The sequence below is a fragment of the Schistocerca piceifrons genome, chromosome 1 (genome assembly GCF_021461385.2).
Source record: "Schistocerca piceifrons isolate TAMUIC-IGC-003096 chromosome 1, iqSchPice1.1, whole genome shotgun sequence".
Taxonomy (NCBI): Eukaryota; Metazoa; Arthropoda; class Insecta; order Orthoptera; family Acrididae; genus Schistocerca; species Schistocerca piceifrons.
This window is the reverse complement of record NC_060138.1, coordinates 999,550,923-999,695,101: the sequence shown is the minus strand read 5'-3', so window position 1 is coordinate 999,695,101 and position 144,179 is coordinate 999,550,923. Positions and strand designations below refer to the sequence as shown.

At 41.9% G+C, this 144,179-nt stretch overlaps 1 protein-coding gene across 1 annotated transcript; it reads right to left on the bottom strand.

Moving 5' to 3' along the window:
* Positions 1-36,866: 36,866 nt before the first annotated feature.
* LOC124802076 (agrin-like) lies at positions 36,867-122,093 on the bottom strand. The gene is made up of 3 exons (XM_047263121.1): positions 121,922-122,093; positions 53,838-53,999; positions 36,867-37,045 (listed from the first exon to the last, which is right to left on the bottom strand). The coding sequence occupies exons 1-3, from the start codon at positions 121,971-121,973 to the stop codon at positions 37,014-37,016; spliced, it is 246 nt and encodes an 81-aa protein (XP_047119077.1). The 5' UTR covers positions 121,974-122,093; the 3' UTR covers positions 36,867-37,013.
* Positions 122,094-144,179: the final 22,086 nt, after the last annotated feature.

The window sequence follows — 144,179 nt, the reverse complement described above, 5'->3', positions numbered from 1 at the left end:
CAGTCCCTAGTCTTACACACTTCTTAAACTTACTTATGCTAAGCACAACACACACATCCATGCCCGAGGGAGGACTCGAACCTCCGGCCGGAGGGGCTGTGCAGTCCGTGATATGGCGCCTTGAACCGCGCGGCCACTCCGCGTGGCGTGAACACATGACTGGAATATATCAGTCCATCGTAAGTAGCGTGCTTTACGTCAAACTGACAAACGTCGCAGCTTGCGACCTTAGCAAACACGAAAGACGGCCTCAAATTCCCGCATTCAATCGGCCACATCTGCCCAGTAATTGTTGAATATGTTGGCCTGGGATTATGCGCGATCAGTATCTTCGAACTTCCGTTCGAAATGCCGGCAGAAGACACGATGGCGGCGTTGTGCCCTTACGGAACAGTACTCAGTCATGTAACAGAGAAGTGGGCACATTTCACTATATACACAGTTATGAACGGAGTGCGATAAGTCACCGTTAGCTAAAAATCATGTCCCGTATGTCTCGTCCTACCACTCCATTGACGGTTGCGGAGCGACAGCCATATACGATGGACAGCCAAAGACGTGTTCTGAACGTGGGAAAGAAGGACACGTGCGGAACGGATGCCCCCAACTCTGAATTACGCAGGTGCAGACCGACAACGCTTTCCCCCCTTCCGGCAATGAAATCCCTTCTACATACCTGAGTGGCGGCAGTGAGACCCGATGCTCTCCAGACACCTGGACGGTAATTCCACAAGATCTTTCATAGCCTGTAGCGACTGGACGAGAAGAGGCCGGCCATCTACAGCAGCGACCGGCCGCCCGCCTGGAGAACCCAGGACTGGATGAAATTGTTGACTGACGTGAAGGTGATATGCATCACGATACCGTGGTTGTGCCTACAGCCGCCTTGGTTCCTGAACTTCCCGACTCCATCCCTCAGTATGCTGCTCCGGCAGCGCGGAGAGGCCGCGAGGTTTGAGACGCCATGTCAGGGATTACGCGGCTCTCCCTCTGGCATGTGTGTGTGTGTGTGTGTGTGTGTGTGTGTGTGTGTGTGTTGTTCTTAGCATAACTTAGTTTAAATAGTGTGTAAGTGTAGGGACTGATGACCTCAGCAGTTTGATCCCTTAGGGGCCCACACACATTTGAACATATGCTACTCCATCCGGGCGAAACGTATTTTCCACCATCAAAGATGTTTGCGTTCACGTGGATAAAGGGTATGACCGTCCTTTTATCTTTTCAGAACCTGGCCCGAGAACATAATCGACTTTTTGATGTTTTTGCTAACTACTGCTAACTGCGTAGGGAGCATTTTTTCCAATCAACCTCGCTCTTGGAACCTACCCGTTGACCGGGGTTGACAGGAGCATCTCTATTCTCATGGCCGTCAAAGGCTTGGCGTTCGTTTTGCGTAGGCATGTCCCCAATCAGCGTCTGCAAAACGAGCGGATTTCCTATGTTAAATAAAGGAGGTTTTGTTATTCTTTGTGCACTGCATAACTGAAACAAAGGAAAAAGAAGACCAACAAAAATTGATTCCTTAGCTACCTGTACTCTGTAATTTCTAGTCAGTGGGTAAGAGTTAATTTTAGAGAAAGTGCTGCTTCATTTAAAAACTAGATTAAACAAAAAAACAAAAAACAGGCGGTTCGGTCCAGGGGACTGAAATGTTATTTCTATTTTTCTGTTCTATGTTTCAATGTATACGGGGGGGGGGGGGGGGGGTTCAGAAGTGATGGTCAATAATTCACACATGGAAAGTAAAGGCCAAAAGTAGCTTAAAGCTCCAATAAACATGGATTCGCAATTTAGCCGTTGTCGAGATATGGCAATAATTCGAGTTGGGAACCAACTGTAAACGCCCCTGGATACCGTGGTATTTACGTTGGAGTCTCAAGGTTTGGGATCAACTATCTGTTTAAGCATGCGCAACTGTTTCTCTTTCCTGCACCGTGCACTGCACCGTACGGGCTCACAATCAGGTATGAACGTGAAGGAACCCTGGACAGAGATTACGCCAATGAATAGTAGGCTGACATGCACTTAATGTATGGTAAAGCGATTTTTCCTCTCTGCAGGCAGCCCGAGAGGCGAACATTTAGCCGGTTACATCAGCGCCTTAGAGAAACCTGGGGTTCTACATATCATGTACGAAAAAGTCGACCCAGTTCCATACACCCGATGTTGAGGAAAGGTTGTTAGAGTTTGTACACGAACGTCCAAGTACTTCAACAAGGAGGATTGCTACCTAAGAGCGTGTCATGAGTCATAGGAGTGTGTGGCGGATTTTACATAGGCAAATACTCTATCCATATCATCTCCAGTGAGAGCAATCTCTCAACAATGCGGACTTCTCTCCAAGACAGAATTTCTGCCAATGCGTACAGGAACAGAGTGTCATGAATCTCCTGTTTGTAAGCAGTTTTCTTTTCACGAATGAGGCTAGATTTACCCATGACGGTATTTTTAACTACCATAACTGTCACATTGGGGCCGATGTCAATCCTACTGCAACAACGTATCATATCAGCAGCGTTATTCGTTGAACGTCTGGGCGGGACAGCTCTGAGATCGCATAATTGGACCACACTTCCTACCACAGAGACTAACCGGACTGTACATCCAGATGTACATAATTATGTACCACTAAACCATTGCCTAAACTTGTGGTTCATGAATGACCGTGCTCCAGCACATTTCCATTTACGAGTGCGCGGCTTCTAACTCGGACGTATGGTCAACATTGGACAGGTAGATGGGCATGTGCCGTAGGCCCCAAGGTCTCAGGATTCTGTGGGGTCATGTCAAAAGAATGATCTACGCTACCGAGCTCAACAGTCTTGAGGAATTACCCTTGCGGATTGAAGCAGCCATACAACATTTACAGAACTGCCCAGGACTGCCTGAGAGGATTCGCAACGCATTTCAGAGACGAGTTCAGTGTTGTATTCAGACGCATGGACAACATTTCGAACACCTACTTTAACGTTTAGAAATCTCACGTGTACCTAGACACTGATGAGCCGCAACAGAACATGCGTTGTATCTCGACAACGGTTGATTTGTGGACCCATGTTTATTGGAACTTTTTAGCTACTTTTGGCCTGTCTTTCCATGTCTGAATTATGGACCACACTTCTGAAACTTCCTGTATATAATAGTATACATTACTTCAACTATTTCCTTGTAAACTTGAAAAATGTTAAACTCTACCGTGGTTTGGAGTACACGTTAACTCGTTGGGAAAGTCAAAACGAAGATCGAGGAATGTAAGCGTGAATCACTTCCAATACGACGAACTTTCGGGTTGAGGTGAGCTTGAGCTTTACTTTCAAACTGTTTAATAGATGAATAATCATACTGAAATACAAGGAAATTAGTGTTGTTCGATTAGGGAATTTACATACAGTATGGAAAAAGCGCGGCGCGGAGTGGCCGCGCATTTAGTGGCGCCATGTCACGGATTGCGCGGCCTCTCCTGCCGGAGGTTCGAGTCCTCCCTCGGGCATGGGTGTGTATGTGTTGTTCTTACCATAAGTTAGTTTAAGTAGTGTGTAAGTCTAGGGACGGATGACCTCAGCAGTTTGGTCTCTTAGGAATTCACACAAATATGAACATTTGAAAAAAAGTTTGAAATTATATTTCGTTTGGGAGTACTTGAAGATAGCTCAGCATGTTAGAATGATGTGAGACATAGCGACAACTACTCAATAAAATGTTAGATGAAGGTTATCGAAACTCTATAATGTAATAATTAAGATGTCAGTCTCACTTTCGTTTGCTACTTAAACCTTATGAATTACGCGTCAGGACTCTGTTTAACCTAGCACCACAAGAAAAGAGAGGATAATTCAGTAACAAAAATGTGTTCTTGGTATAGGAAAGTGACTGAAAAAAAGAAAATAAAAAGAAAAAAATGCGGTTAAAGTGACATCTCGCGTAAAGCGGAATACCCAGATTCGAGTCCCGGTCCGGCAAAAATTTTCACTGTCGTCAGTACCTTATACAGATGATGTATTTCACGTCTGTTGATCCACCACGTGGATTCGGTCACCTTCCCGCCCCGCAAGCTAGTGCGCTACGCGTTAAGCTGTACGAACAGTTCTCGTGTGAACCCTCTATCTTGCATAAATGTGACGAGTTTCCTCACAGTCAGAGAGTAAGTACACTATATCACATGTATATTAATTACTTCCTGTCTTTCGGTGACAGTTGGACTTTTTAAGGCAACTGACTTCGACTTTTCCTTGTGGTTGCTTTAGTTTCGTTAAGTAGACATACACAGCCGTGAACTACTGTGGGCGTGTTCCGAGGGATTATTTAACTCACTTTTTTACTTGCTGTTTCGCAGTGTTACATTTATATGTTACACAGATTCTTACAAACCGTTTCTAACTTTTTGCCAGTCTCACTTTTAACGACAGGGGGAGAGAGAGAGAGAGATAAGGGTTCAGTTTTTTACGTTGCCGTCATATGTTTTCTTCTTCCTCTTTTAATGACAAATGAAACTGAAGTGTCAGCAGAGATATATTTAGCGAGCTCCTAGTCGGAAGCAAATTGCATCAAGAAGAAAAAATGTGTATTTCACTGTAAATCTCGAAACTAAACAGATCGTAGCAGATATCTAATTTAGTACTATTAATTTCTCGATTGCGAAAAGTTGTTTGCCTAGATAACTTCCTAATTTTCCCGTATTCGTCTTACTTCAACTAATCACTTGCAACTTGGCGTCGAATTATGAAGTCCAGTGGACACAGTCCCTGCGTTACTAGTACTATGTCAACGTGGTACCAAACTCCACAATTCTTGGGATGATACTACACTATCTGATCAAGAGTGCTCCTGTGCAATGCGGAATCGAACACTTATTGTTAAGACCGGCGGATCCGGTAGTATAAAAGGGATTGTGAGTATTGTGTTGTCAGTAGAGAAGCATTAACAGTAGAAACCGCCCATCAGGAAAACTCAGTGGCTTCGGACGTGTACCAATCATTAGCAGTCAACTGAGTAACAAGTCCACCAGAGAGATGTTAGCCTTTCTCAAGCTGACCAACTCGACGATTGGTGATGTGATTTTTAAGTAGAAACGCAATGGAACAGTCACAGTTAAGCCAACCCCAGCCAAACCTCATATACTGACGGAGAGGAATCATCGACCATTGTGGAAGGTAGTGTAAGAAAATTGCGTGATATCAGCAGAAGGAATCACTAGAGAGTTCCAAAGTGTGACCAGCGGTCCGGCTAGCACAATGTAAGTAGGGATTTAAAAAAGTAATGGGTACAGAGGTCTAGTAGCTCATCATAAGCCACTGACTTCTCTGGTCAGTGCTAAGCAACGCTTAAAGTGGTGTAAAGAGCGGAGCCACTGGTCAGTGGATGATTGGAAACTTTTGATTTGGAGAAATGACTCATGCTATATTCTGTCGCAGTCCGATAGAAGGATTTGACTTCGGCAAGTGCCTGAACACATTACCTGCCATTACGTATAGTGCAAACAGAACGTAATGTTACGGTTCGGGGGTGTCTCCCGTGTTTATGGTCTGGTCCTCTTACTGTGCTCACCAAAACGCTACATACAGAATGATGTGAACGCATTTTGCAACATTGTATACCCCGTACAGAAGAGAAACAGAACAACATTTGCGACGAAGTGGTCTGTGAAAAATAACATTCCTGAAATGGACTGGCCTGGTTAGAGTCCCAAAGTGAGCCCAATGTAACACTTTGAGATAAGTTAGAACGTTGTCTTCGCTCCAGACGCCATTGTCCAAATATCACTACTTCCTCCGGTTTAAATCTCTGTTGGTTCATTGTGAACACAAAATATTAATCAAGGATGACTGCCAAACAGCCGTATGTATTTGAGATGTTATTTTATTTTATTTTGACTACCGATTTCGACATTTCAGTGGGCCATCTTCATGCCCCATATGCAATTCATATGCAGGTATCGATATTGGCATATTGGAGCCATCAGTGTCTGGATATCGTGAATTCGTTATTAGCGTGCTCCCTTCCAAGATATGTTGTCAAGTATTCGAAGGAACCCTCGAATAACAAATTTACGGTATCCAGGCGCTGATGGCTCCAGTACGCCCATGTCGATACATCTCAGTACCTATATATGAAGTGCATATCCCTGAAGATGAAATACTGAAATGCCGAAACTGGCAGTACAAATAAAATAGCTTATCAAATACATACGGTTGTTTGGCGATCTATCTTGATAAATAAAAATTCCCTGGTTTCAGCTCCTCAGGAAGATTATGCTGCTATTCTTTCTACAAACATACATGCTGCCCCTAGAAAGCGTCCCCAAATGGTTCAAATGGCTCAGAGCACTATGGGATTTAACATCTGAGGTCATCAGTCCCCTAGACTTAGAACTACTTAAACCTAACTAACCTAAGGACATCACACATATCCATGCCAGAGGCAGGATTCGAACCTGCGACCGTAGCAGCAGCGTGGTTTCGGACTGAAGCGCCTAGAACCGCTCGGCAACAACGGCCAGCAAAACGTCCCCAACATAGTTGGAGCCGTCATAAAGGTGAAAGGTTGACACATTCCTTATTAATGTCCACTAATAAGTGTCCGGATATCTTTGATTGGATAGTGTACTTCTTTTGCAATATTATGACGGCCTAGGTAGGATTAACGAGATCAAACTTGTGAGGCTACACGCTCGAGTCGCGGCCCATTACTTAAACAAGCAAGACCTCAGAGACTGCTAATCAGGACGGGGGCTCCGTCTGCTTGGCGGTGTTCAGTTTCTGCGCAGCCGAGGGCGGGGCGTGAGTCACTGTGCGGGCGGCGGTGGGCGTGCTTTGTCAGACGCGATTCCTCGCGAGCAGGTCGGCGCGACGAGCGCGGCCCGCGTGCCGGCGGCGCTAATGGGAAATTCCAGAACGCCTGCTAATTACATACGCAGGCCATGCGTCGGCAGCTGCCGCCAACGGCGTCACCTCCAGCCAACGACTGCCAATTCTCCACCCACGCCGGCCCCATTTCATGCCCGAATGTGGATCCCGCATGCCAGGAACCACAAACTGCCCGACCTCTCCTAACAGCACTGTACCGTTCGCGATTAACATACACTACTGGCCATAAAAATTGCTACGCAACGAAGATGGCGTGTTACAGACGCGAAATTTAACCGACAGGAAGAAGATGCTGTGATATGCAAATGATTAGCTTTTCAGAGCATTCACACAAGGTTGCCGCCGGTGGCGACACCTACAACGTGCTGGCATGATGAAAGTTTCCAAAGTTTCCAACCGATTTCTCATACACAAACAGCAGTTGACCGGCGTTGCCTGGTGAAACGTTGTTGTGATGCCTCGTGTAAGCAGGAGAAATGCGTACCATCACGTTTCCAACATTGATAAAGGTCGGATTGTAGCCTATAGCGATTGCGGTTTATCGTATCGCGACATTGCCGCTCGCGTTGGTCGACATACAATGGCTGGTAGCACAATATGGAATCGGTGTGTTCAGGAGGGTAATGCGGAACGCCGTGCTGGATCCCAACGGCCTCGTATCACTAGCAGTCGAGATGACAGGCATCTTATCCGCATGGCTGTAACGGATCGTGCAGCCACGTCTCGATCCCTGAGTCAACAGATGGGGACATTTGCAAGTAAACAACCATCTGCACGAACAGTTCGACGACGTTTGCAGCAGCATGGACTATCAGCACGGAGACCCTGGCTGCGGTTACCCTTGACGCTGCATCACGGACCGGAGCTCGTGGGATGGTGTACTCAACGACGACCCTGGGTGCACGAATGGCAAAACGTCATTTTTTCGGATGAATCCAGGTTCTGTTTAGAGCATCATGATGGTCGCATCCGTGTTTGGCGATATCTCGGTGAACGCACATTGGAAGCGCGTATTCGTCATCGCCATACTGGCGTATCACCCGGCGTGATGGTATGGGGTGCCATTGGTTACACGTCTCGGTCACCTCTTGTTCGCACTGACGGCACTTTGAACAGTGGACGTTACATTTCAGATGTGTTACGACTTGTGGCTCTACCCTCCATTCGATCCCTGAGAAACCCTACATTTCAGCAGGATAATGCACGACCGCGTGTTGCAGGTCTTGCACAGGCCTTTCTGGATAGAGAAAATGTTCGACTGCTGCCCTGGCCAGCACATTCTCCAGATCTCTCACCAATTGAAAACGTCTGGTCAATGGTGACCGAGCAACTGGCTAGTCACAATACGCCAGTCACTACTGTTGATGAACTGCGGTATCGTGTTGAAGCTCATGGGCAGCTGTAGCTGTACACGCCATCCAAGCTCTGTTTGACTCAATGCCCAGGCGCATCAAGGCCGTTATTACGGCCAGAGGTGGTTGTTCTGGGTACTGATTTCTCAGGATCTATGCACCCAAATTGCGTGAAAACGTAATCACATGTCAGTTCTAGTATAATATATTTGTCCAATGAAGACCCGTTTGTCATCTGCATTTCTTCTTGGTGTAGCAATTTTAAGGCCAGTAGTGTATTAGGTTGCTGCATAAGAACGAAGAGTTTTTTCCACAGGTTTAATGTACACAACTGATACACATATTACTCATCAATAATATTGTCTCCTTCACTATTTACAGATCTGCAAACGCTGCGTCACCTTACCCGGGACTGTAGTAATCAAGTGGTTTTGAGGCGAAGGCCTCGTCGAACCACGTTCGGAGCGCAATTCCATACCGAAAGGAAGTTGCTTAGAAGGTCGATACACAGCGGGAAAGGTGAAAATCTAGGGTGCAAGATCAGGTGAACAAGTGGGTGAGGTATGACTTCCCAATCCAACTCCTCTATAGTGTTTTCGTCAGTCTAACAGAATGCGGGCAGATATAATCCTGGAGTAGCATCACTTCAGACAGTCTTCTTGGTCGTCGTTCTTCGACTGAGTCTGCAAGACGTCTCAGTTGTTGACGATAAATGTCAGGAGTGATGGTTACACCTCGGAGAAGCAATTCGTACTGCACCACACTGTCTCTCTTCCAAAAGATGCACAACTTTATTTGCTGTGAATGTACGCAGGTCCTTATACGGAGAGTTACTGCTTTTTTGGAGTTAACCATTCCCTTCTTTTCTTTATGTTAGCATAAAGACACCGTTTCTCGTTATTAGTAACGATACAGGATAGGAATGGTCGGTGTTGATCACGAGACAATTGATGACGAGTAAGCACTGATGCACATATGGCCACCAGCTGATTTTTGTGAGTTACGGTTAGAACGTGAGGTACGCATACACTCGATTCTTGAACCTTCCCCACTGCATGCAAATGTAACACGATGATAGAATAAGCACAGTTCATCACAACTGCCAGTTCTCGAGTAGGCTGGTGTGGATCATTGAGGATTTGCGCTTTTAAACGCTCCCCTCCATACCCTGAAAGTCTTCCTGAACGTGGAGAGTCGCTAATGTCGAAACGATTTTCCTTAAAACGAGAAAACCTTTTTCTTGCCGTGTTCTGTCCAATGCCATTATCCCCATACACAGCACAAACGTTTCTGGTTGCCTCTGCTGGTCTCACCTATTTATTGAACTAAGAAGAATATTCCGATTTTTCCACTCCGCACACTTTCTACGGTCCACAGCTCCACTCGCTGTCTCCAAATGACAAGACAATACTTACACTCAAATAGCAACAGCGAACTGTAAATAAAACATGACTATCGATGAATAAGCGCATAGCAACCGCAATACCAACATGCAAAACAAAAACGCTACGAACTTATACAACAACCTAATATATCAGCGCAAAACGTATGTTGACAGGTCGCCGAAGGAAATAATGGAAATACGACGGAAATTTCAGTTACGACATTCGCGTTATAAATATCCAGAAACCTCCCGAAAACGGAGATTAGCACTATTTTAATTTACACTATACAATAAAAAAAGTTAAGTACACAGAAGACATGGTCGGATGTTATATAACTTCTGGCTATTACGCTCCATCGGCGGATATGTAAATGATTAGATTTGCAGTTGCTTGTGACAGGTAGAGCGCCCACCAGAGAGCATTTGTGTTGCTCGTACTTACTTGTGCAGCCTGTCCTTGTACGATATAGTGTATAAGGGGCGCGAACAGCGTTACATATTGAATGATCTTTGCTAACGATACGGAGATGTCGCGTAGCAGTACCTTATGGAGTTTGAAAGAGATTTCATTTTGAGTCTCCACTTGGTCGGCTGTTCGAATCGTGCAATATATAGACATTTGGGGCATTTAGAAGTGACAGTAGCCGCATGTTGGACTGCAGGGGAACGTGTAGACTAGTATATTCTGCCTCAGGGTTAGGTCGACCACATCTCACCACCACAAGTGAAGCTCACAGCATTGCGTATCAAGCACATCTTAACCCCTTGCGTGCGGTGAATGCAGAAATCTTAAATATGGCGACATCATTACCAAATGAGTACAAACAGGATAAACGTGCTGTTATTTTTTTCTTGAATGCCGAAGCAGAAACATCGGTAGACAGCCGTAAGAGAATGATGAAAGTCTATAGAGCAGCAAGTCTATCGAAAACCACATTTGTGCAATGGTGCGACAGGTTCCTGATAAGGAAAAGTCACCAACCGCAAATGTCGTAAAGTTGAAATTACGGCAAGTCAGATGGGAGACATTCGATTAGCCACCTTGCAGTCCTGATCACTACCTCTTCGATCCCTTAAAAAATGCTTTTTAGACAGCAAGAGACTCGACTACACATGACACGTGTCTCTTGGAATGCCTGCGTGGTATTGAGCTACTCTCATGGCCAGCAAGATCCTCAGATCTGTCCCCCATGGAACATGTGTGGGATCAGTTTAGTGCTGTAGTATTATCGCGTGACCAGATGTCTTTACCGTCTTTCCATTTTTCTCGTGTAATGTTTTCTAACTTACCGCAGACGTCTCTCTCTTCAGAGCGTCTTGTCTCTGATGACCTCGTCGACGATGGGACTTAAAATACCAATCTTTCTTCTTTTGCTTCAAAGTTTCCAGTTCTCCACAACGATCCACCTTCAAACATTCCACACCCACATTCCGATTTGCAAAACTTAGCCTACTGTGCTCTTCTGATAACCTCCTTTATTAATGATATGTTTACGTTTTCACATATTTCTATCGAAATGATGTGGAACATCCAATTTTACAGGCTTTGTGCATACGATTTGTTTGTTTGTGTGACTGTATAATGGGCGTTTTCAGATTACTAAACAGGACTGTCGCTTAGATTACAAATGAACGTATTAGTTATGTCACTAATCGTGATACAAGTCAAACACAAATTTAACAACAAAGCAAACATATTTATCTACTATACTACGAGGCCGTGCTGGAAAGTAATGACTCTGAATTTCTTATGTGAAAACTATTAAGCTTCCTAAATGAAACAAACTTTATTAATATTCTACACCTTTATTCTTCTTTTCAAAACGTTTATTTCTCAACATGGTCACGCTAGCAACGAACACATTTTTCCCAACGAGAGACCATTTTGTGGAAACCGTCACTGTAGAATGTTAGAGTTTGTTGACGGATCCATAACCGCTTCATCACCAAAGTTACCTACTCAAAGGTGTTCTTTAAGTTTTGGAAACAGATGAAAACCAGATCGTGCCACATCGGAACTGTATGGAGGGTAATCGACGAAAGTGAACCCAAGGCCTCGAATTGTTGCAAATATAGCAGCGTTCGTGTGTATTGTGGCTTTGTCATGGTGAACGAGAGGGTACACGATGTGTGGGCGGTTAGAAACTCCATTACAGCACTCTGTTTCTCATGCACCGACATAGTTATGTTACACACCACGATGTTACAGCCTACAATTTGCAGCCCTTTAGTGGCTGAAGGTTGCAACTTGCGTCAGTGAAGCGGGAAAGTCTGTAAATAGGCTGCTTAGGTTTTTATGTTAGGTCAGTATTACACTATCAAATTTCTTTGTCAAATATCTTTGTCCAAAATCTTTGTCAAAGATATTTGATGGTGTAATAGGAACTTTGTCAAATGTCGTCTAATATTTGATCAAATCTAGGGCCTCGCTGTAGATTTTATCAAAGAAATCGCTTGTCTTCTGTTCACTGCAATGTGACATGTTACCACATGGAGCGCTAGCATCGCTGCAGCGTTCTGTCGTCTGTAGTGTTTTTATAAACATTGGCGGTAAATACAATTGGTGTGTGCCGACAACTACAAAATTAATAGAGATGTATGAAACTGATGAGGCGCTTTACAAAGTGAGGCAGCCTGAATAAAAAATAGATTAAGAAGAATGGAGACGAGACCTGACCTAACCTAACCTAACCTAACCTAACATAACCCTCTCCTGCAGCAAAGCCGGCCGGAGTGGCGATTCTAGGCGCTACAGTCTAGAACCGCGCGATCGCTGCGGTCGCAGGTTCGAATCCTGCCTCGGGCGTGGATGTGTGTGATGTCCTTAGGTTAGTTACGTTTAAGTAGTTCTAAGTTCTAGGGGACTGATGACCTCAGAAGTTAAGTCCCATGGTGCTCAGAACCATTTGAACCTGCAGCAAGGAATCCGAGTGTTAACAGTGAGCCTGTCTTCTGAAGATGTAGCAGTTCTTAAGTGAAAATTGTGCTTTGTGATATGAGGATACACTTCACTGAGCACATACAGAAATGTATGCTCATCCATTCTTAAGTAATTGATGTACGACTTGACGTCTTGCACTGTAAGCTCACGTAACAAGTTTTGTTGAATGCTTTTATCGTGTCGTCGTAAAACCCACGGCTTCACCCAGATTAGATTAGTTTCGTTCCGTAGATCCGTGCTGAGGAGATCCTCGTGGATGTGGGACATGTCAATTTTTTTAAACTGATATAACAATACTAATAGTATGAATACAATACATCATTTGTTTCTATTAAAAATTTCGTCAATGGAGTAGAAGGAGTTAGCCACTAGTAAGTCTTTCAGGTCCCTTTTAAACTGATCTTTATTTGTAACTAAATTTTTTATGTTTGCTGGCAAATTATTGAAGATGAGTGTTCCTGAGTAGTGGACCCCTTTTTGAACTAAAGTAAGTGCGTTTAAGTCCTTGTGCAGATCAGTTTTGTTCCTGGTATTGTATGTATGAACTGAGTTGTTTGTTGGAAAAAGAGATGTATCATTTGCTTCAAATTTCATTAAGCCGTAAAAATACTGAGAGGCAGTAGTTAGTATACCCAGTTCTTTGAAGAGGTTTCAGCAGCACATCCGTGCATTTACTCCACAAATAATACGTATTACACGCTTTTGGACTCTAAAAACTTTTGTTTGACTTGAAGATTTACCCCAAAATATTATACCATACGACATTATGGAATGAAAGTATGCAAGCTTTTTCATTTTTATGTTACCTATGTCCGCTAACACTTGAATTGCAAATACAGATCTGTTACGGCGTTTCTGCAGTTCTGTGGTGCGTTCCTCCCAACTGAATTTATTATCAAGTTGTAATCCCAGGAATTTAACACTGTCAGCCTCGTATGTATGGTTCCATTTTTCCCCCCCCCCACTTCTTTTCTGCATTGCACACAATGCAATTGGGGTACGTGCAACTGCTGCGGTTAATAACAAGTTGTTGTCAGCCATCTTGAACTTTGACGAAAAATTTGATGACAGTGTAATACCCCTTCTAGCGCTACGTCAAAGATCTTTGTCAAATATATTTGACGGAATATTTGATCACATCTTTGATCCAATCTTTGACAAAGAAATTTGATAGTGTAATACCGGCCTTAGTAACGTCATATAGCGCTCTGTATGAAAATCACTGGCTGTGCTGTGTGCAGTCTGTGGCTGGTTGGCGTTGTTGGAATATTCGCCATTGTAGTGTTCGGCAGCTGGATGTGAAGAGCGCGTAGCGTTGCACAGTTGGATGTGAGCCGCCAGCAGTGGTGGATGTGGGGAGAGAGATGGCGGAGTTTTGAGAGCGGATGATCTGGACGTCTGTCCATCAGAAGCAGTAAATTTGTAAGACTGGATGTCATGAACTGATATATATATATATATATATATTGAACACTATTAAGTTAAATGCATTGTTTGTTCTCTATCAAAATCTTTCATTTACTAAGTATGCCTATCAGTAGTTAGTGCCTTCAGTAGTTTGAATCTTTTATTTAGCTGCCAGTATTGGCGCTCGCTGTATTGCGGTAGTTCGAGGAACGAAGACTTTTGTGAGGTAAGTGATTCATGAAAGGTATAGGTTATTGTTAGTCAGGGCCATTCTTTTGTAGAGATTATTGAAAGATTGCGTTGCGCTAAAAATATCGTGTGTCAGTTTAGTGTTGATCAGAATAAGTAAAGTGAGAAATGTCTGAGTACCTTAAGTTTTGGTCAGCTGTTTGAAAATCAAGTAACGTAAGGGGTTTACCAACACAGTAATTCATAAATTTTTCTAATGGGACGTTACAAGTTGACCGAGTAATATCTATGGCATGTAATGCCTCAACAGATATTGAAAACAGAATAACAAATTCGGAAGCATTACTTTTCAGCACGCAACTGTTCATGTATTAACAGCTTTTAATGAAATATTCTTGTATAGAACAGAAGGGTTGTCGGAACGAAATCTTTTCGGATTATAGTTAAAATGTGCTTTACTACCTGTCACACATTTCATGTTATTAAGGAAATAACCAAATATGTTTTTCACTGCTACTGACATCTTTATGGATGAGTGACGAAAAATATTTTTCTTCTGACTTTGTAATTGTGGTCATTATTACTCATTTCAAATTCCTATGGACTTTTTTTTCTAGCGGACGTAACGTAATAAGCGCAAGTATATACTTTAAAGGTGGATTAGCGACCACAAGGCAGTTGCCACTAGGCTGAATATGGTAACACCCTCAACCATCGAAAGGAAACGCAAAGTACATCTATTTCAAAAAAGCTGATAAAAATTCTCTTAAGGCCTTTTTGAGAGACAGTCTCCACACCTTCCGTTCTGATCCTGTACGCGTAGAAAACATGTGGAATCATTTCAAAAAGATAGTATCAAAGGCAATTGAGAGATATATGCCACATAAATTAATAAGTGAAGCCACTGATCCCCCATGGTACACAAAACGGGTTAGATCGCTGTTGCAGAAGCAACGAAAAAAGCATGCCAAAATTAAAACAACACAAACTCCCTAAGATTGGCAAAATTTTGCAGAAGTTTGAAAGATAGAGCGTACTTCAATGCGAAATGCTTATAATAATTTCCACAAAGAAACTCTGTCTCGGAATTAGGCAGAAAACCCTAAGAGATTCTGGTCATACATAAAACACACCAGTGGCAAGACGCAATCTATACCTTCACTGCGCAATAAGAACGTTGAAGTCACTGATGACAGTGCCATTAAAGCAGAGTTATTAAACACGGTTTTCCGAAACTCCTTCATGAAGATGAAGTAAATATTTCTGAATTGTAATCAAGAACCACTGCCAAGATGAGAAACATAGAAGTAGATATCCTCGGTGTAGGCTCTGAGTACTATGGGCTCTAACTTCTGAGGTCATCAGTCCCCTAGCACTTAGAACTACTTATACCTAACTAACCTAAGGATACCACACACATCCATGCCCGAAGCAGGATTCGAACCTGCGACCGTAGCGGTCGCGCGGTTCCAGACTGTAGCGCCTACAACCGCTCGGCCACGCTGGCGGCTCCTCGGTGTGGCAAAGCAGCTTAAATCACTTAATAAAAGTAAGGCCTCCGGTCCAGATTGTGTACCAGACAGGTTCCTTTCAGAGAATGCTGATACAATAGCTCCATATTTGGCAATTATGTTCAACCACTCGCTCACAGAAAGATTTGCACCTAAAGATGGAAAATTGCTCAAGTCACACCTATACCCAAAAAGGAAAACAGGAGCAATCCGTTGACTTACAGGCCCATATCACTAACGTCGATTTGCAGTAGGGTTCTGGGACATATACTGCGTTCGAACATTATGAATTACCTCGAAGAAAAAGATTTATTTACACATAGTCAGTACGCATTCAGAACATGTCGTTCTTGTGAAACACAACTAGCTCTTTATGCTCATGAAGCAATGATTGCTATCGACAGGCGATGCCAAATTGATTACATATTTTTAGATTTCCAGAAGGCTTTCGACAGTGTTCCTCACAAGCATCTTCTGACCAAAGAGCGTTCCTATGGAGTATCGCCTCAGTTGTGCGACTGGATTCGTGATTTCCCGTCAAAAAGGTCACAGTTCGTAGTAATAGACGGAAAGTCATCGAGTAAAACCGGAGTAATATCCGGTGTACTCGAAGGAAGTATTATAGACCCTCTATTCTTCCTCATCTATATTAACGACATGGGAGACAATCTGAGTAGCCTTCTTAGATTGTTTGCGGATGATGCTGTCATTCATTTATCGTCTTGTAAAGTCATCAGTTGAGCAAAGCAAATTGCAAAATGATTTAGATAAGATATCTGTGTGGTGCGAAAGGCAGCAATTGACCCTGAATAAAGAAAAGTGTGAAGTTATTCACAAGACTACTAAAAGAAATCCGCTAAATTTCGATTACGCTGTAAGTCACACAAACTTGAAGGCTGTAAATTAAACTAAATAGTTGGAGATTAAAATTACAAATAACCTAAATTGGAACGATCACATAGATAGTGTTGCGTTTAGAACAAACCAAAGGCTGAATCATTGGCACAACACTTAAAAGGTGCATCAAGTCTACTAAAGAGAGTGCTTACAACACGCTTGTCCGCCCTATTCTGGAGTATTGCTCTGTGGTGTGGGATCCGCATCAGGTGGGACTGATGGATGTCATCGAAACAGTTGAAAGAAGGGCAGCTCGTTTTGTAATATCGCGAAGTAGGGGAGATAGTGCCACAGACATGGTCCGTGAATTGGTGTGGCAATCATTAAAACAAAGGCGGTTTTCGTTGCGACGGGATATTCTCGTAAAATTTCAGTCACCAGTTTCCTCCTTCGATTGCGAAAACGTTCTGTTGGCACCTACCCACATAAGGAGAAATGATCATCTCGATAAAATAAGATAACTCAGGGCTCGCACAGAAAAAAATGAAGTGCTCGTTTTTCCATTGCGCCGTTCGAGAGTGGAATGGTAGAGAGACAGCTTGAAGGTGGTTCATTGAACCCTCTGCCAGGCACTTTATGTGAATAGCAGAGTAATCACGTAGGTGTACATTAGAAGCCTTGACTCATTAAAGAGCTGCCTATAAGATTACTAAGGGTATACAACAAATATTACTCTCATTGCTCGCTTTTGTGAAATTTATACACTCATCCTTATTGACGCGTTACTCCGAATATTATGCTGTAAGGTAGCACTAAATGGAAAAATGCAAAATATACTGAGATTGGGAATGGTTGATTATCCGAAAATTAACAATTATGTGAAGAGGAAAAGGTGCTGAAATCAATTAAGTAGCTCAGTAACGTTTCTTCCTGCCGTCCGAAGTAGCCGAACTGTTCTGGGCGCTTCAGTCTGGAACCGCGCGACCGCTACGGTCGCAGGTTCGAATCCTGCCTCGGGCATGGATGTGTGTGATGTCCTTAGGTTAGTTAGGTTTAAGTAGTTCTAAGTTCTTGGGGACTGATGACCTCAGCAGTTAAGTCCCATAGTGCTCAGAGCCAATGTTTCTTACTGTTCGCTTAGCCGCTCATACATATGTACATCAGTAGAACTGAAAGTGTTTCATTTCACTAGCTGTCATTGGTAGCACAGTAATACGAGTAAGTTTCAGTGATATTAAAGTAGATCATGTACGCTCCATGTTAACTGCAACTACGCCTACGTTTCACAGTACTGAAATAGTTCTTAGGGGAGATGCCCGTTCTGATGTTACAGGTAGTACTTATTTCAGATCTCGGTATCCGGTTTCCTGATCCTGCAGCGTTCGTTCGTTTTGCTTTCTTCATCTCACGTGACTATTTATATATTAAAAATAATTAGTGCTGTTTAATTCTCTGCTAATAAAAATGCAGCCTGAACAGTTAACATCATAGTACGCTAGGAAACCCTGGAAAAGGTTTTTGTCGTATTAAAGCATCCTTGGAATAAATCTTACAATTTATTTCGCTTTATGAAATTTATAATAGGCCATTTACAATTAAACTGCGCAATTTATATTTCAGTATCGTCCCGAATTCTGCTGCGTCTTCCGTATGAGATTCAAAATAGCGTTTGAAAGCTTATTTTACAACATCTTAATCAACATATCCTGCCTCGGATACAGAGAACTCCACAAAGTCTGCACCGACTATATTGTGACCTCCTCCTCGACATCGATCTCACACATAAGAATTATCTAAATATAATACAAAGTCTAAAATTCTAATGTGATTTTTTAGTGATCTCCTACAGCGTAAGAAGGGTGTACGAAAAAGATACTATAACGGATGTGCGGGCCTCAGATTGGTCATTTTTCAATAGGGAACCCATTTGAATACTGTGCAGCGTCGAAGCTTGAGAATGGTGAAGTCTGTGGGTCTTCGCGTTGCGTTTGGTAGCCTAAATGGTTATGCAACCTACTAGCCGTTAGTGCAATGTGGTTTCGCGGACTGCGCGTAACAACATCCCTGTGCATGCGATGCGTGTCCCAATAGTCATTTTTTTCTCGCCTTAATTAATTGTTTTCTGTACCAGTGCAGTAACACTGACGACAATATATGGCATGCACCAGCGCACAGGTAACGAATTGATCCTTGTATTGCTTGCATTCGGCAAAGGCAACTGAAGGATAGTCCGTATCATTCTACATTTCCAGCAACTGAGAGAAGACTACCTCTGACTGAACAGTTATAAGTGGACATTGTATTTTTCGTCTTTAATTTTTCGAAAATTGTAGCATTTGTACCCTCTAAAACATAAAAGAACTGACACACAACGAAAGAATTATACCAATAAGACGGACATCGGTAGAAGTAATGTATGAGACTAACAAATGATTAAAATTTCAGAAGAACTGGGTGATTTATTCGAGGAAAAAAGGTTCACAAACTGAGCAACTGAATAATGCGTTTGTTCACGTCTGGGCATTATGCAAGCAGTTATTCGGCTTGACAATTATTGATGGAGTTATTGGATGTCCTCCTGAGGGATATTGTGCCACATACTGTCCAACTTGCACGTTAGAGCATCAAATTCCCAAGACGGTTCGAGGGCCCTGCCCATAATGCTCCAAAAGTTCTTAGTTGGGGAGATCAGTCGACATCACTGGCAAAGACAGCATTAGGCAAGCACGCAGATAGGCAGTAGAAACTCTCGCCTTGTGCAGGCGAGCATTATCTTGCTGAAATATAAACCCAGTATGGCTTGCAGTGAATGGCCTCAAAATGGGGCGTAGAATGTCGTCGACGTAACACTGTGCTGTAAGGGTGTCGCAGATGACAACCAAAGGGGTCCTGCTATGAAATGAAATGCCACTTCAGACTATCATTGGTCACTGTCGATTCGTATGACGGGTAACAATCAGGTTGATATCCCTTCGCTTTCCATGGCCTCTCCAGACATGTCTTTGCCGGTCATTGAGGCCCAGTTCGAAGAGGAATCATCACTGAAGACAATTCTACTCCAGTCAATGATATTCCAGACGTCTCTGGAGACGCCCCGGACCGCGATGCGAAACCAGTCTGACTGTCGCCCGCCATATTGACCGTTAACCAGGAGTGATAGTCTGGGGTGCCATTTCTTTTAATATCAAGACTCCTTTGGTTGTCATTTGTGGCACACTTGCAGCACAATGGTAAGTCGACTATATCCTGTCCCGTTATGGTGCCCTTCATGGCAAGCCATTCTGAACTTAGACTTCAGCAAGATAATGCCCGCCTCAGGGGGCGAGAGTTACTACTCCTTTTCTTCCTGTGTTCCATACCTTACCTTGTCCAGAAAGATCGCCAGATCTCTTCCCAACTAAGAAATTTGGATCATTATTGGCAGGGGTTTTGACGATCTACTGCACCAATTGAATTGAATTGTGTTGAGTTAAAAAATTTACATTGTGTTGTGTAGGACTCAGGAACTTTATCAGATATTTCTTCATTTTTGACCAGAATTAGGTGTCTGCCACGTAGGCTTTATTTGAACAGCTGTCTCTGAAGAGGAAGCTTCCGTACATTTCTAAGAGGAAGAAGAAGTTTTCGAAAACTTAAAGAGGAAAAGTCCATCAGCACTTGTAACGGAACAGTATTACATTTGTCCCTTCTATAATGTGTTGTTGGCAGTAGCAAGTCAATATCCATTATGTAAATATAACAGTTCTTTGAAACCACTGACGTTAGTATTATATGTGTGGTATCTGTTCTTCCGGACATGTCCAGAAGGACGGACACCACACATTCATGACCACATGGCCCTTTATATACGCCAGTATCATTGTGATGGAAAATCTACCAGTTGTGTTTCTCAAGTAACGAATCTCAAATTTTTTGATATAAGTAATTGGTATTTATTTGCGTGCAGCTTCTTAGTCATTACCTGAAAATTGTGCATATTTTTGAGTCTTACCTGAATGCCACGAGGAAAGGAGTAAGAAAGGGTGAAGAGGAAGTGTGAGAGAATGAAAGACACAAATGAGGCGAATAACTGCTTTATTATACAATTTAAGGATACAAACCCCAGCAAAAATAATATTTTTAGTAAATATTCTTTCATCACTTGCTAAATAAAAAGAAAAATACATTTCATTTTTAATTGTTATTTATGTGGTCGTATATACTTAAACAGAGAATTCAAAAACGTTACTGTATAGTAATCATTAATTTCGTATTCTTTCTCACAAATTATTTTTTTTATAGCTGTGATAAATGTTTGCTTACCTGGTATAGCATTGAATATATCGTTATCTAGTATGACGCAGTTTTCATTTTTTGTGTTAGAATAACGGATATCTGAATTAAACTTTGATTGTGACAAAATGTTTTCTTCAATATTTCCATAAATATAATTAATGATATTAGTTTGATCACTGCCTGTGGTATTTCATTAATACTGACGCTGAACAGTGGAATGTTTCTTACTTGATTGTTACCAATTTGTTTCAAAAAAATCCACCAACTCTGCTTCATGTGGCAGTGCCCTCACATTTTTTGAGTTAAAGTAACAATATGAAATTTATGGAACTAAATTAATAAAATTATTAAGTATAGTTGCATGTGACCATGTGGAACAACTGGTAAAATTTGTCGAAAATCACTGCACAAAACAGCAGTCTTACCTCAAAAAGTTTTATGTTTATTACATTCATCTGTACACAGATCACTAAACAGTCTGTCTATAAGTTTCAGTATTTGTGGTGGACATATAGCAACTTCATCAGTAGAATCAATGAACATAAATTAATGTACTGTCCAAAACTGGAATCGACAATTTAACCATATTGTGCAACGTTCTATCTTCAATTAGATGTGTTGAATTTATGCCATTACAGGCTTTTGCAATGCAATGAAGAGTTAGTAAATTTAATTTGTGAGTAATCGCAGTTTTTGTAAATGTTTTAGCACAAACTTCATGAGCAGTTTAGCAAAACATTTCTGAGCCAGTGTCATGGCACTGAACTTCATGAATAACACAGTCAATAAGTACTCTGTTCAAAGTTAACTCTTTTGTAAAATTCATTAAACTGTAACTCTTCATGAAATAGATCTGAAACTTGTGCTTCATGAAATTTTGACATTAATGTTGGAACAGGTAATCCAAGTAATCGACGTGTCGGATTGCGACTATTCAAAATATCATCAATTTCTAATACTACTGTTGTAAGAAAATTCTTTACTGTATTCCATTAAGAAAAATTCGCAAAGAAGTGTTCTAAATTCAAGCCACAATGCTAAAGCATCTGCTGGTGCGTTCAATGCACAAATGATCCCAAATAAATGATGCATTTCCAATAGCGAATTTTAATAGTCAAGCCATCATTGTCATTTGAAGCATTAGTATGAGAGTGACATGATTCATTCCATTGTAAGTTCTAACATTTTCAAATGATTTAGTAAATATGGGATAATTGCAGAGTTAAATGAAAATCCATTTTTTTCAGTGTCTACCAGAACATAGTGCAAAGACACGTCAGTACAACAGTGAACATTTGCCGATGGATGAGTTTCACAGAATACAAAGAATTACAATAACTCTTTTCACATTTTCAACTACATCCCATTCTTGTCATACTCTGAATTAAACTTTTGGTCAATGTGGTAAATGAATATCAAGCGTAATGATAGCGCACAATTGAAAATAGATTGGAATTTCGCAAATACGCCATACCAGTTTAGTTGAGCCAAATAACGCCCATTCACAACATTTCTCATTACATCAATTTAAGCGTCTTCATTCCCATTTGTTATTTCATTGCCTCCTTCTATAGATGGAATGTCATATCCTTATGTATATTTAAAAATGTATTTAACACTTTTAATTGTAGTGCAAACTTCAGTATCCACGTGGCAATCAAAATCAGTAAGTTAATGTGGATTGTACAGTATAATGTAAAGATTGCCAAGTTACTGTCCTAAGGCATTAGTGCTAACACCATTTTCATGCCATCTGCACAATGGATATCCATTAACCGCCTGTCATGTGACTTCACAAAAATGTTTAGGAAATGTGTTTGTGCATTTTCCATCTCTCATACACTCAGAATTTTGATTGAGTGCACCACATGGTCGATGCATCGTATGTTTCGTAACATATTTTTATAGTTTATGGTATGTTCGAATATGTGCAATTTTTATGTAAATGATTTTATCAATATCACAAATGTCTACTATTTTATCGATTTCACGTAAAGTGATTAAAATATTGCCTTTGCCAATTATCTTTTTTGAAATCCTGTTGTGTAAACAATTACCTGAACTTTACCAAAAATACGTTTCAGTACTACTGCAATAGTTAGCTTTTTAAATTTAGTCTTGAATACTCACACAACAGTTTCTGGATGGAAATTAGCAGATTCATGTGGATAAATGTTGTTAATTATTTCTGGTCAATTAGGATTACAAGGCATTGTAACAAAAAGTGAAGTTTTCACAAAATGTTGAACAAAGAGCGTTTCATTCAAGTACTATTGGTACATATTTCTTGCCAATCGATTAAATGAAGAAGGCAAAGTATCATTTGGGTTTAGTTGTAATTAATCATGTAAGTTATCATAAATTTCTGACTTTACCTTATGAAATGGAGTCTTGCAGCTTCAATACATACGTACATATCAACAATCCATTGCAAAAATAATTTTTGTGGATTGGATAAAAGGCGAAATCATCTCCATTAGAAAAACCGATGGCGAGCATTTTCTAATGTAGTAACTATTTCTGTGCTTTCTTACAGTGGAAGGACTCGTATTTGATGTACTATGGAACAAATTAGCATGCCACCCAGTGTGTTCATTGGGAAATAATAATGGTTATGCTAATGGATCCAGTGAGGAATCTACACCCAACATGTTTTTGAATGTACTGGTGTTTTTAAAAAAACACACCATATTTTTTTTTTTTTCAAATGGTGGCTCACTATCAACTTTGGTACAAATAGCCACTTCAGTTTGAATTGCATTGCTGTAGCGCTGTAATAAGCATACAAATTTCTCTTTTTCATTTGTCACTCTTGTACCATAATCTTTCATCCCAATGAAAGAAAGCACAAAAGGACTACCGCATTCTAATTCAACAGCAACGACCTGCATTAGATTGTTATCAATATTGCATGAGTGATTTGATTATTCATTCAGTATACAGCAAACAGCAGTGTCGATATCATAATCATGCAACTGAGTATAACATTGTGAACAACCATACATAAACGTCATTGGACCTGACCTATGACAAAAAAGTCACGTATCTTTTAAAGCGATACTCTCCACGTAACACTGTGTCCGAAATTTTGGCCTCAGAACTGTTCATAGCAAATGCTGCATTGTAGCTACGAGAATTACTGAAATAATTCTTTGATTTCTGTTGAATTCTCGGATCATTTGAAGTGGATCTTTGATAAGATGCATTGAAAAATAAATTTTGTGTTAATGTTGGCAAATTAATTTTTACCTTGTAACAACTCAATGTAAATGCCGCTGTACAACGTTGAGTAACTTCTGATGCAAAACGTTTTGCATTACAAACTCTGGACTGTATATTCATCAAACCGCAACTATAACTGTCAAAATTATGTGGGATTACCGTCAGTAAACACTTAAATGTTTCGTTCAATAAAACAGTCGCATTATCATTATGAATGCCCACATTCCTATCACTTTCTCTGCGGAAAATGTGTCTCTCGAGCTCTGTGTCTTTCACTCAGACCAGTTATGGTCCTCTTTGTAGACATATTCTAAAACAAATATAGTTCCTCTACGATAAGGAAAGACAGGAGTCGTAATTATTGAAAATTAAGAAATTAAAAATTAGAAACTTACTTCAAATTTTCTGGTAACAGCGACAAATGGCCACAAAGTTACTCTTACAGAAAAGTAAGCGAAATAAGGCGCCAATACACAACGTTGTTTATAGACTTCGTTACTGCGATATTTTGATTTCCTCTACTAACAAAATCATCAACCTAGCAGTTGACACATTGTAGCTGCTTGGTATACGTATGTTACTGCGAATGAACCACGTAAACATGAAAGTCTCTAGAATGTAGTTTCAGAAAACGTTGCTAGTTTGGTGTGTCATTTCTACTATTGTAGTACTGCTATTGTAGTACTATTTTCATTACTACAAATTGTAAATGTGACTTCAGAGTTTGTCACAATGGCCAGCGTGAATATAACATTCTCGGTTTACAATACGCGTCACTTCGAATAAAACAGCCGGGCATTTCTACTATAGCCCCTACAGAGCAGAGGTTGGAGCCACTTCAGTTTTCTATATTCATGAATTGGAGATTTTAATGCGTTGTAGAGAAAGTATAATCGAGGTTATGAATATGAAGACATCTACTTCCTTTTACCACTCTTAACGGCTATGTACACACACGATTTTTCCTTTCTGCTCGTCTATGGCAAAAACCTTTCTAACTATATGTTTCATTGTATAATCAATATTACTACTTCCTTTTACCACTCTTAACGGCTATGTACACACACGATTTTTCCTTTCTGCTCGTCTATGGCAAAAACCTTTCTAACTATATGTTTCATTGTATAATCAATATTAAAAATCGGTACTCAAATTTTTGTGTTCACTTATTAATATTTTCGTGTTCACGTACTAATATTATGATGATGAAAGGGAAATAGCGACGCCAGCCGCATGAGGGAATTGAAATAATTCATTGGCCACAAGTGAAAATTTATGCTGAAAATTTATGCTGGACCGGAACTCAAACCCGGATTTCCCGCTTTTTGGGAGCGGTCGCTTCTTTGGCTGTTCGAATGTGCTTCCCGTCTGACACAAATTCCCAACTTGTCGCACGCAACTTCTGTAGCGCATCCCCCTGTCCACCATCCCTATTGCTAGTAGCATTTAGCATGATTCCCATTAGAGGTCGGATCTAGGATGCATGTACACTGGAGATATGAAATGTCGTCAAGGCGTAGGGGGGGGGGGGCGGGGGGGGGGGGGGGGTGCTATGGAAATAGTGTGTGACACGTTGGGAATTTTGGTCGGACGGGAAACTTGCTCAGAAAGCCGAAGTGACTAAGGCGTCCGCTCAAGCAAAGCAAGAAGTCCGTGTTCAAGTTCCAGTCCGGCACAAATTTTCATTTGTCGCCTTTTATTTCAATCCCTTATGCAGTTGACGTCGCTATTTCTCATTCATCACATTGACATTTAGCCACTGTACCGGAAATTTGTTCCTCACTGATTGTAGTACTATTTTCATTACTACAAATTGTAAATATGACTTCAGAGTTTGTCACAACGGCCAGCGTGAATATAACATTCTCGGTTTACAATACGCGTCACTTCGAATAAAACAGCCGAGCTTACGATGGCTGTCTCCACTATCGAAATCAGGTGTCCAAACAACTGATTTCCGGGGCTAGCACGATGTTCTGCTTATACAGATGCGACAGCAGCGTATGCAGCCTTCCAGAGTGGTCGGTAGTGACGCACACGTGTGAAGAGTAGTTGGGCAGCTCATAGCAGCTCCGGCCAATTGTGGGATCCAGAAACGTCAGGCAGCGCGAGGGTCCGGTGTCACGTTGCGCCTGTGGGCTATTATGATCAGTCCATCTAGCCCCTCCAAGTGTGCCTCATTTCGTTCCTCTCTGGAAGGCTCCAGATACTGCTATCGCACCTATACAGGGTGAAGATTATTTAAACCGACAAAATCTAGGATGTTTCATGGGACACCAGAACAAATGTTTTCCTCTAATGTCATATTTCTCAGTGAAGATGTTTTAAACCAGTGGAGGGAATTTTCTCTGGGTGAAAATTAATTAAACCAACAAACCCTTAGAAGTTGCATGGGACAGTGAAAACACATTTTCTATATTGTGTTTTCATGTGAGGAAAACAAGTAACACAAACAAGTTTTAATTCTTTCTTATTCAGAGATAACAGTAACACCATAAAATTACTCCAGTCATTGCAGTAGAGATTCAAAAATGCACTCCACCCACTGAATTGCAAACGGTGGTTACGCCGTTGGGTCTTGTTCTGGCTAATATGGTCTAAGACTGCAGGAGTGTCCTTAATTCCCATTGCTGCTGCTACTATCTGGGAAACCAGATCCTCTTCTGATTCAATAGGGGTTTTGTAAACATACCTCTTGTCACACGTAGAAGTCCAGATGGTTCAAAACAGGAAATCGAGTAGGCCATGATACAGGACCACCTCTGGCAGTCCACTTTTCTGGAAACAGTCGCTTCAAGAATCGACGCACAAGACGACTGAAACGTGCCGGCACTGCTGGAACAACATACGCTGCCTTGCAACTAGCAGCGCATTATCCAGCAACTCCGGTAATGCTCGCGCGAGGAAACTGTGATAATTCCTATAATTTTGTGGCCTAGGTAGGAGATATGGCCTAATTAAACAGTCATCAATCTACCCTCACATTCATGTAGAGGGTTCAAACGGCTCTGAGCACTACGGGACTCAACTGCTGTGGTCATAAGTCCCCTAGAACTTAGAACTACTTAAACCTAACTAACCTAAGGACATCACACACATCCATGCCCGAGGCAGGATTCGAACCTGCGACCGTAGCGGTCGTGCGGTTCCAGACTGTAGTGCCTTTAACTGCTCGGCCACTCCGGCCGGCTTCACATTCATGTAGAATCGCATTTGATGAGCTCAAGTAAATGTGGCATACTGGTTAACTTCATTCAAAACACGCGAACTATGGGTGTTGAAGACTCCATCACACTTCATCTGTACATAGCACAGAGGGTAGGATGCATTTGAAACTCTACCAGGTATCACTGCGAAAACCGTGCTCTGAGTGGGTAATCATCTGGTTCCAGGTTGCGCATACTCTTTAGGTGAACTGGATTGGCATTGAACCATGATCGACTTTTCTTAGATTCGTCTGATTCGTCCCCATATTATGAGAAATAGTACGAGAGCTAAGTGCGAGTCACCCTCCACCTGCAACCTCCCAGAGTTCGTCGTTTTAAATAATTTTCACTCTCTATAAGCAGAACACCGCGCCAATCGCAGCAGTCACTGGTTTTTATTCCTGATGACTTTGGCGGAGGTAGTGTTTTGTTCTAAGTACAGTGGATTAAACCGAGGATGTTTTATTCATACATGCCATCGCGATGGACTCCGAGGACACATTTACAGTTTGTAGTAACGAAAATAATACCATAATCTGTAAAGTACGAGTTACCCACATAGCAGCCTAACATCAATGGTTTCACAGCATTGGTGTATCCATATAATCGATATTGACTTGTTACTACCAACAACACATTATAGAATATGTAAATGTAATGCTGGTGAATAGTTGTCAAAGTCTGTTCTTTTCTTTTCACAGTAATGTCAGGAGTGTGGTCTTCAATCATAGACGCAAGGGAAGCACAATGTTTTGTTTTGCCTTTCCGCGCCTGGACGTATTTTCTCAAGGCGCTGTGTGCAGTGCGCAGATTGTTGTGACACAGTCTCTCCCAGGCAGTGTTCAAGTGCACGTTAGTCCGGTCTACGTATAGCTGATAACTGTGCGGAAATGTGGTGCAGTTTATGGAAGAATGCGCGGTTTAGCAAGTTTTACAGTAGTAAATCGTGTCATATAAATCGTAGTCCTGCATGCAAGGAATTTCCGGCAAAATTCTTTGTTGCAATAGGTGGCATCAGAGGTATATCATGCGTTGTGAAAGGTAGACAATATGGTGTGCTTTCTCTGTCTATCTAATGCGAGACATGAAGATATTATGAAAACTAATCTGCACAGTATTTACAACTACACTGCGACTGAAAACCAAAAAATTTCTCATCTCATTTTATATGCTGTTTCAAAGCACTGGTACATTGACGATGTCCCGAAGTTACATTATTTTTGATTCGATTTCTTATATTAAGATGAGAGGAAACTACCTACCAGGCTTTTCGTGTTTGATGCTTTTCGTATTATAACTTCTGTGTTATGAAAGTATGCGGTTTCAAAGCACCACTGCATTCAATATTTGTCGTTTTTGTTACGATCTGTCATCATTGAATGTCAGGTCATACCATATCTGCGGTCCAAGCCTTTAGGACATAATGTGTGTAATATATAAAAAAGCGGTCTGTGAAGTGAAAAGATTGTTTTATTCGCCGTCACGTTGTCCAAAAGAATGTGTGCTTTAATTTAATAGAAGCGTACTCTGGGGTATTCGATGTTATGTATATGCAAGGGGGGTCGTCGTTCATGAGTTAGTTAGTTTCATTTTGTGAATGTGCCAGGGAGTTTGGACGGTGAATAGCAAGATTCCTGTCGACGTCACTAGCTGATCCACCCGCAATTCAATACAGTGACAGAACAACACAGAAGTCATATGGACAATGGAGCACAGAGGCGTTTCAATAGGCGCAGTGAAAGACAGGCACTGGTTGTATATATTAAAAGTAACATATACGCTGTTCCTCAGCCAGCTGTTCTTTGTCTAATTAAATGACGTATCTAGAATCTTCTTTGTGATATATCTCACTCGTCTTCAACGATCGCTAGCAAAGCTAAGCAGCTATATCACGCGCCTCCACTTTTGTAACGTTATTTCCGTGCCAGTAACTGCCGCAAGAGAACATTGTGGCCGCAAATGACACTGTGGAGCATGTTCCGTTCAATCTTCTTTTTTATCGGAGCGTGCGCTAACCACAGTGGAAACAATATTTCGCGTGTTTCACGTTCAGAAGCACAACTCGTGTGACGACAGCATAGATGACATGCTTCTCATGCTAACGTGTGGTGAGTTGTCTGTGGCCGAGAGACACATCCATACTAGCCACAGAAACTCCAGGCAGTAGTTCGGTAGGACTACCCATCTTCTGTGCTATTGTATATACGGTAATATACAGGGTGATTCAAAAAGAATACCACAACTTTAAAAATGTGTATTTAATGAAAGAAACATAATATAACATTCTGTTATACATCTTTACAAAGAGTATTTAAAAAGGTTTTTTTTCACTCAAAAACAAGTTCAGAGATGTTCAAAATGGCCCCCTCAAGACACACGAGCAATATCAACCCGATACTCCAACTCGTTCCACACTCTCTGTAGCATATCAGGCGTAACAGTTTGGATAGCTGCTGTTACTTCTCGTTCCAAATCATCAATGGTGGCTGGAAGAGGTGGCCGAAACACCATATCCTTAACATACCCCCATAAGAAAAAATCGCATGGAAGATCAGGGCTTCTTGGAGGCCAGTGATGAAGTCCAGAACTTTTCCCTTTGCACAAACGCCCATTCTCTGTAAACTGTTTATACCAACGTTTAATACACCACTTATCAGGAGGTTTAACACCAAACTTCGTTCGAAATGCACGCTGAACAACTGTCGTTGATTCACTTCTGCCGTACTCAATAACACAAAAAGCTTTCTGTTGAGCGGTCGCCATCTTAGCATCAACTGACGCTGACGCCTAGTCAACAGCGCCTCAAGCGAACAAATGTACAACCAAATGAAACTTTATAGCTCCCTTAATTCGCCGACAGATAGTGCTTAGCTCTGCCTTTTGTCGTTGCAAGGTTTTAAATTCCTCAAGTTGTGGTATTCTTTTTGAATCACCCTGTATATTACCCACATAATCCCATACTCTGGCGCTATAAGTACATGTTCACTCGATACGGCATTCTAATCTTTGCAGCAATTATATTTGGGGAGACGAAAATCCACGTACGCAGCAGGTTACATAACTACTATCACAGGTTCAGAGTCAACGTAAGGACGAGCCCTCAACCTGTGCTGGGCAGTATGAGGATGCCACGTCCAACTTATCAATGTGTATTACACAAGAACTTTCCATATTGCGCACTTCTATTTCTTAGTAGCTTTCGTTCAGTTCATACTCAACGTTAGTAGTGAATTGTCATTCTTGCGAGCTGCTATTAATTTGATCTTGTAAGTAGACTAAATTGCTGTATGTATACGCGACCCTATCACACTGTTCACGTTACGAACTCAGTAATTTTATACTTCGCATTACTTACAGAAATGTCACTCAGCACTATTGTCACTCATTGGTTGCATGAGGTGGCTTATATCGAAGTCAATGATGACGAAACCGCCAACAAAAGTGATCCTGAACGCAATAGTGATAACGCTACCGAATCTGAACCGGACGTGTACCAGATAGTGATGAGTGTGAATGAGGTAGTGAAGGAACACTACGGAACTCTTTCAACGGGTGCAGCCGATGTAACTGTCTGCTTCGAGTGTGTAGTGAATGAAAATATGCTTAAATTTAGAGTTTGCAGATTTACCTACAATTGAAGCTTACCTGATTAATCTTTGCTTTGTTTTACTTTTAGAACACTTCTACACATAACTGCACTGCCTTTAATTATCAGAGTTATGATTTAAAGTATTTTTTCAGTAGTTAACAAATATATTGGAATTTGAAGCTAGTGCCATAACGAGATATTAATTTTTAAACAGGCCACTCTTTTCTGATTTTGTGAAGTTGTTCTAACGTCAATACATACTAAATAAAAGTGGGAACTGTCTGTATTCATTACTTCTTTATTTCATTTCATATGCCTGTCCAGAAAATGCAGTAAGAGTCTGCAGTATGTAAATACCCCACGACACAATTTACTTCATAAAACGTTCACGATACCAATCGACGGCTAGGATAACCTGTGATCAGACTACGGCCAACCATACTAATAGGTCCGATCGATATCAGTTTTGTCAGACATCATTTTCTTACATTATTGGACGAGGTGCCAATATGGGTTCATCAGATAACACGGCTGCACGATGACGAAGCTCCAGCTCCAATTGATGGTAAATATTTGGCACCTCCTGGACACTACATACCCTAACATTTGAACAGGAAAGTGGGACCTCATTTGCTACCACGGCCACCCTATACTACATATGGGGAATATTTTCTATGGGGTATTATGAAGACTGTGGTATGTGTTACTCCTGCTACATCAGAGTAGGATCTTGTACCAATCTACACTTCCATTGAAACTCTGAACGCAGATCTGTACTTATTTGCCTGTATACGTCAGTATCTACACCACGGCGTTCGCTCTACAATCTACACTTAATTGCAGAACGTGGTGCCACACAATGTGGCACTACACGAAACTGGCGCTAGTAGCATAGACACATAGAGAACACACACGACACAGATCTGTAAGTCCACGGTATTGGTGATAAGTTGAGAAAACCGTCCCGAAACACGTGTGTTACAAAACGCCACTGTTTCCTGCACATGTATCCCGACATCAATGTGGGATGTGATCACCATGCACACGTACACAGGCCGCACAACGCGTTGGCATACTCTGGATCAGGGGGTCGACAGGGGGTCGTGCAGCTGCTGAGGTATAGCCTTCCATTCTTGCACCCCTGCCTGTCGGAGCTCCTGAATTGTCGTTGGGGTTTGAAGACGTGCAGCGGTACATCGACCGAGAGCATCCCAGACGTGCTAGATGGGGTTTACGTCTGGAGAACAGGCAGGCCACTCCATTCGCCTGATATCTTCTGTTTCAAGGCACTCCTCCACGATGGCAGCTCAGTGGGGCAGTGCGTTATCATCCATCAGGAGAAAGGTGGGACCTACTGCACCCCTGAGAAGGCGGACATATTAGTGCAAAATGTCGTCCTGACACACCTGGCCTATTACAGTTCCCCTGTCAAAGACAAGGAGAGGTGTACGTGCATCAATCATAGTCCTACCCAACACCATCAAATGACGACCTCCATATAGGCCACTTTTAAGGTCATTAAGGGATTGGTATCTGGTTCCTGGTTCACGCCAAATGAAAACCCGGCGAGAATCACTGTTCAGACTATACCTGGACTCGTCCGTGAACATAACCTGGGACCACTGTTCCAATGACCACGTACTGTGTTCTTGACACCAGCCTTTCGGGCTCTCCTGTGACCAGGGGTCAGTGGAATGCACCATGCAGGTCTCCAGGCGAATAAATCATGTCTGTTCAGTCGTCTGTAGACAGTGTGTCTGGAGACAACCGTTCCAGTGGCTGCGGTAAGGTCCCGAGCAAGGCTACATGCAGTACTCCATGGCGGTCTGCGGGCACTGACGGTGAGATATCGGTCTTCTTGTGGTGTTGTACACTGTGGACGTCCCGTACTGTAGCGCCCAGACACGTTTCCTGCCTGCTGGAATCGTTGCCATGATCTTGAGATCACACTTTGTGGCACACGGAGGGCCCGTACTACGACCTGCTGTTCTTGACCAGCCTCCAGTCGTCCTAGTACTCTACCCCTCATAACGTCATCAATATGTGTTCTTCGAGCCATTTTCAACACACAGTCACCATTAGTACGTCTGAAAACGTCTGCACACTTCTTCGCTGCACCGTACTCTGACATAAACCAACACACCTCTGCGTATGTGGACTGCTGCCAGCGCCACCGTGCGACGATCGCACGTCAGATGCACCGCATGGTCATACCCCGAGGTGATTTTAACCCGCAAACCGCCCACCAGAATGTTGTTTCACCATGTATCAGCATTATCCTTAATTTATGAGCGTGATTGTAGTTGGGGGAGAGGGGGGAGCAAAATTTTGATTGCCTTTGGTAATTTAAAGCATGATGAGATTCTCTTGTTTGTTTCTTAACGAAATGTGAAACATTAACTCATCACGAACTATGACGTCCCTTGAGAACAGAGCGAACAAATCATGAATTTTCTGTTACGTGTTCCGTCTTGAAAAATGGTCACTTTGCTGCCTTGCTCCGCATACTAAGCTTTCCGCAAGTGCAGCCCTTATGCTTACTGTGCTTGTTAACGCCGGAAATGCATATCCTCCTATTTCCATTTATTGTACTATAAATTTTTTTCCTTGTTTTGTTACCTCAAGATATGACATTTCTATGTCTTTATATATTGTCATTGTTTTACTATTTGTATATATACATTTATGCATTTATGTCGATGTACAATTGGTTTGTTTTGTAAATATTATTTGTATTTTTACGCTGGGTCTGGCGTAGGGAAAACTATGCTATCGAACGACTTCATCGATAGGTCGTGTGGAGAACCAAAGTGTTTAGGATCTTTGGTAGTGTGAACTCGGCCGCGTGGAGCGCGGACAGAGAGAGTCTGGCTGGGGTAGAGCGGTGGAGCAGTTGTGTGACGCTCCCGCGAGTTGCCGCGCTTTCGGGGTTTGGCAACATGTAATTGCGCTCGACTTGCTATGATAGTATCTGACATGGTGTCGCGGACGGGAAGCGTTCGCTGGCGCACATCAAGAGCCCGTTTCGCCTGGTGACCGTGTCGAGAAGGAGGCGCGCCAACATCCAGCTTCTGCAACAGCGACGGCGGACAATGAGTGACTGTCGCCACCTCCTCGATCGACGGCTTCAAACCTTCAATCAACCAACAAGGAAGACTGGAAGCACGTAAAGTTTTAGAACTGTATGGCAGACCTCAGCTTTTAAAATTGTTGCATCACAAAATTACAGCAACTTAGCATGACCCTTTGTTGGCCATTGTCCCAATTGCATTACCAAGCAGGGTCCCTTCCTTTTCCGAAATGAACCAGAGTGTCGTTGAAATTCAGACGCCAGCATTAAAGTAATATCATTCCATTTCACTGCTTTAATTTCAAAGTTCAGTTAAGGTATTCATAGCTGGTTACAGTATTTAGATTACACAAGCACAAATTAAGAGTGTGAGTTTTGTTAGCATATTTTAGCTTACCCATGACTGCAGCTCAGCTTGGTACGTACTAAATGTTACTATTGTCAATTGTCCAGAATCATTTAATTCAAGTTCGAAGTTAAATCTCTCATTTCTAAATTGCGTAGATTCAAGTAGCTTTTGAAATGATTGTTGAGGTAGCCCAAGACTAACCTTATTTTACTGAATTTCGTAGTGCTTCAGAAACAAATCTCACTATTAATTTCAGTCACTAAATTAACTTTCAGTTTTCCGGTTTTATTAATTCTTTTGCTAAATTAAGTCAGAGTGTAGCGAAATTTATTACTTCTGACAAACTTTCAGTTTTCACACAACACTTGTCAACCTTCAGTTGCCACGCTTTTACTGCAATAACCTTTCTTTTTCAGTTATTATAGTAGTTGTCCATAGGACTGGCGACCGTAATTTTCCTCAAATCTCAAATATCTAATTAACGCCAATTAATTGTTAATGTGACGACCGCACATTTACTTTCTTTATTAATTTTACCCTTTTCTCAAAATTAATTTCCACCAATCTCATTTGAATTTTTCCTTTCATTTAGATGTAACCCTTTCCTCCATCTTTACCGACAGATTAACTTCGGTGACGATTGCTTTTCCCAAATTTCCATTAGGTACACGCGCTTTAATTTTTCACTGTCATTAAGGTCAATAAGTGAGGGGGAGGTTACACGCTCCGTTAGCTAGTAGGTACTAAACGCCGTTCGATGAAGTTTTGTCATCACCATTCTCAATCTTCGATATCATTCACCACCGAAACAATTCCTCGACAAGGGCTTCCTCTTGTAAAATGCCCAGTTTTCCCTGTCGGAGAACGAAGTAAGCGCAGTTGGTATTTTTCCGACATGTCTTGTGTTACGACAGACCATTACTGCTAAGGATTAAAGTCACTTTTTCTGAGGTCTCTGCTTCTTTTACTCAATTACTGCGAGAAATGGCACATTGGCTAAGACACTGGACTCGCATTTGAAAGGACAGCGGTTCAAATTTCTATCTGGACCGTCAGATATTTTTCCTTGGTTTCCTGAAATCAATTGATGCCGTGACGGTTCCTCTACCAAGCTGAGCTTGTATTTCGTCTCTAATGACCTAGTTATCGACTGGAGTTGAATCTTATCTTCCTCCTCTGCTTACACTCATTTATGAGGCACTTTTGATAGTTCTTGATGATAGTGTGTACCTGTGATTTCTATGATTTCGAAGATGAACTGCATAACTACTGACTGAATTTGAATTTGTTGCTGTTCTTCTTCCTTTGATAATAGCGTATTGTTTAAAATAATTTTTCTGGTTTTTCGAAGTATTCTATCAGTGCCTGTCGAAAAGTATTTAAGATCAATTGATGATATTCTTATATGAGAGTGAAAAGTGTCAGAGCTCCAAAAAAATCTTTGTAGTAGGAAATTTAGTGAGAAATTAGCAAATGCTTGGAAGAATTTGGCTCTCTTATATGATGAGTCCCATTCTCGTTATGATAGTTTTTCTTCCTGCGCACTGTAATTAACTGCAGCAACAGTTTTTTTCCCTATTTGATTTGAGCAGAGATACATTTCAACTTCTCCAAACAAAGTATTGAGGCAAGAAAACGTTAACTTGCTTGAGGTAAATGTTTTCAACTTTTGTGTCGTTGCTGTTGTTCGCCTTTGAATTGTGCTGTGGAAACTCAGTGCTGATTTACAGCACACTACGATGATTCTAAACAGATTTGCAGCACAGTTGCAAGTAGCTGTAGATTATACTATTGTCTGGATTCTCACTTTCATTCTCAGAAAGTGACAATGGAACAGAACTCAATTGTAAAACCTGAAGTAACGCAAAAGCCTTCTTACGAGAAGAAAATCAGATCATCAAAATGGATTGGGACAGCGGAACAGTTTAGCTCAAAAGCGATTAATACGATGTAGTGTAAGTGAAGTTTAGTATGTATAGCTGCATAAGATTAAATTTTGTAATTCTCTGATATTGTCAGAAGAAGAGTGATCTCTATATCAACGTAAAAGAAGCTTCCAAAATAGAAGTTTTATTGCCTAGAATTATAAATTCACGTATCCGATGACCTGAAGATGGCAGTGTAACTTTGCTGAAACTAGTAATCACGACATGTATCAACTGCGATCTGAGCTATAAAACTTCAATTTTGGAAGTTTTTTTACACATGTCAAATTTTTGTCTCTAGTACTCATTTTACCATCGTTTTAGTCGCCTGTCTTTCATATGAAGAGGAGAGAATGTCACAAATGTAAGCATCCGACCATACTAAATGCAGGAAGTATTACAGTATAGCAGACACTGTTAAGTATGTACGGAGCAGCTGGGACTTATTACACTACAGTATGTTTGACATCTGCGTTCATAAGAAAATCACAGTTTACTTTGATGTCATGTTATTATTTATATATACATTCTGTACATTATTTGTTCGTAAATTCAATGGGCAGTGTACTTGACCCAGTGATGAATATGTTAGTCATGTCGATTAGTTTGTACCAAGATATTTAGGTTGAAACACAGAAGGTACTTTTCGTATATAAACAAGCTATTTAGGTTGAAACACAAAAGGTACTTTTCGTATATAAATGCTAATAACAAACCGACAAGAAAGGGTGAATAATCCAGGAAAGTTAAAAAATACTTATTTATTAAATACAAATGTTAATAATAGAAAATATAATGATAGTATTTGCATGAAATATGGGATAAATATATCTTATTGTCATGCTGGCAATTAGCGTAATAAATAACGATGATGGTCCGTGTCTTCATCTGCGTCAGCATTCGCCGGGCTTCAGCATCACGAAGTCTGCAACAGAAGAACGAAAGTCCACTGAGTCTCGTGCAGTTGCATCTTCTAATCGTAAAAAAATGCTATCAGCTTTCGATGAGGTCCACTGGTTACGAGTGACGTAGGCCACGCCCGCGATAAGAGACCAACACTGACGCAAACAGGCTCTGTGCGCTAGCGTCAGAGCTGTCTTCACCGCTCCCCGGCACAAGTTCTTTTGTATCTTTCAACAGATGACTCTTCCGGGTCATCTGCGGATCCTATACAAGGTAGAAATTTGGCTTTTGATGTCGTAAAACTAAGTAACAAGAGAATAATTTAAGATTCTTTCTGCAATTGATCGTACAGTGTTGTAAGGTGTGCTTATTTATTACTTTAATAAATGTTTACTCGAACATTTTCTAACAATTTCATCATGTTGAAATTTCAGGTTATTTTCACTTGGTATATATGTGAAGTATCAGTTATTGCCTGTTAGGAAGAAAGGTTTCAAGGTTGTTTCGACGAAATATATACCGAGGATACTTGAAAGACAGGGGATCAAATTAACACACACTTATTTAATAAACATCTAGTCTATCTACTGAAGGCGTCGGCTAGATATTAATCTAGCAGTACCATTACATTTTTCATAACATGTATTACCAATTGGGGGATGGGGGTGGGAAGGGGGGGTACTTTATGCCCACCATCTTTAAAAAAGCAGAATTTGTTAATTGTTGTTAATCTGACAACATACGATTTCAAGAGCTGCTGATGTGTTAGTGTGGTCCAAAAAATATGTTTTAGCAACCTGCCAATAACGTGAACTATCAATAAAATTTTAAACATACAAACTTCGTTAATTATTGTTGATTTTTACTCATAACATACATTTTAAACAAATACTGATATGTAAGCAGGGTCATAAAAGTGAAAGTGTTCAATATGACATGTACGAAATGCATTGTGATAAGTCACATCTCCTACTAGGAATTAAATTTTTGGATTAGTTAACGAAAGCAAAACGTGGATAATGGAATGTAGTCGAATTAATGCTGAGGGAATTAGATTAGGAAATGAGCCGCTTAAAGTAGTAAATGAATTTTACTATTTGGGGAGCAAGATAACTGATGATGGTCGAAGTAGATGGATATAAAATGTAGACCGGCAACGGCAGGGAAAGCGTTTCTGAAGAAGAGAAATTTGTTATCATCGAGTACAGATTTAAGTGTCAGGAAGTCGTTTCTGAAAGTATTTGTATGGAGTGTAGCCATGTACGGAAGTGAAACGTGGACAATAAATGGTTTAGACAAGAGGAGAATAGAAACTTTTGAAATGTGGTGCTACAGAAGAATGCTGAAGATTAGATGGGTAGATCACATAACTAATGAGGAGGTACTGAATAGAATTGGGGAGAAGAGAAATTTGTGGCACAACTTGACTAGAAGGAGGGATCGCTTGGTAGTACATATTCTGAGGCATCAAGGGATGACCAATTTAGTATTGAAGGGCAGCATGGAGGGTAAAAATCGTAGAGGAAGACCAAGAGATGAATACATAAACAGATTCAGAAGGATGTAGGTTGTAGTAGGTACTTGGAGATGAAGAAGCTTGCACAGGATAGAGTAGCATGGAGAGTTGCATCAAACCTGTCTCTGGACTGAAGACCACAACAACAACAAACAACCGAAAAATTTAAAACATTTATGTAATCTGATAGATTGTTTTTCAGAACCTTGAAATATAAAATACCTGACTTGAGCACTATATTTTGGAAAGGTGGGCATAAAGTGCCACCTCGCCCTTGGTGTTGCGAGGGTTAACTTAACTGGCAAATCATATTCAAAGATTTAATTACATCAAAAGAGTTGTATGCCATTCTTCTGCATTTTCCGGATGGAAGAGCACCACCTCTTTAATTGTTACAGAATTTGCAACTAGCTAATCAACGTAGTAACAACGCTGCTTCCGTTCTAGTGGCACGGGAAGCGGACCATCCTTGGAGCGTGTTACAGCAAGTGTATCAAATGACATACGAATACTGTACGTTTAGTGTTAACCTTGGGCCTGGGAAGTGGAACCACATTAGTTGGTGGTGTTAAATGTAGCAGCTACAAATCTCGCAGCTGGTTATCATTTCCCTTTTGGCGAGCACAAGGAGGTATTGACATACATTGATTTACATATTTGTTTCTGTGACACGGAAAAAGTTCTTCTCAACACACAGACTTCTATTGTAGCAATGCTTTCTAAACGCCTTATAAATTTATAAGTAGAATTTGGACCTTGGATCGGAATGAGATTGATATCCAGTAATAAATACTGTTGCTTATCTCAATACTGAGGACAAACGTAGTGAATAAAAACTTTTATGAGTGCGAGATTTTATAATTGCGACGCCTCTTCCGAATTATTTTTTTATTGAAATTACAATCATCCACTACCCTCTTATAAAGATTCCGCAATGGTTTCTTGGAAAACCAGCCTCATTTTCCTTGGCTGTCCGTATCGAATAGAGTTTTCAAATATCCAACAGCTTTGAAACGTCATTTAACTTCGTAAGGATAATTTAGAAACACCTGCTATTTGTAAAAAAGAAACGTTAAAAATGGCTGCTGCTTAAATGATATGAACATATGGCGTTATTGGCCAGGAGGCCCCATTTAGGGTAGTTCGGCAGCCTAGTGCAACTCATCCTATTTGACGCCACATCGGCGACTGGCGCGTCGATAACAGTGATGAGAGGAAACTATGTGTGAACATACGTAACTGAGTAACAAGGCTAACTATGTGGGTTGTGTAGTCTGTTGATGAGAGATACTTTTAAACATAATAGATTTGACATATTCAGTTGCTACACCAATGCATGTTCTGGGCTTTCGCTCTTGAATTTATTTTTCAACCATGTAGTTATCCACGTTCCTCGGAACAGTCTTTTGCAATGTGTCCTTTATGATTGTTACCAGGTGAAATGGCGCAGTGTTTAATACGCTTGATTCTGATTTGGAGAGAGAGAATTGCAAATCCCATCCCACCGGTGGTTACCCTGCGACTGTTCAAAGCAGATGCCGAGATTAAAACGGGTATTTTTTGCTATGTACCTATATTTTCTGTCCTCTATTTCTTTTGTTTTAATGTAAATTATTTGTGTGCATTTGTTGACTTATTTATTTTCATGCTAGTATGAATTGTTTATGGCTGTATTTTCTAAAATGTAAAATTTGTACTACGTAAAAATTTATTATAAATTTATACATGTGCTGTGCCCGGTCAGGAATAATGCTATCTGAGATTCTAAGCGAGGGGGAGAAGGACGAAGACAGTTGAAAGTCGACAATGAGTAACGGAAGTACGCTAGTGTACGGACGGCCAATGTATTTCGTTAAAAAAAAAAATATTTCTGAGTAATGTTCGAACTGTGGCTGGAAGAGTTGAGTGCCAAAGGAAGTAGCTTAACTAGGACATAAAGCTAGTTAGTTTTAAATATTCATCGGTGTGGACACGAGAAATACTATGGACTATGTGGTAGCGTCGTGCTATAATAATACAGCTCGGTGAACTTTACGTAGACCCATCGCGTGTGTAAAACTGGAAAATGAAGCGAGGACAGAAGTATTTACTGGGTGAGGTTTTACGAGCGTGAAGAGTAAAGCTGAAGAAATTTTGGAAACATTAATGGCGAATAGCATCTGCATTAAGTTCGAGCAGTTTAATAGTTGATGAACACTACGGGTGGAAGGAGTACGAAGAAACGATTGCAGTTAACCATTAATAAACTTCCTAGAAAAAGGACTGACGTGTCAACAGACTGTGACTATTGAGCAAACTGTATGTAGTTGAATATAATATTACGTGAACTTTCGGACTGACAATTAGAACCATTGACAATAGTAAGGTCATAGCACGGACTTTGGGTGAAGTGAATTTCTAAGTAACTGTGCACAACTTCAAACAAACAAATCCAAGTTGGTTTGCACTCTTTGTTACGACAGTATTGAGGTTTTCGTGCAATATCTCATGAAATTCTACCGAGGGTTATCCCTTAGGTTAGTTAAAACTCTCGTTCAAATCTGATGACGTTCAGGAACAAGATTTTGGATGTAACAATTTTCAACGAAATTAGCGCAAAGAGCGGCATTTGTAGCAGATAACGACGATCGACAATGACAAGAGAGGAACATAGATCACGCGACATCCTGCAGCAACAGCTGGTGACGTCTTTTAGGTAGGTAGCATAAGCCACACATAACACAGACAGCGAATGACGTCATTTTACTGAAACCAACATCTAAGTCACGTGACTCGGGGCATGAAGCCGAGCATGTCAGTACGCATTTATTGTGCACAATTTACGAAATTTTTGTTACAGGCCAAATCCTGTGGTTTTTACTAGATGCAGAAGTGAAGACCTTCCCGTATGCACAGAAAGTTGTATTGTATCCTACAGATTGGGTAAAGTGACGAAAATCTCAGCTGTGTAAGTGAATTACTTTACCATACTTGCAGAGGTATTTCCATAATTTGAAAGTTATTATGGATGTTAGTCCTTGGGTGTAAAGCTTCTTGAACGAATAAGATTTTGAGACGACATATCGTTAATACCTAGCTCACTACCCCAGTATAATCAACGTTTTGTAATTCCATATTGATGTCATTTTGATATATGCAATGAATTAAGCAAACGACAGAAAACATACGTGCTTATTTTGTGTAAATACCTGACATTATGCACATAAACGGATTTCCTTTGTTACCAAAGCTTACTAAAGCATTTCACACATATTCTTGTGGAATCGTTAGAAAACTAACCACGTTCGAAATTGTTATTTTGTCTTCCACTTCTGTGGACGCGCCGAACTACAAGAATGCACAGTGCCAAAAAAAAATGGAATGTCTTCACTAAAGAACAGTCATTCTATCGCTCGTTAGAAGAACTGCCAATACGTTTCAACTTGACCACAGGTAAAAACGATAACCACTGCTTTATTATCAGGAATTCGAAGAATCTACTATATGTGTAAGAATAGTACTACAGTTTGTTGAATTGTCAAAATCAATACTTCATTTCAGCTATAAATGAGAGAAACTGTAACTGTCATCTCCACTTCATATAGCCCGTAATGAATGATAGAAACCCGAGTCACGTGACTTAGATGTTGAATTCAAGCGTTAACACGGCAGAGATAGGGACATGCGCGGTCTGTGTTATAGGTGGTCTATGGTAAGAAGTACCGAGAATCATATCGCTGGTCAAGAAAAGAGAAAACTATCGAATGCTGCAAACAGAGTACAAATTAGTTATTACAATTAGCGCTGTGTTTGAACACGACTCGAGCTATTCGAACAGTTTGCGTACAGTTCGGGAACACTCTGGTTCTGCTCGATCATTTGATCGGCCTGCGATCTAGTGACTTTTGTTGGTACTATCACAACATGTCACAGTGTTTTTAATGCACTATGGGTTTTAATTATAGAAACAACAAGGAAACACGAACTGAAAAATCCCCTAGGGAGCAGGTCGTATGTAACAATGGCATATAATAAATAAATAAAAGGTTGCAATTATGATCCTATACAATTCTCAAGCTTTTGCTCATCCCAGGATCTAGTGACGTCTACCGGTAATGTCTCCAAGACGGGTCCCGCTACTCTAATTTTTTCTCGTGCTAAATATTACAATATATTTTGTTTTCTTGGCATTTAATTTATATTACTTGTTTTGACTGTTTCAACTGAATGTTACCGTCGTGTTTTCAAACCGATTAAAATCTGGTAATGTTTCTATCTGTTATTCTGTGAACAGGGATTGAATTGCTCCTTTGCAACCTACTTGGTAAACCATTAGCGCCTCTCGTAAACTAATTAAATATTATACTGGGTTCACTCAAGTAGTAATTTTTGGGGACAACATATTCGCCTTTTGTCGGTTACCTTTACTTAAAAATCAGAATAAACGTTTATATACCCATACATAGGCCTACTGATACTGGATATGAACTATTGCGGTAAATTTCAAACACAATATGAGTTTAGTTAGTGGTATGATTTTACTAACGACATTTTCTCCATTGTTTTACGAAGCTGTCAAGTTTTAAGAAGAGAAATAGCTTATTATACGTTTCCTTTAATTTACGTCTATGGTCACAAACTTTTTGTTAACAGATTACCGGTTTCGGCCTATAATGACCATCATCATTTTTATAAAAACAAAGTCCTAATGTACTGCATCCATAGTGGCATCGTCAAATGTTACGTGCAAAATCAGCACCAGCATCGTCAAATATATACAAATAACATCATATGCACGAGTCATGTTATCAGTAGCACATGACTACGAGGAAGTAGTCTCTTTTTGTCTCCCGTTAAACTTACTTCCAATATTTACAAGATTCCCAATGAGTATGATGTGCATTAAACTTCTTACATAATTTCCAATGGTTGCGAAACTTTTTCTTTCCTGTAATTTCTGCGCGAAGCCACACAAATAGAAATGACTTTAAGTCATTATCAATTTGCAGTATTTTTAAAGTCTTTGCAACAGTCTCAGTCTTAATGGCTGACTTCTTTCTTCTTCTCTCATCGGTCAATGTGGTGGCCGTCATGCTCTGCGTCTTCTGGAAGATTTTTTCTCTAATGAGTAAAATTTAGATGAATTTTTTACATTAATGTATCTCTCCTTCGGTATCATCCTTTAGAAACATGTTAGGGCGATGGCGCCTTCCACTGCAGTTCCACCAGTAGTACGTCGCAGGTAGCGACAGACTGGATGGCGTATTCTACTTCTGGAACAGCCTGCTTAGCTATCCACTGCCTGACTGTGTCTTGGGGTCCGCAAAATTGTCAACACATTCCACCTTCGCACAATTGTACCTCGGCATAACTGTCATAAACTCATCTGATGTTAAAGTTAGATTGGCTAGATAATCTAGCCCTAGTGTTCAAACATTTATGGGGATGTTAAATGCGTGTCACTCATATAAAACGGATATGTTGCCCATGTTCTTAAGTAAGATAGAATATAGTAACTCTGAGCACAAATTATTACTTAGTTTGGTGACAGCTCGTGCGCTCAGCCTCCAAGCCCTCCCGGACCAGACACGTGGGTGAGGGGAACCCTAGCTTGGTTAGGCCGCCTCTCTGTCTACTCCTTCACACTGTTGGCACTACACACGTGCACGAAGACCAAGCTATCTTATGTGCATTAGTGAACTTTCCTGCTCCATTCCACAAGACATAAACCTACATGTTGGTCGGGTTACTCTATCACAGTGTTAGCAACTACGTACGTAATAAATCAGTTTCTCACATCATGCTAACAACGATTCATAGATTCTCCTATTCCACTGCAGAGTTGTCCCACAATACGTTTGACTTCGTAATTTCCGATCACTGGTTTCTTTATGTCAAATCAATAAAACTGTCCTTCTGCTTTACCCTGAAAATTTGTATCGTCATCACGAAAACATCCTGTGTGTCAGCACGATGACTCGTACTTTCCTTAGTGCGGCGCTTCAAATCAACGACTTGCTATCCAAGATTTAGATTTTTCATGGTTTCTCTAAACCGATCAAGATAAACGACGGGATCGTCCCTTTGAAACGGACGCGGTCGATCTTCTTCTACCCATTGCCAATTCAAGCCTATGCCGCGTTTATAATGACATCGTCGTTGGTGGGACATTAAACCCAAATCTTACTCGTATTAAATATTTTCGGCACGTATTGACTTAATGTTCTATAAAAATCCGAGCCTTCGACAATGTTCACCATCATCCTCGTAAAGAGAGCAACTGACAATAAAAGAAGTAATGGAATCACACAGACGTAAATGAAGCAGTAGCTAACAGTGCGACAACAGATAAATTGGGCCACCGACGACACGTCCTTCACAGTGATTTTCTTCTCATCTTATTGTGTAATATAGGATATACTTCTATGCAGTCTCTGGGTATCAAGTGCCCTCTTCCACGCATTACTGAAGTTCGTATCTCTATTAAAATCTGACACACACATTCCAGGTTCCACTGCGTCTCTGATGATTCAGCAGCCGGAAATTGAATTGTCGGCTAGAATCCGTGTCTCGTCAAGCAAAATCTTGTGCTTATTCGTAAGGCTTCGTTTGATAGCAGATCACTGTACAATACCGGCAATTGAAATTGCAACAGAACGGAGAATTACGTAACTTGCATATAGAGTATAATACGAAAAATACTTGATTAACTAGGTGATTTACTGTATATAGCTGCCACATGTGATCAACAATTGTTGTCACCTGGCTGCGTATGGAGTGGAAGTTAGTCTGGATGACAGAAAACGATATGTATTATGTTAACTGATGGTGGAATGGGGAGAAAGGAAAGGGAAGGGAAGGAAAGGGAAGGCGCTATTGATGTCAGCTGCATCGAGACTTGTGCGGAATCAGCGGCGACGAGTGAAAATGTATGCCGGACCGCAATCGGAAGCTGGTATCTACTGCTTACTAGACGGATCCGCCAACCCTTAACTGGTATCGTGGGTCTCTGAGTCGGCTGTAGAACTACCCCTCCTTTTCCGGAGTCGTTTCGCCTTTTCCCTCAGTGTACCTCTCTGTTGTAGTGCAGGCTTCTAGTTGTGAGGGTGAGATGCCGATCGCACTATTTGACCATCGGTAAATACACAGTCAAGTCTCCTTTACGTCTAGCAGATGTATGATATTAATTACGTTATTATCATTCGGCAAGCTTGTTTATAATCATTCCGTGTTTATTGCGATAACACTGGTATAATATAGAATGGTTATTACTGACAGTATCTCGTAATTAATTTGCAGAATATCGAACCTCTACCAGGAAGATCTCACCATTCAAAACTTTCTGAACGGAGTGGTCATTCTAAACCAGTTTTACGAGTAAATGAACTAAACTTCGAAAAGCATTCCGAAGAAATGATTAAGGAAGTTTTGGACGACAGAGACATTGATCCAGATTACGAGATACGAATTCAAAACAGGAAGTGGATGATGGTGGAACGGAGGACGTACAAACAGGTGAAGATGATCTGAGAAAAAAACAGCCATACCGCTGTGATTCATGCTTTTATGGTAGGGGAAACAGCGCTTCAGATGGAGAGAAACACAACCACCAACTAATGTCGTAACAACACAACGTAACATAGTGTAGCACGTTCCTGATCTGTGATTTAGGACTAATGCCTGCTGTCTTGTTCTTTGAACAAGTATTGGGTCTCCTTTTTACTCTTCACATTTTAGGTGAGATTCTACAGCGATAAAACAACAAAATTGATTAAGTAAAAGTAGTCTCAGAAGAACATATATTTTGTCCATGATACTGACGTTCTTGAATTGGAAGCTTTTATAGACTTGCTGGTATGCACAGGACCCTCCAAATCTGGGAGCGTATCTCAGTGGATGGAACTGGACGTATTATTTTTCATAGTTTTACAAAAAGAAGTTTTTGTTCTTCTACTTGAGAACCCGGGTAACAGCACAGCGAGAAGAAGAGTAAGTGCGACTGTCGCAGTATCAGACATTTTTAACAGATTTATTGCGAACATTCTGTAGTGTTATTCTTCAGACTGTACTATTTCTATTCATGAAACGCTTGTGCCTTTCTGCGATGTTGATTTCGGGCGAATCAGTTATATGAATGCATGGCATCTGTTATTTCGGACACTTACGAATAACAGACACCCCGAATTCATACAACAGAAGGATGGCGCGTCAGCCTTTTCACGACCCCTGATCAGATGATTTCAGTGGGTGAGAGATCTGGAGAACGTGCTAGCCCTAGTAACAGCACTCCTTGTCGATGTTTCTCAGTAGAGCAGAGCGGCCTGCTGTTTTTTGTTATCTTGTTAAAAACGCTACGGAGGCCTGACCCAAGCTGTCCAAATTACTGACTAAGTAAACGAGAGGTCTTCTTGTTGTGTAATGTCTTGCAACTTGTCGTAGAAATGTCCACGCACTGATAAGTATATACTGTAAACAGAACACTGACGATCAAAATTTCCACGGGTGTGCTGCCGGTCTATAGTGTCCAACGGGCACAATATTTCGGCGATCATACATGTCGCCATCATCAGGTGAACTGACGGACTGAGCTCCTATGAACGTGCCGGCACGGAGATCCGTACGCTATGGCTGCTCAGAGGGAACTGGGTTCGGTCGCGGCGGCGGCCGATTTAAATACCCTCCGCCCGCGGCGCGCTCCCTCCGCCGCCCGCGCCTCGGTCACGCGGTGGAACAGATTGCGACGGCGTCTGAGATGACGTCGGTGTGATGGCTCTGTCCGCCGTGGTCGTCACAACTATACGTTTGCTCGATTTACTTTTGATTAACGCAATCGCTGGTTCCCAAGCCTTGCTAAGATTATAGCCACAGTCACGGTTTATGAGGTCGTCATTGGTGCGAATTTCGATGGCCTCTCTAACAACGCTGTCCCAGTATCTCGACGTCTGTACCAGACTCCTCGTGCGGTCATACTCCATGGCGTGATTTTCCGACAAACAATGTTCAGCGACCGCCGACTTGCTCGGATACATCAGTCGAGTGTGCCTCTGGTGTTCACGGCATCGATCCTCAACGGTACGCATCGTCTGACCAATATACGACTTGCCACATTGACACGGAATCTGGTACACGCCGGCCTTCCTCAAACCGAGATCATCTTTGGCGGTCCCCACCAGTGCACGAGTTTTATTTGGAGGACAAAACACAGTTCCGACCCGGTGTTTCTTCAGAATGCGGGCGATTTTCCCCGAGAGTGCGCCTGTGTATGGAATAAATGCAGTGCCTACCTCCTCCCTCGTGACTTCATCCATCTCAACAGGTTGTGCTGCAGTTTCTTAAAGATGAGATATACCCAGAACATTATTCCATATAACATTATTGAATGAAAATATGCAAAATATGTCAGCTTACTGATGAGTCCCTCCCCCCCACCCCCACCCCCAAGATCTGCAATGTTTTTTACTGCAACTGTGGTTGAAATAAATTGTTTTAGGAGTTCCAAAATGCGATATTTCCAATTTAAATTCTCATCAATGTGGACGCCTAAGAATATTGAAGTTTCTATCGAATATACACTACTGACCATGAAAATTGCTACACCAAGAAGAAATGCAGATGATAAACGGGTATTCATTCGACAAATATATTATACTAGAACTGACATGTGATTGCATTTTCACGCAGTTTGGGTGCATAGATCCTGAGAAATCAATACACAGAACAACTACCTCTGGCCGTAATAACGGCCTTGATACGCCTGGGCATTGAGTCAAACAGAGCGTGGATGGCGTGAACATGTACAGCTGCCCATGCAGCTTCAACACGATACCACAGTTCATCAAGAGTAGTGACTGGCGTATTGTGGCGAGCCAGTGGCTCGGCCACCACTGACCAGACGTTTACAGTTGGTGAGAGATCTGGAGAATGTGCTGATCAGGGCAGCAGTCCAACATTTTCTGCATCCAGAAAGGCCCGTACAAGACCTGCAACATTCAGTCGTTCATTATCCTGCTGAAATGTAGGGTTTCGCAAGGATCGAATGAAGGGTAGAGCCACGGGTCGTAACAGATCTGAAATGTAACGTCCACTGTTCAAAGTGCCGTCAGTGCGAACAAGAGGTGACCGAGACGTATAACCAACGGCACCCCATACCATGACGCTGGGTGATACGCCAGTATGGTGATGACGAATACACGCTTCCAATGTGCGTTCACCGCGATGTCGCCAAACACGGATGCGACCATCATGATGCTGTAAACAGAACCTGGATCCCTCCGAAAAAATAAGGTTTTGCCATTCGTGCGCTCCTGTCTGAGATGCAGCGTCAAGGGTAACCGCAGCCATGGTCTTCGAGCTGATAGTCCATGCTGCTGCAAACGTCGTCGAACTGTTCGTGCAGATGGTTGTTGTCTTGCAAACGTCCCCATCTGTTGACTCAGGGATCGAGACGTGGCTGTACGATCCGTTACAGCCACGAGGATAAGATGCCTGTCATCTCGACTGCTAGTGATACGAGGCCGTTGGGATCCAGCACGGCGTTCCGTATTACCCTCCTGAACACACCGATTCAATATTCTGCTAACAGTCGTTGGATCTCGACCAACTCGAGTGGCAATGTCGCGATACGATAAACCGCAATCGCGATAGTCTACAATCTGACCTTTATCAAAGTCGAAAATGTGATGGTACGCATTTCTCCTCCTTACACGAGGCATCACAACAACGTTTCACCAGGCAACGCCCGCCTACTGCTGTTTGTGTATGAGAAACGGGTTGGAGGTGTCGCCACCGGCGCCAACCTTGTGTGAATGCTCTGAAAAGCCAATCACTTGCATATCACAGCATCTTCTTCCTGTCGGTTAAATTTCGTGTCTGTAGCACGTCATATTCGTGGTGTAGCAATTTTAATGGTCAGTAGTGTATTATTTACTCTCCATGTGTTACACTTATAATTGGTGTAAGACATGTAGATGTACAGAACGCATGGGTCTTTTTAAAATTGAGGGTGAGACCATTCGCAGAACAGCAGTCAATGATGCTTTTCAGAACTTTGTTACCATTTTTTCTGTTTCTGTACATTTGCTTCGATTGATTACAATAGTAGTATCATCTGCAAAAAAAACAAATTCTATTTGTTGTATATTAGATGGAAGATAATGGGACAAACATGTCGAAGGAGTGCATTGATCCGATTAAAAAAATTATAACTATTATTTTATTCGCTATATATGCTTGAACAACGTACTGTTGGAAAGAGCAAACTTTCGAGTTTTATATGGTTCCCGCTCGGTAGCAGCAGTTCTTGTAAAAATGGTGTCGGGAAGACAGAAAGCGTTTTGTGTTCTACGTTTTGCGCAGTGCGGGTGATAATAAATGTTCAGCGTGACTTTCGTACTAGGTATGGTGTGGATCCTACTACAGCACAGAACATTAGATGACGGCATTAACAGTTCCAAGAAACAGGCTATTTGTGTAAAGGCAAACCCCCAAGTGTCTGACACAGAGTCCGCAAAAATCGATTCGCCGTGCAGCTCGACAGCTCAACATGCCTCCGATGTCAGTCTGGCGTGTGTTGCGTAGGTAGACGTTTACACGTGAAACCATACAAAATTAAGCTACTGCAAGCTCTTCGTGAAGGTGACAAACAACAACGTGTGGAGTTCTGTAATTTCGTTCTTAGCAAGGTGGAAGATGGCAGTTTTCTTCCACGCTTCGTGTTTAGTGACGAGGCAACATTCCATTTAAATGGAAAGATGAGCCGTCATAATGTGAGAATATGGGGTACGAAAAACCACATGCAGTTGTACTACATGAGAGGGACTCTCCAAAGTTTAATGTGTTTTGGGCAGTTTCACGGGAAAAGGTGTATGGTCCATTTCCCTTTGCCGAGAACACTCTTACAGGAAGCACATATCTGGATATGCTTGAGAACTTTCTTTTCCTACAGTTGGATACTAATTCCAACGACTTCATTTATCAACAGAATGGGGCACCGCCACACTGGCATCTGGAAGTGAGGGAATTTTTAAATCAAAGGATTACGGAACGATGGATCGGTCGCACTGGACCAAATGATTCAGCTATACATTACAGACCTCCAGGGTCACCAGACCTCACTGTTTGTGCTTACTTCTTGTGGGGGCTTATAAAAGATTCTCTTTATGTGCCTCCGTTACCAACAACTATGAATGAACTGAGACATCGCATAACAGCAGCTGTGGAAGCTGTAACTCAAGGCATGCTCGCTGCAGTGTGGAGAAAATTTGAATACCACATTGACATAGGCCGTGCATCTCGAGGGGGCATATTGAACACATATGAAAAGGTATAAAAAAACTTTTTGAGTTTCCCGATCATTAAAATCAAAATTCAATGTATACGAGGGGCGTTGGAAAAGTCCGTGCAAAGTCCGAGAGATGGCACCACCGGTGTGGATCGCGGTCATATTTAGTTAGTAGCATCTTTGGAAAGAACGCACACCAAGTTTCAGCCATATTGGTCAATTCCTTTGTGTTTGGCATTCTTGTGAATCAAGGAAGTCGAATGACTGTCAAAAAAATGGACGAAAAATAATTTTGTGTGGTGATTTAACATTACTTTATGAAAGGCAGAACGCCTCAGGAGACTAAAGAGAAGCTTGATTTACATTACAGTGACTCTGCACCTTCGATTAGAAAAGTTTATAAGTGGTATAAAAATTTTCGGAGTGGCTATATGGGCACAAGTGATGCTGAACGTTCTGGACGCCCTGTGAAGGTTTCGGCTCCAGAAATCATTGATAAAATCCATGATATGGTGATCGATGACAGAAGAGTTAAGGGGCATGAGATTGTTAGTGCTGCATGCATCTCGAATGAACGGGTACATAATATTTTGCATAAACATTTGGACATGAGAAACCAATCCGCAAGATGGGTTCCGCGATTGCTGACGCTTGACCAAAAACGGAATCGTGTGAAGTGTTGCAAAGACGGTTTGCAGCTGTTCAGGAAGAATCCGCAGGACTTTAAGCATCGTTTCGTCACTGTAGATGAAACATGGATACATTACTATACTCCTGAGACCATACAACAGTCTAAACAATGGGTTACGAAGGGAGACTCAGCACCAAAAAACGCGAAGGTCATTCCTTTGGCCGGAAAGGTTATGGCGACTGTCTCTTTGGATTCGCAAGGGATATTCCTCATCGACTATCTGGAAAAAGGTAAAACTATTAGAGGTGCATATTAATCAAAGAGCATATTATTAAAAATCGAGCTGCAAGAAAAACGCTGGCGATTGGGCCGCAAAAAAGTCCTTTTCCATCACGACAGTGCACCAGCAGACAACTCAGCAGTTGTGGTCGCGAAATTAATGGAAATAGGATTCCAGCTCGTTTCACATCCCCCCTATCCCCCAGTCTTGGCTCCCTTGGACTACTATTTGTTCCCCAATTTGAAGAAATGTCTGGTGGGACAAAGATTTTATTCAAACGAGGAGGTGACTTCAGATACTAATAGCTATATTGCAGTCTCCAACAATTCCAGGTATTCGGAAGGGATCAACAAATTTGAACAGCGTTGGACGTAGTGTATGTGTTCGAACACCATGAATTACCTCAAAGAAAACGTTCTGTTGACATACAGTCAACATGGGTTCAGAAAACATCGTTCCTGTGAAACACAACTAGCTCTTTATTCACAAGAAGTGTTGAGTGCTATTGACAAGGGATTTCAGATCGATTCCGTATTTCTGGATTTTCGGAAGGCTTTTGACACTGTACCACACAAGCGGCTCGTAGTGAAACTGCGTGCTTATGGAATATCGTCTCAGTTATGTGACTGGATATGTGATTTCCTGTCAGAGAGGTCACAGTTCATGGTAACTGACGGCAAGTCATCGAGTAAAAGAGAAGAGATTCTGGCGTTCCCCAAGGCAGTGTTATAGGCCCTTTGCTGTTCCTTATCTATATTAACGATTTTGGTGACAATATGAGCAGCCGTCTTCGGTTGTTTGCAGATGACGCTGTCGTTTATCGACTAATAAAGTCATCAGAAGACCAAAACAAACTGCAAAACGATTTAGAAGGAATATCGGAATGGTGCGAAAAGTGGCAGCTGACCCTAAATAACGAAAAGTGTGAGATCATTCACATGAGTGCTAAAGGAACTCGTTGAACTTCGGTTACACGATAAATCAGTCTAATCTATAAGCTGTAAATTCAACTAAATACCTAGGTACTGCAATTAAGAACGACTTAAACTGGAAGGAACACACAGAAAATGTTGTGGGGAAGGCTAACCAAAGACTGCGTTTTATTGGCAGGACACTTAGAAAATGTAACAGACCTACTAAGGAGACTGCCTACACTATGCTTGTCCGTTCTCTTTTAGAATACTGCTGCGCCGTGTGGGATCCTTACCAGATAAGACTGACCGAGTACACCGAAAAAGTTCAAAGAAGGGCAGCACGTTTTGTATTGTCGCGAAATACGGGAGAGTGTGTCACAGAAATGATACAGGATTTGGGCTGGACATTATTAAAAGAAAGGCGTTTTTCGTTGCGACGAAATCTTCTCACGAAATTCCAATCACCAACTTTCTTCTCCGAATGCGAAAATATTTTGCTGGCACCGACCTACATAGGGAGGAACGATCACCAAGATAAAATAAGGGAAGTCAGAGCTCGTACGGAAAGACATAGGTTTTCATTCTTTCCGCGAGCTATACGAGTTTGGAATAATAGTGAATTGTGAAGGTGGTTCGATGAACCCTATGCGAGGCACTTAAATGTGATTTGCAGAGTATCCACGTAGATGTAGATGTAAAACGAGACTATGTAGAAAAATAAAAAAGGTTTACCCTAAACACGTAAGTAGTTTTTATTTTTGCACGGACTTTTCAAACGCCCGTCGTGTGTTTATTGGTTTCAGAAATATAGACATGCCAAATCGGATGATTCTGTTTGATACACGCTGTAGAGGGGTAGCGTTTGAGATTACCGTTAAAATGTAGCGAACTAGCAAGTACTGAGTGACTCAACAGGGGCGTGGAAGCTAGTGGCACAGTCGGCCGTGGTGGCCTAGCGGTTCTAGGCGCTACAGTCCGGAGCCGCGCGACCGCTACGGTCGCAGGTTCAAATCCTGCCTCGGGCATGGATGTGTGTGACGTCATTAGGTTAGTTAGGTTTAAGTAGTTCTAAGTTCTAGGGGACTGATGACCTCAGCAGTTAAATCCCATAGTGCTCAGAGCCATTTGAGCCATTTTTGAGCTAGTGGCACACTTCGATGCCGACCGGGGCGGTCGAGAGCTGCTGTGCGGAGGCGCGGGCTGCGAGTACTTACACTTTTTCTCGTGGCAGAGCGCGAGCTCCATGTGGCAGGCGGTCCGGAAGGTGCGCAGCTCGCCGGTGTCGTCGACGCCGCAGACGGGGGAGACGATAGGCGGGCAGCGTAGGCTCTCGCACAGCCAGCGCGGGTCCGGCCGCGGCGCGCTGCCGCCCTCACCTGCAACACGACAGTCAAATGATAACTGATCACCATCTCGAACGAAATTTGTGACTATTATGGATTTCCTAACTGACTATGGTTGAAACAGTTTGTGCTGTCGTCATAGTAATGTCACCAAAATTTCGGCAGAATTAAAAGAGTCTTGTGAGAAAAAAGAAGCAGCTCTATGAACATCAAGAACTCAAGTGGAAAACCAATTCCAAGCAAGGAAGGGAAAGGTGGAAGGAGTACATTCTGTACAAGTGAGGTTAACTTGAAGGGACGAGATACGATACCGCGAGAATAATTTCACAGAACACTGAAAGCTTTAAGTCGAAACAAGGCTCCGGGAGTAGATGAAATTCCGTTAGAACTACCGATAGCCTTGAAAGAGCCGGCCTGGGTGGCCGAGCGGTTCTAGGCGTTACAGTATGGAGCCGCGAGACCGCTACGGTCGCAGGTTCGAATCCTGCCTCGGGCATGGATGTTTCTGATGTCCTTAGGTTAGTTAGGTTTAAGTAGTTCTAAGTTCTAGGGGAATGATGACCTCACAAGTTAAGTCCCATAGTGCTCAGAGCCATTTGAACCATTTGAACCTTGAAAGAAACAGCCACGACAAAACTTTTTCATCCGATGTGAAAGATGTAGAAACAGGCGAAATACCCTCAGACTTCGACATAAATGTAATAATTCCAATTCCAAGGAAAAAGGTTGTCGACAGGTGTGAAATTTACAGAAATATCAATTTAGTAAGTCATCGTTGCAAAATATTAACACGAATTCTTTACAGGAGAATGGAAGAACTGCTAGAAGCCGTCCTTGGGGAAGATTAGTTTGGATTTCGAAGAAATGTAGGAACACGCGAGGCAATACTGACCCTTCGAAGTATCTTAGAAGATAGGTTATGGAAAGGAAAACCTACGTTTACAGCGTTTGTCGACTTATAGAAAGCTTTTGCTAATGTTGACTGGAGTACTCTCCTTGAAATTCTGAAGGTAGCAAGGATAAAATATAGGGACCGAAAGCCTATTTACAATTTGTCCAAAAACCAGAGGGCAGTTATAAGAATTGAAATGGAAGTAGTGTTTCAGAGGGAATGCGACAGGGTTGTAGCTTATCCCCGATGTTCTTCGGTCTGTGCGTTGAGCAAGCAGTTTACCGATGACGTAATTCTGTGAGAGACAGCGTAGGACTTGGAAGAGGACGTGAACGGAGAGAGATAAGACGAACAACAACGGAAGCATAACAAGGATAATAGAATGTAGTCGAATTTAAAAAGTTGATGCGAAAGTAATTATGGTAAGAAACGAGAAACTTAGAGTAGGAGATGAATTTTGATATTTAGGCAGAAAAATAATTGGTGATGGCCGAAGTAGAGACGATATAAAATGTACGCTGGCAATGTCAATGGCAACGGCAAGAGAAGCGTTTCTGAAGAAGAGAAACTTGTTAACATCGAATATAGATGGAAGTGTTAAGCGTTTTCTGAAGGTATATGCCAGGAGTGTAGCCATGTATGGAAGTGAAACAAACACGAGAAACTGTTTAGACAAGAAGAGAGTAGAAGCTTTTGAGATTATATAAGTAGATCACATAACTAATGAGGAGGTACTGAATAGAACTGGGGAGACAAGAAATTTGTGAGACAACCTGACTAAAAGAAGGTGTCGTTTGGTAGGGCACATTTTGAGCCATCGAAGGATTACCAGTTTAGTACTGGAGGGAATTTTGAGGGGGTACAAATCGTAGAGGGAGAAAAAGAGATGAATACAGCAAGCAGATTCAGAAGGATGTAGGTTGCAGCAGTTATTCGGAGATGATGAGACATGCACAGGATAGAATTGCGTGGAGAGCTGCTGCACATAACCAGTTCTCGGACTGAAAACGACGACAACATAGAAATAACTTACTGGAATGCAGCCAGGTAATGTTCTTATCTTAAGTTCGAGAGCATGGAATGTCAAGACGAATTTGTGAGTCGATTACGAATTTCTTGACTGCGTCCGGCTGAAGCACTTTCTGCTGCCATCACAGTAACCTCATCAGAGTTACAGCAAAACAACTTTTCCAATAGCCCACAAGTGGATGCAGTATTTTTTCTTTCATTAACAGCGCCCTTACCCAGGCTCACATTTCATTGTCCTTCTTATTCGAAGGAATTCATGCCAGTGTTTCTTAAACCGTCTTTTGTATTCTTGCATACCTCGTCCCGCCTTTTTCTTGTTCCTTCGAGTCCTTAGCAGCTGCAGCCCACAGCGCAATTTCCCCCTATCGCCATTTATTAGAGTTGGATTCCCTGATATTAGTTGTAATAGTTGTATAAGCATATTTCAGTGGTGTTGCTAATTTTATGTTTAATTAATTAGAATCCAGGATCACGTACAAGTAACACAGAAATAGCAGTGAATACTTGACTGTTAGAACGATCCAATCAGTATTATCTCATTATTCAAGAGAACCAGTCTACCGCCGCCCAGTGTGTGTCCCGCTTTAAAGACCTGTTGTTTGATTGCAGTCCTTGGGAACAGTCACAAACGTAAAATATATGGTACTATGCGACAGGAACTACTTAAAGTACACATTAATGTGACTAACGTCTCTGTACCACGTCAACGCGCAAGGAACGCGGAAAACCGTACACCCGTTGTCGTAATAAGGAAACGGAGCGATTTATCAAACGTCCATAAGGGCGAGATCTTGGCTTTCGGGCCAAGGGCGGAAACATTTGCGAAATAGCTAAGTTCGTAAACTGTCTGCATGTCGCCGCGGTGTAAACATAGTGTGCATGCCAAAATGGCAGTATCTACACTACTGGCCATTAAAATTGCTACACCACGAAGATGACGTGCTACAGACGCGAAATTTAACCCACAGCAAGAAGATGCTGTGATATGGAAATGATTAGCTTTTCAGAGGATTCACACAAGTTTGGCGCCGGTGGCGGCTCCTCCAACGTGCTGACATGAGGAAAGTTTCCAACCGATTTCTCATACACAAACAGCAGTTGACCGGCGTTGCCTGGTGAAACGTTGTTGTGATGCCTCGTGTAAGGAGGAGAAATGCGTACCATCACGTTTCCAACTTTGATAAAGGTCGGATTGTAGCCTATAGCGATTGCGGTTTATCGTATCGCGACATTGCCGCTCGCGTTGGTCGACATACAATGACTGGTAGCACAATATGGAATCGGTGTGTTCAGGAGGGTAATACGGAACGCCGTGCTGGATCCCAACGGCCTCGTATCACTAGCAGTCGAGATGACAGGCATCTTATCCGCATGGCTGTAACGGATCGTGCAGCCACGTCTCGATCCCTGAGTCAACACATGGGGACGTTTGCAAGACAACAACCATCTGCACGAACAGTTCGACGACGTTTGCAGCAGCATGGACTATCAGCTCGGAGACCCTGGCTGCGGTTACCCTTGACGCTGCATCACAGACAGGAGCGACTGCGATGGTGTACTCAACGACGAACCTGGGTGCACGAATGGCGAAACGTCATTTTTTCGGATGAATCCAGGTTCTGTTTACAGCATCATGGTGGTCGCATCCGTGTTTGGCGACATCGCGGTGAACGCACGTTGGAACCGTGTATTCGTCATCATCATACTGGCGTATCACCCGGCGTGATGGTATGCGGTGCCATTGGTTACTCGTCTCGGTCACCTCTTGTTTGCATTGATGGCACTTTGAATAGTGGACGTTACATTTCAGATGTGTTACGACCTGTGGCTCTACCCTCCATTCGATCCCTGAGAAACCCTACATTTCAGCAGGATAATGCACGACCGCATTTTGCAGGTCTTGTACGGGCCTTTCTGGATACACAAAATGTTCGACTGCTGCCCTGACCAGCACTTTCTCCAGATCTCTCACCAATTGAAAACGTCTGGTCAATGGTGGCCGAGCAACTGCCTCGTCACAATACGCCAGTCACTACTCTTGATGAACTGTGGTATCGTGTTGAAGCTGCATGGGCAGCTGTACTTGTACACGACATCCAAGCTCTGTTTGACTCAATTCCCAGGCGTATCAAGGCCGTTATTGCGACGAGAGGTGGTTGTTCTGGGTACTGATTTCTCAGGATCAATGCACCCAAATTGCGTGAAAATGTAATCGCATGTTAGTTCTAGAATAATATATCTGTCCAATGAATACCCGTTTATCATCTGTATTTCTTCTTGGTGTAGCAATTTTAATGGCCAGTAGTGTAAAACAGGCGCCGTGGCAACTATGGCACCCCACGAGCCGTTGATGACAGTGGTAAACGACGGTTCCGGAGATGCGTACAGGCACATAAGCGTGCAACAGATTAGCAACTGACCGCCGAGATGAACCTAGGGCTCCGAGCGGTGTCTCCTCAACAATCGTTCAGCCTCCGCAGTGTGGGCCTGGTTCATGCATCCATGCTAACTGCTATTCATCGTCGACAAAGGCTGGAATTTGCACGCCACAACTGCATCTGGATTTACACTGAGTGGCGATAGGAGGTGTTTTCAGATGAATCACGTTTCATGCTCCAGCGGGCGACTGGCCATTGACGCACATGGAGTGAAACGTCTGGAAGCGAACACCTTGCAGCAACCGTCGGAAAGGTCTAGCTGGGAGAAGGGAACGTCAAAGTCTGTGAAATGTTTCGTGGCATTCCCTGCGTGATCCCGTCATCCTGAAACCCACAATGGGTTAACACAAGTTTACATCCATCCGTGGGGCCACGTCCACACCTACGTGCAGTCTGATTATCCTCTGCATGATGGCATCTACCATTAGGACAAAGCAACGTGATGCCGAGGTCGCAGAATACGTGCGTAATTCGAAGATCACCAGGATGAAAATTACCGTGCTCCCCTGGCCACCAACATCCCCGGATTTAAACCCAACCAAGATCCAGTAGGACCACCTCGATCGGGGTGTACCCGCCGTGGATCCCCAACTGAGAAACCTAACGCAGGTAGCCATAGCACAGGAGTCGATATGTCTCTATATCCCTGTCGGTACCTTCCAGAAACTCACTGACTCTCATTCTGAACGTCTCACAGAGGTCCACGCTGCAATAGACGGTTATTATGTCTCCCGACAGATGTTCACACTAATGTGACTGGACAGTGAGGAACTGCTATGTAAAACTAATTATGGGAAAAGCTGGTGCCAGACTCAAATTCATTTCAGCAATTCTCGGGAAATGTGGTCGACCTACGCAGAAACTGCTCTCAAACCCCTCATTTGACCGATACCTGAGTGTTGTTCCGCAATCTGGGATTCTTACTAGATAAAATTGATACAGGCAGTAGAGAAGATCGAAAGAAAAGCAGCATATTTTGTCACAGATTAGTTTAAAAAGCGCGAAAGCGTCACGGAGTAGCTCTCTCAATCCGCTGACAGATGCTAAGACGCTACGACGCTCCACACAGTCAACAGCTGTGCCTGAGCATCATCACTGGAAAGTGCTGGGACTCCATAATGTTGGAACCAGAGACTGCTGCACACGGTAAACAGTGCGACGTGCAGAAATTTTGTAAGTGTGCGGTGCTGAAATTCGTGGTAATCGGTTCCATTTCACCACCTCTCGATGAACGTAATTCGGTAGCACTATAGTGATTAGTGAGGCACTTGTTCTCGGCCTGTTTTATAATAAGAGTACTCTTAAACATAGTATACATCTAAAAGTACAAAGAGCTGATGGTAATTCCTGGCAGATAATGAGATATAGCATTCGAAAATCTTGTGTTTGTAAGTATTTATAAAAGAACTTTATGTACATCACCATCTGCGCGTAAAATATTTAATGGCCAGACTGATATTTGAACATAGAGCCCATCCTCAGTTGTACATAATGTGTACGTCCATATCAGAGGACGTGCATGTCAGGGATAGAATTCCTATGACGTCAAACTGAAAAGAACTCCTTGGTTGTTTAAAACATGCCTATAACCATGTCTGCGTGACCACGACAGGATCCAACATCTGTCCCACCTCACAGTACACGCATCATATGGCGTTTGACAGTTGTATCATGTACTCACGACGACTTGTGAACTGAGAGGTAGAACAGATGTTCGACCCTTCCGAGATCACCTATACGTGGTTATAATACTATTTTAAATAACCACGGGGTTCTCTGTATCTAAATCCATTTGAGTTTCAATTTCCTTTAATTTAGGTCTATGGTCACGAACCTTTAATGTACGTCTATGGTCACAAACTTTTTGTTCACAGATTACCGGCAAAATCAGCACCACCATTGCATTTAACATTTGACGATGCCATTACGGCTGCAGTACATTAGGTCTCGGTTTCTGTAAAACACAGATCTGAAGATGGTCATTATAAATCGAAGCCGGTAATCTGTGAACAAAACGTTTGTGACCATAGACGTAAATTAAAGGAAATTTATTCTATATACGGGTCACTGTTTTATTCGCGACAATGTCGCAGCTTGTGCCATTTCAGTTTCACTTCGTAAGGATTTTATAATTGACATGTACGACGTTTGATATGAACGTGCATAACATATGCCACTGAGGATGAGGTCTGTGCCTGAATACCGTTCAGGCAATTAAATATTTTATATCCACCCTGTGGTCAATAAGATACCTTTTAACTTATAGCACTCGGCTTGAAAGGTCAGTCTTTAGAGCGATACGACCGTAAGTTCTAAATGCCGTTCTGACTCCATCCTTCTCCTGCGTAGTCTACTGATATTTCGTTAAGAACGTGAGCGTTTTAGCAAGATGAACTGTGAGTAATAAAAAAACACAAATTCTCTACTTAATTAAGAGTTAGAAAAAGAATACTTCTGAGCCTGTACAGTGTCCGCATTTATTTCCTCGGGTCGTTGAGACAAGCACGTCAAAAGTATTGCTGATGAAAACATTTCAGCCTAGGAGAGTTAAAAGCACATTTTCATATATGTACATCAAAAGCCAAGACCAACATGCTTCTGGATAAGAAAGGCTGTGTAGTTATGCAGAGTACGAACACTAGCTGGGCAGCTAGTATATAGACGAGGACGAATGGAAAAACTGGTAGAAGTCGTGCTTGGCGAAGATCAGTTTGGATTCCATAGAAATGTGGGAACACATGAAGCAATACTACCCTACGACTTATCTTAGAAGATAGGTTAAGGAAAGGTAAACATACGTTTCTAGCATTTGTAGACTTAGAGAAAGCTTTTGACAATGTTGACTGGAATACTGTCTTTCAAATTCTGAAAGTGGTAGGGGTAAAATATAGGGAACGAAAGGCTATTTACAAGTTGTACAAAAACCAGGTGGCAGCTACAAGAGTCGAGGGGCATGAAAGGGAAGCAGTGGTTGGGAAGGGAGTGAGACATGGTTGTAGCCTATCCTCGATGTTATTCAATCTGTATATTGAGCAAGCAGTAAAGGAAACAAAAGAAAAATTCGGAGTACGTATTAAAATCCATGGAGAAGAAATTAAAACTCAGAGGTTCGCCGATGACATTGTAATTCTGTCAGAGACAGCAAAGGACCTGGAATAGCGGCTGAACGGAATGGACAGTGTCTTGAAAGGAGGACATAAGATGAACATCAACAAAAGCAAAATGAGGATAATGAAATGTGGTCGAATTAAGCCGGGTGATGCTGAGGGTATTAGATTAGGAAATGAGACACTTAAAGTAGTAAAGGAGTTTCGCTATTTCGGGAGCGATGGTCGAGGTAGAGAGGGTATAAAGTGTAGACTGGTAAAGGCAAGGAAAGCATTTCTGGAAAAGAGAAATTAGTTGACATCGAGTATAGATTTAAGTGTCAGGAAGTCTTTCCTGAATGTATTTGTACGGCGTGTAGCCATGTATGGAAGTGAAACATGGACGATAAATAGTTTGGACAAGAAGAGAATAGAAGCTTTCGAAATGTGCTGCTACAGAAGAATGCTGAAGTTTAGATGGATAGATCACGCAACCAATGAGGAGGTACTGAATGGAATTGGGGAGAAGAGGAGTTTGTGGCTCAACTTGACTACAAGAAGGGATCGGTTGGCAGGACATGTTCTGAGGCATCAAGGGATCACGAATTTTGTATTGGAGGGCAGCGTGGAGGTTAAAAATCGTAGAGGGAGACCAATAGATGAATACACTAAGCAGATTCAGAGGGATGTAGGTTGCAGTAGATATTTGGAGATGAAGAAGTCGCACGGGATAGGGTACTATCGAGAGGTGCATCAAACCAGTCTCAGGACTGAAAACCACAACAACAATGTAGGAGAGGTGGTGTGTTGTCAAGGTGTAAATAAAAGTCGAATTTGACTTTTGTAATCTCTCCATATGGATTTACCTGTGACAAGTTAAGATTTCAAGAGTTGGAGAAAACTGGAAGATATAGTTTACTATGTTCTGTAATTTGGCTTATATGGTACATATGAGAACACAGCGCTCGCTTAGGAACATTTCTATCTTGGTTATGAAATGTTGATACCCTCCGTTACAGTTTACTAGTAAATCATATCACTGCTGCTACGGTCGCAGGTTCGAATCCTGCCTCGGGCATGGATGTGTGTGACGTCTTTAGGTTAGTTCCAAGTTCTAGGGGACTGATGACCTCAGATGTTAAGTCCCATAGTGTTCAGAGCCATTTGAACCATTTGAACAATCATACGGCACGCGCGGCTAACAATCCTACAGCACTGCGGAGATACTATTTGAACACCCCGTACGTAGCTGACTAGTGTGACGTCATAAGTTCGTTGCAGGGCCCATATTTCTCGTGGACCCCGGTTTCTAAGTTATTACGCAGTCAACTGTCGTATTACCGGAGCGGGAGTGATTTGGTCGGCGGCGCACAGTGTTGGAGAGGAGAGGGTAGTAGTTTAGCAGGAGGGGAGGGAAGGGCAACGTCCGGCGCACGGCCCGCTCGCCGCCTCCCTCGGCCCCCCCTGCCGCTATTCGCCTCGCCGTGTGTCACCGGCGCCGCGACGCGACGCGCCGCCACACCTCGCCAGACGGCTCTCCCTTTATTTTTGTTTTTTCCCCCGAGTGTCTGAATGCACAGACGTCGCGCCACTCTAAATATACCCATTGTACGAGACGGGCCGACGTGCACGCGCGTTGCACAACCGTCTGCGCTCCCGGCGCACACCCACCACTGCTGCCACAGAGCGGGATGGCGCAGTGTTTAGCACACTGGACTCTCATTCGGGAGGACGACGATTCAAACCCACGTCCGGCCATTCTGATTTAGGTTTTCGCTTTCGCCAATGCCGGGATGGTTCCTTTGAAAGGGCATGGACGACCTCATTCCCTGCCCTTCCCCAATCCGATGGTACCGATGACTTCGCTGTTTGGTCGCCCCCCACCCCCCCCCCCCCCCCCAAATCAACCAACCAGCCAACCACGGCTGACAATTTAGGTATTTAGAAAAATGGAAATTTGTGGTAAGTACCTATGGGACCAAACTGCTGCCGGCCGCTGTGGTCGAGCGGTTCTAGGCTCTTCAGTCCGGAACCGCGCGGCTGCTATGGTGGCAGGTTCGAATCCTGCCTCGGGCATGGATGTGTGTGATGTCCTTAGGTTAGTTAGATTTAAGTAGTTCTAAGTTCTAGGGGACTGATGACCACAACAATTAAGTCCCATAGTGCTTAGAACCATTTGAACCATTTGAACCATTTGAACCAAACTGCTGAGGTCATCTGTCCTTAGGCTTACACACTACTTAATTTAACTTAAATTAATTTACGCTAACGACAACACACATACCCATGGCCCTGGGAGGACTCGAACCTCCGACGGGGGAAGCCGCGCGAACCGTGTGAAGGCGCCTCAGACCGAGTGGCTACCCCGCGCGGCCGATATTTAGAGATTTATGAACAAAATGATGGTTAAAAGAACTGAATTACACATCGGATTGTTGTTCAGAGCCGGCCGCGGTGGTCTAGCGGTTCTACGCGCTCAGTCCGGAACCGCGCGACTGCTACGGTCGCAAGTTCGAATCCTGCCTCGGGTATGGATGTGTGTGATGTCCTTAGGTTAGTTAGGTTTAAGTAGTTCTAAGTTCTAGGGGACTGATGACCTCAGATATTAAGTCCCATAGTGCTCAGAGCAATTTTGAACCATTTTTGTTGTTCAGAAATCAACTTAAGGGTTTCTTGGTATGCGTCTTTGCCCAAGTTCCCGCTCCCTTCGAACGCCTTGTTGTCATTAAACTCTTGTTCGAAAACATGTGCATCTCCTTTTCTAGTTGACAGCCCTGCCTGGGGTACGCTTTTCGATGCTCACATGGTTTCCTTGTCACGCGAGCGTTGTTTCCCTTATATTCTTTTTCTGTCGTTCGTTTTGCTGCTCTTTTTGACATTCTTGAAAATTATTACGCCTCTGATTTGTTTTAATCTGGAGCAATTAACAGATGTGACGTTGTAGAGTCGTTAGGAATATATTCCGAATTTAATGTGAGACAGTAACTATTGGTAATTGATTCCATGGGTGTGGCCGAAACTGAAAGTGGTTCCTCGAGGCAACTAAATAGGCCAGAATAACAAGGAGAAACAAGAAAAGGAAGAGAGAAGATGAACTTGTAAACCAAGAACATTATGCAACCGGTATATTTTAGGAACAACGCAGATGAGTCATAGATAATTTGTAATTGAATTTCTAGAGAATTACATTTTCTGACTTGTTTATTTTACGCTCAAAAAATCCGTCTGAGCTAGAGGTCTCAAATTTCTTTGGATGTTTCAGCGTACAGTTTGGACAGTAGACTACAGACACTAACATACTAGCAGTAGGAAGGAAAATACTTACTGATTAATTATATAAATGAAACCTTAATTTTGATTATCAGATGCAAACTTCCTAGAATAAAAGCTTCTGATTGATGTGACATCACTGTAGTCTACTTTTTAGACAGACATATTGTTAATGTGTACTTTCTCCAAGCATCTAAGTAAGACAGTTAGTCACTGCATAGCACCCAAGTGTAGACAGGCATATAAAAATTTAATTTACTGATGTTCATAAAAATGGTATTAATGTCAACGCCAGAACTAATGCGATTAATTGCATATCGTAAAGTTCAGCAAGAAACACTCCTATTGTCCTACAATTTTCATCCTACTAAGAGTTCACGTTTTTTAGTTAGAGCCGTATAAAATTGATGTAAATTGTTAGTATTTTTCCAGGCGTTCATAGGCAAGTTACCTTGTGTTTATACTCCCAAAATCCATGAACGCAATGTTGATGACTGACTTATAACACGAATAACGAACAGATAAGACAGATAATTTTGTCCGTGAATTGGCAGTTGGCAGTTGTTTCAAAATCCATAAATGATATAGTGGCCAAACTCAGTAATGTGAGATACAAGGCAGACCTAGGAAGCATCTGGTTCGGCAGCATTGTGGTGCACAATGAGGAGCAGTATACCAGGATGATCGTTCCTATCATGGTGACGTAAGCTGTTTATTTTTTACAGCAATTAAACACACCGCTGCCCTACCCTAACCAACGAGACCGATGCTACATTTTACATCACGAACAAGAAGGCGGAATCTCAGTAAGAGTAGTGGGTGTCTCGTCATCGAACGTGCATGTATTCGTATTTAACAGCAACGCTCACCTCACAATAACTGCCCAAAGAGACGACAACTAACGACCGATACAAGTATTACAACTGTACATGGTGTTTTGCCTTTCTACATTTTTCTAAACGGAATGTAACCAGATAATACGCTACTATGCACATATTTCTCCCATTGCTAAAGTTTAACGTTGTGAGATCCAGTGGTCGTATTTTTCATGGGTTAGAATCGACGCTTTCAGCGGAACGATTACGAAAGTTATTCAGCCGCTTGACAAAACAACTTCATATGTAAATAAGCGGAAAGAAAAATTGTGAATGTTTTCTAGTGACTTATTTGTCTAGTTGGCCTTTTGGTTTATGGGACCATCACGTGGCAATAACAATTCAAAATGGTTCAAATGGCTCTGAGCACTATGGGACTTAACATCTATGGTCATCAGTCCCCTAGAACTTAGAACTACTTAAACCTAACTAACCTAAGGGCAGCACACAACACCCAGCCATCACGACTCAGAGAAAATCCCTGACCCCGCCGGGAATCGAACCCGGGAACCCGGGTGTGGGAAGTGAGAACGCTACCGCACGACCACGAGATGCGGGCGCAATAACAATTACATAACCGTTATTTGACAATAACGATATCATTTGAAAACAGTAAAATGCTCGTGAACAACTTTGCCAAAAACAGCACAGCACACATTAAAGCTAACTGATGTGTTGTCAAATCTCGTTGGATTAAAAAAAATCATCCAGTTTTTATAGCTGACGTGAATGAAATTCCAAATTGCAACACCTTTATTCTACGGTACGAAGAAATTGTATGCGAACTTAAGCGATGAATGTTATTTGTGCATATCTACTCGAGAGATAGCCGCTCAGGGCCAGACTGGGGAACGATGGACTGTGTTAGGGATGTTTTCTCACGAAGCGCGCGACGAATTCTCCGTAGAAGACTTACGAAAGTTAGCTGAATCAAGAACTTTGTCGATTTCCTGCAAGGAAATGCAAGAGATATTTGAGTCTGACTCCTTAGGAGACACACTCGCCTTTGATGCCGAAATAACATTTTAGTGTACCGTCGAAACTGGTAGCTTAAAAATAAAACATAAATAACGGCCATTGGTATTGTTTTACTGGAACATTCGATTCGTCTGAAAAGGTGAATCAGCACAATGTTGTGAATTGAAGCTGCAGTGGTAGTCCTAGAACATGCGTAGATGGCAGAAAGATAAGATACTTTCACTATGGCGGTTTCGGTCGCTTGACTTCTTTTTGTGGCCGTTCGTCCAACATTGTTTTTTTTCCTTAACAGGCCTATGACAGCAAAATAACCCTTGACGGTCAGTGAAAGGACATCAAAGGCAGGCTATCACTGGCAAAAAGAGCATTCCTGGCCAATAGAAGTCTGTTAGCATCAAACATAGGCCTTAATTTGAGAAAGAAATTTCTGAGAATGTACGTTTGAAGTACAACATTGTACGTTAGTGAAACTGTATGGTGGAGAAACCGGAACAGAAGAGAATCGAAGCATTTGAGATGTGGTGCTACAGACGAATTAGGTCGACTGATGAGTTAAGAAATGTGGAAGTTCTGCGCATAATCGGAGAGGAAAGGAATATCTGGAAAAAACTGACAAGGAGAGAGGACAGGGCGATAAAGCACGTTAAGACATCAGGAAATAACTTCCATGGTACTAGAGGGAGCTGTAGAGGGTAAAAACTGCGGAAGAAAACAGAGATTGGGATACATCCAGCAAATAATTGAGGATGTAGGTTTCAAGTGAAGCTACTGTTTATGAGCTAATAGTGGCTTAATACACTATGTGATCAAAGGTATCCGGACACACCCAAAAACAAACGTTTTTCATATTAGGTGCATTGTGCTGCCACCTACTACCAGCTACAGAGCAGAAAAAACAACAATTGAGATAAAAAAATCTAAATTGAATATGATAACAAACTTATCCTCAACATTTGATCCCTATAACTAGGAATAGAATTACTGTCCCAATTATTCAGGTATGTATATACATATAAGATTCTTAGTAGACTTCTCGTCCTACATGTAAGTAAATGCAAATAATCAAGGACCTAAGTAGTCATTAGACATCGTGAGAGAGCAGAATGGGTCGCTACGCGGAACTCACGGACTTCGAACGTGGTCAGGTGATTGGGTGTCACTTGTGTCATACGTCTGTACCCGAGATTTCCACACTCTTAAACATCCCTAGGTCCACTGTTTCTGATGTGATAGTGAAGTGGAAACGTTAAGGGACACGTACAGCACAAAAGCTTACAGGCCGACCTCGTCTGTTGACTGACAGAGACCACCGACAGTAGAAGAGGGTCGTAATGTGTAATAGGCAAACCATCACACAGGAATTCCAAACTGTATCAGGAGCCACAGCAACTACTATGACAGTGAGGCGGGAAGTAAGAAAACGTGGATTTCATGATCGAAAGGCTGCTCATCAGCCACACATCACGCCGGTAAATGCCAAATGACGCCTCGTTTAGTGTAAGGAGCGTAAACTTGGACGATTGAACAGTGGAAAAACTCTGTGTGGAGTGACGAATCACGGTACGAAATGTGGCGGTCCGATGGCAGGGCGTGGGTATGGCGAATGCCCGGTGCACTCATCTGCTTGCGCGTGTGGTTCCTACAGTAAAATTAGGGGGCGGTGGTGTTATGGTGTCGTCGCGTTTTTGTATGTGTGTGTGTGTGCGAAATCATATGGGACTTAACTGCTAAGGTCATCAGTCCCTAAGCTTACACACTACTTAACCTAAATTATACTAGGGACAAACACACACACCCATGCCCGAGGGAGGAATCGAACCTCCGCCAGGCCAAGCCGCACAGTCCGTGACTGCAGCGCCCTAGACCGCTCGGCTAATCCCGCCCGACGGTCGTGTTTTTCATGGAGGGGGCTTGCACCCCTTGTTGTTTTGCGTGGAACTATCACAGCACAGGCCTACATCGATGTTCTAAGCACCTTCTTGATTCCCACTGTTGAAGAGCAAATCGTGGATGGCGACTGCATCTTTCAGCACGACCGAGCACATGTTCATAATACACGACCTGTGGCGGAGTAGTTACACGACAATAACATCCCTGTAATGGACCGGCCTGCACAGAGTCCTGACCTGAATCCTATACAACATCTTTGGGATGCTTTGGAACGCCGACTTCGTGCCAAGTTTCACCGACCGCCATCGATACCTCTCCTCAGTGCAGCACACTGTGAAGAATGGGCTGCCATTCCCCAAGAAATATTCCAGAACTTGATTGAACATATGCCTGCAAGAGTGAAAGCTGTAATCAAAGCTAAGTGTGGGCCAACTCCATATTGAATTCCAGCTTTACCGATGGAGGGCGCCACGAACTTGTAAGTCATTTTCAGCCAGGTGTCCGGTTTCTTCTGTGTATTTTCATAAATATCTTGATTATCTATACATTTAAATACAGAGGACTGCTAAAACCACTGCTTTTATACATTATACATCAAAGTGAACTGTGTGAAGTGCTGACAGTCCAAAACAAGAAGCATTCAAAGGTAGAACTCCAACTATATGCTTGTCGTGAATTACTTAGTCATGTACTGATCAGATGTCACAGCTACTTCACCAAGTGAACTGCCGGAAGGTAATGTCTAACAAATTTATATTTATTACACAAAATGAGGTGTGACAATAGTCCTAAAGTTCATGTTATGTTTTGTGAAAGTTTTAAACTAATATTACCGAAATACAGCCGGAAGACATTATACAGTATATTCTATACTGAGTGATGTGTGAGGTGAGACCTTCACAGCTTACATCTAAACGTAAATTTGTGTTAGTTAATCTGTAAAACCATGGAAATATGTCCGTCTTAATGTTCATTTTAACAGCAGCAACGAGGGAATAGATGTAAAGCTAGTAGTATTTTGTTTCTTCGGGAATTACCACTTTTTAAATTCAGTCATACATTGTACGATCTGCTACAGCCTTTAGGAAGTAGATCACCCTATGAAACAAAGTGTTAAAATAATAATAAAAATCAGTGTTTGGTGGCAACATAACCAAAAATAGTTTATAATAAAGAAAACTAAGAAATGTACGCATCCCTGCAATAACTCAGGGAAGTGCACAGTTTTTTTTTTTTAAAAAAAAAAAAAAAGCTGTTGAAAATTAAATGTTTCGACAGCTTTTAATTTTGCTTTCAGTTAATGATTGGGTATAAGTTAGAAACAGATTGATACTATAGACGGAATATCAGTTCAGGGCCTATAGGAGGATCCGAAAGTGAAGTGTTCAAAGCAATCGTGTATTGTGGAACATATGTATATTTAGAAGATCTATCGAAAGGGAATGTGTTCTTATTAAAAGATAATTAATATATCTGACTCACTGGGACTACAAGTTTGCTTGTGATTTGTTTTCTAAGAAAACACACATTTGTGATATCATCAATTTACCTAAGTTCGTTTCCGCCAATTCTCCAATTCTTCATTATTGTCCAAGGCTCGTAACGTGCACCTTCATGTCAATAACTGCATAACTATACTGACGTGCAACTGACAATTTTTTTATTTGGTTGGAAAGAAGTAGTAGGAAGTATTCTAAAACATTAACTAATGTGAAATATACCTCGCGTGGAATTAGACGGTGGATCTTACTAAGGAAGATATGCACAATTTTTGGATCGGCTGAGGTTTTTAAAGTTATATATTTAAGTCATTCTTTGCCTAATTTCTGTAAAAGCCGATAGATTTATTTTGTTTTGCCACCGTGATATAAGTAAAAACAATAGTGTGTGAGGCAATGCTGACTACACTTACCGAACGCTCTTAGCATTTAGGACACAGATACGCAGTGAATAATCTGTAACAAATTTCTGACTGAAAACAAATATCATTGTTTGATAATGACATGATTATTAGAAAGATGCACTAAAATAGCTGCTTATAATAACTAATCTTTATTCACGGTGAACTATTTCGCCATTTATCGCCATTGTCAGGTACGTCTAAAGTGGTGTGGCGTCCATATTACGTCGTTAGTGAAACGTCTTACAACTGTCACTGTTTTTATAAGATGACAATTTTACCTGTAATGCAATGAGTTTGACAGTTCCACTCTTACGACGTTATATGTTTACCTATAATGTAAACATATAGCGTCGTAAGAGAGGAACCGTCAAACGACTGTCACACCTAATTGGCGATTTATTTTCGACATATTTACGTCTTTTATCGTGTTATAAAAACAGTGACGGTTATAAGACGGTTTACTAATGACGTAATGTGGACGTAAAATCATCTAGACGTACTTGATAATGGCGATAAATGCCGAAACAGTCTGTCGTGAATAAAGATTAGTAATTATAAGCAGCTATTTTGGTGCATGTTTCCAATAATCGGGTGTTTATCACACATATATTACGCTGTTGGCCCTAAAGATTAATATAATTGCATTGATCAGTTAAGCTTATAATACGAAAATAAAACTGTACTAGTGCTGTAAAACTGTAGGCAACGATTTTTTGAGCAAGAGGAACGCCCATATCAGTAACGACAGGCAAATGACGAAATAGCAGCACGTTCCAAGCGCTGTTTATCACGCTTCTAATTAGAGGCAGTTTCTGTACTTGCAACTTCGATGTTTTCTAATTTGCGAGTAATCACTGATAACTTCTATTTTTCGTAGCTGTGTTGTTTGTTAACGGTCGTCTCGATAGGCTACGAGGCACAGTTTCGAAACGGAGTGCTGTAGCGGTCAGAACCGTTATCTCAGAGCGCCCTCTAGAAATTTGAAGATAATCATTTACCAGAATGCCACTACGACAATAGCGGTGTTTGCACACAAACTAACCTAGAATTTAGCGTGTAAGTATTCCATGAGAATACTGTGATTTTCAGTTCACTAAAACAACCACTTGTCCGTCAATGGTGTTTTCCATCTAGTGTTTTCAAATTCCAAGTAAATCTGAATGTTTTTTGGTCGTTCCTCACGGATCAGTCGCTTTGAACCAAAGACTTACCACTTAAGCCTGTGGCCGTTGGGTTGCTCGTTTGATGTCCACTTCGTCTATATTAGGGTAAAATACTACTTATATTTTAACATAGCTATTGCTGCCATATATACGGTATATATACTCCTACCAGTAGTTTCAAAATGGTGAGAGATATCATCAGGATAATAATATCCTATCGAAAACCGGATTCTGCAGCATTTGAAATACTGGCCTGTACGAAGTCATTCATGATGGCATGTTGTGGCTTGTGAAGAATCCTCCATCTACCACAACGGTAGTCAACCTGGTCCACTAGTGGACGCTTCAGTTTTCGTAGTGGGTGTTAGGCCGTAGGTGTTTTACAACTATTTTTCAGTGCTTTCACAAAATTTAGACATAAAAATATTTGGTAAATAATTATTGTTATATGCTTTAACTTGCTGTAATTCTGCCGTCCAAATTTTACAATGTTAAGTTACTTCCCTACTTCATGGATCACTTTTCTGTGGAACTGGTGCGTGGTCCTAAAATTTTCCTACTAACAGAGATACAATAGTGGGCGGCATGTGGAAAAAGTTGACTACCCATGATCTGTCAACATCAGGTGGGTGTCCGTAGCTATTGTAAGTTCAAGGGTTTACATTTATTCAGAGGCATCCATTCACCTGTTTCACTGGATATCTTCTCCAATTTACGCACTTCATCGATTCATAGTAGTGTTCACTTCGCCGATAACTTAATACCCGTCTGTATTTGCACTGACCAACAGTAGCGATGGAAGAATTTAACATTATTCTGATGTTCTTTTTTACCATAAATATTGGGACGATGTCAATAACAAGAGTAAATGGTCCCTGCATTTCGATGGTATGGCACACATTCCTCGCCACGGATGACCTCCGTTCAAGAAACCCGACCGAGCGACGGTGCGCATGGAAACAACAAGAACCCTCATTCGAGAGGACGACGGTTGAGATCCCCGTCCAGCTCAACGGTCACAGGTTTTCCTTGGTTTCCCTAAATTACTTAAGGCAACTGGCAGAATGGTTCCTTCGAAAAAGACACGGCTGATTCCCTTCCTCAATCTGAACTAGTGCTGCGGCGGGACGTCATCGCCTATTCGCTCCATCAGGGAACCGGTACTATTATGTGTTGGCAATAAATTTCATTAGTCCATGTATACTAAAAGATAAAGAAACAGTATTTGTTATCCTTCATACGTTTCAACCTTTGTGAACATTCCCCATACGGGTAACAGAAGATGAATAGATATCTTGTTTGTCACATACTCAAGCTGGCGTCTCATGCAATGTCCGCAACAATTCATTGTCTCAGTAACGTGGGTATTTCAGTGGAAATGAACGTTGTCACCCATAAAAAGCAAGAATCATCCCTTCACTATGTCAATGCAGCATTATTTTTTGGGACTAATGCTGCCGTAATTACATACAACGACTCACGTCATGGGTGCGCGATGCTGTACTTCTGAGGTTGTACAGGAACTTTGCTTTTCACTTGCTACCATGTCAAGTGTATATAGTAAGTACCTGAACTCAGGCAGTGTCCTCGTGATGACTGGGTGTTGCGTGCTGTCCTTAGGTTAGTTAGGTTTAAGTAGTTTTACGTTCTAGGGGACTGATGACCATAGATGTTAAGTCCCATAGTGCTCAGAGCCTCAGGCAGTGTCCGTTCTGTTGTTGTTGTTATTGTTGTCGTCTTCATCCGGGAGACTGGTTTGGTGCATCGTTCCACTGTAATCACTTTTGTACCAGTCTTCTTGCCTCATCATAATTACCGCAAGCTACGCCCATTTGAACTAGGTTATGTACTTAAATCCTGGTTTCCCTCTACGGTCCCTAGCACACCTGCAGGCTTCCCTCCACAAACATGATGCCTTAGGTTGTACCCTTCTCTTCATCAAGTTGGAACAAATTTCTTTTATCCGATGTATCCATAGTTTTTTCTTTCTAATACAGGAAATGAATTTCCTGTATCAGTCCGCGACCATTGAGAATATTTTGTGAATACAAACGCCTAGATAGTTCGTTAAAATTTTACTACATATATTACGACGTTTCGGCAATTGCCATCATCAGACATAAAAAAGTTTAAAACTAATAAAATAAATTTTCGATGAGAAGAACAGTCTAGGTTTACCGAAAATAATCAGTAAGGTTGCTGTATCATACTCATGGAGTGGGAGGACTTACGTAACATAAGAAAGTTGGTTGGTTGTGGGGGATTGAAGGAACCAGGCTACAAAGGCCATCGGTCCAACATGAGAAGGTTCTATGTCATTAGGCATGGCTTTTACTACTGACACAGAACTTTCTTTTATTAGTTTTAAGATTTTTAGTATCTGATGAGGACAGTAGCCGAAAAATCTTAATAAGCGATCTAGACAGTTTTATTCACAAAATAAAAAAAGAAGCTTGCTAAAGTTTAAATTTTTTATACGTTTGCAAAGTTCTCCAATTCAGGAGAGCTTTTCTTGCTATTGACAGTCTCCGTTTTACATCCTTCTCTGATATGCTCAGTTGTTTGCCTCCCCATCTATCAGATCAGGTCTAATACAATCAGTGATTCATTTCCAGTCACATTCTCACAGCATCACCTGATTTTATTTCGACGACACTCCGCTACCTTCCTTTTTCTTCTGTTCATGATCATCTTGTGACGTCTTTTCAAGGCAATATCCACCCGTTAACTGACTTTTCCCGTCTCTGTATGTTCTATTAGAAATAAGACGCATGAAACAAGTTTCCCCCTTACATTCATGGAACAAGGGTTCCCCATATACTTGGGTAAGATGGCCATGCATCATTACGTTGCTTTAGGCAAATGCCGGGATGGTTCCTGAAAAAGGACACGGTCTACTTTCTTCCTCATCCTTCCCTAACCCGATGAGACCGATGACCTCGCTGTTTGGTCTCTTCCACCAAATCAATCATCCAACCAACATCGGCGCAACCTGCAGCCTTGGCTAACATATACTTTTACCGTATTTACGAGAATCTAATGCGCCCTTTTTTTTACCGTACGCAGTAATCAAAATTGGGGTGCCTATAAGATTTGCTGGCACATTACATTCGAGTAAAAACTTGAATCCGCCTTTCATCGGTAACATCACTGAAATTCAGGTATTGTTTCTTACGTCACAATGCGTTGTTGTAATTCTCAACTTCGTTACATTATTTTTGACCTATTATTACGTAGCGTGTTTACATTAGGTAGTCACGAAACAGAAGGAAAGCAGGGAAGAACAGCGTATGATGCTACTTTCAGGCGTAAAGTACCGGATGGTTATAATTAAACTTTCCCTATTTAACATGTTATAACACGAAAACTAATTACAGTGCGAGTATCAAACTTGGTAGCATTAATGTCCAGAGTATGGGGTACATGATTTGCATGCGTCACAGCGCCAGTCTAGTTATAACTATGGCCACCAGGTGATGTGATCAGTCATCGTGATTCACAGTCTCACAGACCTGACCAGTCGCAATGCACTTGCTGACGTGTCAACATGAGCTTGGACAAGAGAAGCTGGGCACTATTGGTGAAGCTCTATTTTCAAAGTAACAGTAATGCTGCAGCTGCACTTCGAGAATATCGCCTGCTGAAAGTATAACGGAAGGGTCCTCTTTCTCCACCTGCTGTGCGGAGAATGCTGAAGAAGTTCGAATCAACTGGAGAACTGGGCGTCGCTCCGGGAAGAGTCCGATTTCCGGTTGCTCCACAGGTGGTTGATGAAATCGTTGTTACTATGGCAGACAACGCTGCGCGCAATTCCCGATTGCCAGGCAGTGCGCGTGCTGTGTCACCACAGTTGAACATCCCGTGGTCCACTGTACGGAAGGTGCTTCGAACCGTTCTCAAATGGTATCCGTATAAGATCCATATGTACAGCACAACGACGTGTTGATTTTGCTCTACACTTTCTCGCAAGTTGACGAGGGATGGCCTTGGACCATCTTATGGGCGGATAAGGCTCATTTTTCTCTGACGGATGAGGTGAAAAAATGGAATTGCCGAGTGTGGGGATCTTCACTTCCAGTCACAGTGCATAAAGTTCCTCTGTATGGTGAACGTGTCGCCGTATGGTGTGTTTACACTGCTACATTCATCATTGGCAGTCCTTTTTTAACAAGTTGGCGCTCAAGGACCAAAGACGTGCAGTGTGACTCGTCAGGGTTACTGCGATATGATTCGCTAGCATGTCCTAATCGACCTACAGGAGAGAGACGCATTGAACTTGTAACAGTTTTCATGCAAGATGGGGCCCCACCGCACATCGCTCGTGAAGTTCATCTGCTTCCCCGAAATACATTTGGAAACGATTGAATTATCAGCTGATCGTCTCCGAAAGCTTGGCCGTCACGATCACCTGATCTCACTGCCTGTGATTTCTGCTTGTGGGTCTACCTGAAGGACAGGGTTTACCAGAGGAACATTCACACATGTGCTGATCTGAAACGCGGCATACACGGGAGGTAACCAGCATACCTACGGACACGCTTCGTTCTGCTGTGCAGAATGAAATCCTGCGCTTTCTGGACACTGATGACCGCCGTATTGAGCCCCTTTTGTAGCAGTAATGGTACCGGTATGTAACGGTATGATGTGCCGTAGCAGCACATTAAAAGTGTTTCAATTGAACAGATTCTGTTTCATTTCTCTTCCCCATGTGCTTGACATTAATGCTACCAAGTTCGGCCCTCCTACGGTCTTTACACTGAAGCGCCAAAGAAACTGGTGTAGGCATGCGTATTCAAATACAGAGATATGTAAAAAGGCAGAATACAGCGTTGCGGCCAGCAAAGCGTATATAAGACGACAAGTGTCCGGCGCAGTTGTTAGATCGGTTACTGCTCCTGCAATGGGAGGTTATCAAGATTTAAGTCAGTTTGAACGTAGTGTTATAGTCGGCGCACGAGCGATAGGACACAGTATCTCCGAGGTAGCGATGAAGAATGAATTTTCCCGTATGACTCTATCACGAGTGTACCGTGAATATAAGGCATCCGATAAAACATCAAATCTCCGACATCCCTGCGACCGGAAAAAGATCCTGTAAGAACGGTACCAAGCCGGGCGCGGTGGTCTCGCGGTTCGTGGCGCGCAGTCCGGAACTGCGCGACTGCTACGGTCGCAGGTTCGAATCCTGCCTCGGGCATGGATGTGTGTGATGTCCTTAGGTTAGTTAGGTTTAAGTAGTTCTAAGTTCTAGGGTACTGATGACCACAGCTGTTAAGTCCCATAGTGCTCAGAGCCATTTGAACAATTTTGAACGGTACCAATGATGACTGAAGAGAATCGTTCAACGTGACCCAAGTGTAACCACTCCGAAAATTGCTACAGATTTCAATGCTGGGCCATCATGAAATGTAAGCTTGCAAACCATTCAACGAAACATCACCGTTTTGGGCTTTTGGAGCCGTAGGCCCACTAGTATGCCTCTGATAACTGCACGACACAGAGCTTTATGCCTCTCGTGCGCCCGTCAATACAGACATTGCCTGTAGATGACTGGAAACATGTTGCCTGGTCGGACGAGTCTCGTTTCAAATCGTATCGAGCGGATGGACGTGTACGGGTATGGAGACGACCTCATGAATCCATGGACCCTGCATGTCAATGTTCAAGCTGGTGGAATGGTGTGGGGCGTGTGCAGTTGGAGTGATATGAGACCTCTGATACGCCTAGATACCATTGCCAGGTGACAGATACGTAAGCATCCTGTCTGATCACCTGCATCCATTCATGTCCATTGTGCATTTAGACGGACTTGGGCAATTGCAGGAGGACAATGCGACATCTCACACGTCCAGAATTGCTACAGAGTGGCTCTTCTGAGTTTAAACACTTCCGCTGGCCACCAAACTGACCAGACATGAACATTATTGAGCATCTCCGGGATGCCTTGCAACGTGCTGTTCAGAAGAAATCTCAACCCTCTCGTACTCTTATGGATTTATGGATAACCCTGTAGGGTTCAAGGTGTCAGTTCCTTACAGCTCTACTTCAGACATTAGTCGACTCCATGGCATGTCGTGTTGCGGCACTCCTGCGTGCTCACGGAGGCCCTACACGATATTAGGCAGGTGTACCAGTTTATTTGGCTCTTCAGTGTAGTTTCCGTGTTATAACGTGTGAAACAAGGAAAATTTAATTATAACCACCTGGTAATTCTTTATGTTGAAATATGTTGTAAAAGAAGGGTGGGAAAAGAGTTCAATGTAGCAGAGGGAAACGTTCGTTTCTGGAAGGAACAGAAATTGACATTATTTGCGACTATCGTTATTACAAACAAATTCACTGGCCCTGGCAAAGGAAGACACCCTTACGTTGAAGTAAAAGTTGTGGTATTCACCCGTTAAAGGAGGAAGAACGGGCAATCCGTGACTAGTAACACTGCAAGAAACGAAGCAAAAGAGGTATACACTGTTTGTTAACATGCCGGGGCAAGAGCTGAAGTCTAGCTGTGGATGGGTTGATCACTCTAGGAAATGGGCAGACTTAAATCTACGACGCCTTCCAATAGTATGCCTAAAGCTTCCACAGGATTTTGCGAAAAACTTCAACAATTGCTGCGGTATGCCCTCACCCTTCGGAAAGACAAGAATTTTTCCATGGAACAAATAGGCAACGCTGATAAGACGCCAATTTGGTTGGATATGCCACATAATTATACAGCTGATGAGAAGGAGACAAAATAAATTACCATCAAAACATCAGGATGTGAAAAACAGCGCATAACTGTAATGCTGGCAGTCACAGCAGATGGACGCAAACTTCCCAGTTTCTTAATCTTCAACGGAAAACAAGCCCCAAGTTGCCTGAAAATGAAAAGTTTTTCCCTGATGATTTCATTGTTCAAAATGAAGAGAAGGGAAGGATGAGTGAAACTTTAATGCTGTACTGCCTCCGAAATGTATGGGAACTTCGTTCTGGCAAGTTTTCCAAACTACCATCAGTACTTTGTCTTGATGCATTGTGGTCATGTCACTGACGGGGTAAAAAGATTCACAACCTAGCCAGTGACCTTATTGTTATTCCTCGAGGGAAGACTTACACATGGATTTTAGTATAAATAAATCTTTCAAAAGTGACGTTCAGAAACAGAACGAAAAATGGTTTTACTGACCAAACCGTGAACTGACTTCGACAAGGGAAATTGAACGTGCTGCATCGCACGTTATTGCATACTCGGTTTCGGCTGCCAGGAAAAGCATCGAAGGACGAATGATCCTAGAATCATCGAAGAAATCCTGTATTTCAAATACTCTGGACGGCAGTGAAGATGGTGTGCTCTGATACGACACCGATGGTGACGGGAAGCGACTAAATAAATCAGTTTCTAATGTAGACTCCTCCGAGGACATCACTACTGAATAATAATGATGAATAACATCTGCAATTTACGGTATGTTTCTTTGCACGTCAGTGGTAATCAAGTTAGGCGTTGTTTTTAATAATGTGGGTGTCATTCAATGGCCGAATAAAAATTTGTTTCAAAGTAGGGATTCGAAAGCTGTTCTCCTGCTCACTAGCCAGATGCACTAATCGGTTCGTCATCTGCCTACTGGGCAGAGACCCGGGTTCAAATTCCGGCCTTAGTAGAAATTTGCACTTAAAAATCTTTTTTTAATTCTTATTTTTATTTTATAGTTCATGTGTACGTCCGTTGTTGTGTAAAAATATCTTCAGCCTGCCAAACAGACTCATTATTAATACTTTTAATTTTCAATATTGGGGTGAGTGTTATATTCGATGGTGCATTAGATTTGCGTAAATACAGTATTTCAAGCATACATTCCTCGCGTTTTTTGCACATGGTCGACGATCTGGTGGAAAATGAAAACCCTTACGGAAATATAGGAATATAGAATGAAACTGTTGACAAGCTACTGTTATTTGCAAGATATCGATGAATGATAATAGTATCTGAGCGCTAGCCACCGCTGATCCCCTGTTTTCAAACCGAAGGCGGTTTCAGGAGCTGGCTGCGAGTCGCAGGCGGAGGCGACCACGGCGACGCAATACGTTTTGGCGCCAAGCAGTGAGACGCGACCGGCGCGCGGCCCAGCGCTGAGCTCTGAGCGGTGTGTGGGCAGGGGACGGGCACTCCCTCGCGCTGGGGCCACTACGCCGGCAGCGGAGTGGGGGCGCCCAAGACGCCGTCTGCCCTGTGACGCCGCGCCGTCGTCTCCGCCGATACTTTTAGACGCCTGCTGCCGCCTCCGCGAGGGTCAACACTTCCGAGAAAGACGAGGCAAGTTGCCTCACTGGTCACTCTCGAAGGCCGATGCCATCGCGCCTCGTATCTTTCCTCTCATTTAGTTACAGATGTGGGTTGAAAACAAAGCCTTGCGAAATCGTTCCGAGAAGAGGAAGCAGAAACAGATGTGTCTCTCAGAGCACTAGAGGTTGCGAACGAAACTGTCTCCGTTCCACATAACAATGTCTGTGTCTGTGGTCCTCTTAGAAATATTGGATTTCGCACTTCTCCAATTCTTACGTTTGTGAGCTACGTGAGTCAATGTGGATGGAAAACTATTTACCGTGTGGGTACCTAATTTTGTAGGAGTGATGTTCAGACTGCGGGATGTATGATTTTCAGTTTTAGTAGCTTTTTTTATTTTTTATTTCTATTTATTTTTTTATTTTGCCCATGCAGCCATCTCATCTACATCTACATCGATACTCTGCAAATCACGTTTAAGTGCCTGGTAGAGGGTTCATAGAACCACCTTCATAATTCTCTATTATTCCAATCTCGTATAGCGCGCGGAAAGAATGAACACCTATATCTTTCCGCACGATCTCTGATTTCCCTTATTTTATCTTGGTGATCGTTCCGCCCTATGTAGCTCGGTGCCAACAAAATATTTTCGCATTCGGACGAGAAAGTTGGTGATTGGAATTTCGTGAGAAGATTACGTTGCTACGAAAAACGCCTTTCTTTTAATGATGTCCAGCCCAAATCCTGTATCATTTCTGTGACACTCTCTCCCATATTTCACGATAATACAAAACGTGCTGTCTTTCTTTGAACATTTTCGATGTACTCCGTCAGTCCTGTCTGCTAAGGATCCCACACCGCGCAGCAGTATTCTAAAAGAGGACGGAAAAACGTAGTGTCCTTAGTAGGTCTGTTACATTTTCTAAGTGTCCTGCCAATAAAACGCAGTCTTTGGTTAGCCTTCCCCACAACATTTTATATGTGTTCCTTCAACATAGTGAAAGTGTTCCTCAACAGTGGAAAGACGATACGACAGTGTATTTCAGGCGACTTTCATGTCAGTAACGACTCTAAGGACAACACAACACCCAGTCTCTGAGCGGAGGAAATCTCCAACCCAGCCGGGAATCCGTTACGCTGCGGCACTGATACGATGGCATAGGGTTGAAACACATTATCAGAATTACTGTTGCAGACAGTCAACACCAGTGTGACCAAGGAGAGCAGGGCTTTACTCGTAAAGCTGTTTTATCAATACAACAGAAATAGTGGTACCAACTGCGACATAGTCGCGTATACAAATAGTGATCCAATACCGTCAAATGTTTTTATTCCAGTCTTTGATTACAATATCAATTTTTTAGACGATAACCGGTTTCAGTCCGTAATGACCATCCTCAGATCTACAATATACACATATTTACATCTAGTGAGCAGAGTCTTTCAACATAATACAGCAATACGTATCACAATATCCTATCATACAATCAGGAAAATGTACAGATAAAACACCTTTTTTTATACCATGTCCAAAAGTGATAAGGCCATAATGGATCGTCATATAAACATAATCAGCACAGCATCGTCACATGGATATAAAATAAAGGTGTATAATAGGCCACATCGTCCACACAGTCATTATTGAAACTGGCTACTGAAGTACAGGAGTTACCAGAAATCTGAGTGCCTACATCCTCCCTAGATGTCGCTACTGTGGACTTAGATGTTGTCATCATTTACGCAAAAAACATAATCTGATAAAAACACATCAGGTAAAATACATCTGGCAGACTTTTAAAATTGATAACTATCATAGAAACCAATTGTGATACATTAAAAGACGAATACAGTTACCCACGTAAAATTATTAAAAGGAAATATATGAATAGAATAGGTCCGACCCTTTTTGTGGTGAATTTACGGTCAACAATGAATATATGTAATACACTGCATGTAGTAACCTATAAATTGTCTATTAATTGTTGACCGTAAATTTACCATAAAATGGGTCGGACCTATTCTCTTCATATGTTTCCTTTTAATAATTTTATGTGGGTAACTGTCTTCGTCTTTTAATGCCTCGCAATTGGTTTCTATGATAGTTATCAATTTCAAAACTCAGCTACATGTATTTTACCTAACGTGTTTTTATCAGATTATGTTTTTTGCGTGAATGATGACTACATATAAATCCACAGTGGCGACATCTAGGGAGGATGTAGGCAAACAGATTTGTGGTAGTTACTGTACTTCAGTAGCCAGTTTCAATAGTGACTATGTGGACGATGTGGCGTATTCTACACCTTATGTTATATCCATGTGACGATGCTGTGCTGATTATATTCATATGTTTTGACGATGCCATTATCGCCTCATCACATTAGGACATGGTGTAAAAAAGTTACGTTTTACCGTATTTTTCTGTGCATTTTCCTGGTTGTATGACAGGACATTGTGATACGATTGCTGTATTATGTTGAAAGACACAGTGCTCACTAGGTGTATATATTTGTGTATTGTAGATCTGAGGATGGTCATTACTAACTGAAGCCGGTCATCGTCTAAACAATTGATATTGTGATCAATGGCTGGAATAAGAAACATTTGAGAAATAGTGCTATTGCTCTTCGCAAGTACCGACACATTAAAGGAATACGGAGAGGCCCTCTTTCCGCAGCGGGGTTGAAGAACGTGATTGGTTGGTTCGAATTAACTGGTGACTTCGGAATTGCTCCTGGGAGAGGCCAACGGCCAGTTGCGCCACAATTGTTGAAAAGGGTGCTTTTGTCACGTCTGGACGCAATGAGCGACCTTCACGCAGTACTCGAGCTTTGTCGTGACAGCTGGACATTCCATTCTTCACCATTCGAAAAGTGCTACGAACAGTTGTGAAATGGAATCTCTAGTGCGATTCCAGGCTGTCATGGATGCAGGTGCTCGTCACATTGAGCAACGTTTGTAACCTGGAACGAGAACACCGTACGTAATTAATAAACGACACCCTCTCATGTGGAAATTAAAATGTATTTCTTTCGATGGTTTATTAGTTATTTCTCTTCCGCTTGTCTTTACAAATGTTGTTCCTAAGATGACTCGATATCAAGGGGCTCGCTTGACTAACCTTATTTAACAATAACCACCCAGTATTTTAGCTATGTGGGGCAAATATAGTGCCTGCCATCGGCTACTTGAACACTATTTTTTGTCGTGATGTTCCATAGAAGTTTTCAGTAACATCTTAAACATGAGATAGCACTAAAATTACACTTTTGTACAAATATATCCAGTTAGGTTGTAAGCCGTCTGCTTTGGTGTTATGTATCAATACGCATATCACTAAGCACTCGCAGGTCTCGAACAGTCTAAAGTCACATTCCGTCTGGTAGAATAGCTGTATCTTTGGTTGGGAACTGCAGAGGCTTGTCTCAAGCAAGTAGCTTAAACTGTGAGATCAGCCAACCAATCGTACTGCCTGGTATGGAGAATCAGCAAGGCCCGCATGTCTTGTGGACATAAGAACACTCTTGCAGACCATCTTGCGAAAATAGTGCAGCATCTGCTTCTTACCGAACAGCGATTTTCGTAGTAGCCTCGGCAACCAAAGAACCACATATTTCATTTTAAGGACAAATTGTTTGCTGCACTGTTTATTTATTTACTCGTAGTGATACAAGTTACACAATAATCTCGTTTCGGAGATTTGCCATTATCAAGTACAAACCTACCCTTGTAAATGGTATAATAGGCATAACATTGTTCCTTACGTCTATGTTAGCCTTTGACTACGTATTGCACCTTATGCTTACGTCTTAGCTGGTATGACGTGGTCCATATGGCATCTTGCAGTGTAAATGTCGGTTGTCTTTTTGTTATGAAACGACTACATTATTTACATGTTCATTTTTTTTATTTGTGTGATCTTTTGTAACACCCCAATTATAGAACCCATAATGAACACCCTTTTGTTATAAAAAGAAATATAAAAATCAGTCATCCTGACAGTAATGACAGCTACTGACAGCAAAATTTACACTCTTGACAGTTTGATTTACAAGAATGTTATGTAAATACTAATGCTTATCATAAAGAAAGGATCGAATGAAAGAATACCATATGATACGAAACAGAAACTTTAAAGAAAGAATTCAAAAAATTATTATTTACGAAGGTTAAAGCCCAGACCATAAATTGACCAAAGATAACATTTATCCTAGAAGAGAGTTGTAGCCGCATCGACCTCAAAGTTCGCTGTGACTACAATGTAACTCGGCGATGGAGATGTTAACTTCACTTCTCTCTTGTACTCTTGTAATAGTAGTACGCATGTTAAGCTCTACTAGATTGTTTTAAAACCGATGTGGAGTTTAAAAGTTTTACGGTTGGAAGTATTAGTCAGAGGTCGGACTGATGTGAAATCATTTTTACCGTTTGGACAGATAACGGGATAGTTGATACATGTGACAGAAAAATAGCTCGTGTGAATGTGATGGGACTTAGCCTTCGTGATACTTAATAGTCACGAACATCAAAGGACACAGAAAGAAACTGATCGCCGACATAAACTCAATTATTAGACTTGAGTAGGCAACAGATAAACGCAATCAAGAAGAACTTAAAATTGCTCCGTGTTGTCAGAAGCTATCGTCAAAGTCAGAATTGCTGAGCTTAACAGACGTAATTCCCTGAATGAGAAATCGGTGTGTGTGCTCCGTGTAGGAACAAATAATTACTGAGAACAATAAACTTTAATTCAACTTTCATTCTTCGTGTCGCATACATCATTTAACGGACATTTAAAGTGTATTTGTGGAATTAACAGATTCTTCAGATAACATAAAAAAGTGAAAAATGATTTAGTGACAATTTAACTGTAAACAGCAATAAGTTTACACCGAAATGCGACGCATTCTGAACATTGATCAAGGGTATGTTATCTCTGGAATTACGTCGTGTATTTGTTGAATACGCGACGTAGCGTCGCCTTGACGACGTAATAATAACAAACAACTCAATATTCTCGCAGAAACCATGATGTGACATCGGCTTGAATGATGGATTGATGATTCAAGACATTATATTTTCAACGTTTGAATACCCATTCTCAAACCGGGCATAAGAACTACAGTTAGCAAGTTCGCATAAACTGAAAAGTCACGCAAAGGACTTTTGGTTATCATTTCAGATCGAGGGAGTCATCGCGTTATCGAGTGGTGCAGTCGCTATATTTATAAGTGGAGAAGATCGCTAGACATCGAACACCATTGTTTTAATTACAAGCAAGGACGGCGCACACACTCCAGCGTGCTGCTCCATCGAGACGTTGATATCAGTTTTGGGAGACAGTATCTGAAAAATAACCAAACCGCGTCAGGAGTTTGTTTTTATAATAGTTACAGACTGGAGTTGTCGTGATCGACGGACGCCCTTCCACATCATCTCGACTGGGACAACCATCACCATCGAGCCGCGACAAAACGAGACGTCACACTTTTAAAGTTATTTCTTGACAACTTTTCTGACAGATTCGGCTGCAACGATTATACATGTTTACAATGAAATTGCTGTTTAGCGGAAAGTCAGTGACTAAGTTTATTTTTGTGAGATAGCATTTTTTTTGGTTTTTACGTATGGAGGTAAAAAAAGAAGGGACTTAAGCTCTACGTTGTTTTGAAGCCAGAGTGGTTGGCGCCTGGCCGCATTTTACGTAGCCCACAACATTAGCAGATTGCTGTTTACGAGTGCTTCTTGTCCACTATTTCTGTCGTGTGCATCCAGCAACTATTTTAAATACTAAAAATTACAGAGCTTACAAGAATAACAGAGTCAGGAAGGCAATTTCGAACGTTTTTCAAGCTCTTGAACGCGTATTTGCTCTAGTAATACGATACAGTCAGAGTGACATCAAGGGAAAGTGGCACCGCCATGAACTATGGGGATATGAATGGCCATGAACTATGAGGGTATGAATGCGGTGAATCTAATGTTTTTGGCTAGTTAAGATCAGCTTCAAGTAGGTGACGTAATACCAGGTCCCTTCTCTTTTTTACCTCCATCTTTTTACGTGAATGATATGAGTTTCATTGTTTTGTGTTTATCGCAATGTTTTACCCTTGTTTTAATAATAAATAAAAATTTCGAGTTATTTGTTATGTTTAAGATCTGTTTGTTCCTTGAGGATGTATTCTGGGTATTTTCCTGTGTGAGTGCACATTTTCATTTCCTTCAGAACGTTCACTGTGTGTCCTTCAGGTACTTCGTGTAAAATTTTAGGGTATTTTCAATATCTTCTGCTTCATGTTGTTCGATTTTTAAATACAAGTAAAATGTGGAATGATTGCCTTCGCTGTTTCGTGTATGTTCTTTAAATATGATTCCGAAATTCCCGATTGTTTGTCCGATATAAAATGTACTGCAATCGTCAAATCCACGCGTCTACAAACTTTCTTGTGTAACTCAATACAACCATACAAGCACAGTTACACTGCACAGTATTTCAAAAATTGAGGACCATTTGTCTCTGAGAGTACCTCTTAGTTCCGTGAATATGTCCGTTCCCAGATATATCTGGCGTTTCATCCGTCTTTGTAAAAGGGATTTTTAAAGTTTGGGGATCTACTCTGATGTTTTGTTAGGTATTAGTACTTGCACCCAGACCACGTGGCTAATTGCGACCATGTAAACACAGCCCAAACGATAACTGAACTATCTCCTGACTGGACATAACCTTGTTAACAAGTATGATCCACATTCCCAAGTGCCCATCAGCCGGAAACAGTTGAAAGAGGAATACATCGGACAATACTACAACAAGCCACCAGTGGCTATGTACCCGAACCCATGGCAGTCGTTGAGGTGTGTGCCGTGGCCCACATTCAGTTTGATGACGATTAGGTCACAGATTACCATCAGCCATTCTGTAACGCCCTGCGAAGGTGATGGGACGTCGGTTCGTGAGACACTTGCGGACGTCGTGTGAGGTGTTTTGCACATGTGGAAACTCTGTCTTCTCGACACTTAAAATATGTCCTAGATACTGCTGACCTCGGAAATTCGAGTCCTTGTGTAATCTCAGTGTATGATCCATGCGCCGTTTATCTTTTATCATGCCATGTTCAAAGTTATCAGATTCTCTACGTGCTATCACGGCCATTACTCATCTGTCTGTAACAGATTGCTCTGTCATCATGTATACATTCGCACCATACGCCTCAACTTTCTGCCTTTACACAGGGCACATCTTCAAAACCGACAACTCTTTCCGTTATTTTTGACCACTCAGAGTACAACAAAAATGACAAACATGGTGCCCAGCGGTAATACTAAACTGCAATTTGCGATGTAAGAATTCTGAGTTTTGCGGCAGTAATAGTGAATAAAGTATTCTCGGGTTTCCATCCACGTCAATGTGCGATGACTACAACCAAAGGTGGATGAGCTTGCAACACTTAGGCGCTAGCTATATAAAAGAGAAGCCGAGTTAAGCAACAATAATGTCGAGATATGTACGTCAGCCAACCCATCTTCCATTTGCTGTGGTCAGTTTTCAGCACATAAAAGTTGTAGGATTGACTCCTATCGTCGCTGTGTGTGATGAACAAAGTGCTAGTTTATCGAGTACTGGATCACATTTATGTCTGGATTCGCGGACTTTCTAAGACAAAGAGCACAGTACATTATTCTTAACGGGATGAAAGCGACAGACCTAAAAGCAATTTCTGTAGTGTCACAAAGGAGCGATATAAGGCAATACTGTTTACAGTATACTTAAATAACGTCTTACAAGCGACGTTGACGTCTACAGGAATTTTGCAGCGGCAGACGACTGTACCGAAATGCAGGGAGACGTGCGGAGCATCGATGACTGGTGCAGCGATTTGCGGGTGACCCTCAGAGGAAATAAATGTAACACACTGAACAGTCTAGGTAGCCGAGAGCGCTAACGCGCTGCTTCCTGGACTCGGGTAGGAGCGCCGGCCCCAGATCGAATCCGCCGGGCGGATTAACGTCGGGAGGCGATGTACCGGCCAGCCTGGATACGGTTTTAAGGCTGTTTTCCACATCCCGCTAGGTGAATATCGGCTGGTCCCCACGTTCAACCTCAGTTCCACGGCTCGCAGACATCTGAACACATTCTCACTACTCCATGGATTACACTCGACGCAGACAGTTGGGGTACACTAATTCCATCCCGGGGGTTATGGGGTGGCGGCAGGAAGGGCATCCGGTCACCCCTTCAACATTAACATGCCAAATCCGATTAACGATGGCTGACCCTGCGTAACTGTGGGCTAAGGCTCAAGCGATAGATAGACAGAACTGAGCGTGAGTAGGCGAATAGATATTTAAAGAATGGTAAGGAAATGTTTTTAATCCACGAAAGAAGTGGCTTACAAAACGCCTGTTCAGTGGATTTTTGGGTATTATTAAGATTACCAACTAGGACTAACAGAAGAGACAGAGAAAATGGAAGAGTGGCACTTCTCGTCCCTGGGTTGCTTAGAAGGCACAAGAGCTTTACGGAGATGCTCAACAAGCTCCAGACGCAGTCGCTACAAGGGAGGCGTTGTGTATCACGGAGAGGATTACTGTTTAAATTCCCAGGGCGTACACTCAAAGAAGAGTCTGTGACATTTTACCTCGTCCCACATACGTCTCACGAAATGAATACAACGAGAAAATCAAAGGAATTAAAGTTCACGCAGTAGCTTATCGACAGACGTTCTTCCCACGCACCATTTCCGAATGAAACAGGGAAGGGCAAACTGATAGTTGTACGAGAGCTACCCTCCACCACACATAGTAACGTGGACAAACTTCCAGGGATGATGGAGAAGGGCAAATGTATTAATTTGAGGTAAGGGACTCTTCAATGGAAACGACCTGAGTCGAAAGTTGTAAGCCAAAATCGTTATGGTACCTCTGACAGAGGAATGAATACATGTACCGGTATATGTAGAGTTGGGAACTTCCATAGGTGGTTATGGATTTTTTAAAAATCTAGTAAAGGTGGGCTTTAAAATGTCTACCTTAAAAGCTATGAACATTTGTTTGTGTTCGCTATAGTGAAACACACTTCTACTATTGGACAAGTATTCATTTTAGAGCCCTTATTCATTAGACTTTTTTTTCTTGTTTCGGTCCATACTACCACATCAAATTTGCCTACCCTCCAATCTTAGCAAAAACAGTATCGGTACATGTATTCCACTGTCAGAGATATCAGAACGATTCTCGCTTATAACTTTTGACTCGGTCGTACCCGGTCCAAAGTCCTTTACCTGAAATTGATACATTTACCTCTCTCCATCACGCCTGAAAGTCTGTACCGTCATTACGGAATCGTCCTGTAAGTGCAAATGTCAAAACACTATCTCCTCCGTCAAAACGATTCTCGAGGTGGCGAAGCGTATATTCACAGTATAGTCTGCAACTTGATACGAAAACGCAAATGCAATGTAGAGGATCATCGCTGGCATTTCTGAAGTTTAAAAAAGGGAAATGATGGTGAGGCGGAGGCTACACCGTATGGATTGAGAGTATGTGATACAGCGAGTTGAGTACAGTGCTACACTTTGGAACAATGGTGCCTTCTTATGAAAAAATGAGCCAAACAAGAATTGATTAATAATCAGAAATTTGAAAGAAATACAAATGTTCATCTGTGGGATACACGATCTGAAGTGGAGCCGGTATTATTGTTACAGAAATGGGTATTACATAGAGGAAAACATTGCATGTGAAGCTGTTTGCGAAACACTGTCAAGTTAAGGAAACACCACGTGAAAAAGTCTTTTCTGATAAAAAGGAAAGTTCTTCCTCGACAGATTTAGTAGTTCTTTCCACAACGAGAATGTATTTTAAGCATTTGTTAAGCGAGTGACAGAAGTTGGAAAGGGACTAAGAGTGGTACACAGTATGCATCGTATTGTGGCTTAAGAAGTATGTATATAAGTGTAGAAGTAGATGTATCTGCAGCACATAAATAGTACGTTTCACAATAGTGCTGGGAAAAAGAATTCACTCGTCCAGTAACAGATAATAAGTCATAGTTACACAAGTAGCGGTCACAAAGCTATTTCCTCTTAAATTGTTACGAAAGCATTCTCTGCAAGCTATTTAGAACAGGACGGTTAGTTACCAAGGCCTGTTCTTATCAGCACCGTTCTTTAGTTTGTGAGATTTCTTAGAAAGCAAAGTTCTTCCTCGACAGACTTGGTACTCCTTTCCACAAATAAGATTTATTTTAAGGAAACAGAATAAGCGAGTGACTGTGCCGTATTACGAAGAATTGTAGACGAAACAGCTGGTAGAAACATAAAACCACTTTATATGTAAAGTTAACAGCAAAATAGATTTTCAATGAAAGACAGAGCTACCAGACAGCTTTCAACGTCGTCAGCCACTGCACTGAATGAGGCAATGTAGCTAACACTGCACTTCTTATATAACTCAGATCTTTGGCTACCAGTGTCAGAAATACGATTTTAAGAATTTTACTGGTAATATGGTGAAGAAAAGCGAACTTAGCTATGTGTGTGTTCACTTTGTGGAATTAGTGGTTTTTAGTTTTCACATGCACACCAACCATAGCAGAAATTGAAACCTGTGCCGTGGAACTGATAGATTGATCGTTAAAATGTACACCTAATGGGCGAATTAATTTGATACACTGCTGAATCTACATCTACGTGATTTCCCTGCTATTCAAAATAAAGTGCCTGGCAGAGGTTTCAATAAGCCACCTTCAAGCTGTCTCTCTACCGTTCCACTCTCGAACTGCACGCGGGAAAAACGAGCACATAAATTTTTCTGTGCAAGCCCTGATTTCTCTTATTTTATCGTGCTAATCACTTCTCCCTATGTAGGTGGGTACCAACAGAATGTTTTTGCAATCGGAGGAGAAAACTGGTGATTGAAATCTCATGAGAAGACCCCGTCGAAACGAAAAACGCCTTTGTTTTAATGATTGCCACTCCAATTCACGTACCATGTCTGTGCCACTATCTCCACTATTTCGCGATAGTACGAAACCAGCTGCCCTTCTTTGACCTTTTTCGAGGTCATCCGTCCGTCTCACATGATGCGGATCCCACACTGCACAGAAATACTCCAGAACAGGGTGGACAAGCGTGGTACAAGCAGTTTCTTTGGTAGACTTGTTGCACCTTCTAAGTGTTCTGCCAATAAATCTCAGTCTTTGGTTTGCTCCACCCACAACATTATCTATGTGATCGTTCCAATTTAGGTTATTTGTAATTGTAATCTCTAAGTATTTAGTGAATTTACAGCCTCCAGACTTGTGTGACTTATCGCATAATCGAAATTTAACGTAGTTCTTTTAGTACTCATGTGAATAACTTCACACTTTTCTTTATTCAGGGTCAATTGCCACTTTTCGCACCATACAGATATATTATCTAAATCATTTTACAATTCGTTTTGGTCATCTGATGACTTTAATAGACGGTAAATGAGAGCATCATCCGCAAACTATTTAAGAGGGCCACTTAGATTATCTCCTATGTCGTTAATATAGATCAGGAACAGTAGAGGGCCTATAAGACATCCTTGGCGAACGCTCGATATTATTTCTGGTTTACTCGATGAATTTCCGTCTATTACTTCGAACTGTTACCTTTCTGACAGGAAATCACTAATTCAGTCGGACAACTGAGGCGATATTCCATAGGCACGCAGTTTGATTAAAAAGACGCTTTGAGGAACGGGGTCGAAAGCCTTCCGGAAATCTAAAAATTTGGAGTGTATTTGTCATCCACTGTCGATAGCACTCATTACTTCATGAGTTTAAAGAGCTAATTATGTTTCACAAGAACGATATTTTCTGAATCCATGCTGACTATGTGTCAATAAATCGTTTTCTTCGAGGTAATTCATAATGTTCTAACACAGTATACGTACCAAAACCCTACTGCAAATCAACGTTAGTGATATGGGCCTGTAATTCAGCGGACCACGCCTGTTTCCCTTTTTGGGTATTGGTGTGACTTGAGCAATTTTCAAGTCTTTAGGTAAGAATCTTTCTGTGAGCGAGCGGTTGTACGTAATTGCTAAATATGGAGCTATTGTATCAGCATACTCTGACAGGTATCTGACTGGTAAACAATCTGGACCGGAAGCCTTGCCTTTATTAAGTGGTTTAAGCTGCTTTGCTACACCGAGGATATCTATTTCTATGTTTGTATAGTGGCAGTTGTTATTGATTGGAATTCAGGAATATTTACTTGGTCTTCTTTGGTGAAGAAGTTTCAGAAAACCTTCTTTAGTAACTCTGCTTTAGCGGCACTGTCGTCAGTGACTTAACCGTTGTTATCGCGCAGTGAAGGTATTGATTACGTCTTGCCACTAGTGTGCTTTATGTATGACTAGAATCTATTTTGGATTTCTGCCAAATTCCGAGACAGAATTTCATTGTAGAAATTATTATATGCATCTCGGATTGAATTACGCGCTATCTTTCGAACTTCGGCAAAACTTCGCCAATCTTGGGAATTTTGCGTTCTTTTAAATTTGACACGCATTTTTCGTTGCATCTGTGACAGCGAACTGACCCAGCTGCTACAGAATCGTGTAACAAATACCTAGTTTGCGTTCTACTTGATTAGTCTTTGGTAATCAGATTAGACGAAAAAGGCGTTTATGATGTAAAAAGCGGTACGATATATATGGTAGATTAAAAGTTATGACCACAGGAAATGAAAAGGTTCCGCATTTCTTGTTTTCGAGAAACTTTAGATTCTATACTATGCTGTCACCTGTTAGAGGAACCATTCTGGCAGGTGGAGGAGGTGAGGTATTTTCGTGTGGGAAGTGTTTAATGGGATGTAGATGGAGCTCGTGATACGTTATCGATTCTCATCAACGAAATTAACAGTAACCTTCTGCCCAACTTGTGTAAAAACTTGATAGCATACAGCAACTCAAGACGATTTTTAATGCCAGTGTCTTGTGCATTTGGTGCTCTGCAGCTTGTAGAAATTATAAATACGTCATATTAATAATTAATTGTTTAACGAAATCTGTCTGTTGGTAGTTACTTTGCTGCGCTAGTTTCGGTCGTTGCCCATTATCGGCGGTATCTGTATTACAAAATATACATAGTTCTTATAACACAGTATTTATAGTGCTTTGTACATACGTGATTTTGGATATCAATATTACGTATATAATTATACGAAATGCTTTTTAGCATATGTCACTGATGATATTTCGTAATAATCGTGTAATAATACAATTATACGATTTAAGTATGTACATATATGCAGTCTGCAACGGTATATTTTACGAAAATATACGCAGTTCTCACTGGCAATTGCTGACATACAAAAAGTATTTTATTATATATCACAGAAAAATACGAGTATAATGCGACTTCTGATTCGTATTATCTGTGTTAGGAGAACAGAAAAATGTGTTGTCATTAATTAATACTAATAAAATTTTCGACGACAATTTTTTTTAGGTCCATCGGTTCTTTTAAAATAATGTCAGGCTGTTTCGTTATATAGTTAAAATATCTATTTCTTCTAATACATTTAGTAACCTACCTTTTTTGGCAGTATTTAGGATGATAGCCATTGTGACATGCCACTTGTTGCATGGTTTTGTTCTTTTAAGTGTATAAATTTCTATTTCTTATAAATCTACCTTTTTTGGCAATATTTAGTATGATAGGCTTTGTGACATGTCAATTACCATATGCTTTTGTTCTTTTAAGTGTATACTAAATGAAGATAGATTCGTACCAGACAGGTTCAGATGTTCTTTAAATCTTGTACTGAAATTTCTTCCAATTTGTCCTACGTAAATTTTCTCACAGTTGCCACAGTTTTGCTTATAAACACATGAACGTGCAAATTTTTAGGATGGTTCTATGCTACGATGTAATATAATAAATGTATATCTTTTTAATAAAAACACCACTGATGACGGACAACGCCCGAAACTGGTTCGGTAAAATAAAGTACTACCAACATCAAGCTTTGGGCAAACAACTAATTATTAGCATGACTTATTTACGGTATGTTATGCAATGCTACGCAATGCACCATTACATTGCTTCCGAATGGTTTCAGTAGCATTATGGGCATAATCCTCCAAGTGACTTGCCCTTAGCTCTACTAGACACAGCTGCATCACTATCTAGTGAACTGTATGCTTATTGAGCTCAGAACTTACCAATCTCCATGAATTGTGGGTTGCAATTGAGTAGACATGGATCAGAATTGCTCACAAAGCTGTTGGTGTCTCTTGGTTCCCACGTCTCGACGTGTCACCACTGTCATCAGGTAGATAGGGCTCGATACACGTTATTTGGTAAGTATCTGTGACACTCTACTATTGAGTGTGCACACGAAACATTGACCGAATGACACCCGTATCCACCGTTTAGGAGATTTAGGAGTTTTTCACGAGCTATGTTTCCTGTTTTTTTCTCCAATTCAGACACTGTATTGTAGGTATCTATTGGCATGTATAATAATCCAACGACTTCTTCGCACAAACGTCTGACATATTCAGCAGAAAAGTTCACCTGCACTGTGTAATTTCATTATTTATCAAATGGTCGACTACGTCACTCGGATTTCCGTTCCACTGGCTCTATGGTGAGTGATTTTGCGAGGATTTTGCCTTACGCGGTGATAACCAATAAGGTAAAGCAGTTATTAGTACAAAGGTTGGATTGAACACCACGGTACTACATTTCGTAGACATTAAACTTAAATGTTGTGTGGTATTGTTGGCTGGGAAATGCCACGGAGTAGGTTCAGCCGCCAGTCGAAAATATTGTTCTTCCCCCGTTCTTTGTGGATGTGTGAGAGGTGTGTCATATGTGTATTTGTTGGGTATAGATGAGTGTGCTGGATGTTTATATAGTGTAGTGCTATGTTTGCGTAGTATGATTATTATGATGACGATGAGAGAAGGGAGAGGGTTAAACCCGGTTCCGACACATACCCTAACCCTGTCGAATAGTAGCTAGGGACCGCCAAGCATAATATATCCATCCGACGACGGGATTATTAATCAACAATGTTACACGCCCTCCCTTCATCAGAAACAAGTGAAAGGTTTGAAACTTATCCAGGACATTGGTGCCAAGACTGGTGACCAAGAACTTTACGTCGTCACCTCTCCTGCCCTTGCCGGCCAAATACTGATAGTGAAACTTTCATTCATCACAGGTTTCGTACCGACGTACATCCGCGTCGGGCACCATCGGACAAGCGTGTGCAAGCGACCTCGAATACGGAGATAGGTTTTACTAGATGTGATCCTATAGAGGGTGGTATGCCGTTAGCTTCCTCCGACCTTTGAACTTATTTATCCAGGCATTTATAGGGGTGACTAACGATTTAACGCAGAATGCGAACCACGGTGCAACTCGGGGTTTTTCCCATTTAAAAATACTACAGCAATTGAAAGACGTGATAAGTGACAGATAAAAATTCCAGGAACGACCAGGGGTCGAACCAGAGACGACTGGTTCCCTAGTGTGGCGCTTTCCGCGTCTTTAAAACCTTATACTTGTTGTTTGTCTTTTCCCTGCTTTGTAGTACGAAATAAACGAGGCAGTTTCAAAAGAGTTGCGTCTGGTTTCCCCTCGAGGGAAGACGATGTGCTTGTCAGGAAATGCTATTGACAAGATTTAGAGAACCGACACCTGAAGCTGACTTCACAACGATTCTATTGCCGCCAACGTACAATTCGCGTAAAAACCACGAATATAAGAGAAATTAGAGCTCTTAAGGAGGCATATAGACAGGCGTTTTTCCATCACGTGTTGAACAAGAAAGGAAACAATAGTAGTGGTATAAGGTACCCTCTGACATGCACCATTGGATTGCTGATTATATAAAGTGGCCACAAAAGAAAGCGAGGCAGATGGAAAAAAAAATAACTGGTCTATTTATTATTCCAAAAATAATGGCCATAACTGTTATACATTTATCCCACTGTGAGTAAAGACGGTCAACATCTTAATGGAAAAATGTTTGCGATTGCCTACGGAACCGTGATTGTACCCAGGCGTGCATCTGTTCGTCCGAAGCAAATCGATGGTTACAAATGTCTTGCTCCAGGGCACCAGGCTTAGGACTTTTTTCTGTGGGGGTACATCCATGTGCTTCCATTGTAGGCTCTGATGCTCGCTCTTCGGCTTAAAATGATAACACCATGTTTCGTCTCCTGCGACAATACGGGACAGGAACCGATATTCTTCATCGCGATACCTGTCCGGTTGCCGCAGTGATGTCAACATCCTGTTGAACTTATGTTCCTACGCGCAGATTATCCGGAACTTCCGTCATGATGGCGTGATAAGAACCGTGGCTTACGCCCAGTATGAGCCGAATGTCTTCCATCGTCCGCAGTCGGTCAGTTCAGACTGCAGCATCCCCACAGCAATGACAGAAGGAATAAAGCCCATTGAGCCTGTCCTAGCCGACTGCTGTCTTTCAATGACACCCGACCTTCTCGAAATCGTTTATTCCGCGCAAACACACGTGCACCTGCCATTATGTGTTTGCCTTACACAGCAGACATTCACTTATGAATTTCACTTCCTAACACTTCTTCCACAGTCAAAAACCGCACTGCACCTCCGTGTCTCTCTTCCCCGGCCTCCATACTGAAGTCGGGTGCACACACGACTCGCTGACCTCACGTTGAGTACGTCTAACAGACAATTAGCACAGCGGTGAAAGTTCACGCTGTTCCTTCCTCTGTAGCAGAGGTGTACAAATTCTCCTCCCAGCCTGCTTGCCCCTGTCAGAGCCGCAACCATTCAAGCAGCTCTACCTGCTGCAACGGAGACAAAAGAGCGGACGTGTACTGAAGCACAGTGGTTAAAAGAGGACAACTTGAGTTTCAGCAAGCCTGGCAAGTTCAACGGGCTCCTTGCAGTCTGCTGCGCCTGACAACAAGTTGCGCTGTCAATCCAACGTGACTATAGAAGAGCCGAATTATATGTTTGCGAAGGTAATTTCACTGCAGGTGAGCTATTTTCACGACGGGACCAGCAAAATGAACAAACTGAACTTGAGGAGATTGAGGAGAAATAAAGAATTGTAGAATACATACCAGTCACGAAACAGTGTCAAGGAAACTTTTCGTTTGTTTATGTCGCAGTTTCAAGTAAATCGGTAGGTGTCTCGCAATGCAAATTGTATAAAAATTGACTAAACACTCATTCGGGAGCTTCGAGTATGTTACGACATGTTTGTAAATTTGACCAGCGGTTTCTTCACTCTGTAATTTTATTTATAGAGGACAAAGACTTAATGGCTGACAATTGTATGGAAATGTGTGCTAAGGACTTGCTGCCATTTATCAGTGTATAAGCTTTCTAAATTTAGGTCAAACATTGATTGAATAGGAGAAATATATGCTGCTGGCATGTAGTTCGAAGAAAGCTTAGGATAAAAAAAAGCATCTTCTTTCAGACATGTACTTTTTAGGTTGACATAATATGAAAAACCAACTCCGTGTTTGCAAAAATATGTTTGGAAAATTTAAAATGAAGTATTTTTGCCAGTTAGTATGAATTCAGCGAACCCAAAATACGTATCCTAGAAAAAGTAATTAAAATTGTTGTCATTGGGTTTATATTTGGCTGGCATTATAATAAACCTCTTCAGGTACTCATGTGCAAAGGATCTCGACCTCCATAAATGGTTCTGCTTACAACAGAAAACACACATTAGAGGTGACATGATAATGGTTCGAACTGAGACTAGCCAGTACTACTCCAAACACGATGAAGCTGCAGACAAAACCAATCAAATCGATGTAAATAAATATCCCCGAAATACGCCGAAAAGAAAAAGAAATGACAAATAAAATCCACAATTTTCTGGGCTACAGTGACCCGGAATGAAAATACGTAGTATACTGGACTTCGACATCCGATTCTCGGGTAAGACACGTAGTCGTAAGACTACACTAAAAGTGTACAGAATAAACTGCTCCGTAACTTAGCACCGCGGGAAGAATGGCAGGCAGGTAAGCAAGATTCCTTTAGCCTGTTTGGGTTGGGCGTAGCTTGGGTTGGATGGGATAAAGCAACCCGCCCGTTCGGCTGGTAACGTGCGACAGCTTGCCTGCCTGGCCAAAAAGCAACCGTGGGCAGGTTAAACGCGTAACGTGTACACCTCTGCTCTATACAGACACCTACTTTCTTTACCGATATCCGCGCCGTTGTACATATACACACATCAAAAAACGTTTTGCATCACTCATCCTGGTTCCTAGAACTCCTGAGGATAGACTTTGACCGTGGATATTGTATCACCAACACAGTCCCTTTGACTGTTCAGAGATGTCTCTAAACCAGCCCAAAGATTTAAACAACCATACACGAGCAGCGCCTATTAGATGGAGGGGGTCCGACAGCCGATCAGTTCCAGTCCTTCCACCAGGAAGGAGGTACACGGCTCGTGTTGTGTGTAGTTCAACCATGACTAAACGGTCAATATTGCGGTTCGATCCTCGTCCGCATTTCTACTTTGTGCCAGGGAGGGCTCTCAACAAGGGAAGTGACCAGGCGTCTCGGAGTGAACCAAAGCGGTGTTGTTCGGACATGAAGGAGAAGGGATACTACTGCAATGGATGACCGCTACCTACGGATTACGGCTCGGCGGAACCCTGACAGCAACGCCATCATGTTGAATACTGCTTTTCGCGCAGCCACGGGACCCCATGTTACGACTCAAACTGTGCACAATAGGCCGCATGTTGCGCAACTTCACTCCCAACGTCCATGGCGAGGTCCATCTTTGGAACCACGACATCATGCAGCGCGGTACAGATGGGTCCAACAACATGCCGAATGGACAGCTCAGGATTTCTCTTCACCAATGAGTGTCGCATATGCCTTCAAGCAGACAATCGTCGGAGACGTATTTGAAGGCAAAATGGTTCAAATCGCTCTAAGCACGATGAGACTTAACATCTGAGGTCACCAGTCCCCTAGACTTAGAACTACTTAAACCTAACTAACCTAAGGACATCACACACATTCATGCCCCGAGGCACGATTCAAACCTGTGACCGTAGTAGCAGCGCGGTTTCGGACTGAAGGGCCTAAAACCGCTCGGCCACCGCGGACGGCATTTGGGGGCAAACCGGTCAGGCTGAATGCCTTAGACACATTGTCCAGTGAGTGCAGCAAGGTGGAGGTTCCCTGCTGTTTTGGAATGGCACTACGTGGGGCCGACGTACGCCGCCGGTGGTCATGGAAGGCGCCGTATCGGCTGTACGATACGTGAATGCCATCCTCAAGCCTATAGTGCAATCATATCGACAGAAAATTGCCGAGGCATTCGTCTTCATGGACGGCAATTCGCGCCATCATTGTGCACATCTTGTGAATGACTTCCTTCAGGATATCGATTTCGCTCGACTAGAGTGGCCAGCATGTTCTCCAGGCATGAACTCTATCGAACATACCTGGGATAGATTGAAAAGGGCTGTTTGTGGACGACGTGACCCACGAACCACTCTGAGGGATCTACGCCGAATCTCCGTTGAGCAGTGGGACAAGCTGGACCAACAGTGCCTTGATGAACTTGTGGATAGCATGGCAGGACGAATAAGGCATGCATCAATGCAAAAGGACGTGCTACTGGGTGTTAGAGGTACTGGTGTGTACAATCTGGACCACCACCTCTGAAGGTCTGTGGTGCTACGACATGCAATGCGTAGTTTTCATGAGCAATAAAAAGGGCGAAAATCATGTTTATGTTGATTTCTGTTCCAATTTCCTGTACAGATTCCGGAACTCTCGGAACCGAGGCGATGAAAAAAAATTTTTCATGTGTATATAATAGGTCTCTTTTTCATTTGACTTCCCTTTATATATAGATTTATCACTTTTCGCAGTTTTCTTACCTTCGTTATGGAATACTTTCGTCTCTTGTAATAAAAGATGTCATATGAAAATCAGGCTTTGAAATTAGTGCCAGTACTGTCAGAGTAGAAACACTGGAACACGTGAGGCAATACTGACCTTACGACTTATCTTAGAAGAAAGATTAAGGAAAGGCAAACCTACGTTTCTAGCATTTGTAGACTTAGGGAAAGCTTTTGACAATGTTGACTGGAATACTCTCTTTCAAATTCTAAAGGTGGAAGGGGTAAAATACAGGGAGCGAAAGGCTATTTACAATTTGTACAGAAACCAGATGGCAGTTATAAGAGTCGAGGGACATGAAAGGGAAGCAGTGGTTGGGAAGGGAGTAAGGCAGGGTTGTAGCCTCTCCCCGATGTTGTTCAATCTGTATATTGAGCAAGCAGTAAAGGAAACAAAAGAAAAATTCGGAGTAGGTATTAAAATTCATGGAGAAGAAATAAAAACTTTGAGGTTCGCCGATGACATTGTAATTCTGTCAGAGACAGCAAAGGACTTGGAAGAGCAGTTGAATGGAATGGACAGTGTCTTGAAAGGAGGATATAAGATGAACATCAACAAAAGCAAAACAAGGATAATGGAATGTAGTCTAATTAAGTCGGGTGATGCTGAGGGAATTAGATTAGGAAATGAAGCACTTAAAGTAGTAAAGGAGTTTTGCTATTTGGGGAGCAAAATAACTGATGATGGTCGAAGTAGAGAGGATATAAAATGTAGGCTGGCAATGGCAAGGAAAGCGTTTCTGAAGAAGAGAAATTTGTTAACATCCAGTATTGATTTAAGTGTCAGGAAGTCATTTCTGAAAGTATTCGTATGGAGTGTAGCCATGTATGGAAGTGAAACATGGACGATAAATAGTTTGGACAAGAAGAGAATAGAAGCTTTCGAAATGTGGTGCTACAGAAGAATGCTGAAGATTAGATGGGTAGATCACATAACTAATGTGGAAGTATTGGATAGGATTGGGGAGAAGAGAAGTTTGTGGCACAACTTGACCAGAAGAAGGGATCGGTTGGTAGGACATGTTCTGAGGCATCAAGGGATCACCAATTTATTATTGGAGGGCAGCGTGGAGGGTAAAAATCGTAGAGGGAGACCAAGAGATGAATACACTGGGCAGATTCAGAGGGATGTGGGTTGCAGTAAGTACTGGGAGATGAAAAAGCTTGCACAGGATAGAGTAGCATGGAGAGCTGCATCAAACCAGTCTCAGGACTGAAGACCACAACAACAACAACAACTGTCAGAGAGAGTCCTTAGCACCAAGTATGGCTGTGAAGAATAACGGGCGCTTGCTCGGTTTTGCTTGACGTTGTCACCGTCCTGTCACGTGTTAGCTTACAGGTCCCGCCTTGTGATTGGTGGACGTGTAGGGGCGGGTCCGGCGGAAGCCGTCGCAGCAATCCCGTGACAGATTGCGTCAGTCAGCTCACGCCACGCGAGTATTTATACCGCCGCGCCTGCCTGCAGCGCGCCAATCTTGTCGCGTGATGATCTTACATCAGACAGGTCTCGCTCTACCTGTCTCCTCAGTGTCACGCGCGGCTATTCTTGCCCGCTGCCGATGCAGGGAAATACAACCGAAATACGACTGCAGGCCAACAGACCGAAGCGGCAGCCCCGTAGTCTTTCTATTGCTTTTTCCTTTCTTTTATGTATTCCTGTGTTATGGCGTCCATGTCTGCTGAACTGTATGTCGCGCAATAATATAATTTTGTAGCTGCATTTAGTGGCACACGTGGAGAGTATCTGCAAATTGTGCTGCGAGTAGAGTTATAGCACAGAAGTCGTAAATTAAAACATCATACCTAATGCTGAAGTTTTACTGCATGGACAGAAAATACAGTTAATGATAAACTTTCTTCCTCTCCTTATTTTGCTGGCGCGTCAACGAGAAAAAGTTCCGAAAAAGTTTAAAATTAGGTGCAAGGTTTATTTCCATTCTCAAACACTGGAAAAATGTGGACTGTATAATTTGGGTGGCATGAGTTAAGCTAGCTCAAGACACATATCCATTTTCTAGCTTTGATACTTCACTTATTGTGTTAAACCTTTAACGTAATCTTAATGAGTAGATTCTGGCAGCATTTTAAATTTTTAAATTTGGTTACTATTCCTATGAAATGAAATTATTATACGATATCATGAAATAATACTTATTTTTGTTGCCCCTGGAAACTGTTAGACAGACAACCTGTTATTGGGCCCCGTTATTTTAACCGTTTAGTAACGCAGAATGTATATCCACACACCAAACATTTGATAAGGAGTTGCACACTGTAATTTTCCATTTGTCCGTCACTGCATTGTTTCTGTCTACTGCTCCTTACAGTCAAAATTAAGTACTACTGAATGGCTCTGTCAATTTTGCAGATAGGGATTGTCTATGGATTTTTTCCTCACTTTCCTTTCTACTGCATGTGATACTTGAATTATAAGAGGGCCATTTCGAGACTAATAAAACTAATTGCTGTGTTCAAACACATATTTACTTTACAGAATCTTTTTATAGGCCTCCAAACGGCTTCATGGTTCTCAGTGACCGAGTTCTAACCTTTAGGAAGCTTTATTATTTCACCCCAGAACCCATTTCTGTTCGTTTGTCGAATGGCTTGGGTAACGGGTGCAGAAAGCTCTTCCGTAGAAGAACAAAGATCCTTGCTTCAAATTTCGGTATATGCGGACTGATAATGCAGGAAAAATGAGATACACACATTCCGACTGTATTCGAGTATCATTTGGGGCACGTTCCCGACGTGTGGACGTGCTTTCGTACGGAGAATGAGTGCCATAACCTGAAACGTGGCTAATTCGGCGTAGTTTTTCCACGAACCCATCAAAATAAAATGCGGCGACACATGACGTAGAATGTGGAACTCCGTCACAATGAGTCTTTGATGGTCATAAGTAAAGATCAACACTTATTTGACATTGCACTTAGTTCGTCGATTTATTAAGCATAACTTATCCACTCGTTGAACTGTTTCTTAAATTCGGCTCGACGTAACACGTTCGATCAATAGTGACATTTGCATTTCGATGAAAGAATGCTTCACTTCCAACCTCGAATCCTTCTTTCAGTAACGGTGCGTTACACATATGTTTCTGTTTCTTTCCAACATACAATTAGAGAGAATAGCACTACGCAGAAATGTTTCTGTTATCTTAAGCATACGTCAAAATTCGCAACCTTGACGTAGGAATTCGCATAAAACACAGAAAGTTCATTTGTTGGTTGGTTGGATAGGACCAAACAGTGAGGTATCTGTCCCATCGGATTAGGGGAGGATGGGGAAGGAAGTCGACCGTGCCCTTTGAAAGAAACCATCCCAGAATTTGCCTGAAGCGATTTAGGGAAATCACAGAAAAGCCTAAATCAGGATGGCCGCACGAGGATTTGAACCGTTGTCTTCCCGAATGGGAGTCCAGTGTGCTAACCACTGCGCCACCTCGCCCAGTCCCACCATTTGCCGCACGATCATCTTCATAAAGAGCAGCTATAACAAGCGTTACTCGATAATCATGATCTCTCTGATCTTTGGTCATAATTCATGCTCCCACAACCAACACGAAAACAGTGATGGCACTGCAGTGCATTTTACTCTTACATCAGCGAAAATGTCACTGGAAGCATTATGGTTTTTCGTATAACTTTTGTCCTTTACAGTTGTGACCATAAGTGGCCGCGCGGAGTGGCCGAGCGGTTTGAGGCGCGATGTCACGGACTGTGCAGCCCCTCCCGCCGAAGGTTCGAGTCCTTCCTCGAGCATGGGTGTATGTGTTGTTATTAGCATAAGTTAGTTTAACTTGGGTTAAGTAGTGTGTAAGAAGAGGGACCGATGACCTCAACAGTTTGGACCCATAGGACTTCACACACATCTGAGCATTTTTGAGTTGTGTTCTTCGACAGTCACAGAGTAGGACAGCCTCGCAAGCTCTGTATTAAGCACGTATTTCTTAAAATCTAACAATGCTGAGGATGCTACGCTTCCTTCTTTCCAGCATTCAGCTAAAAGTTAATGTAATGTCACTATCGTTCGTAGTCCAATCATCGGTGTTTCCGTGCTGTGAATTATTTACGAAATAATACCTGTCAAATATAAACAAATAAAAAATAAACAGGCTTATTTAGCAGGTTCATATTTAGAGTTTGATGTTACGTCTCCTTATACACCAGGACGGTGTGCTTCCTCAAATACACTACTTTCTGTTGCCACTAGCGTCTTAAAAAGAAGGTTTTTTGAAATAAATTCTATATTTTAGAATTGACTTCTACTATTCTTTGAGAACATATTTGTTTGGAGAAATCATCACTTTAATAAAAGCAGCAGCGTGGAAATACGTGAATGAGGAAACGAAGCTTGACGTGTACTGCACTGCAGTTCACGTAACTAATTTGGAAATAGTCCGCTGGTGTATGTCTCACCTAAGACTGCAATCATTTTGTCTCACATAAACATAATGCACTTACAAGGATAGGTCCAAAGCGGTGGGGTCGCATTTTTGGAACCATCTATGTTGTGATGTAGGTTAAGGTCCCAAGTATCACACCCAGCAACCAATTCACTCGTTTACGAGTAATCAAGGGGAAAAAAAAACATTTTGGTATTTCGCGTAACACTCTACAGCTTTAAGAAAGGAGTGTTATGCAGACGAGTTACGTAGCGTAATGGTTAAGTCACAATCCTCAAATGTAAAAGTTTGAGTGTTCGTATCTCATCAGGTGCTTTGAAACTTCATATTCTTAAATCTCTATCGAAATGACTTCGCTGATTATTTTTATTCAATTAATTGGTTAAATGTAATTTCTTTAATTTCTATTCCTTTGTCACATCATTTTAATCACTGTATTACCATTTTCTATTGCGCTCATTTTTTTCTTCCTGTCATTCCACTAGGAATATTTGTTCATGTATTGTGGAATGATTGACACTGACATACACCGAACAGCAGTTTGCTCCAGAATTGCATATCTATTGAAATGGATGAACTTAAATCAGAAAGTTTGCTATCAATGACTGTGAACGAAATAAACTGCAAGAAAAACGTGTATGGACGTCAGAACATTTCGACCATCCCAGAAAGAACACTCACATGGTTCATGTTTTATAAACTAGACCTTCAACTAGGGAGGGGGCTATATATATGACCTAAAACAACACTTGAAGAACGATAAACAAGAAATTTTCAACAATTAATGGAAAACAGAAAAGTTCTTACTATTTTTAAGACCTTATTTAAATGCTGTATTTTAAGTCAGTTTAAAAGTTTTGTGATGCCTGTTGCTGAAAAAAGTCCATACAACACTTTCTAAGCTATGCAGCACCACGCAAAATCCTGAATGTTTTTTCGTCGATCACAGGTAAACGAAAGCCCACCAGGGTGAATGGCTGAGTGTGTGATACCTGGAACCTTAAACTACATAATTGTATAGATAGTTTCAAAAATTCTTCCCACTGCTGAGGACCTCTTCTTGTTAGAAACATTTAAAGTAAAACCAAGATGAAGTGATAGCTACAGATATTCACTTAAACTTAAAATTATGAACCAGACTGAGATCTGACTCTGAAAATATGCCTTTTGCATCCATTGATTTTACACCTTTTAATTCGATCCGTTAGCCTTCCTTTTTCTAGCAGGCCGTTAGCAGATATCAAGCGAGTGGAAATATATCCTCAAACAGTCTAAATATGATAGAACATATAACCATGGACGAGCCACGAGAGATTAAGAAGACAGATCGTGCGTGGATAAAATGTTCATTCCAAGCCAACGTCTACTAATTGTGAGAGACTTTAACAGATATACGTTCTGTTTGCCAACTACACAAGGTAGTCCACCATAGAAAAAAGCTAGAGGAAAAACGAACATGAAAAATTTAGTCTTTCATTAGAGTAAAATGTTAGAGGAAATACACTGATCAGCCAGACCATTATGACAACCGATCTACTACCGATATAAACCCGTCCAGCTGGGGGGGGGGGGGGGGGTGGGGCGGGGGGGGGGGGGGGGAATGACTGCTAGTTAGATACACAGCACGGTGCACGTAGTATCAGTGAGTGCGCTGCCCATGTGTAAAATGGGGAAGGCGCGCGGTCTATCTGTGTTTGATCCACAGCAGATTGTGACGGCCCGGAGGCCCGGCACGAGTATTTCGGAAACTGCACGACTCGTCAAGTGTTCGAGGAGTGATGTGATGAATGTCTTCAACGCGTGGGGAAACCAAGCGAAACCACGTCCGGACGTCATAGGGTTGGACGACTACCCATCATCAAAGGTGTCGGACGCCGTAGGCTGGGCAGACAGGTGAAACAGGGCAGGCGGCGAACTGTGGCGGAACTAACATCAGACTTTAATGCTGGGCACAGTAAAAGTGTGTCCGAACAAAGACTGCATCAAACACCCATAAAAAGAGGCCTTCGCAGCCGACGACCCATGCATGTGCCAATGTTAACACTAAGACATCAGCAACTACGGCTGAAATTGGCACGAGACCATCGGCAGGGGATGTTGGCGCAGGGGCAGAGCCTTGCATGGTTTGATGAATCCCGATACCTTCTTCATCATGCCGATGGTAGGGCGCGAATCCGTCGTCTTCCAGGGGAACAGCTCCTTGACAACTCTACTGGGAATTTTTCTGTGTGTAGTTTCAAATATATTCCGGTGAATTAACCTTCGTACTAAATTTTTTTTCTAAATTTTAAACCTAAAACTTACTCAGATATTTTTCTTTCTTTCTCATGTCTGTAAATTATCAAGGTATAATATCAGATAAAGAAGCAGTTTCAGAATCATGACTAGATTTGAGAGAAGGTTGTAGAAATTTAACTCAAAATCTCCTTTCTCTGGCTCTTTCTTTCATTACATCTTAGACTGACCAACTGTTGAAAGTTCTCATTGACAGCGTCGACCCTTTCACTTTTCACTGGGCCATTACAATGCTTTTCGCCTTTTTTACTGATACGTATATTTTCATGTTGCATGCAAGTGCTACTCTAAGATGATGTCGACGTTGGATGATAATTCGTCGCCGGCTGCATCAAAAGAATCGGAATTTTTTTTGTTGTCATGAGGAATCCGGACCACCGAAGTAATTTATTTTAGGAGTGAACTGGTCTACAAGCAATCTATAATACTTACTACTTATAATTATGTGCTTATTTTCGCATTATGTTCCCAGTATTCTTGTGTGGTCTGTTTCTATTCTAAAAAACATATTTCGTCTTTTCGTTCGAAAGTCTCACACCGGATATGAGAATAACGGAAACAACCAATCCTGTTTTCAAGAACACAGCGACTTTGGGAGGTTCTAAATCTGATCGTTGTCAATAAGTGAGATGTCTGAATAGATTCGACTCGGAAGAAACGGAGTTCAGATAGTCGTGCATAAAGCTAATGTGGGTTTACTGTGTTTTCTCTAAGTCAGTGCGGCCACGCCCAGTCCACTTTTGTTGGTCAAATGAGCCAGTGTTCATTCTCTGAATACCAGTGTTAAACTGAACAGAAATATTATCTACACGCCTTCGTTTTTCCTGATCCACACAGAATTAAGATAGTATGCGATATGCTCGATATTACTCATCCTGTCGGATGGCCAGGTATAAGTGAAGACCCAAGTATGATGGTTGGTTGGAGCAAGCGCATCGAAGGAAGGATAGGAAGATGAAAGTTTAACACCCCATCGACGACGAGGTCGTTAGAAGCGGAGCATAAGCTCGGTTTGAGGAAGGACGGGGAAGGAAATTTGTACTATTTTGAAATAACTGTGGTGTCACCGCCAGACACCACACTTGCTAGGTGGTAGCATTTAAATCGGCCGCGGTCCATTAGTATATGTCGGACCCGCGTGTCGCCACTGTCAGTGATAGCAGACCGAGCGCCACCACACGGCAGGTCTAGAGAGACGTACTAGCACTCGCCCAGTTGTACGGCCGACGTTCATAGCAATGGTTCACTGACAAATACGCTCTCATTTGCCGAGACGATAGTTAGCATAGCCTTCAGCTAAGTCATTGGCTACGACCTAGCAAGGCGCCATAGCTTTGATAATTAATATTGTGAAGCGTGTATCATGAAGAGCGATGTTCTACAAATGTGGATTAAAGTTAAGTATTACAGCAACTGCGTCCATTTTCTAAGTTCTCATTTCCTTTTAACTGTTCCAGACCTCACGCCAATCTGCGTGAGCTTAACGCGTGCCTTTCGGCTTCCTCTCGGTGTGACTTGGCTGTCTTGCTAAGTCACAACAATAACCATACGGCATTTACCTTAAACGATGCACGTTCAAATGGTTCAAATGGCTCTGAGCACTATGGGACTTAACTTCTGAGGTCATCCGTCCCCTAGAACTTAGAACTACTTAAACCTAAATAACTTAAAGACATCACACACGTCCATTCCCGAGGCAGGATTCGAACCTGCGACTGTAGCGGTAGCGCGGTTCCAGACTGTAGCGCCTAGAACAGTTCGGCCACAAACGTTGCAGGAAAACCGCCAAAAATGTAAACCTGGTTGCTCATATGGCGATTTGACCCGCTGTACTCCCGAATAAGAGACCAGTGTCTTACCACAGCATACCTTGCTTCGTATGGAAGACTACGAGGGTGTTGTGAGTACGGTGAACAGTGGTTTCTTATACGACGATGAGATACTGATATGACTGATGCCATCTCCATACAGCAGTGGTCTAGACGTGCCATCTTTGACTAATAATCAACATTTCAGTGGGCTCGGAATCGATCCCAGCCAGTGCTTTAATTTTGAATAATAATATTTGTAGTAGCGACCGAAGGCCCGGCATGAGGACCCCCCTCTCAATCCGCCAGAGGTCCTTTCAATGAGGGCGGAGTAGCGGACAGAGTTTATGGACACCTTCTTGCCATTGGTGTAGGAAACTACATCTAAATTGCGAACGAATCAGTAAGAATCAATGGCGTTGGGATACAGGAGACAATGGCAACTACAGAATTAAAGACAGTTAATATGTATCCATACAACATGTGGTCTGTAAATCAAAAAGTGTCGTGATAATCTCTCTAGCGGCAAAAGATTCTAGATTAGTCCCATTCGGATCTCCGGGACGAATCTGACTAGGGACAGGTGACATTCATAAAACGAGTCAATGACCAAAGAAGGGCTCACATTCTACGAGTTCTACGAGTCAGAGCGTTGAAGGTCACAAGTTCTGACGTTGAACCTTAAACGGGAGATGCAAAGGCAAGTCTACATATGATGGAAGTCAGCAAAGAGAAATGTTCGGACTAATACAGGGTAACATCAACAGCAGCAGCAGAAAATGCTATAACGGGAGTAAGATTCGTTATGTGTAGGAAGGTAGGTCACAGAGTAGCTTAAATTTTGTAAATTTGTGGTAATATCTTATGTGACCAAACTGCTTAGGTCATCAGTCCAGAAGCTTCACACTACTTAATCTAACTTAAACAGACATACGCTACGGACAACACACACCCACCCATGCCCGATGGAGGACTCGAACCTCCGACGGGGAGAGAGCCGCGCGGACCGTGACAATACGCCACAGACCACGCGGGAGTAGCTTACTTTCCACAATTAAGTGATAGGGTTATTCTCATCAGAATCGATACCAACCAAACCGACAGCAACAGGTCATGTATACACCCCGGGTCACTAGCAGAATATGAACAGATAGGTGAAGTATATGAAGACACTGAACGGGTGTTTCAGTATGTAAAGTGCGATGATAACAGAGTAATCATCAGAGATTCTAACGTTGTGGTAAGGGAAAGAATTGAAGACGGTGTTACGGGAGAATATGTGCACGGTAGTAAGAATGAGACGGGAGAAATATTTGTAGAGTTCCGCGGTAAAAAACAGCTGGTAATAACGGATACACTATTCATGAGAGGAGAAGATCTGCTTGGAAAATACCTCGAGACTCGGGACGATACAGGACTATACCAACTGTATTCCATCATGTTGAGACAGAGATCCCTGAACCAGATACCGGGTTCTAAGGCCTATCCAGGAGTAGATATAGATTCAGATCACAATATGGTCATGACGAAGAGTGGACTGCAAGAGAATCGTTCGGCAGAATCAGTGTGGAAACAGGAGGGATACCGAAGTACTAAGGAATGATGTGCGTCTGAAGTTCTCTGAGGCTGTAGTTACTGCGATAGTAAATACCATACTAGGCAGTCCAGTTGATGAAGAGAAATGGTCATTCCTAAAAAGGGCAATCACATAAGTCGGATAGAAAAGTACGTACAAGGAAGACAACTCTGAAGAAGTGTTGAGTAACAGAAGAACACTTCAATTGGTCGGCGAGTGAAGGGGTACAAAATTGCTCAGGAATACAGCAGTATAGGTCACTTAGGAATAAAATAAATAGGAAACGCAAGTAAACTAGGGAGAAACGACTATAAGAAAAGTGTCAAGAATTAGAATGGGGAATCGTCGTTGGAAAGACAGATTCACCGTATAGTAAATCCAAAACAACCTTCTGTGAAATTAAAATGAAATAAGTCAACATTACGGATGCAGGAAGGATTCCATTATTAAAGGTAGAGGAGAGGGCGAATAGCAGGAAAGTGTACACTGAAAGTCTGTACGAGGGGAGGGAACTGTCTAATAACGTGATAGACGAAGGATTGGGAATCGATGAAGATGACAGGTGACTCAGTATTGCGATCAAATAAGACGGAAGTCATAGACAGCATTCTTTCGCAATTTCTGAAATTATTGGAGGAAGTGGTAGCTAAAAGACAATTCAAATTGATGTATAGATTATATGAGACTGGAGATACCACCACACTTTCGCAACGATACCATCCGCACAATCGGAATATGGCAAGGAGTTATAAGGACCGAATTATCATACAATCAGCTTAAGAGCTCATGCATCACAGTTACCGACAAGAATAATATACAGAAGGATGGAAAAGAAAATTAAGGTTCTGTTATCTGACGATCAGTTTCTCTTTAGGATAGGTAAAGGTTCAAGAGAGGCAGTCCTGACATTGAGCTTGATAATGGAAGCAAGACTGAAGAAAAATAAAGACCTAATAATAGGATCTGTCGGCCTATAAAAAGCGTTAAATAGTGTAAAATGGCGCAAGACGTTCGAAATTATGAGAAAAATGGGAGTAATGTATTGGGAATAACAGCTATTTACAATATGTTCAAGAGGCGAGAGGGAACAGACTAGGGAAGACGAGGGAAGACGAAAACGAAGTTCCTCTGGTTAAAAAGGGTGTAAGTCGGGGATGCAGCCTTTCGCCCCTATTGTTCAATCTATACACCGAAGAAGCAATGAGGGAAATAAAAGAAATTTTCAAATGGGTCAAATGGCTCTGAGCACTATGCGACTTAACTTCTGAGGTCATTAGTCGCCTAGAACTTAGAACTAATTAAACCTAACTAACCTACGGACATCACACACATGTCCGAGGCAGGATTCGAACCTGCGACCGTAGCGGTCGCTCGGCTCCAGACTGTAGCGCCTAGAACCGCACGGCCACTCCGGCCGGCGAGAAAATTTCAAGAGTTGGATTAAAATTTAGGGTGAATGGATATTGATGATAAGATTCGCTGATGACATTGACGTCCTCAGTGAAAATGAAGAAGGCCGCGCGGGATTAGCCGAACGGTCTTAGGCGCTGCAGTCATGGACTGTGCGGCTGGTCCCGGCGGAGGTTCGAGTCCTCCCTCGGTCATGGGTGTGTGTGTTTGTCCTTGGGATAATTTAGGTTAAGTAGTGTGTAAGATTAGGGACTGATGACCTTAGCAGTTAAGTTCCATACGATTTCACACACATTTGAACAAAATGAAGAAGAATTACAGGTCTTTTTATTTTTCTTCAGTCTTGCTTCCAGAATCAAGCTCATTGTCAGGACTACCTCTCTTTAGCCTTTCCCTTTCCTAAAGCGAAACTGATCGTCAGGCAACAGAGCATCGATTTTCTTTTCCATCCTTCTACATGTTATTCTTGTCAGGAACTTTGATTCATGAGCTCTTAAGGTGATTGTACAATAATTCGGTCCTTATCCCTCCTTGCCATCTTCCGATTGTGTGGATGGTATCCTTGCGAAAGTGTGATGATATCTCCAGTCTCATATAACCCACACACCAACTGCAATTAAGAGTCTAATGAGTACAGAATATGAATTGATTGTAAATCAAAGAAAGACGAAAATAACAAGAAGTAGCAGAAATGAAAACAGCGAGGAACTTAACATTCAAATTGGTGACTACGAAGAAGACGAAGGAATTCTGCTGTCTTGGAACAAAAATACGGGTAACACATGGTGGAAGATGCAAAGAGGACATAAAAAGCAGAATGACACAGGTAAAGAGGGCTTCCCTGGCCGCAAGAAGTCTTTGAGTATCAAACGTTGGCCTTAATTTGATGAAGAAATTTCTGAGAACGCATGTCTGGAGTACAACACTGTATGTAAATGAATAATGAACTGTGAGAAGATCTAAAAATGAGAGAAATGAAGCGTCTGAGATTTGATGCTATATATGAATGTTGACTGGTGAGGTAAGAGAAAAGGAAGTTCTTCACATAATCGGCGAGGAAAGGAGTATGTAGAAAACACTGGCATGATGAAGGAAAAGAACGACAGCATATGTGCTAAGACATCATGCAATAATTCTCATGGTACTAGAAGGAGCTGCACACTTTAAAAGTTTTATGGGAAGATAGGCCTTGGAGAAGACTGATGACCCAAAGCAAGAGACCTTAGCCAAGGGACTCGCGTGGCATTTGTCACAAAGAAAAGAAGAACTAATGAGTTATACAACATAACCGTATTATTGTCCAAATCAACGCATCTTGCAACCCTTAATCTTTCATGAATCAGACAATATCTCCAAAATCCAGAACTGGTTTCCCAATCACAGATTTCAACTACACCAATATGATCAATTTTTGTTGATTTCCTGACTCATAATGAAGAACTCCGCGAAGTAGCTCTTTAAATGTGTATCTATTGTGTGAATTAATGTGATGATTTCTTTCAGAATATAGTGTTGTATTCCTATTATTCGAGACGATTACGTTTGTTAAGAAAAAGGAAACTGGTCAGATCTGCGGTAGGTGTTGCATAATCCAACCGTGTTTAATAGTTTCAAGAGGGTGGTAGAGCCTAAAGTTCCTATCCGATAGACATTTCACTGTCAGCAGGATCACATATGCTCATTCCTGGAATTCGAGTGCATCCCACAGGAAATGCTTGCAGTCTGTCGAGAAGGGGGGTTATTTCAGCATTTATTCTTCCCTAGGAGCCCTAACACTAGTGACTGAAATTCTTCCACAGATTTTTTCATCGTTTGTCACCGTTTCCTGACAATATTTCGGGAATATGTCATGTCACAGCGAACATAAAATATGATAAAGAGCAATAGTAAATATTGCCTCATTTAGAACCATAAATAGTCGCAGCATTCTAAAGAACTCCAAAATGGACTAAATAAGGTCAACCAAATCTGATTATTATGATAGCGTTTATCTATGAATTTGTGTTATGAATGTAGATATATGACGTTCGGAGAGATTTTTTTTGTCTTTCTTCGCCATAGCACAATATGTGCCGTAACGATTTTTGATTACAGGCTATGATTGCTTGTGGTATAAGGAGTTGGTGTTCTGTTTTATATTGACAGGTAGCTGTATTGTATGATCATGCTGATAGCAGTGCGTGTAACAGAAAATACAAAAAATCGCTCAGACATAGAAAATAAACATTAAAATCCACTCAGAAAAAAAAAGGGTCTATGGTCTGTTATGCGTCGATCCCTTTAATTCGCAGAGACCGTTCATTTGTATCGTACATTCAGCTAATGTTTCCGGGAATTGGTAACAGTCACAACCAATATACCACGACAAAATACATGACCGCAGGTAAGCTAACATCGCGCCCATAATGTAGGTAAAACGAGTACGTCTAATTATATACTCAATCAAGAAATTGCTCTTCTAAAAGATTAAGGCGAAGATTTGTAACTTATTGGAAATGGATTAATAGCATTTCAGGCCTACATCTACATTTACATCTACATGGATACTCTGCAAATAACATTTAAGTGCCTGGCAGAGGGTTCATCGAACCACCTTCCCAATTTTCTATTATTCCAATCTCGTATAGCGCGCGGAAAGAATGAAAATATTTTGGCATTTGTTGAAATTATTTAGGGCAGGCATTATTTCGTTAATAATATCATTTAAAGCTAAACAGCTCGAAGCCTGAACAGAGATTGTCAATGGTCTATCAGTCGATAATCAATTATAATTACCCACTACCAGCCACACATAACAACCGCTGTAAATAGCCCGGAAAAACCACCCTGCGAAGAGGATGACGTTTAGAATTTGGACGACAGCAATTATGCTTCTGGATAGTGCTCACGAATTTGGACGGCAGCAATTATGCTTCTGGATAGTGCTCACGAATTTGGACGGCAGAAATTATGCTTCTGGATAGTGCTCACGAATTTGGACGGCAGCAATTAGGCTTCTGGATAGTTCTCACGAAATTGGACGGCAGCAATTAGGCTACTGGATAGTGCTCACGAATTTTGACGGCAGCAATTAGGCTTCTGGATAGTTCTCACGAATTTAGACAGCAGCAATTAGGCTTCTGGATAGTGCTCACGAATTTGGACGGCAGCAATTAGGCTTCTGGATAGTGCTCACGAATTTGGACGGCAGCAATTAGGCTTCTGGATAGTTCTCACGAATTTTGACGGCAGCAATTATGCTTCTGGTTAGTGCTCACGAATTTGGACGGCAGCAATTAGGCTTCTGGATAGTTCTCACGAATTTGGACGGCAGCAATTAGGCTTCTGGATAGTGCTCACGAATTTGGACGGCAGCAATTATGCTTCTGGATAGTTCTCACGGGGATCCTCGCGGAGGCGGTGACGCCGAAGCAAGCGTACTGTTAGCTTAGATCGAGGGCCGGAATTGAAAAATATACCCACATTACCACCAGTTGCCATGCAGCCCCTGGTAATTGTAACTAGAGTAGTCGGGACGGCGTAATTTATATTCCCGTAGTTGACGAGTAGCTGCGGTAGCATGGCTGCCCTTTTCTGCTGACAGTATCCGCACGTTAGCCCAATACGATATTGCAGTGCCTGTGTTATTCTGACTACGATACAAAGTTCTTTGGACATGCATGTATGTCCAAAGGAACAGGCACTGCGGTGACTACAACCGTTAATAAATACATTAAACGTATAAGGTCAACCATCAGCTGTAGAGTGGAAAGACGACAATGAAAATTCGTACTGGAGAGGAACTCGAACCCGGATTTCTCGCTAATCGCGAGCGCTCGCCTTACCATTTTTTTTAAGCACGAATGCTGATGATGAAATGATGAGGCCAACACAAACACCCAGTTCCCGGGCAGAAAAAAATCCCCCCATCTGGCCAGGAATCGAAGCGGGTACCCCTGATCAAAGGCACCAACTCTAACCACTTCTTTTTCTTCTTTTTTTTCTTTTTAGACATAAATTTCAATAAAGGCATCAGTGAAAAAGTAATAAATAAATAGGAGCGACAGAGATTTGAACATAGGCCGCCCGCTTGGTAGTGCAATACCGTAACCACTTTTTTTCCCCCAAAGCGCTTATTTAAGTCATTCGATTGAAATAAAACAAAAGACGTCATTTTCACAAAAACAAAAGGGTTAATTCAGAAAAACGTATGTGAAGGAATATGGCGTTAATTTTAACATGCCCACATCTTTTTCCCACCGTCACTTCTACATCGTGGAACATCTAAATCCAAACAAGAATGTCCACAAAAAAGGGAGGGATATCAACTCATCCAACTCCTTGTCAGTGAAAAACAAGATACAGCATATTAGAAAAAAGCTCACGATGACGGGGCATCCTGAGCCACGTCCAACCATTTGGTTATCCGTGCAGGACTCACGCAAGGCCCAAACTTCCAGATGTCGTCAACGATGCGTCTACTACTTGAACTCGTACATACATTATGTATATTCTCGTACAGGTCAGACGTTGTGCTTGAGAGTCACTTGCCCGGTATCGGCAGAGAAATACGATATTATAGTGTCTGTGTTATTCTGATTACAGTGCAAAGGAACCAAATGGTGCACGCTTGCATGTATGTCCAAAGTAACTTTGTATCGTAATCCCAATAACTTAGGCACTGCAATAACGTATTTCTCTGCCGATACGGGGCAAACGACTCTCAAGCATAACTTCTGACCTGTACGGGAATATACATAACGGATGTACGAGTACAGGTCGAAGATTCAGGGTTGACGACATATGGAAGTTTGGGTGTGTCTGTGAGTCGTGCACGGATAGCCAAATGGTAAGGCGATCGCTCGCTATAAGCGGGCAATCCGCATTCGAGTCCTGGGGTGGCACAAATTTTCACTGTCGTCATTTCAGTCTACAGCTGATGGTTGTCATTATTCGCAATTGCAAATACATTTAATTTATTGCCGCAGTACTGCTTGTGGCTACTCCACAGTCAACTTACGTAAAACTCTCAGATACAAACTGATTTTCCTGCGTGTTGCCCGATACCTTAAATGACTGTCCCAAGTTAGGAATACGGCAGAATATCTAAACTGGAATCTTCGGGGAGGGACTCAACTACAGCACCTTCTCAAGACAATTCTGGTGTTGTTATCACGGTGCCATTTTGCTCCTTCAAAGAAACAGAATTACAGTATTGTAGACCATCGAGTAGAACAAGTGGACCGTATGTTTGTTTGAAATCGTGATTCCTAAATCTGAAACAGATTTGGAATTTCTGTGCAACCGTTTGATCGATACTACAAATGCACCGAATACTTTTCGGTACAGATTCTAGGAAGGCTCTTTTTAAAGATTTGTGCTGTAAAGTAGCCTCACAAACGACTGTATATGAGAATGCAGGAAGAAGATAGGGTCCATTCAGCACAAGAGAAAGGAGGAAAGCAAAATGTTAAGAAGATGAATAAAGCCAAAACAAGTGTCATGGATAGAAAATCATGATTCGTATACTGCATTTGAAAATACTAGTAAGACATAAAACAAGAACATCCTCGTCAGTGACCACGAAAATCGATAAAGGAAAGTTGCCACGCGATGCGCGATATAGAGGAGTGTTCCAGTTTCTTCCGTATACTGTGAGTCACATTTATTTCTACCGATTTTTAACCCTTTACATTGGAAAGTTTTCGGCACGTGAAACCTGGTGTCCAGCAGAGTACTAACGTGGTTCTCCAATGTCAGTTCATCTACATTAAAATAAGCACCCTGCTCGTATTTGCTAGGGTTCCGATAAAGAAACGGTGTGGTTCAAGATTACCTATTATGAAGCCATCGTACGAATGTTCACGAATCAGTACTGAGAACGTTACGCACCAATTGTCACACATTTGATATATTTACCACAAGGTGTTTCGGGACTGTTGTTGCTGTTGTTGTGGTATTCAGTCCTGAGACTGGTTTGATGCAGCTCTCCATGCTACTCTATCCTCTGCAAGCTTCTTCGTCTCCCAGTACTTACTGCAGCCTACATCCTTTTGAATCTGCTTAGTGCATTCATCTCTTGGTCTCCCTCTACGATTTTTACCCTCCACGCTACCCTCCAATGCTAAATTTGTGGTCCCCTGATGCCTCAGAACATGTCCTCCCAACCTGTCCCTTCTTCTTGTCAAGTTGTGCCACAAACTCCTCTTCTCCCCAATTCTATTCAATACCTCCTCATTAGTTATGTGATCTACCCATCTAATCTTCAGCATTCTTCTGTAGCACCACATTTCGAAAGCTTCTATTCTCTTCTTGTCCAAACTATTTATCGTCCATGTTTCACTTCCATACATAGCCACACGGGATTTTGTTATCCCATTACTAAATGTTACAAAACTAGTAAACAAATCAATAAATCCTAACGGGATACCTTGTGACGACTACGTAAATATTTATATCATCCTGCAGTATAACATATCTTTAAGCTCCTGTACCATTAGGCACCGTCAACAGTAAAAACCCAGCAACAGACAAGCATTGTCAAGTATAAAATTTTTCCGTGAACATCTCAAGATGACGCATGATACTCTCACAAGACTCACCTGTAAACTAAAGGTAGCTGCCTTTACCTAACGATGACAGTAGGCTGCTGTCCTATAACGCAGATATCACAGCTCCCAACGACGCTACTGTCTATTGCAAAATCTTTGAACGTTATATGTCAAGACCCAGTGTGTTCTAAAAAGCAATACTACACCTATTTTACAATGTGTGCATCCATATAGAACAACCAACAGAAAATATTACATTTCGCTCCCTTAATTACAATAAGTTGGCGGCTCCCTCACAAGGAGGGTATCGCTAAAGTGAGTCCATAAATGATCCTTGGGCACTTCTGCATTCTCATTTAACAAGCACTAGAAATCCCAGCTTCTTCTATAATTAACAGGAACCGCTGTTCATCCTCAAAGTACAGTATCCTCACGCTGTACGTGATGTTACCCAACGAATGCTGCTCACTCTTGAGGTGCTACACCACCGCCGGTGAGCCGTCATCTTTATTATATTGCTCTTTAGACCTTATTTTAAAATTTTTTGCCGTTTTCCCCACGCACTTATTTTCACAATCCTGACACTTCATTTTATAAACACCCACTTTTCCCATCCAAGGGGCACGTCTGGGCCCACTTTAACTATGTCCTCCTTGAGAAACAGCCACCAACTTAATATAATTAGAGGTGTTAGGTGTAATATTTTATAATTTGTAATTTATTAATTAAGGTTGCCTTCAGAGTTGCAAATAATATTTTTATTAGTGACTAGTTTCGAACTTTTCGTTCATTCTCAAACCATTACATATGTCATAAGATACAATATTATTAACAAAACATAGAATACAAACTTTTGTGTGCACAGATTACAGCAGTTCAATAAATCTTTTGTGACATACCCGTATTTGTAACGTTTCACTGTGGATATTACATGTGTTTTTACAACAGACCAATAAAAAAATTTACTTGACTGTACTACGGTTGTCTTGACAAGTTCAAAATTCGTTAGGCGTTTTTTAAATTTATCAAGGCAACCGTAGTACAGACCAATAGCATCTTTTTTAATTGATCTGATGTAAAAACACATGTATTAGTACAGAAAAACATTACGAATGCAGGTATGACCAAAATATTTGTTTCGCTGCTGTAATCTCTGAACATGAAATGCTTGTATTTTATGTTTTGTTAGTAACATTGAAGACAGGTAATGGTTTGAGAATGAACGATAAGTTCGAAACTAGTCACTAATAAAAATGTTATTTGCAACTCTGATGGAAACTTTAATGAATAAATTACAAATGTTTTACCAACGCAATGTTAGAGTTACGTAAAATTTTCTGTTGGCTACTCTTTATGCATGCACACATTGTAACAAAGGCGTAGTTTTGGTTTGTAGTATTTTCTAGGACTTGACTCTAACATTCAAAGATCAAATAAATTACGGGAGTGCAGGCGGGTGACGTCATCGTCAAATATCGATGGTTGTCGGTGAAATCACCCGGGTGCATTCCCATAACTTATTTCAGCATATTATACGTTTGTAGCAGCTGAAGTCTCACAGCTTTCAGAGATTTTACAACAGACAGAAGCATCGTTTGGGGCTGTGATACATACATTATTGAATAGTGCTGTCAGTGACAGCTGCAGGCAGCTGCCTTTAGTTTAGAACTGAGTCTTGTGAGAGTGTTCGATACAGTTCCCCACAGTCGTTTAATGAACAAAGTAAGAGCACATGGACTATCAGACCAATTGTGCGATTGGATTGAAGAGTTCCTAGATACCAGAACGCAGCATGTCATTCTCAATGGAGAAAAGTCTTCCGAAGTAAGAGTGATTTCAGGTGTGCCGCAGGGGAGTGTCGTATGACCGTTGCTATTCACAATATACATAAATGATCTTGTGGATAACATCGGAAGTTCACTGAGGCTTTTTGCGGATGATGCTGTGGTATATCGAGAGGTTGTAACAATGGAAAATTGTACTGAAATGCAGGAGGATCTGCAACGAATTGACGCATGGTGCAGGGAATGGCAATTGAATCTCAATGTAGACAAGTGTAATGTGCTGCGAATACATAGAAAGAAAGAACCTTTATCATTTAGCTACAATATAGCAGGTCAGCAATTGGAAGCAGTTAGTTCCATAAATTATATGGGAGTAAGCATTAGGAGTGATTTAAACTGGAATGATCACATAAAGTTGATCGTCAGTAAAGCAGATGCCAGACTGTGATTCATTGGAAGAATCCTAAGGAAATGTAATCCGAAAACAAAGGAAGTTTACAGTACACTTGTTCGCCCACTGCTTGAATATTGCTCACCAGTGTGGGATCTGTACCAGATAGGGTTGATAGAAGAGATAGAGAAGATCCAACGGAGAGCAGCGCGCTTCGTTACAGGATCATTTAGTAATCGCGAAAGCGTTACGGAGATGATAGATAAACTCCAGTGGAAGACTCTGCAGGAGAGACGCTCAGTAGCTCGGTACGGGCTTTTGTTAAAGTTTCGAGAACATACCTTCACCGAAGAGTCAAGCAGTATATTGCTCCCTCCTACGTATATCTCGCGAAGAGACCATGAGGATAGAATCAGAGAGATTAGAGCCCACACAGTGGCATACCGACTATCTTTCTTTCCACGAACAATACGGGACTGGAATAGAAGGGAGAACCGATGGAGGTACTCAAAGTACCCTCCGCCACACACCGTCAGGTGGCTTGCGGAGTATTGATGTAGATGTATATGTAGTGTGATGCGTCAACATGAAATGTTTAAGGAACCTATTTGACACTGCATGTTTGCAGATGACTTCTTACTGTTGACCGTACATAACAGCACACATGCTTCAAGGTATCCTATAGTACGATAAAAATATTTACATAGTCGTCAGTAGCTGCCCTATTACGATGTATTAATTTGTTTCTTCATTTTACAGCACCTGATGGGATAACGTCGTCCCGAAATGTATCGTAAATATATTACACATTTAACAACTGATCCGTAATATTGTCAGTACTGGTGTGTTTCAAACTGGGCGGTATTCCTCCGAGGAATGGTTCAGAAATACCATACTAAACGCAGTTGGGAGGGAAAATCGTTCATTACATAGCAGTGCTTTGAAGAAGAAGGAAAAGTGAAACTCGGCGGGATAAAATAAACCTACATAAGACCTACATAAGAGGAAAAAGCCTACATCTACGTCTACATGGTTACTCTGCAATTCACACTTAAGTGCCTGGCAGAGCGTCATCGAACCATTTTCATACTACTTCTCTACCATTCTACTCTCGAATGGCATGTGGAAAAAAGGAACACCTAAATCTTTCCGTTCGAGCTCTGATTCCTCTTATTTTAATATGATGATCATTTCTCCCTACGTAGGTGGGTGTCAACAAAATATTTTCGCATTCGGAAGAGAAAGTTGGTGAATGAAATTTCGTAGCCGGCCAGAGTGGCCGAGTGGTTCTAGGCGCTACAGTCTGGAGCCGCGCGACCGCTACGGTCGCAGGTTCAAATCCTGCCTCGGGCATGGATGTGTGTGATGTCCTTAGGTTAGTTAGGTTTAAGTAGTTCTAAGTTCTAGGGGGCTTATGACCTCAGAAGTTGAGTCCCATAGTGCTCAGAGCCATTTGAGCCATTTTTGAAATTTCGTAAATAGATCTCGCCGCCAAAAAAAAAAAAAAAAAAAAAAGTCCGCATTTGTTTCAGTGACTGCCACCCCAACTCGCGTATCATATCAGTGACACTCTGACACCTATTGCGCGATAACATGAAACGAGCTGCCCTTCTTTGCACTTTTTCGGTGTCCTCCGTCAATCCTACCTGGTAAGGATCCCACTCCACGCAGCAATATTCCAGCAGAGAACAGACAAGTGTAATGGAGGCTGTCTCTTTAGTGGGTTTGTCGCATCTTCTAAGTGTTCTGCCAACAAAGCGCAGTCTTTGTTCCGCTTTCCCCAAAATATTATCTGTGAGGTCTTTCCAATTTAAGTTGCTCGTAACTGTCATTCCTAGGTATTTAGTTGAATTGACAGCCCTTAGATCTGTGCGATTTATCGTATACCCAAAGCCGACATAAGCATTGGTACGAGAGTCACGAAATCGGGATTAGATAAATTTTGTATTAAGACATCACCGTCAGTGTATTTGATGCAAGTCTCGAGTGTACACGAAATGATGTGATAGTGCAAGCAGTGCGTGTACTTACAGAGGAAGGCGGCTAGCAGCAGCGCGAGGAAAGCGGCGACGTGCAGCTTCATGTCGGGCGAGTGTCAGAGCAGAGCGGAAGAGGCGAGGCTGGTCTGCGGGAGGTCTGCGGCGGCTATCCGGAGCTTCTGCGTGCTGCGGCGACGGCGGGCGGCGGCGGATTGCTGCGGAGGCTGCCCGCGGCCGCCAGACGTACTCCCTTCGCGACGCCACCCCACCACCGCCGGCGCCACCACGTGCTGTTTACCAATAAGCGGCCCGCAGCGCCGCGCCGAACGCCGCTCGTACGGCCCCGCCGCCAGATGAATGGAGCGTGCCCTCTTGCGTAAGGCCTGCGCGCTTTTCGGCGCAGTTCTCGAGATGCATACGTGATCGTCTTATCGACACCTCTTTTACAGCTCTCGCCATCTGGCTGTTTCTCTCTCTGCCGCCATCCTTCACAGTCAAGGCTTTCAGGCTGTTACTTCACGTAAAGATAGTACTTCTTTGTATACAATATGCTAAACGGACGACCGTTCCATGTAGTCGGAGGACTCAATAGCAGCTTCTCAAGAAAATTAATAATAATAATTAAAAAAAAACACTCTACCACAGGACTCAGTCCTTGCCCCACTTCCGTTCAGATTGTACATAGCCGCGCGGGATTAGCCGAGCGGTAGCCGGCACGGTAGCACAGCGTGTTCGGTCAGAGTGTTAGCTGGCCTCTGTAATAAAAAAAGAAACTGAATGAATGGATCAATAACGAACTTCAACGGGCGTCAGGTGACGTCCGCCACGAACAATTGAAACTAACAATAACGAACAAAATGAGACTAAAAAAAAAGCGGTCTAAGGCGCTGCAGTCATGGACCGTGCGGCTGGCCCAGGCGGAGGTTCGAGTCCTCCCTCGCGCATGGGTGTGTGTGTATGTCCTTAGGATAATTTAGATTAAGTAGTGTTTAAGCTTACGGACTGATGACCTTAGCAGTTAAGTCCCATAAGATTTCACACACATTTGAACATTTTTTTTTATTGTACCTTGAAAGGTCTCTGTTGGTTTCCTTTCATGTTAATTTCTTAAATCTCCTGTCATTTACGGCATAAATTCCACTTCTAAATTTACTGTGGTGTTTCTGACTCTATCTGGGTGGAGACTGAGCAGTGAAACGTGTTACTTTAACACATAAACAAGAACGATCTGCCACACTACTACACTTTAAAACACAGTTTATATGTAATTCATGTCACACAGTCTCATATGGAACCTACATCCGCTTTCATTTATATAGTGTATATGATAAGATACTGTCATCCACCTTCCCTTCTGCGTGAAAGGATGAATGAGCAAATGTATTTCTAGTTGCATGCTTGATGGTAGCAGACAAGCCTGTCTGCTAGAGAACAGTAGGACCAACGTCGGAACAGGTAGCTGCACTTTCTAAAAGCAAAGAGGTTTCTGTTCTTGGTATGGTCCTGTCCGTCCCTTGTCATGTTGGTATAGGAAGCTGCCTCTCTGGTCACTTCCGATTGCATCTGTGAGGCACCCTCGGTAGGGGCCCACTCCAGTGTGTCTGCGGCGAGCGTCTGAAGTGGTAAGGTCTCCGGCTAAGCGCGTCTCTGCTAGGACCGTAGGACAATGGATTTCTGAAGTTCAGCCTAACTGAAAATTTAATCACCTTTGTTTCAGGTTTAGATCTAAAATATCTTATGTTATCTTAAATTGCAACGCAGTGTAATTCGAGTGTGAAGTTCAGAATATCTTCCAGTAGTTGCTTTGTCACTACTTCGTGAGCAAAGTGAAACCACTTGTTGATGATCCGTAACTCTAACTAAGATCATCAATCTTAAATGCGACAGTGCGTGAGATTATAATGTCTCGTCTTGACAATATTTTTCAATATAGCAACTTTTCTTTATGTTCAACCCACGTGGGGTGTACTTTGTGAGACCAGTACCAATAATACAATTGTTTGACCCATCAGGTTAATAGTAAGACGATAGTAACCAGTTCGAGGTTTTTCTTTTGTAAATTGCGTTTCGATGTAATTTATTTTAACTCTCAAAAATATTGTGAAATTACACTCTTTGTGTAAACCAAGTTGACCACGTGAAGCATGTGGTGTAATCATCAAAGTAGCCCTCAGCTATTCCTTTCGGGAAGAATTCACGTACAGTTAGTATGAATTTAATATACTAGTGTGTAGTAATTTCATGACGGACAGGATTGCTCTACGAACGTAACTTCTTTGGGTGAAAATTGAATCGGTTGGTTGTGGTTAATTTCCTCTTGCATATGTTTCAACGATCTTCGTGTGTTATTTTATGAATGCTGTGTTATGCAGTCTCCCAATCTTGGCTCCATATTTGATGTGTTCCGTAAGATTACAAACTCATATTTTCAAAATCCTAAATAAGGCACCAGTTTAGTTATCAATCAAGATTAATATGCTGAAATTTTAATGGAACAATGATCAATGTTAAAATAAATGTCCAAATATAAACTGATTTATTTCTTTTTATTTAAATTCTCTTTATATATATATATATATATATATATATATATATATATATATATATATATATATATATATATATATATATATATCATCGGTTGTTGTAAGATGAATATTAAAAGATTACAATTAATGTTAGCCTGGTTGGGAATTTGGTAAGCTAGACAGGATACCTGGTGAAACAGATGCTCAGTAATGAAAGGATAACTTCCCCAGATATCACACAGCTTTTAACCCGCTTTTATTATCTTGAATATCAGCACGGCTTTCAGAACAACTTAATGCATCAACTTTACTACATTGCGCACAGGCTAAAAACAAAATCATCGAGGTAAGGTTACGTCAACGACTGGGTGCTTTAATGATGTGTACCTCAACTGAACAGTGAGAAGAAATCCAAACTAGAACCTAGACGTACTGGGAAATTACGTGATGGCGCAGAAAAACGGGCCCCGAATGCAGATTGCTCGCCAATTACGCACGAATTCTTACCCGCTACGAGCAGACACAGCAAGAAATATTGGGTTGGTGCATAAGTTCGTAGTGTTTTTCGTAAGTGTAATAAACGCAAGAGATACACATAACAGAGTCGCCAATAATATATTCTCCTTCACTATTTACAACAGTCTGCCGACGCTGGCGAACTTTTAGATTCTGCGACTGTAGAAATCACTGGTTTTGAGGCGAAACATTGTTCGAAGCACGTTCGGAGAGCATTTTCACCCTTAGAGGATGTTTCTTGAAGGTCTTTGATAGAGAGCAGAAAAGGTGAAAAACTGAGGGTGCCATGTCAAGTGAATAAGATGCGTCTGGAATGTCTTCCCAACCTAACTCACGTATACTGTTTTTTGCGTTTTTTGTCGGTCTAGCAGAACGCGGCCGGGCGCTGTGGCCGAGCGGTTCTAGGCGCTTCAGTCGGGAACCGCGCTGATGTTACGGTCGCAGGTTCGAATCTTGCCTCGCGCATGGATGTGTGTGATGTACTTAGGTTAGTTAGATTTAAGTAGTTCTAAGTATAGGGGACTGATGACCTCAGATATGAAGTCCCATAGTGCTCAGAGCCATTTGAACCATTTTTTGAGCAGAACGCGGCCGGGCATGAATTGTGGAGTAGTATCAGTGCAAGTAATGTTTCTTTTCTTTCATGTTACGTGTGCAAGACATCTCAGTTGTTGACAATAAATATCAGCAGTGATGGTTACACCTCGTGGAAGCAATTCGTAGCGCCCTACACCGTCACTGTTCCACCAGAGGCGTATCATGATTTTCTGCGGATGCGCACAGCTCTTTGTACGGGGAGAAGCTCCTTTGTTTGGGGTCAACCTTTCCTTTATTTTCCTTTTTTTAGCATAAAGACGCCATTTCTCGTCGCCAGGAACAATACAGGATAGGAATAGTCGGTGTTGTACGCAAGCTAATTCATGACGACCAAGCAGAGATGCACATGTGGACGCCGCTGATTTTCTGATATTGTTTTACAGTATGCTGTACCCAAAGCTGATTTCTGAATCTGTCCTATCACATGCAAATGTCACAAGATGGTAGAATGATCACAGTTCATCACATTTAGCAGTTCTCGAGTACACTGGCGTGGATCGCTGTGGATTGATGTGTTTAGATTAGATTTTAGATTAGATTTACTTTCATTCCAATTGATCCGTAGTAAGGAGGTCCTCCAGGATGTGGAACATGTCAGAAAAACAACAATACATGACAAATATTTACAACTAAAACAAATAAGCTAATGTACCATTCCTCAGGTCCCAAGTGGAATGATGGTCATTTTTTAATGAACACTATATGGAAGAGTCGTTTTACAAATACTAATGCACTGAATTTGAAATAAAAAAGTTTATTTATTTATTTATAAGGTAATAAACATGTAATACAACTACTATAGTACTTATTTACAGTGAACACATTACTGCACTGAAATGGTGCAGAAGTTAGATTGTACTTACACACACACACACACACACACACACACACACACATGTTTACAATGAACACATTACTGCACTGAAATTGTGCAGAAGTTTTATATATATATATATATATATATATATATATATCAGTTGGTTTTACTGAGAAATTCATCAATGGAGTAGAAGGAGTTGGCCACCAATAAATTCTTTAGGCTTCTCTTAAACTGAATTTCATTGCTTGTTAAGCTTTTTATGGCTGCTGGCAAGTTATTGAAAATGTGTGTGCCTGAATAATGCACACCTTTTTGTACAAGACTAAGTGACTTTAAATCCTTGTGAAGATTTTTCTTACTTCTAGTATTGATTACATGAATTGAGCTGTTGGTTTGAAAAAGTGATATATATTTCAATGACAAATTTCATTAAGGAACAAATATATTGGAAAGAAGTAGTTAGTATCCCTAGTTCCCTAAACAGGCTTCTGCAGGATGTTCTTGAGTTAACACCACATATAACTCTTACTGCACGTTTTTGTGCCCGGAAAACTTTAGCTTGGCTTGATGAGTTAAACGATCTTCATCAAACCCCGAAGGTCTTCCCTAACGTGGAGAGTCACTGATGTCAAAAGGATCCTTCTTAAAACGAGAAAACCATTTTCTTACCGTGTTCTGTCCAATGGCATTGTTTCCATACACGGCGCAAATGTTCTGGCCGCCTCCGCTGCTGTCGCTGTCTATTGAACTCAAACAGAAGAATTATGTCGGAAATGTTCCGATTTCCCCAGTTCGCACTCCGATTTTCTACCGTCCACGGCTCCACTCACTACCTCCAGGTGGCAAAATGATAACATGTAAACTCAAACAGCAACATTCAACTACAAATAAAAATGACAATCGATAAATAAATCCGTAGCAACCGGAATACTACGCAAATCAAAAACGCTATGAACTCATGCACCTACTTAATAACGTGTAGTAATTAGATAACAAATAAGTAACAGATAAGGAAATTCAAAGGTCTGTATTTGTAACATTGACATTCACTTTTACATAAAATTGCGTTGGGTGCTGAAAATGGCTTCCTTGCACTTCAGCGCCCTTTTGCATGTGACCTAACATATTAATATACACTTCTCGCATCTCTGCCGCATCAGTTCTCAGAATTTTACTACAAATATTGTCCTTCAGGTCTTTTAAAGTTATCAGGTTTTTCGCATACTCTTTTCATTTTGGACCTACCCACAGATAAAAGTCACAACTGGTTAGGTGCGGTGAATGCAGCGGCCACAATCCTTCGGTGGCAATCGGTGATGGCGGTGCAGTCTCCATAACTCATGAAATTACAACTGACACATCCTCTTACTTCGTTAATGATTCTCCTGACGGTAATATTATCTTCGGTTGCATTCCTTTAGTAACGAGCTGGTTGGCCCTACATTGTTTTGTAGAATCATTTTCGTATATGCACGATTACAACGTTCCATACACACACTTTCCCGTTTCTAGAGTACACTACACAATTTTATAACAGTATACAATCACACACGACTATCACACTTCAGTCGCAAGAGCATTGTGACTGCTGTTTATAGAACTCAATGAAATATCACAACATTCACGGGCTGACATTTTGTTTCATAACGTCCATATCCAAATTCAGTAAATACCTTGACCGAAAAATAAGAACTTGGCCACAAATTTTCAAGTGCCTCTGTGCACCACGATTAAAAACACAAGCGCATACTCCACGCCACAGCACACCTACCCAATGTCGCTTTTCGACTGCCAATTATCGATATCGATATCGCAGCACAGCTCATACAACAGTGGTACATATTACATTTGGTTTCACACATTTAGTTTCACACATTTGGTTTCACACATTTGGTTACGCAAAAGCGTTTCAGAGAAGGTCAACACTTTTGCATACTCAATTAAAAGAGATTCAGGTAGGAATATTAATAAAGCAAGAAACAGTTACATTTCATACCACAGAACAAGACAACAAATTTTCTAAAGCATCAGCGATATACGTGCAGCGTAAATGGAGCAGAAGACAAGAAAAAGAAAAAAATATATATCTCATACGATTAGCAGTATTTTCGAAACGTGTACGTCACATCTACTCACATCTACCGATTACCGTCCCATTCAGTTACCTGGTGCGCCTTTGTTTTTTTTTTTCTTACAGTGTATTACGCTCTACACTCTATGTATTATTTTTCTTCTTCAGATGGTGATAACTCCATACGATAAATAATAAATAAATAGTTTTTGTGCAAACATTGACAGCACGTTTGGAGCTGCCCGGATTGCAGAGCACGGTAAGGCGTCGTTCAAGCCTTCATGGTGGACAACCTGTCGCGGATCGACTAACCTCGGGAATTAACGGAGAGGGCTGGTGAAGCGAACAGGAGCAATGTGGGTTTTAGGCGCCTCCCCATATTAGACTAGACGAGTATCGGCCATGAACCCACGTCTTGTCTCAGTTACAAATGGCTCTGAGCACTATGGGACTCAACTGCTGAGGTCATTAGTCCCCTAGAACTTAGAACTAGTTAAACCTAATTAACCTAAGGACATCACAAACATCCATGCCCGAGGCAGGATTCGAACCTGCGACCGTAGCGGTCTTGCGGTTCCAGACTGCAGCGCCTTTAACCGCACGGCCACTTCGGCCGGCTGTCTCAGTTACACTCTGGGCAGACCCGTCGTAAACGTTCTCACACTCGAACATGAGATTTACTCTAGATGCAAGCAGACGCTGTACACAGCTTGGGCCCGGAAGGAGTTGTGGCGTCAGGAAGAGAGTCCGTTTGCCAAGTGTCACAATGTCACATCGTGTATAACAATGTCGACCCCTAGGGAAACGACAGAAGGCAGGGAACAAAAAGAATAAGATTGGCAGCACGCTTTTGACCTCTTGGAAACACCATATACAGGGTGGTCCATTGATCGTGACAGGGCCAAATATCTCACGAAATAAGCGTCAAACGAAAAAACTACAAAGAACGAAACTTGTCTAGCTTGAAGGGGGAAACCAGATGGCCTGTGGTTGGCCCGCTAGATGGCGCTGCCTTAGGTCAAACGGATATCAACTACGTTTTTTTGAATAGGAACCCACATTTTTATTACATGTTGGTGAAGTATGTAAAGAAATATGAATGTTTCACTTGCACCACTTTTTTCGCTTCGTGACAGATGGCGCTGTAATAGTCACAAACACATGGCTCACAATTTTAGACGAACAGCTGGTAACAGGGAGCTTTTTTAAATTAAAATACAGAACGTAGATACGTTTGAACATTTTGTTTCGGTTGTTCCAATGTGATACATGTACGTTTGTGAACTTATCATTTCTGAGAACGCATACTGTTACAGCGTAATTACCTGTAAATACCACATTAATGCAATAAATGCTCAAAATGATCTCCGTCAACCCCAATGCATTTGGCAATACGTGTAACGACATTCCTCTCAACAGCGAATAGTTCGGCTTCCGTAATGTTCGCACATGCATTGACAATGCGCTGACGCGTGATGTCAGGCGTTGTCGGTGGATCACAATAGCAAGTATCCTTCAAGTTTCCCCGCAGAAAGAAATCCGGGGACGTCAGATCCGGTGAGCGTGCGGGCCATGGCATGGTGCTTCGACGACCACTCCATCTGTCATGAAATATGCTATTCAATACCGTTTCAACCGCGCGCGAGTTATGTGCCGGACATTCATCATGTTGGAAGTATATCGCCATTCTGTCATGCAGTGAAAAATCTTGCAGTAACATCGGTAGAACATTACGTAGGAAATCAGGATACATTGCACCATTCAGATTTCCATCGATAAAATGGGGGTCAATTATCCTTCCTCCCGTAATGCCGCACCTTGCATTAACCCGCCAAGGTCACTGATGTTCCACTTGTCGCAGCCATCGTTGCCCAATAGTGCATATTATGCCGGTTTACGTTACCGCTGTTGGTGAATGACGCTTCGTCGCTAAATAGAACGCGTGCAAAAAATCTGTCATCGTCCGGTAATTTCTCTTGTGCCCAGTGGCAGAATTGTACACTACGTTCGAAGTCGTCGCCATGCAATTCCTGTTGCATAGAAATATGGCACGGGTGCAATCGATGTTGATGTAGCATTCTCAACACCGACGTTTTCGAGATTCCCGATTCTCGAGCAGTTTGTCTGCTACAGATGTGCGGATTAGCCGCGACAGCAGCTAAAACACCTACTTGGGCATCATCATTTGTTGCAGGTCGTGGTTTACGTTTCACATTTGGCTGAACACTTCCTATTTCCTTAAATAACGTAACTATCCGGCGAACGGTCCGGACACTTAGATGATGTCGTCCAGGATACCGAGCAGCATACATGGCACACACCCGTTGGGCTTTTTGATCACAATAGCCATACATCAACACGATATCGACCTTTTCCGCAATTGGTAAACAGTTCATTTTAACACGGGGAATGTATCATGAAGCAAATACCGTCCGCACTGGCGGAATGTTAACGTGATACCACGTCCTTATACGTTTGTGACTATTACATCGCCATCTATCACAAAGCAAAAAAAGTGGTCCAACTAAAACATTCATATTTCTTTACGTACTACACGAACATGTAATACAAAATGGGGGTTCCTGTTTAAAAAAAAAACGCAGTTGATATCCGTTTGACCTATGGCAGCGCCATCTAGCGGGCCAACGATAGCGCCATCTGGTTTCCCCTTTCAGGCTAGACGAGTTTCGTTCTTTGTAGTTTTTTCGTTTGATGCTTATTTCGTGAGATATTTGGCCCGGTCACCATCAATGGACCACCTGTATTTGAGAAGGTACAGACCAATCTGCATAGGTACACTCCACAACAAAGGTATTGTTGTTATGTCCGACACGCAAGACAGTGACTTTTCTCGTTTCACGACTACCACACGCAGCCCCAGGCGTAACTTTCATACAGCGTGAGTGCAGCATCATTTCTCAGAAGAGCTTTCAGATCTTACCAGCGCTAGATCGCTGAAGTACATCCCTTTGCCGACTCGACATTCCAGATCTTTTCACAAGTGGGCGCCGTTTGCTGCTGTAGCCACAAGTGTCAATGAGTGGAATGTTTAACGTTGTTAGTTCTAATATAAACACGAATTCTTTAATGACCCATTTCTAAAAATGCTGCACTTCATTTTAATTTGGATATTACCGAAGTTAACAGAGATTAGTGAATATTTTCCGAGTACTACTATGTCAATTTATTTGCTTGTTAAAATACTCTATAAAGTCCTGCTGTTGTTTTGTATGGGTCAGACCTTCATAATTAAGAATAAATTACTTAGTTGTGGCAAAAACCTTCTCGGTGTACTGGCGCGTCATCACATGTTGTTGTTGTTGTTGTTGGGCCGGCCGGAGTGGCCGTGCGGTTCTAGGCGCTACAGCCTGGAGCCGAGCGACCGCTACGGTCGCAGGTTCGAATCCTGCCTCGGGCATGGATGTGTGTGATGTCCTTAGGTTAGTTAGGTTTAATTATTTCTAAGTTCTAGGTGACTGATGACCTCAGAAGATAAGACGCATAGTGCTCAGAGCCATTTGAACCATTTGTTGTTGTTGTGATCTTCAGCCATAACACTGGTTTGATGAGGCTCCCCACGCTAGTCCGTTCTTTACAAGCCTCTTTCATCTCCATATAACCGCTGCAACTTATATCCTTCTGAAACTGCATTCTGTATTCATCTTCCGATCTCCCTTTACAATTTTTACCTCCCCATACTTCTCTCCATCAGTAAGTTGGCGATCCCTTGATGTCTCAGAATGTATGCTATCAACCAAGCCCATCTTTCAGTCATGATATACCACGGATTTCTTCTCTCCCGAATTCTATTCATTTCATCCTCCCTAGGTGATGTATCCATCTAATCGTCAGCATTCTCCTGTAATACTACATTTCAAAAGCCTTTTTTTATTTTTGTTTTTTATTTTATTTTTATTTATTATTTATTTTTTATTATTTATTTTGTTTTTTGAGTCGACTGGACACGAATTCATCTCTTGTATCAAACTTTTCACCTCAGGTATCACATGCAACCTACGTCCTCAATTATTTGCTAAATGTATTCCAATCTCTGTCTTCCTTTACAGATTTTAGCCTCATCAGCTCCCTCTAGTAGCATCGTAGTTATTCCCCGACGTCTTAACAGATCACCTATCATCCTGTCCCATCTTGTCAGTGTTTTGAAAATATTCCTTTCTTCCTCAGTTCTGCCGAGAATCTCCTCATTCCTTTCCTTATCAGTTCACCCAATTTTCAACATTCTTCCGTAGTACCACATCTCTAATGTCTTCGATTGTCTTCTGTTCTGGTTTTTCCACAGTCCATGTTCCGCTACCGCATAATACTGTGCTCCAAACGTGTAATCTCAGAAATTTCATCCTCAAATTAAGGCCAGTTGTTTGACACTAGCAGATTTCTCTTGGCCAATAAAGCCAGTGCTGTTTTTTGTGTTACCTTTGCTCCGTCCGTAATAGGTTATTCTGCTGGCTAGACAGAAGAATTCCGTAACTTCATCTGCTTCGCGATAAACAATTTTGATGTAAAGTTCCTCGCTGTTCTCATTGCCAATACTTCTCATTACTTAAATCTTTCTTCTGTTTACTCTCAATCCAAAATCTGTACTCATTAGACTGTCCGTACCGTTCAACATATCTTGCAATTCTTCTTCACTTTCACTGAGGGTGCAATGTCATCAACGAATGTTATTATCGATATCCTTTCACCTTGCTTCTAATTCCACTCTTGAACATATCTTTTATATCTGTTATTGCTTCTTCGATGTATAGACTGAACAGTATTGGCGAAAGACTAAACCCTATCTTACACCCTTTTTCAACCGAGCACTTCGTTCTTGGTCATCCAGTCTTATTGTTCGCTCTTGGTTTTTGTACGTATTCTATACTACCCGTTTTTCCCTACAGCTTACCACAATTTTTCTCGGAATTTCAAACATCTTCCACCACTTTACGTTTTCCTACGCTTTCTATAGATCGACAAATCCTATGAACGTGTCTTGATTGTTCTTCAGTCATATTTCCATTATCAGAGCTGCTGCTGTGCCTTTACCTTTCCGAAAGCCAAACTGATCGCCATCTAATACATCCTCAGTTTTCTTTTCCATACTTCTATTATTATTCTTGTCAGAAACTACGATACATAAGCCGTTAAGCTTATTCTGCGGTAATTCTCGCACTTGCCAATTCTTGCTATTTTCGGAACTGAGTGGATGATGTTTCTCCGTAAGTCTGATGGTATAATGCGTCTCATAGATCCCACACACCAACGAGAATAATCGTTTTGTTGTCACGTCCCCCATTCATTTGAATGGAAAGACATCAGAGCTCCAACTATGTTCCTGCAATATGAGGCCAGTGTCTCAACATTGCATTCCTAGCCCAGTGAAACACTTCTGCGGCAGTTAAAAGTTTACCTGGATAATAAAAAAAGGTAGTGATGAGGACTGAGTTGTTTCTTCTACGCATAGTATGAAATTCCTGTATGGAGTCTCTCAGATGTGACTTACCGAAATATTCTTCCACATAATGAAATTAAAGAAATTAAAAACTCCTACTTTCCATTCGGTCAGCATTATTTGCAGAAATTAAGGGAATTTATATCGAATGACTTGGTAGGTCTTATTCCCCATCTAGATTGTTCCATAACGGAGAGAAATAGTGTCAGTGGTTTTACGAAATAATTTTGCAGCTAGTTTATTAAACAATTGAAACACGAAAACATTAATTTTTAATCTGGGAAAAATTGTCTATGTGGATGAATTTTTTCCGTTAACCTAGCAGATTAATCGGTTAAATGTGAACAATTTTAGTCAACGGAGAAGGCAAACTCACACAGAAAGACAATCTTGCTAAGAGCAGTTGAGACTAAGCAGTGGCTGTTGCCTTATGTAAGAATGAAGACCGCTATTGCATCATTTTGGTGCCTTAGATTACGTGATACGTACAGACGCTTGATATCAAAAGTAATTTCCTGGCTGCAACGGACGCGGTTAACCCGATCTCTCGACGCACAAGATTCTGACGCAACTTCTCAACCGTGGACAGGAAGTGGGGTCCTCTCAACCAAGGGTACGCAGCACATGGTGCGCCGGTCTCGTATGAATTACTTCTCCGCAGTTGTTGTGTAACATATCGCACAATCAAAAGTGCTCTCCACATCACACTTTACACTGATTTTCAGAGAAGAAGTGCAGACATCAATATGGTATGCGCTTGTGGACGAGTCGTATAAAATTTACAAATGCAAGAAGCATGTTGTTGTGGACCGTTCAAAACCGAAAAGTGTTCGCGGCTCGACGATACATCCCTGTCGATGGTAATTATATTTCTGTGCTCCACTTACAACTCAAAGAATTTGAGTTGTACAGAACTTACTTTGGAATGGTATTCTCCGAAGAATCACAAGTCAATGATGTCGCGCTAAGACGGTCCTAAATTCTTCTTAGCATTGCTATTCGTTTAAGACTGTTCATGGAAAGTTTCAGGAACTGACACAATTCTACGTGTTCTATAATGATACTCACCATGTCCCACAAGCAAATACTCAGCTGATGTTTCCCCCACCTTGTCATTTAGCTTGTAAAATTTGAAAGTGCCTTACTGCAAATAACACTTAAAGGTTATTAAGAAACCGTTCACCAAAACACCTCGCGAACTGTTGTGATTAAAACGTCACACATCTGTCCATTTAATCCAACTACTAAGCAGACTGGTTCTGTGCTGAACTAATATGTCTAATCATCTGTTAGGTGACATGTGTCTCTAAGAAAAATTGACTGAGATCGCAGATGTAGAACGTAAGCACACTTCCGTCACATACAAAATAAATACACGTAAACAGATAAAATACTATTCAGCAAGAGCTGCTGTAGCAATAAATAACTCTGGAAATGTGGGCAGCCGGTGCAAGTTTGTTGTACGGGAAGATCCTTTCACCAAGTTAGTTAATTTGATGCATATTGGCTAGCTATTTAGAACTTTCGGAATACAGAATGTTCTTGGTGGGTAACAGTAATTACTAAGCACATCAATCAACAAACAAATAAATGATGCCTGACTGGAATAAAGTTAATACCAGCACTAAAGAACGAGTGATGATCTGGCTTTAGAAAATGTGTCTGTAAGGAGTTTTGATTTCAAGTTCGTAGTCAAGTAATTTAAAAGCCTCGGATTAAACGGTATTATCAACACACTTTGTAATGAGACAACGACGTAAAGTTCTGGCATTCGAAAGAGGCTTTTACAACACAGAAGGTAAATTTAATCTGAATGTTGAACGTTAAATTGATGGTTCAAATGGTTCAAATGGCTCTGAGCACTATGGGACTTAACATCTGAGGTCATCAGTCCCCTAGAATTTAGAACTACTTAAACCTAACTAACACATCCATGCCCGAGGCAGGATTCGAACCTGCGACCATAGCGGTCACGCGGTTCTAGACAGAAGCGCCTAGAGCCTCTCGGTCACACCGGCCGGCAAGGTTAAATTGAAAACTGACTTGAATTTAGTAATGCACTTTAATAATGTTTATCAACAGGAATTCGTATTGGCAACTCGCAGCATTTTAACGTCAAATTGGTAACACTAGTAAACAAATACTAATACTAATAGTTTGGACAAGAAGAGAATAGAAGCTTTCGAAATGTGGTGCTACAGAAGAATGCTGAAGATGAGATGACTAGATCACATAACTAATGAGGAGGTATTGAATTGAATTCGGGAGAAGAGGAGTTTGTGGCACAACTTGACAAAAAGAAGGGACCGGTTGGTAGGACATGTTTTGAGGCATCAAGGCATCACAAATTTAGCATTGGAGGGCAGCGTGGAGGGTAAAAATCGTAGAGGGAGACCAAGAGATGAATACACTAAGCAGATTCAGAAGGATGTAGGTTGCAGTAAGTACTGGGAGATGAAGAAGCTTGCACAGGATAGAGCAGCATGGAGAGCTGCATCAAACCAGTCTCAGGACTGAAGACCACAACAACAAGAACAACAACAGTAAACAAATTTAAACTTTTTTCTGCATCTGGTTTGTAAATGGGTGGATTTGCCTAATTTTGTGGTGCTGAATACACTGGTAAAATCAGTTTTTCTCTATGACGTCACATTTCTTAGATACACAGCAGAATAAAAAATAGTAATAGCGAAAATTGACACAATTACGCCAAACGAAAATACTCATTTAGAACGTATGAAATCGATACTACTTTATATGTATATAGCGGCTTCATGCCAATAAAAGGTCCAAATTAGTTCAGAAGATATTTTCACCTTTAATCGTCTTTGGTTTTTGAAAAATGCGTCTACGGAGCTCTTCTTTTGTTTGCCGTTTCATCACTCTCCCTAACAAAACCCCAGCAGTAGTCACCCGTCATCGAAGGGCTCCAATGGCCTTGTAAATGGTGTTCCATGGTAAGAATGTCTTGGTGAAAGCATTCACCATGCTCATCGCTTACGGCTCCCAAATTTTCCGCGAATAAATCAAGCTGGGAATGTAAAAAGTGAATTTTAAGCGACATTCTACGCTCCATGTTCTTAGAGTTGTCCAACAGATCATTCAAAATGGTAACATAGTTTTAGTCTTTTCTCTTACCCAGAAAGCCCTTCACAATTGCTTTAAAAGAAGACCAAGCAGCTGCCACTATTTAAGTTCCAACCCTAGTATTCGCCACTCTTGTGGATTATGCTGTACACCTAGCTGCATCATCAGACCATTGACATCTCTACATACACACATTCAGTTCTCCACATAGAAATACTGAGCGAACGAAGCACCTCTTGATCTGAAACAGGATATGTTTGTCACTGGAGCTAGAAGGTTCCGTTGTTGCAATCTCGACCACAGGAGTTCAGCTACCTGTTTCGAAAGTTTCGGATCGCGAACCAAATCGTTCAGTTCGTTTTGATTAAAGAGCTGAGGTGAAGTGTCATTCACTTGACGTGGTGTCTGGTTCCGTGGCTTTCAAGTTGCAGACAGGAACAGGCTACCCCTCATCATGGGGCGCAGGCAAACGCACTAAAGATACATTATTAGGAATACTTTATTTTATGTCTAGTTTTGCTTGAATGTCCCGAAATATTTGTAAGATACAAGTGACAGTCTCAAGAATGGTTATTAGGCTCACACCACACCATCGGAATCGCGAATGGCATGGCTCGGTGTTTTCCTTTCAACCACTCGGTTAAGGTTGTAGTACAGGCTATGCAGGCAACATGAGGTGCAAAATTTTTATCTTGATTACCAACAGGACAATCAAAATACAATTTATATTCCTTCTTAACCAAATCAGTGATTGGTTTTTTGAGCTTTTGGAGTCAATTTCCCACACGCATAACAAAAGATGTCTGGGCGGTTTAAACAGCAACGAGGTTTACTATTTGCCATTTTTCTTAGTGTAAGTTTAAACACAAAAAGTTTGCACTACCTTTCACAGGAAACACTCACTGAGGATCTCTTTCACACCACTGGATTACCACACCAACCATTTACTGACGATCTGTAGTTCTTCTAGCTCTCCTCTGCAAAATCAAACATCAAAACAGAAGAACAGCAGCAAGCGAAATATTGAATAGGAAAAATAAAAAACTCAAAAATGGTAAGTGATAGAACATTTTGAAAGGTATATTCGGATTCTACGCACCAAACTACATACTAGTTGATGTATCACATCCCAGATGTAAAATGGCTCTTGACTAGTGTAATGTGATTGCAGAGATATGCGTGCTGCAACTTCCTACCTGAGACAACCGCCGGAGGATTTCTGTTGTCGATGTTCCGTTGTCTCGTTATTCGCCGCCCCGTCGAAGTATTCCAAAACAAACTTTCCCTGTTTCAGAAGGACGGGACAAGCCGATCGAGCAAATTTAATAGTAAGAACACAAGATGATTTCCAGAAAACAATAGCGGACGGCTGGTGGAATACTCATCCTGACGTGCAGACCGCCCGTTTATTTTTCTCAAAGACGGAATTAAATTTTTTATGAACTCGGCCCTTATATAAATTTCGTTACAATATTGAGCATACGGAACCTGACCGTCTGAAATGACGACAGTGCGTCTCACTCCTACTGTTCAGCCTTACTCGTAACTGCAACATACCATCACTCACTATCGCTCCTCAGATGTCCCATTCTAGTACTCTCTACAGATATTAATTTTTGTAACGGGTCGAAGCTCCTCGAATTGCAACGACATTACAAAATGTTCAAATTTGTGTGAATTCCTAAGGGACCAAAGTGCTGAGGTCATCGGTGCCTAGACTTAGACACTACTTAAACTAACTTATGCTAGGAACAACACACACATCCATGCCCGAGGGAGGACTCGAACCTCGGGCGGGAGGGGCCGCGCAATCCCCAACATGGCACCTCAAACAGTGCGGCCACTCCGCGCAGCAACGAAATTACATTATACATGGGAACAAATATGCATCATAAATAATAATATTGATTCAACATAATACAATACATTGCATCTGTACATACAAAATAATTGTAACCCAACATTAGTAAAGTTAACACAGAAAAAATACATACAGACTTCATTAATGTTTTACAAAACCACAACGATCAGCAGTAGTAGGTGAACCACATAATAACTTACACCAAGTAAGCCCGTTACAGTACGTCTAATTGATAGAAGGTTACGTTATTCTTTGCAACGATAATGCTTTCGCGCGGGAATCAGTTGGTGAAGTAGCAGTCATCACCGAAGACAGCATCATAATTTCACATTTTGTATTTCCTCCTTAACTAAGGATTCCCCGATTCATTTAATAAGGGTTCACTAATGGAGATACGACAAACAGATTGAACCACTTCGATTTCATTCATAATGGCTAAGAGATAGTAGTTCTAAAAATCTTTGTTAAAATGTCGCCTCAGCGACCTATTTACAGTGTCTGTACACATGTAGATTGAACCACAATGAAGATTCACTTAGCTCGACAGTCATTTACTTCCTGAAACTCCCTTGTTCATTGCTCTGTTTGAAAAAATACATCCTTGGTGATTATTTCTACTGTTTAGTGGTGTTGAAGGTCGAGCTTACTTCATTATACTCGTGGTCAAGGCTTTGAAGATGTGTGGGGAAGGCATCACCATCTGCAAACATTTTTATGCGAATGCCTTGTCCTGGGTGAGCTTTCAACTCTCAATTAATCCGCCAGACCCGTTGGTACTGCTACCCACAGCCCCATAGCCACTATAGTGATTTGGTTTTCGTCATGTCTTCTTCCCGAAATAGGCAAGTCCCGTTATAACTTGGGTGCCTGATTATTTCAGTCAAGCTGTCAACATCCGATTGCAAGTTCACGTCTCATTTTCCATAAATTACTTTCCAAATGTCAATACTGGAAGTAGCGTAACTCCTTATAGGCTCATTTTGGTAGTTGTACCAACTTTTACATTTACACAGAAATACAAGTCACTTAGGAATGAAATGAATAGGAAATGCAGGGAAGCTAAGGTGAAATGGCTGCAGGAAAAATGTGAAGAAATCGAAAAAGTAATTTTTGTCTGAAGAACTGACTCAGCAAAACCTTCAGTGAAATTAAAAGAAGGGTAGTAACATTAAGAGGGCAAGGGGAATTCCGTTTTAAATACAACGGGGAGAGCGGATAGGTAGAAAGAGTACATTGAAGGCCTCATTGAGGGAGAAAACTTGTCTGGTGACATGATAGAAGAAGAAACAGGAGTCTATGTAGAAGAGATATAGGATCCAATATTTGAACCATAATTTAAAAGAGCTATGCAAGAGCCGACAAGTGCAAGAATTATTGCACAAATAACTAAACAGCTCATGCATCCAAGTTGCTGACAAGATTAGTACACAGAAGAATGGAAAAATCAATTGGGGATCTTTTAGATGACGATCAATTTGGCTTTCTGAAAGGTGAAGGCACCGTGGAAGCAATTCTGACGTTGAGGTTGCTGATGGAAACAACACTAAAGAAAAATCAAGACCTGTTAACATGATCTGCCGACCTGGAAAAAGCGTTTGACAGTGTATAACGGTGAAAGGTATTCGACATTCTGAGGAAAATAGGGCTAATCTATAGGGAAAGACAGGTAGTTTACAGTATGTCCAAGGGCCAAGAGGGAACAGTGAGAATGGAAGACCAAGAATGATGTGCTCGGACTAAAAATGATGTAAGAGAAGAATGTAGCCTTTAGCCCCTGCTGTTCAATTTGTGCATGGTAGAAGCAATGACGGAAGTAAAACAAAAATTCAAACTGAAAGGATATCAGTGATAAGTTTTGACGATGACATTGCTATCCTCAATGAAAGTGAAGAAGAATTAAAGGATCTGCTAACAGAATGAAGAGTCTAATGAGTACAGAACATGGATTGAGAGTAAATCGATGGAAGACGAAATTAATGAGAAGCAGCAGAAATGAGAACAGCGAGAAACATCAGAATTGGTGACCACGAAGTAGATGATACTAATGATGGACAGAGCGTAGAGGACATAAAGAGCAGACTAGCATTATCAAAAGGGCATTCCTGGCCAAGAGAACTCTATTAGTATCAAACTTAGGCCATAATTTGAGGAAGAAATTTCTAAGAAAGTGCGTCTGTAGTACAGCGTTGTATGGTAGTGATTCATGGACAGTGGGAAAATCGGAAAAGAAGAGAATCGAAGCATTTGAGATGTGGTGTTACAAAAGAATGTTGAAAATTAGAGGATCTGATAAGGTAAGGATTGAGGAGGTTCTCCGAAGAATTGGAGAGAAAAAGGGTATATGGAAAACACAGAGAAGAAGAAGGAAGAGGACGATGGAGCATCTGTTAAGACATCACGGAATAACTTCCATGGTATTAGAGAGAGGTGTAGAGGGTAAAAACGGAAGAGGAAAACGGCCGTTGGAATACGTCCAGCAAATAATCAAGGTCGTAGATTGCAGGTGGTACTTTGAGACGAAGAGGTTGGCATAGGAGAGGAATCCGTAGCGAGCCACATCAAATCAGTCAGCAGAAGACTGATGGCAAAAAAAAAAAAAAAAAAAAATTACAAACAAGGTTAGGCAAACACGTAATGATGTGGTGATTTGTAGGAGCGATGGTAGGAGCTAGTAACTGTTGCGAACCTTGTAGTTTCATGGAATCTTTGGTGGCTTGTTGACGATTCAACTTTTGATGTATTTTAGATAAAATAATTTTGGACTTTGAGCCGTGTCACTATTACTACTAAAAGAGCTAAGTTGCCGATGTTTCGACCGACTTGTTGGAGTCCCCTTCAGGGCTGGCCACTGCTGTATACTGTATTCACCGGGGTTTAAGTTTGCAATGGGAGTATGGTTGAAAAGGAAAATAAATTTCAGGCTGGTAAAAATTGCTCTGATGTCTCTATCCCGTTTTTCGATTTGTTTTTTACTCACCCTCGTATATTTATGTATTTAAAGAGCACCACTATTGTAATAAATTGGCTTGACTGAGAAGCCTATTTCATTTCACAGCCAGAGAAACTCCGTTTTTAATTATATATTGCTATGTGGTTGATCCATGACCTTTTTTAATTAATTTAACCCATTGCTCACAGTTCCAATTAAAGTACACGAACCTCTGCAAGTTTACGAATTACAAACGACCCGCCGGCCGGTGTGGCCGTGCGGTTCTAGGCGCTTCAGTCTGGAACCACGTGACCGCTACGGTCGCAGGTTCGAATCCTGCCTCGGGCATGGATGTGTGTGATGTCCTTAGGTTAGTTAGGTTAAGTTCTAGGAGACTGATGACCACAGATGTTAAGTCCCATAGTGCTCAGAGCCATTTGAACCATTGAACAAACGACCACTAGCAATGTGCTGCAGTGTGATTTATTCACTGGCTATTGCTATGTAATCCTGTGGTGTAACAAACCCGTAGTCATCCTGAAAATAAGTTTTTATGATGGGCTTAGTACATTATGGAAAACGTTTGGATATATTCCAACCACCTTTGTCACTACGGCAGCCAGTACTGGAGAAGGGCGCTTCCTTGCATTTCCTGACTTTTCTATGTACTGAGTCAGTCCTTGCGACAATCATTTCTCTTTCGACTTCTTCACATTTCTCATGCAGAGGAGTGCATCATGCTGGTCTTTTCAAAACCATAAGCACGTTTTGGAAAATGGTCGTGGGAGGGGCGTTCAATGAGTAATGCAGCACGTTTCTTTTCTCGGCCAATTTCGGTTGAAAACATGCGAAATTTGTTGTGGGACATTGAAGAATATTCCCGATTCAGCCCTCATAGTTTCATGAAGTTCCGATTGGTAGCGGCGCTCTTCGTAGCCTTCAAAATGGCGTCTGTAACGGAGGTGCGTCCCAAGCAGAGAACTGTCAGTGAGTTTGTATGGAAGAAAACCAGAGCATCTCAGACGTTCATAGTCGCTTGTAGAATGTCAACAGAGACCTGACAGTGAACGAAAGGGAGATGAGCGGCTGGGCGAAGCATCTGTCATTTTCGCGAGGTCGCGCAAAGCTGTCCGATCTCCCGCTTGCCGGCCGACCGCACACAGCTGTGACTCCTGCAACGTTGGAACGTTCGGACACTCTCATTCCATGTGATCGGCACATAACAATCAAACACGTCGCTGCGCAACTAGACGTCTCCGTTGGTAGTGCTGGCAGATTCATCTACCACATGGGACACTCAAAGGTGGGTTCGCGCTGGGTTTCTCGCCGCCTAATATACTACTAGCCATTAAAATTGCTACACCAAGAAGAAACCCAGATGATAAACGGGTATTCATTGGACAAATATAATATACTAGAACTGACATGAGATTACATTTTCACGCAATTTCGGTACATAGATCCTGAGAAATCAGTACCTCGTACAACCACCTCTGGCCGTAATAACGGCCTTGATACGCCTGGGCATTGAGTCAAACAGAGCTTGGATGGCGTGTACAGCTACAACTGCCCATGCAGCTTCAACACGATACCACAGTTCATCAAGGGTAGTGACTCGCATATTGTGAGGACACAGTTGCTCGGCCACCATTGACCAGACGTTTTCAGTTGGTGAGAGACCTGGAGAATGTGCTGGCCGGGGCAACAGTTGAACAATTTCTGTATCCAGAAAGACCCGTACAGGACCTGCAACATGCGGTCGTGCATTATCCTGCTGAAATGTAGGGTTTCGCAGGGATCGAATGAAGGGTAGCGCCACGGGTCGTAACACATCTGAAATGTAACGTCCGCTGCTCAAAGTGCCGTCAATGCGAACAAGAGGTGAGGGAGACGTTTAACCAATGGCACCCCATACCACCACGCCGGGTGATACAAAAGTATGGCGATGACGAATACACGCTTCCAATGTGCGTTCACCGCGATGTCGCCAAACACGGATGCGACCATCATGAAGTTGTAAACTGAACCTGGATTCATCCGAAAAAATGACGCTTTGCCATTCGTGCACCCAGGTTCGTCGTTGAGTACACCATAGCAGGCGCTCCTATCTGTGATTCAGCGTCAAGGGTAACCGCACGCATGGTTCAAATGGCTCTGTACACTATGAGACTTAACATCTGAGGTCATCAGTCCCCTAGAACTTAAAACTATTTAAACCTAACTAACCTAAGGGCATCACACACATGCATGCCCGAGGCACGATTCGAACCTGCGACAGTAGCAGTCTAGCGGTTCCGGACTGAAGCGCCTAGAACCATTCGGCCACCGCGCAGTCATGGTCTCCTAGCTGATAGTCCATGCTGCTGCAAACGTCGTCGAACTGTTCGTGCAGATGATTGTTGTCTTGCAAACGTCCCCATCTGTTGACTCAGGGATCGAGACGTGGCTG

Excerpts from the sequence above, each read along its gene's own strand:
- LOC124802076 (XM_047263121.1), bottom strand. The coding sequence starts at position 121,973 with ATGAAGCTGCACGTCGCCGCTTTCCTCGCGCTGCTGCTAGCCGCCTTC. Across the intron at positions 54,000-121,921 it reads GCTGCTAGCCGCCTTCCTCT|GTGAGGGCGGCAGCGCGCCG; the intron begins GTAAGTACACGC and ends GTCGTGTTGCAG. Across the intron at positions 37,046-53,837 it reads GCTCTGCCACGAGAAAAAGT|ACTTCGTGATGCTGAAGCCC; the intron begins GTAAGTACTCGC and ends CTTCTGTTGCAG.